The 139,152-nt window shown below is 40.2% G+C and overlaps 1 protein-coding gene across 1 annotated transcript; it reads right to left on the bottom strand.

The window, feature by feature from the left end:
* Positions 1 to 8,743: 8,743 nt before the first annotated feature.
* LOC114651633 (H-2 class I histocompatibility antigen, Q9 alpha chain-like) lies at positions 8,744 to 70,987 on the bottom strand. The gene is made up of 8 exons (XM_028801458.2): positions 70,820 to 70,987; positions 68,061 to 68,321; positions 20,690 to 20,965; positions 18,503 to 18,808; positions 17,280 to 17,393; positions 16,793 to 16,825; positions 14,695 to 14,736; positions 8,744 to 10,525 (listed from the first exon to the last, which is right to left on the bottom strand). The coding sequence occupies exons 1-7, from the start codon at positions 70,872 to 70,874 to the stop codon at positions 14,696 to 14,698; spliced, it is 1,086 nt and encodes a 361-aa protein (XP_028657291.1). The 5' UTR covers positions 70,875 to 70,987; the 3' UTR covers positions 8,744 to 10,525; position 14,695.
* Positions 70,988 to 139,152: the final 68,165 nt, after the last annotated feature.

The raw sequence follows: 139,152 nt of genomic DNA on the forward strand, positions 1-139,152 counted from the left end.
CACATTTTTCTTACATTGACATTAATTGTAGACCATTTTTTGAAACACTAAATCATAATAAATAAGTAATACTGATGAACAAGGATTACAGAATGATAACAGAACACATGACGATAAGCTAGAACTGCATTGAAAAGAATACTGACATGTGTACTTTTGCAACCCACCAACAGCATACCATATATGTTATGAAATATAGTTGTGAGGCTTCCTAAAACACCCAAGGAAGCAGGCGAGAATCCTAACTGATCTGCCCAGCAAGAGGCTCAGTTGAACTCAGCCAGGCCCTTAATACTACCTGCTGACTTCAGTCAGAGCAAGCCCCAAAAATGGGGAGCTGGCAAAATTGTATCAAAATATATCAAAAAGAGGAAGATAACCATAAGCCCCCAGTTTGTGCAAAAAAGGTGAAAACATTCATCTTTATAAGTCAATTATTTATTTAACAGAAATATAAAAACACAACGAAAACCAGAGCAAAAATAGGAACAAGGAGCCGTGTCCGAATCAATGCTAAACAAACAAATCCCAAAACAAAATCCAAATATCAGACTCCTTAATCAGTAACAAGAAAATTATGCAGAAACACCTAACAAAAAGCAGTACTTTGAAAACAAATGATCTCCTTCTCAGCTCACTTATACCACCAGAGTGTGATTTCAGGAACAGGGATGTCAAGGTGGCTCCGCCTCCTGGGGGCTCCACCCCCAAAGAACAGGAAACAACAGAATGGTTAAAGAGACAGAAGGTAATTATAGAACTGCAAATGAAACCAATAGAAATAACATAAACAAATGAAAAATAGTAACTCAAAATTAACAAAAACATAAATAAAACATAAAATACACATAACATTGAACCAATACATCAAAATATGTAAGAATTGTGCCCAACGTTTCTTATCTATTATGAAGACTATATACTGTATACATTACATTTATAAAACAGGTTAGTGAAAGTTTAATGTTAATGTTATGGTTTTCAAAGAATATACTAAAGTACACAACATTTTTGCTTTCTTTCTAATTTCAATAATAGGTGGTATGGCGATATAATGGTTTGCACCACCACCTCACAGTTCCAGAACCCTGAGATGGAATCTCAGCTTGGGCAGTGCTTGTGTTGGTTTTGCAAATATTTTCCTCATGTCTGCATTAGTTTTTCTCTAGGCTTTCCTCCAGTATTAACAAATACATTTATGTTAGGTAAATTGGCTACTCTAAATTAGTCCTGTATATAGATGGGCACCACATAACAGAATTAATTTCCCAATATGGCTTCCTGTAATTCCTAAGAATGTGTTAGTGGATGAATGTCAATGTCAATGTCAATTTATTTATATACCACATTTAAAACAACATAGTAATGCTGTGGCCAAAGTGCTTTACAATAATAGAATAAAAGAAAAACAAAACAGATTAACATAAAACATAAATAGAAATAAAATATATGAACATAAAATAAAATACATAATAAACAGAAGTAATGTTATATACATAAAAAATAGAAGTACTGTTATATAATCACAAAGAGGAAACCATCAGTATTACTTAAGGTCATGGAATGCAAGTGAATAGAAATGAGTCTTTAGTCTTGTTTTAAACAGTTGAATTGTAGACAACTCCTTTATATGATGAGGTAAAGAATTCCACAGGCGAGGCACAGCAGCTGCAAAAGCCCCGTCCCTCTTAGTTTTACACTTGGTACGAGGGAATGAATGTGCGAATGTGAGGATAGTTACTATTAATGATGCATTTACAGTTTTGGAATCACTTTTACTTTGAGACAGATCTACACTCTTAAAAATTACAACAATGATTAGACAAGTCATATATTAATTACTAACTTGCACAGGTCAGTCTACTGGATTTCCCACTCCAGGATGAATTGTCAAAAATTTTGATATAAGAAGCACTGACAGTCCACAACCAGTCATTGCAAAGAAGCAACTGAGAACAGCTAACAGGATTCTAAGCACTCAGTTTTGTACAAATGAAATTGATAACTGTTCAATGCCCTTGTGACACCTCAACTGCATTACTGTGAATTGTGTAAAGTTTTGTTTCCTTATTAAACTAAAAACACAAAAAATACACAAAAAAAATCTAAATATGAGCTATTAAGCTGATTCCAAGGAAAGCTGATAGAACTTCTTTACAGAGTAACACTTTATCTTAGGTACTGAAAAAATGCATCTATTTCTCATTTACTCTTATGTAACAAAATTTTATCAAACACCTCTTGGGTCTTCGAAACATTTACAAAACATCAGTAAAGTGTTTATTCATACTCTGCAATGTGGCCGACTAACAAAACTTCACTTTGGAGTGGACTGAGTTGGCTTAACTGAGACATATTTCTCTTGATATTACATATTTAGTAAAAGACCTGTGAATCCTTCATATTAACAAGTAATTTTACCATAATGTCAATATACCATACTGCACAGAGATGAATAACCAAACTTCTGTTGTTTTATAAATAATATATAGACCAAAAAAAAGCCTTTGTTAACATCTTGTTACATAATAGTAAATGACTAATAGATGCATTTTTGTTGTACCTTCACTAAAGTGTTACCCTTTACAGGTTAAGTAATAGAAAAAGTAAGTGATGAAATGATAAAAGTTCTTAAAATTATGAATGGAATTTATTTAGTAAATTTCACATGTCACTTTAAAATTAGTTATGCAACAAGAACTTATCTGCATAAAAGAAAGATAGTGTTATTTTTTTCACATATGTTAAAAAGTGTTTCTTCACGCAGACATCAGTAGACGTTACTGCACAAGTACCAGCAACTACTTTGTGGACATTGAAACCTTGACCTTCTTTAAAGAGATGTGAATGATGATTGTCCTATTAGAATAGGTTGAATATCCCATTTTCACCAAAAATCATGAAACCTCTTATGTTTTTATGTTTATTTATAAATGAAACAGATCACTGGGATTCACTGCAATGAGCCTCATATATAGACTAAAAAATCCATGCACTGTAACATTTACTGATCTTATGAAGTATTCTTTACAATGGATGTGGTAAAACACATTCCTGAATGCATTGCAGAACAAACATGTTGTAATGTTTATTAACACTTGATGTGTAGAAGGGTAGTTTACAATACTAGTTGGAATTGAGGTCTGAGTCTAAAACTTAGAAAATGTTCTTCTGCCTTCCAAAATAATCTTTTTTTTACATTGAAGAAGCTTGGTATTAGTAGGCACATTGCAAATGCATCACTGCAGGTCACTGAACTGTTCTGCTTTCAGAGGCAGAAAAGGAACAGAAATGCATGTCTCATCACTTGGAACATATTTATAACCACCAACCTTGTTATTTATTTAAATGCACTGTGTTGCTGCTATTGCACCCATTGTTGCATTTGTTTTTTCAGTTTTTCAGTATACCCCGCATCTACCCACAGCAGGCATTAAACGAGTGTTTGTTTCAATCTGCTTGATTACTGCAGCTGAATGACCAGCAAAAAGGTTCATTCAAGAACCTCAACTCATTCTCCCAAAATTTTGGTCCTTCCATGATCTAATAGCCCTCTTGGCCATCATTTCAACTTTGAATCCATCATTTCTATTGCATGTTTAAATCTGATTTTGTCAACTACCAATACTGAGTGCTATCTAACAATTTCATCACAGATGCACAAATACTCAACTGAATTACTGCAGTTCTCTCTTCAGTGAGGTCTTGTACAAAGTATTACTAGACAGCCCCAGGTTCAATATGTAGCTGTCCTGATTTGGATCAAACTGATTAATCACACTGACACACTGTCACCAACTTACAAAGTAGTTTGTTTTAACACCTTGTCACACACGAGCACTTAGGATGCAGCCTACAAGTCCTAAGGTGAATGAAATATCACGAGACAAAGGGATAATATAAGGTACTAACGCCTCTCTCCTTCTTTCATGAATTACAGAAGAAAATTAACCAAATAACTCACTCACCTCCACAAAATGGCTTCTCACCTCCACGTCTGACTCCCAAAAATGATGTCACTTCTGGTCGACCTCCCGATGACATCACGTCCGGTCTCTCCTGATACTGTCACATCTGGTTTGCCCCCTGATGACGTCACTTCCGGCCATCTGATGATGGCATCACTTCCGGGTGTACCTCAAATGACATCACTTCCGGTTGTCTCCCAATGACATCACTTCTGTTTCCTGTCATGATGTCATTTTCATCATTACTTCCTTTCGGTCACCATTTTGTATAAAAGCCTCAACCTCGCAACTGTTTTTATCAAATGTATGGTTTTTGATCACTATTTCTCATTGCTGTTTTGCAAGAACTCCAGGACATTATAAGGGGACAATCCCCCAACTCTTTTTGAAGTCTTTGACTCTATTTTCTTCCTCAACCTATATTATCTTTTATTACTTCTAACTTCATTTCAACCTTTTAGCTATTGTCACATGTGCGCTTAGGCCAAAGGGTCCAATTGAGAGTGAAAGTACAACAGATATTGGGTTGGAAACAAGTACTAATGCCATTTTCTTTCTTCCAACAGATCTACAGAAGAATAACCAATCTTTCTGGTTCCAACTAGATGACGATTCCCTTACCCTTCTGATAACATCACATCTGGCCCTGACCAATAACATCACTCATGATTCTTCTCTGATGAGATCACTTCTATCTTCCACCAATAATGTCACTTCTGGTCCCCAATGGATGACATCACTTCTGTCTTCCCCCTGAAGCAGGTACTTGCACCAACGTCATTTCCATTTCCTCTGTTTTGTTGCCATTTCTTCCCTGTTATCATCACATATAAAAATGTGCATGTCTGTACCAAATTGTCAATTGTATCTTTCCATTTGAACAGAAGATCAATCTTTTTAGACTGCTCCACACTCCATTATATGGGGAAGCTTCCCCAAAACTTTATGATTGTTTTGTGTTCTTCTTTTTGTGACAATATCCAACATCTTCATGTATTCTGGCTCCTGTTCCACAGAATTCTCCTAGTAGGTATTGGTGTAAGGATTCATCAAGTATAATGCTGAAATCTAGATTGGAACTCAATATTTTATTTCATAAATTTTACATCTTATATTAGTGTGTTAAATTCTTTTAAATTCAAGTCTTTTCCCCTATTAAAATGAGTGCTGGACTTTCTATGATCTTCTTATGTAGTTTGATCCATTCCTGCAGTTTATTTCTTATATTGATCTTGAGAGTATTCTTATGCAACAACACCTAGGGCCTCACGTATAAACAATGCGTACACACAAAAATGTTGTGTACACTTGTTTCCTCATACACTTTGAGATATATAAAAACTAAACAGTGTAAAGCCATGCACATTTTCACAGCAGCCTTACACCATGCATATGCGCTTTTCTGCTTGGTTTTGCAAACTGGCAGCACCCAGTGTCAAAGCAGTGGTACTGTTTCTGTGTGGTCTCCCTTTTTTCAGATTCGCATCAATGATGCAGGATTTACCAAATACACCAAAATTAATTGCATATAGTTTATAGTACTAGGGTGTTGTACCGTGTTAGCCATTATGGCTAACTTAAAAGATTACAATATGCAAGCTTTCGTGGCAACTCAGACTCCTTCTTCAGGCAAGATGTAATCATATTGTTAATAATTTTAATTCACTTGATTGTAATCATTCTGTAACAATATACTGGTACCCAGAATGGCCAAACTATTCCAACAACCATAGCTACTTTAGTGTTATTAGAAGACATTGCAAATGGAAGAAGTTTATAGGCACATTTATAGATGATGATGCCTGGCTTCTAAATCAATTTTGATTTCCAAGAGCTATTCTCTTAGAGCTGTGTGCTGAACTGGTGCTGGCTTTACAAAGGCAGACATTGAGGAATTGTACTCTACCTGCTACTTTGCAAGTTCCTGAAGAAATGCAATATGATGAACCTGACCCACCAAATGATCAGCGAAATTGAACAGCATTACAACTTTGTTTTAATGTAATTAGCAGAATGTAAAAACAGGTAATCACATGCAACATTTGTTTTTTAACCAATTCATTTAATTTGTGGTCAGTATCAAATAGTCCAGTCCTTATATTCCTTAGTTCAGTGCTTCCCAAACCCAGTCCTGGGGGCCCACTGTGGCTGCAGATTTTTGTTCCAACCAGCTTCTGTTTTTAATTGGACTCCTGGGCTAATTAAGTGAACTGTTATTTCCCAAGTTCTGTGTTTTTGAACAATATAGAAATTAGAAGACTAAGTTTGGTTAAAAAAAAATAAAATGTACCAAACATAATGTATTTTTTTCTTTTTAACAATATTTTCATCTTGATTTACATTCTACTTTTCTGGGTGTTCTAATTGTTTAATTAATCCATTATTTACTAATTAGTGGGTCTGATGCTAAAGTAGTTGCAGCTTTTGCTTATTCAGTGTTGTTTGCCTGGTTGTCTACTGTGCTCATTTTTAATTACATTTAAATGTAAGAGAAAAAAAAAATGCCAACGAATTAAATGAGATCAGTGTTATCAGGTGTTGTCACTGATTATGAATCTGGTTGGAACAAAAACCTGCAGCCACAGTGGGTCCCCAGGGCCGAGTTTGGGAAGCACTGCCTTAGTTCATTGGTTACATCTCTATTGCATTTTGTATCTTCAGAACAGCATCTGTCAGCACACAACCACGATGATTTCCAAGACTGAGGATGTATGAGCAGCCAGCGCCTATAGATGTGCTGGGCACAGCAGCACCATTACCACGTAGTTTTGCGCCCTCGGCATGGAGGTCAACTTTTGTAACATTGTCTGAAAAAGTATAAACAGATGATGGGCTGTGACTTGCTTTCACATTGACTTTGATATGTGACCACTCCTTTTTTATCTCAAGCACTGTGTGACTTTCTGAACTTGAACTTTCAAGTGCCTCCACTACGCTGTATCACCCCACTCATTACTTATACCACTGCTTAAGCCAACAAATAGTACATTTTTCCTTGCCTCCATTTCACATTCGCTGAAATTCTTCTCTTTTCAACGTGCTTTTGCCATCGTCCTTTAACAAACACTGCAGGGAAGGGGCTTTTATATAGATTTGCATACTCAAATATACAGAATTCAGGGAGAAATCAGGGTAGGGCTGTAGTAGTGTTCACATGCGTTAAATCTCACATTCATTGGGATTTATAAAGGGAAGGTGCTTGTAACTTGGCATGCGCTGGATCTTTTTGTGTGCATGCACATTTCCAGTTTTGTCCGTACGCCATGTTTTAGTGTGAATTCTAAACATGGTGTTATACATGAGGCCCCTTGTGATTGTGCTTTTTAAAATGACACTTTGCAAAGTGATTATCAGCTAGACTACTGCAACATATATATGAAGGAAATTACTTTGTTTTTCGCATACCCCTTGGGGTCAGAGCACAGGGTCAGCCATTGTACAGCGCCCCTGGAGCAATTACAGGTTAAGGGTCTTGCTCAAGGGCCCAGCAGAGTAGGATCTCTTTTAGCAGTGACAGGGATTCGAATCGGCAACCTTCGGGATACCAGTGCAGATCCTTAGCCTCAAAGGAAATCATTGTTGAAAACTTTGATATGGTTTATTTTTGAATGCTTAGTCTCAGTGAGAACCCTGTATAGCCAAACACATTACAGGATATTTAGGAATACAGAACTGAAATGATAACTATCATCAAAATTGTCTGTGTTATACATTTTTTCAGTATTTCTGGTTCTGTGACTAAAAGTAATACCAAAATATACAACACCTAAGACATGATTTACTTAGTGTATGGAAGTCAATAAAACATATAGAGAAGAACATATAAAATAAGGTTGAGCTTTAGAGTTTACAACCTTAGTCACTAATACAAATGAATTACAGTAATCCCTCCTCCATCGCGGGGGTTGCGTTCCAGAGCCACCCGCGAAATAAGAAAATCCGCGAAGTAGAAACCATATGTTTATATGGTTATTTTTATATTGTCATGCTTGGGTCACAGATTTGCGCAGAAACACAGGAGGTTGTAGAGAGACAGGAACGTTATTCAAACACTGCAGACAAACATTTGTCTCTTTTTCAAAAGTTTAAACTGTGCTCCATGACAAGACAGAGATGACAGTTCTGTCTCACAATTAAAAGAATGCAAACATATCTTCTCTTCAAAGGAGTGCACGTCAGGAGCAGAGCATGTCAGAAACAGACAAAATCAATAGGGCTGTTTGGCTTTTAAGTATGCGAAGCACCGCCGGTACAAAGCTGTTGAAGGTGGCAGCTCACACCCCCTCCGTCAGGAGCAGAGAGAGAGAGAGAGAGAGAAAAACAAAGTCAAAAATCAATACGTGCCCTTTGAGCTTTTGCAGCATGTCGCTTCAAGAAGCAGCTGCACACAGAAGGTAGCAACGTGAAGATAATCTTTCAGCATTTTTAGATGAGCGTCCGTATCGTCTAGGTGTGCAAACAGCCCCCCTGCTCACACCCCCTACGTCAGGATCACAGAAAGTCAGCGCAAGAGAGAGAAAGAAAAGTAAGTTGGGTAGCTTCTCAGCCATCTGCCAATAGCGTCCCTCGTATGAAATCAACTGGGCAAACCAACTGAGGAAGCATGTACCAGAAATTAAAAGACCCATTGTCCTCAGAAATCTGCGAACCAGCAAAAAATCTGCGATATATATTTAAATATGCTTACATATAAAATCCACGATAGAGTGAGGCCGCGAAAGGCGAAGCACGATATAGCGAGGGATCACTGTACAATAATATACAGGACAAACAGACAAGTTAAGAACTTGGTTCTTTATTTTATGTTTGGAGCATATTTTTAGGCAATCACAAAACAGCAATCAAAAAAAAAAGTGCTAATTTAGAAAACATTAATAAAAAAAATATTATTAAAAAACATGGAAACACCAAGATACCTATTATAGGACTGTAAAGCAGATCAGTGAAAGAAGTTGTCTGGTGGGTAATTTGTAAATAGTTTCATGCAGCTTGATTCCTTGTTGGCCACAAAGCAACACGATAAGTACAAATTAATATTATTATTATTATATTATTAATATATCATTAATATTAGTCATTTTAAGTTACTGCATTACTTTGGTTCAAAGTATGTGTTGAAACTTTCTTTAGTGAGTTTTAAACGAATACTTTAAAATTCAAGTTTAACTATCACGTAAATCAATAATATAATAATAATAATAATAATATAAATTGCAACTCTGTCATAATATATTGTCTCTTTTCTTAATGAAGATATGATTACTGGCTTTTCGGAGTCTTGTGCAAGTATTCCTTTTTATTCATTATGTTACAGAGTATAAGAACCAGGATTTTTCTATTGGTTTTTTTCTCTCTTTGTGCAAGGCCTTTTCAGGATACACTTGTCCATACAAAAGCAATTAGGAAATGCCAGTGAAAGTAACCTTTATATTTACATGTATCTGTGCACCAGTATACCAAAGTGTGAATTTGTAAACCCTCACAGGATTTTAACCAGAATTTAGGGGCTATAAGGCAGCAGCTGAACATGGGGCCACTGCACTGCTGAGGTGACAAAATATTACAGGGAAATCGTTAATTGGCTTAAAGAAACTAGGGCATTTTATGTAGGAAAATAAACTTAGGCTAATACAGTTGAACGTACAGCATGTGACCAGTTAACTAGTGACTGCATATTCAGAGCGCTTGGCATTTTAACTGATTTATGAGCCTTACTTCAAGTGAAAAAATGTAATCAAAACTGAACGAGAATCAAATATAACTCGTGTAAAATGCTACTTTTTACTTATTTGTTAACATATGTCTTAGTTACGTGTATACTGGTGACATTCCATGGAGGCAGAAAATATGAATTATTGTGAAAAGTCATTGATTCTTAGCTGTGATCCTACAGATGTTTTAATGTGTTCTATTTTTAATCTGATATTACATTAGCATTTCACACTTCTTAACTGGACACCATTACATATGTTTAAAGATTCACTTATTCAATTTTGTGCATATTATATATATATATATATATATATATATATATATATATATATATATATATAGAGAGAGAGAGAGAGAGAGAGAGAGAGAGAAGTAGAATAAGTAGAATTAAACACAAAAATTACAATTTTTATTATATTTGTTTCTCAAAAAACTGTCCCCCAAGAAGAAAGGATGATGATTGTTTATGGAATACAATGACTTAAAATATTCATCATTTTTAAACAAGTGAAAATGCAAAGAAATTTTTCAAGTGAAATAAACCCTCTTGTTTTTGTCATAATGATCCCTGTGTTGGTTCAGTATTAAGAAAAATGTTATATAAATGTAAAGAATTATTATTAATTATTACATTAATCAAATCATATACCATTTGAAGAAAATATCAAAAAGCAAGAAAACATAGGGCAACCAGATTTTACTTGGTGTCATTACACTTTCATGTAAAGTAATGTGTGACAACATGAAGTCTGAAAAACCTTGGATAAATAATTACTCCATTTCTTCCAATAAAAATTGTTTGTTGCCATGTCTCAAATTCTTTTCTCCATTCTTTAAGTAAATTGCTAAAAAAAAGAGAGAAGTGTTACTGAAAGAGAAATCGTTAACTATTTTATTTCTTAAATCACAAAGTACATTGCTAGACTGGGAAAAATATATTTTGCTAATATACAGAAAATATAAGTTAAATGTATATACAATTGTATATCAAAGAAATGTGAAGTTAATCTGGGTAGTACTACCCTTATGGACCAGCAGAGATCATTATCAGTATGGCAGGTGGTCATTCAAGACCCCATAGGTCATAATATAAGTTCTATTGAAGGGTTTGAGGTTTCCCAGACCGCTATAGGGTGATGAGTTGTAGCCTCACAAGCATACCAGGGAGGACAACCAATATGGCCCTCTCCAGTGCACTTCTGTAGTGAGAGTAATGTGCAGGAATCTCTGGCACAACTAGGGGAGTCCTATCCATGCAACATTAAAGTTTGATGAGGTCCATCAGGATCCCGGAAATGTGTTTGTAATGGTACTCGTTTTCCCTATTCATTTTCCACTACTTTGGATCTTCTTTCTTCCTCTGACTTGCTGAGCTCTTGTCACCAGTTGCCTCTTTTGGCCGGAGTTATACTTCATGTGACGCGACGCATGCTGCAGCGGATGCTCCTGCTACGCAAGCGTTGTAGTGTTCATACTTGCTGATGAATCTGCCAGGTGGCAGTGCGAAATATTATCATGGTGAGAACATATTCGTCTTCTCTGTGTTGTGAATTGCCTAAAACACTCATTAAATTCCCATGACACTTCTTACCGCAATATCTCTGAAAAGGATGTTTAATGGTTAAATCCATTAATCCAGGGATGTGTCCATTCCAGCCAGCATTGGGCACGAGGCAGAAACAGTCCCTGGATGGGGCCTCAGCTCATCGCAAGGTGAATACAAGGACACACATACACTAGCTTCATTTTAGCATCACCAAATCCCCAAATCTGCATATCTTTGGAAGGAAACTGGAGCACAGTGTGGAATCCAAACAAGGAATACCAGCGATGTGACTCCCTGCGAGACAGCAGTGCTCCCCCATGTGTGTAATTATTAACAGTATTCATTATTTAAACGAAATTAATGATTTATCTGTAAAATGTAACATACACACTGTAATGCATTTCATCATGAAAGTGATATCAAGTATAAATCTTAGGATTCTAAATGTGCATAGAGTTGGAATATCATACATTTAATGTGTTCTGTGTGGTGATCTATTGCTGTTTGCCGTAGCAATTAAAAACTGGGATGACGTTTACAATGGTCTGCTTTAATGATAAAGTAAACAACAAGGTTAAAGTGGACATTTCGAGATTAAAGCCGAAATTTCCACTTTAATCACAAAATACACATTTTCACCATGTCCTTAATTTTTTTTCTCAGTGGCTCAAAAACAGCGCTGTACATTATGTTTTTGTTGTGAAGTTGCAAAAAAAAAAAAAAAAAAAAAGACGGCACAAAAGATGGCATGTGAGACTATGTATCGTGTCATTACGATCGGGAATATGAGACGCTTGAATAGAAAAGCACCACAAATGCATCTGTATGTTGGCATTTCGCTTCACCACATCGAACCATTCATCAAACATCGAAGTGCGCACATCGATCCCCGTAGGATCCGCATAGAGGCTTTCTGTCACATGCAGATAGTAAACAGAGACTCTGACATCACATTCCAACTTTTAGCACACTGCGCCCCCCGACTTTTTGCTGGTACTGCAACTCGCGCACGCGTCGCGTTAATTTCTGAGAACCTGCTCAGAGGACGTGTGAAATGAACGCTGGGAACACGTGGTAGCCATGATGCGGGTGCGTATACGTTCTGAGCGTGAAGTATAAATGAGCCTAACTCTAAGCTCTATAAGCAAAGGAAGCAAGGCCCTTTTATATTGTGACAACCACTTTCCCGGTATCCTGCTGTAAGCATGTCCTGGGCCCTGGATGGCATCATCATCAGTCTCTTGCAGCATATAAGTAGGACTCCTAGCAATAACAGAGAATCCCATGAGTACCTGGCTACAGGAGGGGCCTGACAATGTGTGTTCTCTCCCAGGGCCCAGGCTGCTCACAACGCCCATGATGTCATTAGAAATCAACAAGTCCCATCCTCATTAGGGATCGACAAGCCGCAAACCGTAAAAATTAACTTGTACTTATCACCTTCTCAAGATGTAGCTATGTACTTACTGTCAGTTATGATTTATACTGTATCATACCGAAAAATACCATAATTTAGTTAAATGTGAAAATACAATGCTATGTGCCACTATTGTGGGGTATCAGACTATAGCCCACGTTATTTTAAATAATTCTTTTCTTGTCCCGTATTTATAAAATATTATAGTTCAACAATACCCACATTTAATCGTTTGTATGGAGACTGTCAGAATATAATTAAAATTAATTTGAACAAATTGTGCATGTTACAAGGGTTATTAACAAAATGTATTAATTTCCTCCCAAGATAAAATGTGCAGAGTATTAATTCATTTTTGAATTGCAAAAGATGTGTAGTTTAGTTTATCAAAATAAATCTGTTACAGAGCCAATTTGGACTTTCTTACCTCGTATTACAGCATATTAATATTAAACCTCGTAATTATATAAATATATTAAGACATAGTAATTAATCAATAAAAACATAGCACATATTTAGCTTTAGTCACCTTTTGAAGCTCTCTCCAATAATTATAACAATAATAACATGCTATAGTTATGCAGATGACTAATTTAAGTTAAATATTTTGCCAATTAATAACAAAAAACATGCTATGGTACTGGCCAAATCCAATAAACTGTTTTTATTGCGTAAACCATCATTTCTAAGGAACCTATGATAATATTTAAGTAAGTGTGCCAGATTTACTGGAGAATTAAATTAGTGTACCCGCACTGGACTGGGTAGACTTCACATTCAATCAATATGTTAAATATGAATTCCTTTCGTAAGTTGTGTGAATAAGAAGCTGGCTGTGAGCTAGTAAGCAGCTGCAAGTAGTCAGCTAACTAATGCCATTTCATTTTACTAAACATTAGTGCAGTGCTTTGGGGATCCAAGACCTGGGCTTGAATGTATAGCCTGCTTATACTAACTTGTCAGTACCGATTTCGGTGGAATTAAACTGTGTGAGTAAAATATCAAACTGCTAAGCGATATGCCCTGTTCCAGAAAATGTACAATTGCACACAATGGTATTTGATGCTCATCTGAATGCACATGCAATAGTACCTGGTGCGCAGGCTATGATAACTGGTGGGGATGAGATATATAGTAGATAGTAAGTGTTAAGCATGAGATAGTTAAGTTGAACACACCAAACTGTTTCCCAGAAAAAAAAATGACACCATGTCCCCTCAGGTGGTCTGTATGTGTGTGAAAATTGATAACTGTAAAAATAAAGTACCGGTATGTACTTAATCCATCTTACACTCCCTTAAAAAATAAAAGCTCACCTGTCTGCTTTTTATATCAACGTGCTGTAAAAGACGAAAGTGACGTCAAATTGAATCATGGCCTTGGTAAAGTCGGAATTAGGTAGCCCTGAAGATTACTTTTGAAATTTTTAAAATTTAACTTTATCCTGTACATATGTGAAAACATCTCGTACGTACATGAAAATATCCCATAAGTACAAGATAAGGGTTATCCCATCATTTTTTTCACTGTGTGGTTTAGACCTTCCATACTTTAGTGACATTTGCTCCTAGTGACATCTTGGGGCATGACAATTCTTAATGTTGTCAGGGACTGTTGATTCCTAATGACGTCTTGGGGCTTGTGAGCGGTCTGAGCCCTGGGAGACAACACATGCTGTCAAGCCCTGCCTGCACATTATCCCTATTACCAGTATGCTCGTGAGACTGCAACACATTGCCCTCTGGTGGTCTCGGGCAGTGTGCATTAGGGCTTATATTATGATCTACGGGGTCTCAATTGACTTCCTTTTCTAAAGGTAGTGTCCTCTGCTAGTCCATAAGGGTACCGCTACCCAGATTAACCTCAAAGAAAACACAAAGAATATTAATAATAAGGCATTCGATAAATCAGTACAGTGTACCAAAAAAGTACTACATGGACCACCCTGATATTGCAAAGGACTGATACTTGATGCAAAGTTAATAAAGATTTTATTCTAACATATATCAAACTTTAAATAAATATTGTTACTACTTTACAGACATATTTACCTTAGGCTTCATTTGAAGAACCAGTAGAGGAATTTTCCCCAGCTAAAAAAGTAAACAAAAACATCATCCAAAGCTTAACAAAAATGAAATTGTGTACTTAAAACATTTTATTTTTTCTAAGTACAGTATTAGTTTTTTAAGCTACAAAACTTCACCTTAATATGTAAATGACACACAAATATATATCAGACCTAACAAACTTTGTTGTATTAAGCTATCAGTAATGTTAATATGTATAGTATCTTTCATTTCTTAATATCTGAATGCTTTCTGACAAAATCTGAATTCTAATTGCATACATGGTTTAATGTATTCAATATCAAATAAAATTCTGTCTCTAACTAGGTTAAAGCCGACCATGTAATATATTGGCTGCAAACTGGTGAGTAACCGAATCATTACTTTTACATAGGTACAGTAAAAATTAAAGTTAGATCACCATTATGATTCATTTATTAGTTCTTATGGGAGCATTTTCCTTACTCCTAACTTTGAATACATTCAAAATGCAAAGAGCATAATTAAATCACTTTCATGAAGAAACGTCTTAAATGTACTAAATGAAAATTTTCAGTTTCTTTTAAACAGAAAAACTGAAAATAATATCAGGGAGAAAATAATCAGACAGCTGAAAAAACAGCCCATTATGTACATGAAAGCCTGTAGGCTGCTCTAACACTCATTATTATTTAATATATTGTGATGTGTCTTGCTAATGCAGTGGCTGTGGGGAGTGGAAGCAGGGTTGGGGTGGAGTCATGGGGGAAAGCATTTTTTGAGGGCTCAGAGCACCTCCCTAGGGGGAGCTTAGTGTCAGGGGCAGGGATAATTAACAGTGTTTCCGGGCAAATAAAAGGGGTGTGTGTGGTTGGCAGAGGAAGCATTGGAACTAGGCAGGAAGACAGCATCAGGGTGAGAAGGGAGCAAATGGTTAAATGGCAGGCAAAAGGCAGACAGGCCGCAAGCAATCTGGTTTCATTATTTTGGAGGTGTCCCCATGACCCAGACAATGGGCAGTAGTATGGCACCGTTTATATTGCGTCACACCAAATAAAAAGCCAGTTGGCATCTTGAAGACTTCCCCAGAAAAGCAGCTCCTGTGTGTTTTATTCTACAGGTCATCACAATATTACTAATGGTTTGGCCTACCAAAACTTAATCATGCTAATAATGCTGTCTATGAACTTAAATGTAGCAGGTTACCCAACATCACGTGATCTCTACTGGTCTTTTCTTGTTATATGTAATCTGTAATATATATGTGAAATTTGTATTCTTAATTGTTTTTACATTAAAGAAAAACCCAAGAAGATTACAAATTTGGGGAACTAATATACAGAGTAAAAATCAAACATCTTTTGGAAGGAGGCAGATAATATTCCCATAGGGAGCACCAGAACCAGGTTACTCTGTTGAAAAGATAGGTTGCCATGGATTTGTTCTACAAGGACACAAACAAAGCACCATGACACAAAGTTCTAACCAGGTGTGCTTGTTTCAAATATTGGATGTTCTGTGAATTTGGCAGTGAACGTAGAATAGAACTTTGGCTATCTCAAGTCTACAGGCTCACGTCTGGAACGTCACTGATGAGCAGGCTAGACAGAAAAAGACAGAGAATCATAGCATGTGAAAGGATTGTTTTGGAGTACACCGAGAGGTAGACAGGTATGTGGATAAGCCATCCCCACCCACAGACGGGGACTTATAGCTAGAGAGGTAGGTCCAGACTGGCTGCTGACTGCAGCTGCTGTTTTACTTCTGCTTGTTTTATTTTATGCTGTCACTTTTGTTGTGTGTATACTGGTTATTTTCTTTAACAATAAGACTTTTCTGTTTAAAACCGTGTAGTCCAAACTGACCACACCTTATTGTCTTCAAAACTGAGACAATATTAGTATAAATTGAGAAATCACGATAAAATTATGAACAAATAATAATATAATCGGATTTGAAAATGCACTTCAATAATTCAATTAAAGTCTTAACATTAATAACAGACTCATTATAGAGGCATATGTATCCAGCTTTATGTTTTTACAAATATTTTAATTTAATTGACCTTAAACAAGAAACTCTGCATCTTAATTTTACTTACTTGAAGTCTGAATGTATTTAGGATTTTTATCACCTAGTAAAAAAAAGAAATCTGTTTTATTAACATATTTACACACAACACTCAACTTAAGGGTGTTTGCAAAAGACAACACATTTAAATAGGCAGCTTTTGTAAATATTTTGCAAGAAGAAAGACAGAAAGTCAAAAGATTTGTAAATTGTGATATGAACATATTAGAAGAGCTTAAACCTTCACACACTGCACCATCATAAAATTTACTATCTTTTACAAGGGAATATTAGACAGAACAAATATATTATTTGTAAAACAAAATAGTTAATTTTAAGTTGTATAGAACTTACAGTCTCAGGAAAACAACAACATGCCACTCATTTATAGTATTTTATTGTTACATGAAAAATTTGGTGGAATCTCTTAGGTGGGCAAAACTGTACAGTTTTACATCAGTTGTTCAATAAGCATAAAGGTCAAACTATGCTAAGTTTGCTTTTATCTATGAACAAACCTGAGCTACTCTTCTTCTTCCATATGAACAATCCAACACCTAGAGCAGCGGCAAGCAAGATCCCAACAACAACGACAATTATCCAAATTGGAAAAGACCCATTCCCATTAGGCTCTGGAAAAATGAAAAGATGCAAAATTTGTTAGATACTGTCATTGTATTGGAACGTCAATGTGAAACAAGTGAGAATTACCAGATTATGTTTAATTTCAGAAAAAAAAAGCTAAAAACAATATATCTCACAGAATGGAGTTTTTGTAATGTATGAATACCAAGAAAGTAAGGTCAATGTAATACGGTATTTATATGGAATTAAAACATAAAAGTTACTGATAAATTTTCACCTTGAAGTTAAATAAAAAAGACTCACTAGGTGGGAGAAAGTTCATGTTATATCTGATGAGAGGCTTTGGATTATATTTAGGGCATCTGACTGTCTAGTCAGAGTATATTGAGTCATATAGTCGTTATTGCTTAATTGCCTTAAAAATAAATGCCTTAAGATTTTTTTGTCCCATATTGCACATGGGAATAAAAACCTACATGTTTAACAATGAAGAAACTGAAGCAATGTAAATGATTTAGCTTTCAGCTATGAGAAATTCTATATCATCTAAGGGAGCATATAACAAAAACATATTGGGAACTTTCGCAACAACTTGATGCAAAGTATGTGATTGTTTATGCATTTATTATTAAGATATATGTCACACCTGTAACTAGAAAGTCAAATCTAGATTTGGGCCACAGTTTCAAAATTATAGAACTCCATAGATAGATAGATAGATAGATAGATAGATAGATAGATAGATAGATAGATAGATAGATAGATAGATAGATAGATAGATAGATAGATAGATAGATAGATAGATACTTTATTAATCCCAATACTGCAAGACCTCAATTTTACAAACACCACATTTAATAAAATTGTGCATGCATTGATCACATTACTTTCTCATGTACATCAACAACTCAATTGTCATAAATAAAATAATCGGATGCTCCAGTTGTCTTCCTTATTTGGAAAAAAAAGCCATGAAAAGTATTAACTGCTTTTTATTCTCATCTGGGAAAAACAAGTTACCATTGTCAGCTATACTTACAGTAAATTAGAAATAAAAGGTTTAATAGGTTTTTCCCTAACATTTTTTCTGCTTGATTGCAATAATTTCTAAATGTGTTCACTTATTTTGTTTTAAACAGTGGCTTTTGACATTTACCATTTGGATTCCTCATTGCTGGGTCATATCTAAATATCTTATCATCAGGAAGACTGCTGTGGGCCACACGGCAAGTGTAGTCATCTTTCTTTATGTCTTTTGGCTTTTTGGTCAGTTTCAAGGTCTTTTTCACTTGGAAGGTTCCATCTTCATTAGGCAGCACTTCTCCACTTTCTATATCCAAATCGCGTGGTCCACCATTATGCCAAACCACTTCAATGGCTCGTGGAAAGAATCCTGTTACATGGCAGGTGACCTCTGTTCCAAATTGTGTTATTTTGTGAGTGAGAAATCCCTCTGGCTGAACTATATACATGAAAAAATAGTAAACAAGAGAAACTTATCAGAAATGTGTTATATTTCTAAAAGCCACATACCTTTAAAGGTATGACAACATTCACAGTTACATAAAGCAAAATAAGTAGTTCATCACTGTTTATAATTAAAGTGACAGAACTTTTTTTTTTAACTTATTTTAACTTTGTTTAAACGTATTTTAAAACAGACCATATGCTTAGGTTGGCTTTAAAGGTTTGCCTGAGGTGCAATTGAGTCAGCATGTGTAGCACAAAACCCAATGTTGGTGTGCCAATCATGTCATCAGTTGTCTTTCCATTATTTCTTTTGGTAAATCAGTACATCCTAAGCCAAGCAATCTCTCCGTGATAAGACGAGTGGAACTCTGTGGACTGAGGGGGACCATGGCTACTATGAGAACCACTTGGGATGAACAGCAGTTTGATCTTACCAGTTGAAAATTTAAGTTGATGACATTGGTTAGTGAACAGTTTTATCATTTTGTTGAGACCTAGCTTTAATCTGCATGAGAGAAATAAAGTTGTTTGTTTAAAGTAGGTTAAATAAAAATGTATATAAAGAGTAGTTAGTATGGCTAATTGTGATTTCACATTAACACACAGTAACTGCATGGATTTTTTTTTAGTGATTTATAATCCTTTATTCACTATATACAATTTCTTGTATTAGGAATTTTTCGCATACCCCAACTTACTCTCCAGAGATGCACAGAGTTTTGGGGGTCAGAGCACAGGGTAAGCTATTTGTACAGCACCCCTGGAGCAATTGCAGGTTAGGGGCCTTGCTCAAGGGCCCAACAGAGTACCATTCCTTCTGTCAACACCAGGATTTGAACCGGATCATGATGTTATTTCATGTAGAATTATCATTTAGACTGGTTACTTCACAGATTTATCTGATTCACTAGAAAGACTATAGTGCCTGGTAACTTGAAAGTATATCGTGAAAACCTCTGGAACGCTGCTGAGAGTAGTTTTTTCTTCATCTTAATTTACCCAGCTTGGTACTGTTTTGATATAGATGTGGACTGTTACTGTCTGTCACTCAAAACTGTCATTCTGGGAGTACGATCCAAGTTGCTGTAAGTATTTTGTTTTACTACTTGTGGTAGGCAGGCACAGTGGTCATTATAATTCTGAGTTTCCAAACTACAACTCAGACTTGCAGTGGGTTGAGGACTGGGTTTAGGAGGAAGTGTGGTTTCAAACATGTAAGTGTGAAGATTTAAATGAGTTTACAAATGGTATGGTGTCACATTTTAGCTGGCATTTAATATAAGCTAATAAGTTCAGTTAAAAACTGTATTGAGTTTAAAAACTTGGACTGAATTTGACGTAAACATTTCATTTTATTTACTATGTGTTTAATATTTTTATGTAACTAATAACTAATTAGTACAAGCTGTAATACTTCTTTAAATATCTTATTTTAATTCAATTTGTAGTGTTATTTGAGTCATAATGATTTTATTTTATAGATAAACACAGCACATCACTTTTTCCACATTTTGTTATGCTACAGCCTTATTCCAAAATGGATTAAATTCATTTTTTTCCTCAGAATTCTACACACAACACCCCATAATGACTACGTGAAAAAAGTTTACTTGAGATTTTTGCAAATTTATTAAAAATAAAAAAACTGAGAAATCACATGTACATAAGTATTCACAGCCATATCTAAAACATATCTAAAATCTATATCTTCTGAATACATACAGTAAACAACATTATAACAATTGGCTTGAAGCTACTGAAACCAAATGCTCAATGTATATTGTAAAACTGAAACAACACCACTGAAAAGAAAAAAGTAACACTAAAATGCAGAACCTGACATATATATAGAGATTATTTTATTTTGACAAACCTTTTCTCTTCAGAATGTTTGACCCATATTCAACATACTTCTTCAACCATTCAATGCAGGTTCCTTCATAATACCCTTTTAAATATTGATTGTTTGCCATTTCTGCATCCCGAATCCCTTTACTGGTCAATGCACGTTGACTGGCTGCAATCCAGGTCAGGGTTTGTTTGTCAAAACTAAGATAATCATCTCCATCATAGCCATACTGGTCAAAACCTCGAGTGGTGCCATCATCATCCAATTCACAGCCATACATATTCTGGAGTGTGTGAATTCCTAAAGAAAAACAGAACATGAAGAAATATTAGATTTGATGGAAAATATACTTAATATACTGTTCATTTAATGCAGAAAACCATAGTTATTGTTACATGTAATTACTGAAATTATGAAAAGTATAACTAATGAAAAATAAACCTGAGCAAAAATGTGTTGAATTATTTTTTACTGTGAAAATGTTGTGATTTTCAGCTCTGACGGTAAGTGTATTATTATGACACTAGAAGCAGAACAAAAGTAAAGGAAAATCTGTAATGTAACTAATATATAGATATATGTATGCATTATTTATGATTTTAAAAGATTCAAATCAAAATATAACAGGGAATACAGTTCATCTTTGTTATGATCTATTTGTGAACACAAAAAGCTGGTCATGATTTATTTAAATGTTAAAAGCCTTTAAAAGTAAATGTGTGGTACTTTTGAACAGATCTGACCCAGCAATCCAATCCATCTAACTCCCACCTATAAGCCTGTTACTAGACAGCAACAGTTATCTTATTATTCATGTTAGAAGTTGTTGGGTGTGTTTGATGGTTGGTTGTTTGTTATGACTTTTCTATTTTTTCTTGAGCTTAATAAAATCTTAATTTTCCCTTGGGGACAAATAAAGTACAGTGGTGCCATGTACTTTGAACAATTGTAACTTCAAACATTCCAGAGTTTGAACGCTAAGATCAAGAGAAATATAATTCAGAGTTCAAATGATGCTTCTACGTTCAAACTGTGCACGCAGGAAAAAAAAATGCAGCAACAGATGTCAGCGTAAATGTCATCTGTTGTGTGCCGAAGTCACCTCTTGCTGTGAAATGCTTCTACGTTTGAACTGTACATGCAGTGAAGAAATGCAGCAACAGACTATACTTCCACAGTGAGCATAAACATCTGTTTTGCGCCCAAGTTGTCTCTTGCTCTTGCTGTGAAAAGCATCTCTTGTGTTACATTTGTGTGTTGTTAGTGCTTTTTTTGCTTTATTTTTGGTGTGTGTGGTTATATATATATATAACCCCTATCTATTAATCATGCTATCCAAGAAGAGTGTGGAAGCAATGAAGCCTAAGAGGAAGGTTGTTGTATCAACAACTGAGGTGAAAAAGCAACTAACCACAAAGTACAATTTTGATTTTATTATACAGTATTTATTCATGCTTTAATTTATTATTTAGAATATTTAATCGTGTTATTTTTAAATTATGTGTATTTGCTGTTTAAGTATATTGAAATTGGCATTGTTTATTCAGACTTCAAATGGCCTCCTGAAACGAATTAAGTTTGAAGTATGAATCACCACTATATTATCTATTGTAACACAAGTGTGCTTGGGAGACAACTTGAGGACTTATCCAATAGTAATTCCACCCCAAGTCAAGAGTTGGCACTGTTGCCTAATAATTCTCCTCCTCTCTCCCCTACAAATCAGACAACCAGCAGCATTATTGACGCCACTTCCAAGTCACAGATCTCTGGCTCCTTCATTTCCAGTCTTGCTTCTTCCACTGCCATTTTGAGTCAGTCTATCTGTTGATTCCAGTCTGAAAAGACGTGTTTATATTTTGCAACGTATTTTTGTTATTTTCCACCAATATTATGATGTTTGCCTACACGGTACCCAGACTCTTCATCTTGTTCCTACGTTTTAGTTTGCATTATCTATCTAGATCATTTGCATGCATCAGTTTTAATAAATACAGTACTTATCGAAATTACTAATAATAATCAACCATGTAACTGCATCACATTGAGCCATACTTTATCACAGTTTTCATTTTTATTAATAGATTTGGAAAGAGATACAGGAAAAAATTAACACTAACCAGAAAATTACATTTCAAACTGTTTTGTATTTAAGCACACCTCCAATACAATACCTTTGTCAGTGTAAAACAGAAGCAAAAACAGTTCTAAAAATATGAATCCTTGTTTCTAAACAAGTGGGGAAGCTTCAGGTTAGAGTCATGCATGCATTCCTTTAAGTTACTGTGAGTAATTGATAGATCTGCCCTGAAGTAAATCTTAATATCTAAAGCAGTGTAAAATATTGTTATGTATACTTTCATAACAACGAAACACTGCAGCAAAAATACACATACTAAAAAAAGTATATACATACAAAAGCAGAGAAGGGAAACATATGGTTCTTCTAGTGAGATGAAATGAAAAAAGACACAAAAGTTGAACATTTATATTCTTTTGAAAAATCATTCTCAATGAGCATTTAGTTTTGTCCACTGACATTTGCAGAAAGTTTATAAATCAAATTATGCATGCTTTGAGAATTTTCTCCCATATAAATTACTGTGCGAAATGCTGTTTGAAAACTGGAAAATGTGTCATGAGCTACAGTCTTAAAATGAAAAATAAATAGAAAGGTAATGAATCTTACTAGAAGTGATCTTACTCCAAGGGTGTTGTGTAAAATTTCACAAAAATGTCAGAAAAAATAAAACAATTGTAAAATTCTAATGAGGAAACTTCAAGTTGTATAACAGAAACTCCAGTCTGTTCACAGCATCTGGCTTCAGAGCAGCACAGTTATACGTTACGACATTTCCTGCCATCTTAGACAGGGCTGCTTGAGACAGAGATGCATAGTACTTTACTGAAAAGTTTTTCCAATTTGGGGAAAATGTACTTCTTGGATTTTCCACCACTCAAATGGATTTACATCACTGTCCACCTGAAGTATCATCAAGCAGCTATTGACCTCTTTGTCAATGGCAGTGTGCAGAGACTTGCGTTCTCTGAATTCCTGTGTTTTTTTTTTTTTAAATAGCTGCTAAAAGATTTTTTTCTTGTTGCTCCCTATGTTGTGTCATTACTCTGTTGGTTGAGGAGGCTGGGATCTGTATGAGTGTTTTAAATAATGAAATAAAAAAATTCTGCTTTGGAATCGAGGACCCCCAACTAAGGCAGCTTGCAAAATAAAATGCGTCCAATAGGCATATGCTTTTTACAGAAATAAATATAATCTGTTTGTTCAAAATGATTTTTTTTTTGCCTGACACCACAGGGCTCTGTAAAAGATCAATTTCACTTCACAGATGGTGAAACAAGTAAGTTGCCGAGCTGTCTTTAGCAGCAAACAATTTTCAACATAGTTTGCAGATTGCCATTTCTTAAGCAACATTAGTTTTTTCAAAGCAAAACCACTTCCACGCGAGTGAGGATGATCCACGTCTTGCAATTAAATCTAATGATGTAGATTGTGAGGCCGTTTATCTCCTGCCACTTTTTGCTCACTCAGCTTAAGTCAGCTATGCTAGCATGCGTGTAATAGCCTATCATGTTAGGTTACATGAAGCAGTGAATGCGTGGACTCTCAAGGCGTGTTTTTGATTGTTATAATTTTAGTTCACACATTATTTAAACGGTGGTGCAGTGGGTAGCACTGCTGCATCGCAGTTAGGAGACCCGGGTTCGCTTCACGGTCCTCCCTGAGTGGATTTTGCATGTTCTCCCCATGTCTGCGTGGGTTTCCTCCTGGTGCTCTGGTTTCCTCCCACAGTCCAAAGACATGCAGGTTGGGTGCATTGGCGATCCTAAATTGTCCCTGGTGTGCGCTCGGTGTGTGTGTGTGTGTGTGCCCTGCAGTGGGCTGGTGCCCTGCCGGGTTTGTTTCCTGCCTTGCTCCCTGTGTTGGCTGGGATTGGCTCCAGCAGACCCACGTGACTCTGTGTTAGGATATAGCGGGTTGGATAATAGATGGATGGATTATTTAAACAGCAATTCAGATATTATTGTAGACAATACATATTGAACACTCCTACTTCTAACCAAAATTTGCCAGGAAGCACCAAACCTTTTAAGAGAATATTCATTGTACAGATGAGAAAAAATGAACTTTTTTTGGAATTCCAAGATATGAACATAATTCCACAAGTTATTCATGGTGGTGCTAATGTGATGGTGTGGAGATGCTTTGCTCCTTCAAGACCTAGAACTGAAGAAGTAATGAATTTTGCTCTGTACCATGAAATTCTCATGGGGAATGTAAACCCCTCATTAAAAAGTGGTTAATTACAAAGAAAATGGCAAAAACTACAATGATATTTTGCATTTAGTATTTGGAAACCACCATGTTGCTTCTGCTCTATGTTGGAGGCAGACTAACACAAATATTGCCATGACCAACTACATCATGATTTAAGTGTGTATCCTATTTTTATCTTTTTTTTATCTATGCTTTGCATAAATGATGGCAGACTGCAAGCTGTGGCATATGGATAAGAAACTGGAATAACAGATCCAGCTCATCCTCATGCGACAGTCCAAACTCCAAGAAATTGAAATTCTCTTCTTGCCATTCAGAATTCCTCTGGAATTGAACCAAAAAAAATGACTCTGCAATAATTTTGAATTTGAACCCCGTAATGAGTTCACTTTACACCAGCATCTGATCTGCCAACAAACAACCATTTTGCACCTCTCAGCTCTTCTACTGAAGAAGTCCATCATGACTGTCTTAATACTGGTGACTCTATCAATCATAATTCAAACCTTCTGCAATCTAAAAATAAACTTGTGTCCTGTTTTTTTGGTGCCCATGCATCCAATATTCAAAAAAAGCCCTGTCTTCATTTGAAAAGCTTAGCAGCAGGAACTTTGGAACTATAGTGCTGGAGTAAACAATATTTGATAATGCCAAACTATGGTGCCAAAGACATGTCCTATGGTGACAGGATGTCTCACTGATTCAGACCACCAAGGAGAGTGCCCTACCTGCAAGAATCGTTGTGTCTGAACCACTCCTGATAATATGATCTTCATCTTCATTTAAAATATTAAAGGTAATAAATCAAGACTGACTCATTATTGTTATGTTTAATAATGGACATGACTGTAATACTCCTATAGCTGATACAGTATGTCTAAAGAAGTACATTATATTCCCCCTATAATAATGAATGGTAGATTTAGTAATTAATACAGATTGAAACACTATTAACGTAAAAACTTGATTCATGTTGAGATAGGATGCAATGTCTTTGTGCAGCCCACTGAAACAACTAGTATTAACTTATTTCATATTAGGGCTCTAATTTGTAAGATATTCCACATTAATGATTTTTTTACTGATAAGAAAATAGATTTTTTAACTTTGTAGTGACTGTGCTGCAATACTAAATGAAACAGCCTCTTTGAACTATATATTTACTTGGTCTAACAAGGCAAAATAAGGTGGGAGCCTAGAACACATTTTGTCAAACAACATGCCATATAAAAACATTAGCTTGGAGAATTTGACATCCTTTGAATATCTTGTTATAGTTATTCAAAAAGTTCCTCAATCTCTGTTACTTATTGTATACAGTCCCCCAAAACACGATACCTCATTTATTACGGATGTTTCTGATCTATTTTTATTAATGTTAACTAATTAAGATAGGCTTCTAATGCTAGGTGATTTCAACTTTCATTTATAAGCACAACCTTAAAGGATGAGAGTTTATGAATCTGCTTCATAATTTTAATGCTTGTTAGCATGTCATACTGCTAGCACACAAGGCCAGTCATACAATAGATCTGGTAATTTCCAAAGGTTTTAACATTTAAGTGACATTTTATATCTACCAATATTTGATAATTTCTGTATACTTTTTAATGTAATGTTGTTGGTGCCTAGAAGTGAAAAGAAAAAAAATAGTGCATTGTTAAAGCACTTTTAATTCAATGGCTGTTTCATGCTTCACTAGTATCTTTAGCAGTCAGTCTGAGAGTGGTAAAAATTAAAACACAATTCAGAATATGAAGGTGGAAAATTTTCATTGCAAACTGACAGTGGCAGTCGTCAAAGTAACCCCAGAAAAATATGTTGTGAAATCATCCACTTCACCTTTACCCTGGAAAACTACAACAGTTCACAAGCTTAAGAGACAATGCCTCAAGGCTAAGAGAAACTTAAAGAATAAATTAACCATACACCATGAAATTCTGAAGGATAAAATAGCTGAATATAGCAGTGCAGTGTGAGAAACAACCTTATTTCTTTAAACTTGTACATGAAAATTCACCTAATCCAACACTTTTATTTTTTTAATATCAATCATCTGTTAAATCCAGAAACCATAAAAGAACTTATTTTAGAGATGACTGTAATCCTTTTGCAGTATTTTGTAAAGAAAATATGAATAAGAAGTTATACAATGCAAACAGTCAACATAAACCTTGCAGAACCACAACCTTTTTTGTTGCAGTCAGTTAAGCTAATTCACTTTAATAAATTCATCTGAATTGAAGAAAATAATTATACACCTTAAGTCATCCACCTGTGCACTTGACCCAATAACAACAAGATTCTTTAAAGATGTTTCAGGGGTATTAGTTGACTGTGTACTGGTTATTGTTGACTGTTCCTTAGATACCGGTATATTTATTTTGGAAAGAACAAGTTAAACTGGTCTGATATGAAAATTTTCAGACCAATCTCCTACCTGCCTTTTTTGCATAATTATAGAAAAGGCTGTTTTTCAGCAATTAAGTGACTGCTTAACCATAGAATTCCTGAAGCCTATGAAAAAACTCATAATCCCGGTCCACCTTAAATCCCTTCACACCTCTACCATCAGCATCTTTTGTTTTGTAAATGCATCGATCAGCACAAGCAGCAAGCGGTCCCATCCTCCACCTAGACGGAGCTCAACTCGGGCAAAAAGTTCTTTCAGCTCAAGCCAAGGCTCCTTACCTGTGTGTGAGGTTCCTGGAGTTCTATAGGGTAAATAATACAGTATATCGTTATTTGGAATACATGCATTTCATGTGTATTCCTTGTCTACAAAGATCTGGGTAAGTGTAGGATGAAAGGAAATGCAAGAAATGCTTAATACATACCATATATATTTGCGTATAAGAAACCCAAAAAATCGATCATAAAATCAGACCCCGACTTGTACGCCCGTTCAAAAATACAACACTTAGATTTTTTTTTTAACATTTTCTTGCTTCCTTCAATTTCACACCAGTTTTTCACACACATCGAATTTTGTTGCAGCGGTGCAGTTACCAATTTCTTTCGCCACTTCAATGACTTTTTATTTAAAACCAGCTTCATATTGTCTTCTGATCAAATGCTCCATCGTAGATAAGGGATGCTCTTATGATAAAGGTGTATGAGGGTGTGAGACAGACAAAACAGTGCAAACATCGCTTTGGAATAGTTTGGGTATTACCGTGTGGTCATGTAGGCACAAAACATAGAAAAAAAAGTCAGTGTGCTCTGTGGTTACTCTCTCAGGTGGGCGTTAGCATATCATAATCTCTTGGACCAATAGCATGAGTTTTCTGCATTCAACTTATATGACCGACATTATAAAATACCAGAAATTATACGCCAAAATCAAGCCTCAACTTATCCGCGGGAGAACTTAAACGTGAGTATATACTGTATGGTACCTAAAGCAGAAACTTTTTCCATGTTATACTAATAATGACGAGAAGTGTATAATGTGTGAAGACTTTAGTCCAAATATCAAATAAACAAGTGCGCTTTAATTCAAGAATATAACCAAAGAAAAAAGAACATTTGATTAACATGTTGCTGTAAATGAGTTAAAAACCCAAGTTCAAATGTCAATCAAGAAGGAGTTGATACATGTTCTTGAATGGTGCAGAGGTAAGAACTGCTGCCTTACAACCCAAAGGTCTTGGGTTTTTTTATTATTATTATTACTATAATATAATAAAAACATACCTTTGATTTCAGTCTCTAAAACCCGTTGTGAATTGTGGCTACTTATAAAAGTTAGCGCTTGTTTTTTTTAATTATTCAGTTTTATTCTCTCAGTGACGTTCACTTGGTATAATGAACTTACCTCTCCCTGTTTGAGTTAATGGCATTTATCAACTATTGGCATTAACTATTTGTTGTACTGGCAATCAAAGATACAATGTCCTGTGACCGCTATCAGACTAGAGAAATTCAGGACCATAGCAGAAGACAGTTTCTTCACAGCGCTTTTGCCAGCTAATACACAACTGCACTGCAATGCAACTCTGCTTGGCACCATAGGTACAATGGGATTTCCACCTGCAGCTGAAGTCAATTCACTTCGTGAGCAATTCGCCACGCTAGTGTTTAGCTCTGGCAGTGTCATGATGACTAAGTATTCTAATGTATGCACATATTTTAACAAGTTTTTAAAAAATAAAAAGATATTCTATTAACAGAAATAAAAACTGCAATTAAAATGAACCTTGCATTTTTAAATTCTGAGTGCAGAAACAGAAAATTTAGAAGATAAATGAAGCAAGAAGCTCATTGTGTGACAAGAATTAGCCTCAGATTTAAAAAATGATTTGTTATGAAAGCTTACAGACACAGCGGCCTTTCAGGACTCAGGACAGACATGTGGCTGTCACTAAAGGTGAACACTGGGGGACAGTCGCTAACAGTCAATGTAAATTCGATCAGTCGCTGTCTGCCCCCTAGTGCTAAGTACACTTGGGAGCTCCACAGAACTAACTGGCCAATCTGTGACAGCATCAAATGTACAGACAATACAATTAAAGGTGAGACGCTTGCTAAAAATTGCAGTGTGTGTGTGTGTGAAAGTGAGAACTGCAACCCTGCAAGTGTAATGTATGGAAAATGTGCCACCACCAAAAATATTCAGGCAACAGTCTTATTATCAAATAGACCACTGATAACGGGGGCAATAAGAAGGCTGAAGTGACTTGTACAAAGTAAATAACAGGAAACAGTCCATCACCTAAAAATGGAGCAGACCCCTGGTATTTAAAAAGGACACATCAGAACACATACCTTGTCATAGCTTATCACAGATGAGCTGCAGTGACCTGGCAGAGTTTTGTTCTGTCAGTGAAAACAAAATAAGACAAACCACTGTGACCTACTCAATGAAAATGCTACAGAAATGTAAAAGTGCTTTAATAAATGGCAGCTCCTATCCATTCAGACTGATAGCAGGACAAAGGATGTGACCAAATCTCCAAGCAGCAGGTTAGCACTGCAGGCTGGTGGTCGCCGCGCACGCCTGTGCAGTCACCTTTTACAGCACACATTCAGTCACTTGATATGAGGACTGCAGTGGTTGAATGGCTGGATTTCTGAACATCAATTCCTGTGTGTGCCTCCCTCCACATCAGAAATGTCGTCATCTGTGACTGGGATTTAGAGCAGGATAAAGATCAATGGTACTTCACAACATTTACAGGACAAACTGGAGCTAGCATGGGTCCATGTCACTGTGCCACACTTTCTTGAGTTGATGCTACAGTGAATTCAGATGATTCTCAGGGCTAATGGGGGAGAAACCTGCTAAAAAAGGTAGGTGTGAGGAATAAAGTCACCATCAAGTATATCAATAAAAATTTGGATCTGCATAAAGAGTGCATAAAATAACACAAAACTGTGTCCATGTCTTTCTTTTCTTTACCCAGGCCGTGTATGGCGCTGCATTTATAAATGATTCATCTAGCCATCATGTCACCTCCCTCAGTCAAATATGTGACACTACAATTTAAAACTATTGCAGCTCACAGCTCATGGGTCACATCACTGCACTCTCTAAGCATGAAGGAGTTTTGTGTATTTATTTCTAACTCTATTCCATAATGGAGTCAAAACGCCAACTACTAAGTCCTGCTTGCCTCGAAAGGGAAGTGGGCTTTTACCGCTTTAATGAGTTAAAAGACGTAGGATCTTTAAATAACATGCACGAAGCCTAATATAAGCATTGCACAATGTTATGTTAAAAATATAGTAATAAAAATGTTGACATACTTAACAAAAGTCTCTGTGAAAATCAAACCACATTTATTTGTATTTACTTGTAATCCAGACAGGGGGTTCTCAACCAGTTTTTTTGGTATACCACCTCCTAGAATTTAAATGCTTCAAATGACCACCATTTTTCTTTTATTAATTTTTTTGAATTTGTAAGTCTAAATTTAACATTTCCTTATCTGCCCCTTTATCATATTTGGGTTTTTAACAAGGTATAATCGATGATTTTTGCATGTGTGCCTTTAAATTTTTCTTATGAATACATTAGTAGGGTGTTGTACCGTGTTAGCCATTATGGGTGCAATGAGAAGTCAAGCAAAATAACCCCTTTTATTAGCTAACTGAACAAATTCCAATATGCCGGCTTTAAGCTTTCGAGGCAACTGAGGCCCCTTTTTCAGGCGAGATCTTCTGAGACTGCATCAGAGTATGAGGGAGACATTAGGAGGACAGGAGAGGAGAGGAGAGGTGATGGAGAGATGCTGTTAATCAGGCCATCACGTCAAGTCCCTCATTCAAATATGGGACACTCAAGTTAAAACCATGGCAACTGACAGCTGACTGGTCACATGACTGTGCTCTCAAGGCAGGTATTTCTGAATCAATTCCATAAACAGATAAACGTGCTGTTTGATTAAAGCTTCTTGGTCTCGAAATCACAGCAGGATTTTTATGGCTTTCTGAGGTGTAACTACAACTGCAACAACTTCTCTTTCCCCTTCTCTCTGACTTTACTCCCCCCTGCCAGGCCTGACATATTTTGTTCTGTAAGTTCACTCACTTATCACCCCTAAACTTCTCGCACACCACAGGTTGAGAAGTAAAGATCCAGACTGTTGCACAGTGGTTAGTTTTTATGCTACAGGTAACAACATTTAAATCCTGGGGCCAAATCCCTTTGTGAAGTTTACGGTGCTCACTCTTCTTGTCTCTGCCAAAGATTTCTCCTCCAGGCACTCCAGTGTCCTTTACACCCCAAGACGTGCCTATGAAGTCAACTGATGGTCAGGGGGTCTGTCTGGTTTCCATGACTGTATTCAGGGTTTAGAAGGTCTGGATGATGAATGAGGTTGGTGAGTTGTAATATTTTGTAACTGATTTGTTTTTGTATTCATATGTTGAGGGTTCTGTCCATTTCCTCGACAGCCACACTATGCACGTGAGAAGCCAGCTTCACAGTTTTTGGTGAACCAGCAAGAAAACGTTCACAAATGTCTTTTTTTTTCTTTGTTATGAATGGAGTGAACTGTGGACCAGTTCTTGCCATATTTACAATCCACCGATATAAAAGAAGAGACTCTTTTTGTTATGTCCACTTTCAGGTTTAAAGTGATCATCTTATTGGCCTTGTTTTAGCTGCACGCTCCCTGGCACACATTGAGATGCTCCCACATTTAAAAATGCACACAGCCATACTGCTAAGAGGAGGCAGAGAAAGATGGGAATGACGGGTGAAGTTGCTATTTATTTAATTTAGGCAAAATTGAGCAATGAATTTTTGTGTTTCAGAAAATAACAAAAAGTAATATCGCTTGTTTCAAATTTCATACAGAAGGCACAGCAACAGCTTGTTTACATAGATGAACACAATTGCAAAAATATGACGACATCCTGTAAACAGAAATACAAACTGAGATTAACGGCCAACAACGTCAGAACACAGCGTTAAGAACACCCCACATATAAGAAGGTGCCCCCGTCTCTTACTCTGTCTCTCACAGTCATATCCATCTGCAGACCCTTCAAAGCCACAGTGGCTGCCAGTTTTCATTCCAACCAAACCCCCAGTCAGATGTTCCTCCCAGTATTGAGGTGATCTACGTGTTCACCTGCTTCAGTGTGCCCTCTGCAGACCCCCAATAAGCCCCAAGTGTGAAGTGTATCTGATACATCTGATGATGACTGTGGTGCACAGAAATGTGTCCTAGCAGGTCATTTGATGTCCTTTATCTCATGTGGGACGAAGTATCGCAGTGCTCCATGTCTACTCACTAACATGGCCACGTTTTGAGAGCCATACAGTTCCTGAGCTCTTGACAGGCCAACTAATTACGTGCTGCAGCTTTCCTAAGTAAACTTCTTCAACACATTCTGTGTCTTCACTGAATTTTACAGAGTTCTAAATTCAGAAGCAGAAAACAAGAAGAAGAAGAATGAGGTAAGGAGTCCCCTTTGTGACAACATTTAAACTCAGATTAAGTTTTGTTTTCGTTCTGAAAAGGCTTCAGACACAGCAGCCCCCCAGGACTCCAGACAGACCCCTGGCTATCATCATTGTGGCTGATTTACTCCTTAATGCTCATCATCTTCATACAATGTAAAGAACAGCATGCAGTGATAATTACATCAGTCGCCATCCACCTTCTAGTCCTGACTACACTGGCTGGGCCACACAACTGACTGCCTAATCTGTGACCGAGTCTAAGGTACAAGCAGTAAAAATAAAAGAGAGCCGCTGGGTGAGAATTGAGAGGGAGAATGGAACTAAAGTGGAACCACAAATGGGAGTTGGACTGCCCCCCAAACATATGTAGCCGCTGGTGGTCTTGTCATCAAAAAAACTGCCAGCTAATAAAATGGGCCAACGAGGAGGCAGACATGACTTGTACAAAGTAAATGACTAGCGACAGTCCATCACCTAAGAGCTCAGTAAAGATCAGAGATCATAACGTGTCGTACCTCGTCACAGGTGGGCTACAGCTACCGGACAGACCCGTCAGAGGAAGGCAGCAAAGAGCAACCACAGTATGCAACTCGATACAAGTGTCACAGTCAGGACAGAAAAAGGGCAACGGTTTAATAAACAGCAGCTCACGTTCATTCAAGATGGCGGGAGGACTACAAGGGGACAAACCCCCTTGTGAGACCACAGGACCGTCCAGCAGCGTGTCAGCATTGCACTCTGGTGGTGACAGTGACACTTGTGTACAATCTGCTTTCATGGCACACACTCAGGCAGTTGATATGAGGAATGGAGGCCAGATATCTGAACGTCACTGCCAGTCCGGTGCCCCCCACCATGTCAGACCTGTCCTCATCTGTGGATGGAACTTAACAACAGCAGAATAAAACTCCAGGCTACTGTTCAACAATTATCGGACACACCGAGTCCACAACTGTCGACGTTCCTGTGCCACACTTTAGTCACTGCTACAATTAAATTCAAGTTGTTCTCGGGGTTCATGGAGGATAAACCTGCTAAAAGGTGGATGTGAGGAATAACGTGACCTCTGGGTAGAGAAAGAAAAGATGGACTTTGGAAAGTAAATGAAGTACGCCAATCTAAATTGCCTCCCTTAATACTTTTCACCTTCACTTCCATATTTGGTTGCACTGATAAGCTGACGTCAACCCTGCACTTGATGTTACAGAGCATTGCAGCAACACCAACAGACAGCCAGAAATGAACCGAAAACGGTCAATGTGTCAGGTCAGAGGTCACAGAGTGGGCTTTCAGATCTGTGCGTTGTGCACATGCAGCTCACTTCAAGCCTCCAGCTCTATAACTGTGACTGACGGAGCTTTGACTTTATTATCTGATCACAATGACTGAGGCCGACTCACTGGCTGAATAAAACTGAGGTAACGCTGGACCTGCAGAGTCGAGTCAGCAGTTTTAATGGCAGGTAAGGTGAAGAGCATCAACTGCAACCTCTCACCACAGGGAGCAAAGTGAAAGGCGCTCTATGGATCCTGGTGAGTGAATTGTGATCGGTGAGAAGGCACTCGAGTTTCCAGAGTCTTACTACCCACACCACGCTGACTCCTGATCTCCAACTCGCACTTCACTTGAATTTGTTTTTTTGTTTTAAAGTCACACTTCACGATGAAAACCAGCAGGTAACAAAGTCGTTTAGCGACTGTATAAAGTGATTTGGTTCATCTTTGCATATTTAGAGTTCATGTTAATGTTATTTCCCCCTTTGTCAGCTTCTGCTTTATCTTGCAGTGGGCACAAAATGGCTGGATGAGCAACAAGAAACAAAGTGGACAACAACTTTGAATGACCAACTCAACATCTAGAAAAGAGTGAATGTGGGCAGAGAGCAAGTGACAGTGACAGCAGGCTCAGTGTGAACGGCCACCAGAGTCAGCACAGAAGGCCATGGCACAATGTGGGCACTGGAGATGTCAGCCTAAGTGCAGTGCAGGGTGACTGCTGGGGGCCACCTACAAGATGGAGACGATGGCAGGGACAGCAGAAGAGCTCCAGGAAGGCCAAACTGAGAAGAAAGACAGAAAGCACCAATGAAGAGTAGAAGGGCACAGCTTGACGTTTTTTCTTACTGAATGCTGCACTAGTGGACCATATGGGGACATCTTTTCTGGGGAGCGACCAAGAAAACCACCCCCGGGGCCCACTCTTAGGTGATTTAAAATAATAATTTATGACAATATTAAATATGACTTGCAATGATGTAACCTTCAACATAAAACATAACCAAACACACTGAGTGTTACTGTACTCACGCACACAGACGCTGCGGTGTTTATTTCTATCACAATAATTTCTCTGCATTGTTTATTAGAGCACACCATTCATTTGGATGTGCCATTTATTTTCCTTTCTTATCTTTTGGTTAAAATAAAAAACTTGTAAAAAGTATCAATTTGTGTGACATTTATGTTTAATGTGATTCATAATGCATTGCTTAACAGGTTATAAAATCAATAAAATAAATATTGAGAAAATAACAGCTCCTAACATATGAACTTTACATTGTTTTGGGCACACATGTGTGCCAAGAATTTCAATGTAGGGGTATCGTGCCCACCTGGCACTTCTATCCATCACATGTTAATCCTTGGTGTTCACACAACACCCTAAATAAATATAAATATTTAACACCAGTGACCCCAGATCCAAGCGGCTTCTGGTTTTAAGGTAAGTCTTTTTTTCTGGATAAAATAACAATTACACTTGGGTTGTTTTACATCTTACATTTCAATTGTTAAAATTTGGAACATTTGATATTTTGGAGGGCTGCTACAAGACTTAAAGTTATTTACTGGCTCAAAGATTCTCTGTATTTGAGTGCTGCGTATATTTCTGACGAGGCATTTATTTTTGCGAATATGGATTTTTATAATTTTAGAATGTTGCATAAAAAACACAGTTTTTCTAATTCAAAATTAATAATAAAATTATCTCCAGACATCCATGTCTCAGGAGAGGCCATGTGGACTTTCAATAATAATAATAATCTGACGAGAATGTTGTTGTAACCCTTGACGGTGATCATTTCATTTTGAAGTTTGCCACACGACATTAAGATTAGACTGCAGGCCACACAGTCGGTGAGCTGAAAGCTTTAAGTTTACTAGCCAACCCGCGGCATAGCATACACCACATAATTATGTATTGATGGGTGACCACTTCCTGAACGACACAGTTGGCAGTACTTGTAGTCACAGTTGAGAAACACTTTTTTAATGTCTTTTAAGCACAGGGGAAACAATGAACATGTGAAACATCCGTAATGTAATAAGCCACCAAGAAAAGTAAAATTGCAACAATGCTATCTACAAAAGTGAAAACAAATTCGAGCCCCGTGTATTTTTTAACTGCCTTGTGGGGCTGTAGTAGTGTTGCTGCTTTGCGGTAAGGAGACTCTGAAAGATTGTGTGTATGCTTCCCGGTTCCTCCCTGTGTGGATAGCACTTTGAATACTGAGAACACCGCTATATCAATGTAGCGAAGTATTATTATTCCTATGTGTCCAGTGCACTCTCTCTCTCGCGCGCGCGCCTGTATGTGTGTGTGTGTGTCACACGCTCTCGCTCGCTCGCTGCACGTGGTCCTGCAGGCAAACGCCGCAAAAATAATATATTGATGGCTGAACACTTCTGGAAAGACACAGTTGTCTAAAAGAAGGGAAAAAAAATAACATTTGCAAAATCCGTAACGCTGCTTTCAATAAGTACAATGCACACGCGTTTAATTTGTCGGCCACTTTTTGTCAGCCGTCTTTTCTGGTTTGAGCTGCTTTTGCAGTGTTACCACTTGTGCGTATTAAATCTTGAAATCCTTCGAGTAACTAATTAACTAACTAACACCCACCCACACACACACACAGCTTGTGTGGAAGGTCAGCTGGTGAGAGAGCGTCTCGACTGTTGCAGGGCCTGCATCGGTGAAGCAGGTGAGACGCTAATGAAATAGAGGCACAGGGCTTATTGGTTTTTAAAGACTGCTTCCTTCATTGTGTTTTAACCTCAGTTTTAAAGGATTGTTTTAAGGATCCCATGGGATACCCCTCGCAAACTGTTTTAGATGCTGCATACAACGATTCACATCCACGAGAAACATGCCTCTATGAACAGTCAATGTGGCTCAGAGATGCATGTGGCCTCTAGCACAGACGACCATAAATGACGCCATATTTTCCGAGTCATAGCGTCCGAGTTGGTGGGCGTGGCTCTGCGAGTTGCCGTCGTATCCAATGGTCTTAGAGTTGGTGGGCGTGGCTCCTTCCTGCGTGCGCCTTGGGCGGCTTTCTTGTCGGCGGCTTAGTGAATCCACGCCCCTTCCGGCGTGCTTTCCATGGGTGGCTAGTTGTCGGCGGTTTAGTGAATTATATATATAGATTGTGATAAATGAGTGACGTCAAAGCACATTCAGTCTGAATATTCTACTGGCCTGTTGACTTGTCTTTACATTTATAACCTGGTGACGGGTTTCATAGTAATACTTAATGGTGGTATTTTTATGTAAGGCTGGAAATAAAGAATCTATTTCCTGTATCCTTTAATGATTTATGAAGAAAGGTGTCATTTTTAATAATAATACTAAGCACTATTCCAAAAATGAAGGTTTATTTTCATTTGGAATTCAATCACATTTTGTGGGTCACAGTTCAACTACAGTCCCTTCTAAGGCGTTTCCACGTAAGGCGAAACCCATAATTCATTTTAAACGTTTTCCAGCTAAACACGATATTTCAGAAGACTTGATGATATTATATAACAGACATTCTGCTCGACGCTGCTCTTGTCCCAGCGATCATTTAACTGCCGAGATGAAGATGACGTGCTGACCTCCCGTTGCCTGCACCCCCGATACTTCAGTGAGTTTCCGCAGCTGCTTTTAGTGCAGACAAGATGGGCGCTGCTGCCCTCCTGTGAAAACCTCGCTGTTACTACATCTGCTAAAACGTTAACGTGAGTGAAAGAGTAATTTCAGTTCGTTGCACACACATTTTATATTTTGGCAAACTGTAATCCTTTTTTCTTCATATTATTGTGTCAAAAACAACAATCATAAGAATTTGAAGGATTTCAAAGTGGCACACAAGTAGTTTAAACAACTTTCAAAAATGGGAAGTGGCTGAATGTGTGAAAGGTAAAGACAGACACTCATCTGCACTTTCTCACTGCTTGATGTTCCCCACACTAGACACATGGAGCCTTTCCAAGAAAGTTAGGGGGTGTTGTGCCCTGAAAGTGACACAGCAGGTGACCAGTCAGTGCCAGCTCAGGAAGTAACGAGTCTCAATGTGCGCTAGTCGGCTGTCATGATTGGCTGTTTTTGATCAGATGGACCCACAGACACAGACGTGAGCCTAAAGGTGGGCACACTCACTGGCTGGTGTGTCACAGCGCCTGCTTACCAGGACCCCAGTATACATGCCTCCGTGGGCCCACTTGGGGCTTCCTTTGCGTAGCGTAGGCTACTGTAGGGTTGACTACCAAAAAAATACTTGAGCAGGCCCACCTTAAGCTTTCTGTAGGTGGGCCCACTTCACAAAGCACATATTGCCCCCCTTAGAGAGAACTACGTCACCTAAACACGATGAGTCTATGACACACTATGAGCACAGGGGACCAAGACATTCAGCCCAAATATCTAATATCCGGCGCCGCCGTGAGTGGCAGCCTTTTCAGCAGCTCCGTGTATGACTGTATATGTATGTGTACTTTTCTACTTTTATTTTTCTATTTTTATTTATTGATCACTCCTACCACTTTATTTTATGTGGATTCCTTCCCTGGACACACTTACTTTTACAACGTGGGCATGGATTTTAACACGCCGAGACTCGCCTATTCAAGTACTCAACTTCGGGCGCTGAGAACAAATGCAAGTGCCGGTGTGGTTCCATATTTACCCGACGAGGTAAGAAGGCGGTATCGTGGCAGCAGAGCCGGCACTAAGCTAAAAAAGAAGCGGCTTGTGAGAAAGTGGCGTTTCAAGCCTTTGGTGCCTTCTGTGATTCTGGGGAATGTAAACTCAATCTCAAATAAGATCGACGAACTGGCTGCGCTGGTGAAAAATGTAAGGACCTACAGAGAATGCAGTTTGTTGTGTTTCTGCGAAACGTGGCTAAATAACACCATCCCAGATGCCAACGTGGAGCTACCCGGGTTTAGCACAGTTAGAGCGGACAGAGATGCAAGTACCTGTGGTAAGCACAAAGGAGGAGGACTCGCTCTCTATGTTAATACACGGTGGTGTCACTCTGGACATGTTAACGTCAAAATCTCCACTTGCTGCAGGGATATCGAACTGTTGGCCGTAAGTTTACGTCCCTACTATTTGCCCAGAGAGTTTGGACATGTCATTGTTGTTATTGTATACATTCCTCCTCGGGCAGACGTGGAGTCAGCGAGTGACATCATCCATTCCGCTGTTGCTAAGTTACAAACGCAGCACCCTGAGGCGCTTGTGCTAATCGCTGGAGACTTTAACCATGTGACGCTGGACAAAACATTACCTGCATTCTCCCAGTATGTGGACTGTAACACCCGGGGAAATAAAACTATTGATTTACTGTATGCAAACGTTAAAGACGCATACAGCGCCACCCCGCTGCCTGCGCTTGGGAAAGGAGATCATAACCTGGTTCTGCTTCAGCCTCACTATAAACCAAAAGTGAGAGTCCTACCTGTAACCACACGATCATTCAGGAAGTGGAACCCGGAGGCTGAGAATACTCTGAGAGAATGTTTTGGAACTACAGACTGGGATATTCTGCAGGGATCTCATAATGAGAACATTGAGGAAGTTGTTGACTGCACTACTGACTACATCAACTTCTGTATGGACATTGTAGTTCCAGTAAGAACAGTACGCTGCTATGCTAACAACAAGCCATGGATTACAAGTGACATCAAGGGCCTTTTGAACCAGAAGAAAAGGGCTTTTAAAGACGGTGATCAGCATGAGCTCAAGCGCGTGCAGAAGGAACTCCGAGTCCAACTCAGGGCGGCGAAGGAGCAGTACAGGAGAAAGCTGGAGCAGAAGTTGCAGAATAACAGCATGAAGGAAGTGTGGGATGGGATGAAGATTATCACTGGCTGCAGCTCGAAGCGGGGTACCACCATTGAGAGAGACGTGAAGAGAGCAAACCAAATGAACAACTTCTTTAACAGGTTTGACCACCCTAACCCACTCTCACTCTCACCTCGGAGTACTGCACCCTCCACACATCCTTCTGCTGATACCAGCATAGGAAAGACATCCCCACCCATAATTACAACAGCGCAAGTGAGCAGAGAGCTGAGGAGACTTCGTGCCAGCAAAGCAGCGGGTCCAGATGGAGTATCGCCACGACTGCTGAAGGTCTGTGCATCGGAGCTGGGGGGTCCTCTACAGCGCATCTTCAACCTGAGCCTGGAACAGGGGAGAGTCCCGAGGCTTTGGAAAACATCTTGTATCACCCCAGTCCCAAAGGTATCACGTCCTAGTGAGCTGAATGACTTTCGGCCTGTTGCTCTGACATCACATGTGATGAAGACCATGGAGAGGCTGCTGCTTCACCACCTTAGGCCACAGGTTCAACACGCCCTTGACCCTCTGCAGTTTGCATATCAGGAGAAGGTGGGAGCGGAAGATGCCATCATCTATATGCTACACCGATCCCTCTCTCACTTGGACAGAGGCAGTGGTGCTGTAAGAATTATGTTTCTAGACTTCTCTAGCGCCTTCAACACAATCCAACCTCTGCTCCTTAGGGACAAGCTGACAGAGATGGGATTAGATTCATACCTAGTGGCATGGATCGTGGACTATCTTAAAGACAGACCTCAGTATGTGCGTCTTGGGAACTGCACGTCTGACATTGTGGTCAGCAACACAGGAACGCCCCAGGGGACTGTACTTTCTCCGGTCCTGTTCAGCCTATATACATCGAACTTCCAATACAACTCTGAGTCCTGCCATGTGCAAAAGTTCGCTGATGACACTGCTATCGTGGGCTGTATCAGGAATGGGCTGGAGGAGGAGTATAGGGACCTAATCAATGACTTTGTTAAATGGTGCGACTCAAACCACCTACACCTGAACACCAGCAAAACCAAGGAGCTGGTGGTGGATTTTAGGAGGCCCAGACCCCTCATAGACCCAGTGATCATCAAAGGTGACTGTGTGCAGATGGTGCAGACCTATAAATATCTGGGAGTGCAGCTGGATGATAAATTAGACTGGACTGCCAATACTGATGTGCTGTGCAAGAAAGGACAAAGCCGGTTATACTTCCTTAGAAGGCTGGCTTCCTTCAACATCTGCAATAAGATGCTGCAGATGTTCTATCAAACAGTTGTGGCGAGCGCCCTCTTCTACGCAGTGGTGTGCTGGGGAGGCAGCATTAAGAGGAAAGACGCCTCACGCCTGGACAAACTGGTGAGGAAGGCAGGCTCTATTGTTGGCATGGAGCTGGACAGTTTAACATCTGTGGCAGAGCGAAGGGCGCTCAGCAGGCTCCTATCAATTATGGAGAATCCACTGCATCCACTAAATAATGTCATCTCCAGACAGAGGGGCAGCTTCAGCGACAGACTGCTGTCACTGTCCTGCTCCACTGACAGATTGAGGAGATCGTTCCTCCCCCACACTATGCGACTCTTTAATTCCACCAGGGGGGGTAAACGTTAATATTTAACATTATACATAGTTATTGTCTGTTTTTTTCACCTGCATTATTATCATTCTTTAATTTAATATTATTTATTGTATCAGTATGCTGCTGCTGAAGAATGTGAATTTCCCATTGGGATTAATAAAGTATCTATCTATCTATCTATCTATCTATCTATCTATCTATCTATCTATCTATCTATCTATCTATCTATCTATCTATCTATCTATCTATCTATCTATCTATCTATCTATCTATCTATCTATCTATCTATCTATCTATCTATCTATCTATCTATCTATCTATCTATCTATCTATCTATCTATCTATCTATCTATCTATCTATCTATCTATCTATCTATCTATCTATCTATCTATCTATCTATCTATCTATCTATCTATCTATCTATCTATCTATCTATCTATCTATCTATCTATCTATCTATCTATCTATCTATCTATCTATCAAAGACAGTCATTTCATATTTTAGGAGCCTAAAGAGAATTCACACATTGCTATGCTAGGCCTTAACAGAACTTTACTGTCCTGAATGTTATTTCTGTTAGATGAAGAGATCCAGTAAGAGACCAGGAAAATACCTAAATAACCATAAAAAAATTAAATGGCTTTTAGTTACAGAAAAGGTGGCATGAAAAATTTAGATTCCTTCTTTTGCATTACATTTTTTTATTGCAATATTACTTAACATGCCAATCGGTCATCAGCAGAACAAACATTTACTTTCAGCCACACTATTATACAATTAAATGACACGATCGCACATTTGAAATGACAAAGTGTACTACACCTTGAAAGTATTGGCTTTAGCTGGAAACTTTGAATGTGTGGTCTTTACAAATAAACTTAACGCTCAGTGCAAGTCGTGCTGGAGGTAAAGCCTACAGTTTATACAGGATTAACACTTGGAGTATAAATGTGGATATTCAGCAGCTCGCACACCTCAGACTGGCCATTTGTTATTCCGTATTTGCCTCCTTTGCTAAATCGTCTGTTGCCATTTGATTGTTTTTAATGTTGTTTTGTGTGGGCTCAGGTGTGACGTTTTGTGGGTCTGACCAACATGGGCCGCTGCTTCAGGTGGGACGTCTGCCACTGCAGGAACCAAAGCAGTTCTTCTGACAGTTTGGAGGCGCCATCGCCATCCTGGCAGCGAATGGGAAGCCAAGTCAATCCTCCTGACAGCTTCAAGGTCCCTGCACTCTCGAGGTATTCCTTGACGCTTCCACATTCGGGCAATGAACGGAACACTTTACTGTTAGAATGTTTCCCATGACTTGACTTTTTTTTTTAAAGGGAAAAAGAGAAAAAGGAAGCAAGCAACAAAGAAACTGGTAAAGTTAAACTGCAGATTGGCGTCTGGCGCAAACTTAACCAACCGCTGCTCAAAACGGCAAAGGAAGAAGACACCAGGACGCATGCACGGGTTCTGTAAGCAAGAACTCCCTCTGAACTCCGCAAAGCACTCGCTGTTGAGCCTCAGAAGCACAGAACTGTCTACGACACGGACCTTACAAAGGCAAAGGCTTATCTGCTGCTCCGGAATCAACAGCCACACTTCTTTTGCACTTCTATAAGTACGATATGATTCAAGTTAGTTCTAATTTCAGAATGATCAGAAATGGTGGACCATTTTATTTGGTGTGTTGTGCGAACTGTCTCTCGTATGTATAGTCATTTTATTTTATTTCTGTTTATTTTGATTACATCAAAGTCATTTCACGTAAGTCTGCTGGATCCATTCAGCCGTACTAAACCTGCTGTACGTTAAGAATTAGTGGCTGGCTATCGAGCACAGGAAACTTATAATTAAAAAGCTGGGTGCCGTCAGCCACGGTGGCGCAGTGGTAGCGCTGCTGCCTCGCAGTTAGGAGACCCGGGTTCGCTTCCCGGGTCCTCCCTGCGTGGAATTTGCATGTTCTCCCCGTGTCTCCTCCGGGCGCTCTGGTTTCCTCCCACAGTCCAAAGACATGCAGGTTAGGTGGTTTGGCGATTCTAAATTGTCCCTAGTGTGTGCTTGGTGTGTGGGTGTGTTTGTGTGTGTCCTGCAGTGGGTTGGCACCCTGCCCGGGATTGGTTCCCCGCCTCGTGCCCTGTGTTGGCTGGGATTGCCTCTAGCAGACCCCCGTGACCCTGTGTTTGGATTCAGCGGGTTGGAAAATGGATGGATGGTGCCGTCAGCACGTTTACACCCAAATGCACTAAAGACACAGACAGAGGTGCACTTGCAAGTCAAGACACAGTTCCAAGGCTTTAATTTCACAGCAGGGCTGAATGAAAAAGAACGGAAGCTTTGTGTTTATCCTCGGTTTGTTATAAATATGGCTACAGTTTAACTAAAGAGCATTAGAAAGGGAAGAAGGTGAAGTGTGTCCTGCACTAACAGTCTGTCCAATTCAGGGCCTAATTCTGCTTTAACAATCAAGAAAAAGCAACAGCAAAGTCTGATCACTTTATATGAGGCAACTCGAAAGCTGCGGAGCAAAGGCTGTGACGGGAATTTTCATGTCACAAACGTAGCCGTAAATTTGAGAAAAATCTAAAAAAAGGAATGAAAGATTTTGGAAAATGAATACAGCAGGTATGTGGCATATGAAATCTGAATTTATTTCCCTTGTGGATTAAATTTGCCAGTTGTGTTAATCAGCGGCTGATGTCCACTCCACGCCTCATCTCAAAACAGCAAAGGCCACCAAACAGACCAAGTGACATTCTGACAAGGCTGCTTCTTAACAAAATGGCTTTAAAGAGTTTGTGGACATTAAAATATTCCAAATTAGTCTGACATTTACTTATTCATGTGGCAATAACAATGTTTGATTTATTTTAATATTGGTTTTAAGCAGTATTTATTTTTCAGTTAAGGAATAGAAACTCTAAGTGAATACATTCAGTGTGTGCACATGTTAAGGTAAATCTTGGAGTCCATGATGATCACATTATTCTCAATAAACCTGGGAGGTCCCCCTCGCTACATCACATGAAATTCAAAGTCTTAACTGTATGTTTGTAAAATAAGTGTGTAAAGTTAAGACTTTCAAATTTTTATTCCATATCAAACCACACTATTGTTCACACATTAACAAATAATCAGTCAGTCATTCTCCAACCGGCTGAATCCTAACAGAGGGTCACGGGCGTCTGCTGGAGCCAATCCCAGCCAGGGCACAAGGCAGGAAACAAACACCGGGCAGGGTGCCAGCCCACCGCAGGACACACACACACCAAGCACACACCAGGGACAATTTAGGATCACCAATACACCTAACCTGCATGTCTTTGGACTGTGGGAGGAAACCCACATAGACACGGGGAGAACATGCAAACTCCACGCAGGGAGGACCTGGGAAGCAAACTCGGGGCTCCTTACTGTGAGGCAGCAGTGCTACCCACTGCGCCACCGTGCCATGTTACATTAAAAAATAATGAATTAAAAAACATTGGGCATGCATAAGAAAAATTAAATGACACACACATACACAAAAACTTGTTAAAGCCTCTACATCCGATAGTTTGGACAGTCAAAGAACTTTCACCTTTAGTTTTACCAAATAACAGTTCAGTATGAAACAATTCAAGACCAGAAAAAAATGGTGGGACTTTGGAACATTTCAGTTCCTGGGGGGTGATATGCCAAGACAAAAGGTTGAGAACCTCTGATCTATTCGGTGTCAAGTCTTGTTCAAATTCAGGGATGCACTCGCAAGGCACGGATGCTGCACACATGGTACAAGTACGTTATCATCATACGAGTGGCACATCAGAAACTTTTCGACAATCCACTTCAGCAAATGTGCAGCAACTAAAGCACATTTGTGCGCAGCCAGTAAAAAGTCAATATTGTGCAGTGCATGTGCCTCCCTGGGTCTAAGCCACCTGTGGTGCCCGGGGTTGTGGTGTTTCCAGTGCCAGCAGTGCCAACAGCTGCCTGCTTTAAAGGGCATGATGTGCTGGTGAGAGGATCGAGTAAGAGCTGAGCAGCTGGAGGGAGTTCAGAGAGTCTGTAGGTAACATGGAAGTCTTGGTGGCAGAACTTGGGCTGTGAGGACTCACAGAACTTCAGACAAAGTACCCGCTGATCTTATTCAGACAACAACTCCACTGCTTCACACATTAAACAGGAATATTAAATTGTTGGGGTTTTATCTTGGCCGTCACCCAAGTATCACTGGTGGGATCTCTGGGCTTAGTGCAAAGGACATATTGACCAACAGGTCTATTAGGCATAATATTACATATTGACGATGGAATTCAATTCCACCAGAGGGGGTAAACGTTGAACATTATTCAAGTTATTGTCTGTTTTTTACCTGCATTTTTTTATTACTCTTTAATTTAATATTTTTGCTGCTGGAGCATGTGAATTTCCCCCTGGGATTAATAAAGTATCTATCTATCTATCTATCTATCTATCTATCTGGAAGGATGTTTATTTTTGTATTAACTATTTTCAGCACATTTTGAAGACACCTTGAATGTTTTCACCTCTCACTGTGCTGCCTCAGAGTCCCGACTCTTACACCATCACCGTGAAATGCACTCAAGCCGGGACCCTTAATGTTTTGCATTTGCACCCAGCAGTAATCGTGATGATGATGTCACTGAGTGCCTGTTTTTACACTGTGTGACACGTTCTACCTAACAGCGATAGAGTGCTACATCCTAAGCACTTCAGAGCGTTTAAAAGAAGAGGTAGGAGTAAAATCAGTCGCTTGCTGCTGCTACTGCCCCCTCGAACACATCGCCTCACCATTAGACACGGCCTGACCCTGAGGAAACAGAAGACAAACTGGAGGACCAGAGTGGTCTCGCAATGTCTGAACTGTCACCCACAATTTTTTATCATTTTGTACAAATGACATAAACAAGTAAGTTGTGTTCTCCTTCCTACTTGTAGACCAAATACCTGCCATTGCTGAGAGGAGCAGATGTCAACTCCACCACTAGAAGGATTCTGATGTTCCTGCGAACCAAGAGGGTTGCACAGCAGGATTTGTTGTAAGGGATGTGAACAGAAGAAATCCTTTATGGACACTCGGGTTGTGCAAATCAGTGAAAGGCGAGTAACACGGACGACTCCAGCGCAGTTTTACAAAAACAATCGTCTCTTCAGTGAACACCACATGTAAACGACAATGCCACAGAACGGACTTTATCAGAAATCCAGCCAATATAAACCTACTGTAGGTCTAACAAACTATTACACAAAAGATGTTCAAAGGAGCGTAGATGAGCATTTAAAATTCTATCACATGGTCTGACTTTCCTTTTTGCTTGCAGATCCAATACTGAAACACACCAAAGCAGCATCCGCTCAGGTTGAGGCAGCCATTAAACTTTGGATAGAAAATGTAAAGGACACGAATGGAGGAAGAAGGAATGACTACCTTTGAAACAACAGATGGCTACAGTTTAAACTTGTTCATATTTTCACTGTAGATATTTTGTTTACAGAATGTATGTTTGTAATATTTTAAATATTGCTAAGAACATAGAGTTTATTTTGATCACATACATGTATTTATGATTTTTCTTTTTTAGTACTGTTAATATTCCTGAGATTTTTCAGGTAAAGCAGGCGTAAGTTTGACGCTGTAACCACAAATCATGGCGTTGCAGGGTGGTGACATGTTGATTAACACATCGGAGTGAGAATGTCACTGTAAATGTGACAACATTTAACAAATAAAGATGTTGTGACTAGTGAATCTGGAGAACAGGAGTAACTCTGTCCTTCTCACTCTTTTGATTAAAAACGACTTCATAACCAGATTTGTTTCTCACTCACAGTGTTAAGGGTTGCTGGCCTGCATTATGAATTACTGAGCTGTGACAAGGGAGTGAAATTAGACCCTCATAGTGTGACAGCACAGGGAGCTCAATGTCAGAATTGGGGAATAAGCAAAAGCAGGGGGCTCATTGGGATTCTACACAACTCCACCATCCTGATAATGTGGTGGGCACAGCTTCCCCTGACCTTAGTGACTGCAGAATAAAGGAAAAAGGAGCATTAATGAGATCGAATGCTGCCAACGGGTGAAAACCCCCTTTACTGTGAAAAGCGTTAAACCCCTCCTGACATGATTACCTCTAAAGAAGGCTGGGATTGTCTAGAGATCTGGAACTGAAGAAAGTGTGTCACATAACGCTGACATCACATTACGTGGCTTTTAGTTGTGTGTTGTGTCAGATTTGCTAACTGCAGTCACTCATTTATTTCACTGCCATACCAACGTCTGTTGTCATGTTTTCGTGACTGAAAATCAATTCTGACGTCACATTTACCGACTGTGTGCCGACCGTCCAGCACAGGTGGGCTCACCCTTATTTATGACAGCCAGTAAAGTGCTGCCTGACAGAGCCAGTGCTGTTTGAAGGGTTAAACTGGTATGGCGAGTTCAGCTGCAATCTCTGACTTTTTTATGTCTTGTTCCATTCTGTTGTGGGACGTAAAACAGGAGACATCAGACAGACAAGCTTCTCTTCTGTCTGTGAGGTCCAAAACGACTGCGTTCTTCATTCCTTGTTGCTGCAATAAATGAATTTTACTTCCAGATTTGCATTCATTGCTTGTCCTTTCTCATGCACACAGAGGCCAACTGACAACTAACAACAAAATCAAACCTGTGTGATTGTGTCGGACCGAGTTGTGTGCTAGTTGGACTCAGTCACTGAATATGTCACCGAGTCACTAAGATCTGTAAATGAAGGCTATGGCTGAAAATCGCTGGAAGAGACGTCTAATGTGACTTGGCCTTAAGAGAAACAACTCACAATAAACAGAATCAGGGGGCTCTTTGAAAACCTGTGGCCGGGTGTCAAGACCTGAAAAACCAATACTCTGAACTCAGGCTCATCACTAAGTCATTACGAGTGTATGAGCAGGATGAAGTTAAAGTGACTGAGATGTGGGCTTTAATTTTTGTTTGCAAGTTCTGCTAATTATCTGTGAAAGTCCTAAGCAATGATAGATGACGCCATCTTTAATGACTTCAAGGAATGAGCTAACCCTCCGGTTTACTACTCTGTCTCTGACTCCACTGACCGGCACACTCCCTGTACTGCTCTCTTTAGCTCTTTATCCTTCATGTCCTCCACCAGCAGCACTTTCTAAATTTCCTACAAAGTCGCCATTAGGCTTCAATTATGTGAAACATCCAGTGATCTCACTAAATATGGAGTGCTTATGGTCAGCGTACTTTGCCTTATGGCCTGTAATCTAAACGCCATCCTGCACTTCATGATTAGAAGCGGAGGTTAGTGGAGCTCAGCACAGTTCAGACTCTCACACACACCCTGCTTCCCAGCTGAGGTTGTGTTTACGCTTTACCTTCTCAGCATCTTAACATCATACAGAACTGCCAGGTAGAGTCATTACTGTGTTCATAATCTAACCTCAGACATTTCTAAAGACTGAGTTAACTTGTAACCACAACTGGAGTCACACGTCAGCTTATTTTCACCTTTACCACCAGGCATTAGACCCGAAGTGCTGACTGGTGGTCTCTAACTCAACAGTACTAACCTACTGCAGTGTCCTTAGCAAATCTTTATTTCTTATTCCCTTCTCTCAGGACACAGAAGTGAAGACGTATTTAGTAGGGAACAACCCTTCATGTCATGACTGAGAGTTAATCCCCCTGCTTTGAATTACTGCTCTGTGTCACGTCATACTGACTCTCGTCTCATTTGATTCAGGAGTTACAACTCAAATTGGCAACACGTATCCCTTGTTGTCACTCTGACAGTTTTTCTCAACTCTCAAGTCCTTTTCTTTAAATGACATTTGCCTTTATTTGCTGCTTTTTAAATTCAAATTTATTTCCTCCAAACCTGTTTGTTTAAGGGTTTTTTTTTGACGTGGGGGATTTCTTCATTAGGTGACCCATTTGTTTCTACAACTCAGCTTTTTTATGACAACAAGCAGAAATGTTTAAAATGTTAACTTGTCAATGCAGCACACGTTCATATCCAATGTTGAGAGTCAAACTTCATCTGCATGTTCTCCTTGTCCTTGTGTCGCATCACTCCATGTATTGCAGTTTCTGTCCCAAATGTGTGACTGTCACATTAGTCGGTGACTGTAATCTGCTCCAGTGTCACTGAGTGTGAGTGTGTGCGTCAGAGTGAACTGCGATGAATTTTCTCCTCATTACCCTGTAATGCATTAAGTGAATCCAGAAAATAAATAAAAATACAAGTCAAGTCTAAGCAGATAAACTGACCTGTGCAGACCTGTGATATGCTGAGGAGAGAGTGCGGCCATTTAAGAACAACCAATGTGAGGGCCTAAAAGTGAGTGTGCTGGGGCTTCTAGGGAGTCAGAGTGACGCTGGGCCTTACAGCTTTGACGTCACTTTCTTTGTTTATTTCTAATGCTCAACATCATTGTCGTTCACTTTGAAGGCTAACAGATAACAAAGAGAGTCTGGGAGGGAGATGAGGACAGGGGTCTGCTGGAGGAAGAAAGAGACGGCCTAGTGCCCATGTAATCCTTTCAGAGCCAGTATGTCTCATCATTGGTGACGCAAACCGAGCCGCGTGACTCAGGAAGTCTTGTGCTCAATAAGAAACCATTCTACAGTTTCTGGAAGTTTATAGTGGAGTGAAAAATGGACATGGACAAGGATTCACAGATGGGAGGTTAAGAGTGCAGAAAGAAGCCTGGAAAAGGTAGACGGTCACATACAAGCCACCCCATCAGATTTCTGGTAAGCCACAAATGTTTATACGCCAGGACCACAACCTGTTGTTTTCAGACACACTCCTCTGGTGTCCTCTCCTCCATTAGTCAGTTTATTACAGACACTATGGTTGCTGGAGGAACAGCTTATGGCCACTGGAAATAACAAAAGATTACATTATTTGTGTAAAACTGCACATGGGGGGGGGCACAACACTAACTTACTGACATATTTTAATAAGATTTAAAAAATAAAAAGACATTCTAAGAAGATTAAGAAGATAAATGAAGCGAGAAGCTCATTGTGTGACAAGCATTAGCCTCAGATTAAAAAAAATTATTTGTTCTGAAAGCCTAGAGACACAGCAGCCTTTCAGGACTCAGGACAGACATGTGGCCGTCACTAAAGGTGAACACTGGGGGACAGTCGCTAACAGTCAATGTAAACTCCATCAGTCGCTGTCTGCCCCCTAATGCTAAGTACACTTGGGGGGCTCCACAGAACTGACTGGCCAATCTGTGACAGCATCAAAGATGCAGACAATACAATTAAAAGGGAGCAGCTTGGTAAAAATTGGAGTGTGTGTGTGTGTGAAAGTGTAATGTATGGAAAATGTGCCACCACCACATATATCCAGGAAACAGTCTCATCATCAAACAGACCACTGATAGAGGGGCCAATAAGAAGGCTGACGTGACTTGTACAAAAGTAAATGACAGGAAACAGTCCGCCACCTAAGAGTGGAGCAGACCTCTGGTACTTAAAAAGGATCCATCAGAACACACAACTTGTCCTCACTTATCACATATGAGCTACAGCGGCCCAACAGAGTTTTGTTCTGTCAGTGAAAACAAAATAAGACAAACCACTGTGACCTACTCGATGAAAATGCTACAGAAATGGAAAAATGCTTTAATAAATGGCAGCTCCTATCCATTTAACCTGATGGCAGGACTAAGATGTGACCAAATCTCCAAGCAGCACGTAAGCACTGGCCTTTTACGGCACACGTCCAGTCACTTGATATGAGGACTGCAGTGGCTGAATGGCTGCATTTCTGAACATCGATTCCTGTGTGTGCCTCCCTCCACATCAGAAATGTCGTCATCTGTGACTGGGGTTTAGGACAGGTAGAAGATCAATGGTACTTTACGACGTTTACAGGACAAGCTGGAGCTGGCATGGGTCCCTGTCCCTGTGCCACAATTTCTTGAGTTGATGCTACCGTGAATTCAGAGGATTCTCAGGGCTAATGGGGGAGAAACCTGCTAAAATGGAAGGTGTGAGGAATAAAGTCACCGTCAAGTATATAAATAAAAGTTTGGTTCTGTGTAAAGAGTGCATAAAATAAAAAGAAACTGTGTTCATGTCTTTCTTTTCTTTACCCAGGCTGTGTATGGCACTGCATTAATAAATCATTAATCTGGCCATCACGTCAACTGCCTCATTCAAATATGTGACACTACAATTTAAAACTACTGCCGCTCACAGCTCATGGGTCACATCACTGCACTCTCTAAGCATCAATGAGTGTTGTGTATTTATTTCTAATTCTATTCCATAATGGAGTCACAATGCCAACTACTAAGTCCTGTTTGCCTTGAATGAGACGTGGCCTTTTACTGCTTTAGTGAGTTTAAAGACGGAGGAATTTTAAACAACAGGCGCCATTCCTGGGATCCTGCCACTGAAACTCAAGCCCATGACAGGTATACCTAATAAAAATATTGCACAATTTTATGTTAAAGAAATAGTAAAAAAAATGTCATCGACATACTTCATAAAAGTCTCTGTGAAAATCAAACCACATTTATTTGTATTTACTTGTAATCCAGACAGGGGGTTCTCAACCAGTTTTTTTTGGCGTACCACCTAAAGGGATTTAAATGTTTCAAATGACCACCACATTACTTTTTTGACTTTTTTGAATTTGTAAAACTAAATTGAACATTTCCTTATCTAGCCTTATATCATATTTGAGGTTTTTAACAAGGTATTATAGATGATCTTTCCACGTGTGCTTTTAAATTTTACTTATGAATACATTAGTTAAGTGTTGTACTGTGTTAGCCATTATGGATGCAGTGAGAAGTCAAGCAAAATGACATTTTAATTGGCTGACTGAACAGATTCCAATATCCAGGCTTTCAAGGCAACTCAGGCCTTTTCTTCAGGCGAGATCTTCTGAGACTGCATCAGAGTGTGAGGGAGACATCAGGAGGAGAGGAGAGGAGAGGTGCTGGAGAGATGGGGTTAATCAGGCCATCATGTCAAGTCTCTCATTCAGATACGGGACACTGAAGTTAAAACCATGGTAACTGACAGCTGATTGGTCACATGACTGTGCTCTCAAAGCAGGTATTTCTGAACCAGTTCCATAAACAGATAAACGTGCTGTTTGATTAAAGCTTCTTGCCTCGAAATCACAGCAGGATTTTTATGCTTTCTGAGGAGTAACGACAACTGCAACAACTTCTCTGTCCCCTTCTCTCTGACTTTACTCCCTGCCAGGCCTGACATATTTTGTTGTGTAAGTTCACTCACGCATCACCACAGAACTTCTCACATACCACAGGTTGAGAAGCAAAGATCCAGACTGCTACACAGCAGTTAGTTTTGCCGTTCTATGTTACAGGTAACAACGTTTGAATTCTGGGCCAAATCCCTTTGTGAAGTTTACGGCGCTCACTCATCTTGTGTCTGCAAAAAGATTTCTCCTCCAGGCACTCCAGTGTCCTTTACACCCCCAAGTCGTGCCCATGAAGTCAACTGATGGTCAGGGTCTGTCTGGTTTCCATGACCATATTCAGGATTTAGAAGGTTTGGATGATGAGTGAGGTGGCGAGTCGTAATATTTTGTAACTGATTTGTTTTCATGTTCATATGTTGAGGTCTCTTTCCATTTTCTCGACAGCCACACCATGCACATGAGACGCCAGCTTCACAGTTTTTGTTGAATCAGCAAGAAAACGTTCACAAATGTCTTTTTTTTCTTCTTATGATTGGAGTGAACCGTGGAGCAGTTCTTGCCATATTTACAATCCGCTGATATAAAAGAAGAGACTCTTTTTGTTATGTCCACTTTCTGTTTTAAAGTGATCATCTTATTGGCCTTGTTTTAGCTGCACGCTCCCTGGTACAGGAACTGGGCACACGTTGAGATGCTCCCACATTTAAAAACGCACACAGCCATACTGCTAAGAGGAGGCAGAGAAAGATGGGAATGATGGTTGAAGTTGCTCTTTATTTAATTTGGGCAAAATCGAGCAACGGATTTTTGTGTTTTGAGAAAATAAAAAACAATATTACTTGTGTTAAATTTCATACAGAAGGCACAGTAACAGCTTGTTCACATAGTTGAACACAGTTTGAAAAATATGATGACATTCTGTAAATAGAAATACAAACTGAGATTAATGGCCAACAACGTCAGGACACGGCGTTAAGAACACCCCACATATACGAAGGTGCCCCCCCCCCCCCCCCCCCCCCCCCCCCCCCCCCCCCCCCCCCCCCCCCCCCCCCCCCCCCCCCGCCCCCCCCCCCCCCCTCGCTCAGTCTCTCACAGTCGTATCCATCTGCAGACCCTTGAAGGCCACAGGGGCTGCCAGGTTTCATTCCAACCAAACCCCCAGTCAGATGTTCCTCCCTGTATTGAGGTGGTCTACGTGTTCACCTGCTTCAGTGTGCCCTCTGCAGACCCCCAATAAGCCCCAAGTGTGAAGTGTATCTGACACATCTGATGATGACTGTGGTGCACAGAAATGTGTCCTAGCAGGTCATTTGATGTCCTTTATCTCATGTGGGACGAGGTATCTCAGTACTCCATGTCTACTCGCTAACACGGCCACCTTTTGAGAGCCATACAGGCGGGCTAATTACGTGCTGCTGCTTTCCTAAGTAAAATTCTTCAACACACTTTGTCTTTACTGCATTTTACGGAGTTCGAAGTTCAGAAGCAGAAAACAAGAAGAAGAAGAATGAGGTAAGGAGCCCCCTTTGTGACAACATTTAAGCTTAGATTAAGTTTTGTTTTCGTTATGACACAGCAACCCCCCAGGACTCCGGACAGACCCCTGGCTATCATCACAGTTGCTGATTTACGCCTTAATGCTCATCATCTTCATACAATGTAAAGAACAGCATGCAGTGATAATTACGTCAGTCGCCATCGACCTTCTAGTCCTGACTACACTGGCTGGGCCCACACAACTGACTGCCTAATCTGTGACCGAGTCAAAGGTGCAAGGAGTAAAAATAAAAGAGAGCCGCTGGGTGAGAATCGAGAGGGAGAATGGGACTAAAGTGGAACCACAAATGGGAGTTGGTCTGCCACCCAAAAATATGTAGCCGCTGGTGGTCTTGTCATCAAAAAAACAGCCTGCTAATAAAATGGGCCAACGAGGAGGCAGACATAACTTAAGTAAGTGACTAGCGACAGTCCATCACCTAAGAGCTCAGTGAAGATCAGAGATCATAACGTGTCGTACCTCGTCACAGGTGGGCTACAGCTACTGGACAGACTGGACATCCTGTCAGAGGAAGACAGCAAAGAGCCACCGCAGTATGCTCCTCAATACAAGTGTCACAGTCAGGACAGAAAAAAGGGCAATGGCTTAATAAACAGCAGCTCACATTCATCCAAGGTGATGGGAGGATTACGAGGGGACAAACCCCCCTGTGAGACCACAGGGCCATCCAGCAGCGTGTCAGCATTGCACTCTGGTGGTGACAGTGACACTTGTGTACAATCTGCTTTCATGGCAGACACTCAGGCAGTTGATACGAGGAATGGAGCGTTTGAGCGGCCAGATATCTGAACGTCACTGCCAGTCCGGTGCCCCCCATCGTGTCATACGTGTCCTCATCTGTGGATGGAACTTAACAGCAGAATAAAACTCCAGGCTACTGTACAACAATTATGGGACACACTGAGTCCGCAACTGTCGATGTCCCTGTGACACACTTTTATTGTCAATGCTACAATTAAATTCAAGTTGTTCTCGGGGTTCATGAAGGACAAACCTGCTAAAAGGTGGATGTGAGGAATAAAGTGACCTCTGGGTACAGAAAGATAAATAGGAATATTGGAAAGTGAGTGAAGTACGCCAATCTAAACTGCCTCCCTTAATACTTTTCACCTTCACTTCCATATTTGGTTGCACTGATAAGCTGACGTCAACCCTTCACTTTATTTTACAGAGCATTGCAGCAACACCAAGAGACAGCCAGAAATGAACAGAAAATGGCCAACATGTCAGGTCAGAGGTCACAGAGTGGGCTTTCAGATCTGTATGTTGTGCACATACAGCTCACTTCAAGCCTCCAGCTCTATAACTGTGACTGACGGAGCTTTGACTTTATTATCTGATCACAATGACTGAGGATCACAATAAAACTGAGGTAGCGCTGGACCTGCAGTCAAGTCAGGAGTTTTAATGACAGGTAAGGTGAAGAACATCAACTGCAACCTCTCACCACAGGAAGCAAAGTGAAAGGCGCTCTATGGATACTGGTTAGTGAATTGTGATCGGTGAGAAGGCACTTTAAATTTCGAGAGTCTCACTACCCACACCACGCTGACTCCTGATCTCCGACTCGCACTTCACTTGAATTTGTTTATTTTTAAAGTCACACTTCACGATGAAAAGCAGCAGGTAACAAAGTCGTTTAAACTATGTATAAAGTGATTTGGTTCAACTTTAGATATTTAGAGTTCATGTTAATGTTATTTCTGCCTTTGTCAGCTTCTGCTTTATCTGCACTGGGCACAAAATGTCTGGATGAGCAACAGGAAACAAAGTGGACAACAACAGAATGACCAACTCAACATCTAGAAATGAGTGAATGTGGGCAGAGAGCAAGTGACAGTGACAGCAGGCTCAGTGTGAACAGCCACCGGAGTACAGCAAAGAAGGCAATGGCACAATGTGGGCACTGCAGATGGCAGCCTAAGTGCAGTGCAGAGTGACTGCTGGGGGCCTCCTATAAGATGGAGATGGTGATGGTGGCAGGGACAGCAGAGGAGCTCCAGGAGGGCAAAACTCAGAAGAAAGACAGAAAAGTGCCAATGAGGAGTAGAAGGGCACAGCTTGACGTTTGTCTTACTGAATGCTGCACTAGTGGACCACACAGGGACATCTTTTCTGGGGAGCGACCAGGGCAACCACCCTGGGCCCACTCTTAGGTGAATTAAAATAATAATTTATGACAATATTAAATATGACTTGAAATGATGTAACCTTCAACATAAAACATAACCAAACACACCGAGTGTTACTGTACTCGCGCACACAGATGCTGTGGTGTTTATTTACCTCACAATAATTTCTCTGCATTGTTTATTAGAGCACACCATTCATTTGGATGCTCCATTTATTTCCCTTTCTCAACTTTTGACTAAAATAAAAAAGTATCAATTTGTGTGACATTAATGTTTAAAGCAATTCATAATGCATTGCTTAACAGGTTATAAAATCAATAAAATAAAACATTGAGAAAATAACAGCTCCTAACATATGCACTTTACATTGTTTTGGGCACACGTGTGCCAAGAATTTCAATGTAGGGGTATGGTGCCCACCTGGCACTTCTACTCATCACGTGTGAATCCTTTGTTTTCACACAACACCCTAAATAAATGTAAATACTTAAAGCCAGTGACCCCAAATCCAAGTGGCTTCTTGTTTTAAGGAAAGTCTTTTTTTTTCTGGATAAAACAAATAATTAAACTTGGCTTGTTATCCATCTTACACTTAAATTGTTAAAATCTGGAACATTTGATATTTTGGAGGGCTGCTACAAGACAAAGTTATTTACTGGCCCAAAGGTTCTCTGTATTTGAGTGCTGCGTATATTTCTGACGAGGCATTTATTTTTGTGAATATGGATTTTATAATTTTAGAAAGTTGCGTAGAAAACACAGTTTTCTAATTCAAAATTAATAATAAAATTCTCTCCAGACTTCCATGTCTCAGCAGAGGCCATGTGGACTTTCAATCATATCAACTGAAGACAATGTCGTTGTAACCCTTGACGGCGGTCATTTCATTTTGAAGTTTGCCACACGACATTAAGATCAGACTGCAGGCCACACAGTCGGTGAGCTGAAAGCTTTTAGTTTATTGTGATAAATGAGTGACGTCAAAGCACATTCAGGCTGAATATTCTACTGGCCTGTCGACTTGTCTTTACGTTTATAACCTGGTGACAGGTTTCATAGTGACACTTAATGATGGTCTTTTTATGTAAGGCTGGGAATGAAGAATTTATTTCCTATATCCTTTAAAGATTTATGAGGAAATGTGTCATTTTTAATAATTATAATACTAAGCGCTATTCCAAAAATGAAGGTTTATTTTCATTTGGAATTCAATCACATTTTGGGGGTCACAGTTCAATTACATTCCCTTCTGAGGCGTTTCCATGTAGGGCAAAACTCATAATTCATTTTAAAGCTTCTTCCAGCTAAACAAGATATTTCAGAAGATTTGATGATCTTGTATAACAGACGTTCTGCTCGACGCTGCTCTTGTCCCGGCGATCATTTAACTGTAGAGATGAAGATGACGTGCTGACCTCCCGCTGCCTGCACCCCTGATACTTCAGTGAGTTTCCGCTGCTGCTTTTAGTGCACACAAGATGGGCGCTGCTGCCCTCCTGTGGACACCTCGCTGTTACTACATCTGCTAAAACGTTTGAGTGAAAAGAGTAATTTCAGTTTGTCACACACACATTTTATATTTTAGCAAACTGTAATCCTTTATTTATATTATTGTGTCATAAACAACAATCATAAGTATTTTAAGGATTTCAAAGTGGCACACAAGTAGTTTAAACAACTAAAGTGGCTTTGCGAAGGGTAAAGACGGCCACTCATCTGCACTTGATCACTGCTTGATGTTCCCCACACCAGACACGTGGAGCCATTCCAAGAAAGTTTGGGGGTGTTGTGCCCTGGAATTGACACAGCAGGTGACCAGTCAGTGCCAGCTCAGTAAGTAACGAGTCTCAATGTGTGCTTGTCGGCTGTCGTGATTGGCTGTTTGTGATCAGATGGACCCACAGACACAGACGTGAGCCAAAAGGTGGGCACACTCACTGGCTGGTGTGTCACAGCGCCTGCTTACCAGGACCCCAGCATACATACCTCCGTGGGCCCACTTGGGGCTTCCTTTGCGTAGAGTAGGCCAGGGTTGCCTTTAATTTCACAGCAGGGCTGAATGTAAAAGAACAGAAGCTTTGTATTTATCCTCGGTTTGTTATAAATATGGCTACAGTTTAACTAAAGCGCATAAGAAAGTGAAGAAAGCGAAGTGCGTCCTGCACTAACAGTCTGTCCAATTCAGGGCCTAATTCTGCTTTAATAATCAAGAAAAAGCAACCGCAAAGTCTGATCACTTTATATGAGGCAACTCGAAAGCAGCGGAGCAAAGGCTGTGTGTCGGGAATTCTCATGTCACAAACGTAGCTGTAAATTTGAGATGTCAGAATTGGGGGGTAAGCAAAAGCATGGGGCTCATTGGGATTCTACACAACTCCACAATCCTGATAATGTGGTGGGCACAGCTTCTCCTGACCTTAGTGACTGCAGAGCAAAGGAAAAAGGAGCGTTAATGAGACAGAATGCTGCCAGCGGGTGAAAACCCCCTTTACTGTGAAAAGTGTTAAACCCCTCCAGACATGATTACCTCTAAAGAAGGCTGGGATTGTCTAGAGATCTGGAACTGAAGAAAGTGTGTAACATAAAGCTGACATCACATTACGTGGCTTTTAGTTGTGTGGTGTGTCAGATTTGCTAACTGCAGTCACTCATGTATTTCACTGCCATACTAATGTCTGTTTTCATGTTTTCGTGACTGAAAATCAATTCTGACGTCACGTTTACCGACTGTGTGTTGACCGTCCAGCACAGGTGGGCTCACCCTTATTTATGATAGCCAGTAAAGTGCTGCCTGACAGAGCCAGTGCTGTTTGAAGGGTTAAACTGGTACAGCAAGTTCAGCTGCAATCTCAGTCTTTTTTTTGTCTTTTTCCATTCTGTTGTGGGACGTAAAACAGGAGACATCGGAAAGACAACCTTCTCTTATGTCGGTGAGGTCAAAACAACTGCGTTCTTCATTCCTTGTTGCTGCAATAAGTGAATTTTACTTCCAGATTTGCATTCATTGCTTGTCAGTTCTCATGCACACAGAGCCCACCTCACAACGAACAACAAAATCAAACCTGATGATTGTGTCGGACCGAGTCGTGTGCTAGTTGGACTGAGTCACTGAATATGTCACCGAGTCAATAAGATCTGTAAATGAAGGCTATGGCTGAAAATCGCTGGAAAAGTCGTCTAATGTGACTTGGCCTTAAGAGAAACAACTCACAATAAACAGAATCAGGGGGCTCTTTGAAAACCTGTGGCCAGATGTCAAGACCTGAAAAACCAATACTCTGAACTCAAGGCCATCCCTAAGTCACAACGAGTGTATGAGCAGGATGAAGTTAAAGTGACTGAGATGTGGGCTTTTAGTTTTTGTTTGCAAGTTCTGTTAATTATCTGTGAAAGTCCTAAGCAATGATAGATGACGCCATCTTTAATGACTTCAAGGAATGAGCTAACCCTCTGGTTTACTACTCTGTCGCTGACTCCACTGACCTGCACACTCCCTGCACTGCTCTCTTTAGCTCTTTATCCTTCATGTCCTCCACCAGCAGCACTTTCTAAATTTTCCTACAAAGTCGCCATTGGGCTTCAATTATGTGAAACATCCAGTGATCTCACTAAATAGGGCGCACTTATGGTCAGCGTACTTTGCCTTACTGCCTGCAATCTAAATGCCTTCCTGCACTTCATGATTAGAAGCAGAGGTTAGTGGAGCTCAGCACAGTTCAGACTCTCACACACACACTGCTTCACAGCTGAGGTTGTGTTTATGCTTTGCCTTCTCAGCATCGTAACATCATAATGAACTGCCAGGTAGAGTCATTACTGTGTTCATAATTTAACCTCAGACATTTCTAAAGGCCGAGTTAACTTGTAACCATAACTGGAGTCACACGTCAGCTTATTTTCACCTTTTCCACCAGGCATTAGACCCGAAGTGCTGACTGGTGGTCTCTAACTCGACAGTACTAACCTACTGCAGTGTCCTTAGCAAATCTTTATTTCTTATTCCCATCTCTCATGGCACAGAAGTGAAGACGTATTTAGTAGGGAACAACCCTTCATTTCAGGATTGAGAGTTCATCCTCCTGCTTTGAAGTACTGCTCTGTGTCACGTCATACTGACTCTCGTCTCATTTGATTCAGGAGTTACAACTCAAATTGGCAACACGTGTCCCTTGTTGTTACTCTGACAGCTTTTCTCAACTCTCAAGTCCTTTTCTTTAAATGACATTTGCCATTATTTACCGAATTTTAAATTCAGATTTATTTCCTCCAAGCCTGTTTGTTTAAGGGTTTTTTTTGGACTTGGGGGATTTCTTCATTATCAATGTGACCAATTTTTTTCTACAACTCAGCTTTCTATGACAACAAGCAGAAATGTTTAAAATGTTAGTTTGTTAATGCAGCACATGTTCATATCCAATATTGAAAGTCAAAACACATCTGCATGTTCTCCTTGTGCTTGTGTCGCATCACTCCATGTATTGCAGTTTCTGTCCCAAATGTGCGACTGTCACATTAGTCGGTGACTGTAATCTGCTCCAGTGTCACTGAGTGTTAGTGTGTGCGTCAAAGTGAACTGCAATGAATTTGCTCCCCGTTACCCTGTAATGCATTAAGTGAATCCAGAAAATAAATAAAAATACAAGTCAAGTCTAAGCAGATAAAACTGACCTGTGCAGACCTGTGATATGCTGAGGAGAGAGTGCGGCCATTTAAGAACAATCAATGTGAGGGCCTAAAAGTGAGTGTGCTGGGGCTTCTGGGGAGTCAGAGTGACGCTGGGCCTTACAGGTTTGATTTCACCTTCTTTATTTACTTCTAATGCTCATCATCATCATCATCTGTCACTTTGAAGGCTAACGGATAACAAAGAGCATCAGGTGAGATGAGGATAGGGGTCTGCTGGAGGAAGAAAGAGATGGCCTAGTGCCCATGTAATCCTTTCAGGGCCAGTATGTCTCATCATTTGTGATGCAAACCGAGCCACGTGACTCAGGGTCTTGTGCTCAATAAGAAGCCATTTTACAGATTCTGGAAGTTTACAGTGTAGTGAAAAATGGACATGGACAAGGATTCACAGATGGGAGGTTAAGAGCACAGAAAGAAGCCTGGAAAAGACAGAAGGTCACGTACAAGCCACCACATTAGATTTATGGTAAGCCACGTATGTTTAGACACCAGGACCCCAACCCTAACTTACTGACACATTTTAGCAAGATTTAAAAAATAAAGACATTCTACTAACAGAAGTAAAAACTGTGATTAAAATGAAACTCACATTTTTAAATTCTGAGTGCAGAAACAGAAAATTAAGATAAACAAAGCAAGAAACCCATTGCGTATCAAAAATTTAAAAAATGATTTGTTATGAAAGCCTAATAATAATTCATTACATTTATATAGCGCTTTTCTCAGTACTCAAAGCGCTATCCACACAAGGAGGAACCGGGAAGCGAACCCACAATCTTCCACAGTCTCCTTACTGCAAAGCAGCAGCACTACCACTGTGCCGATGCCTGCAGACACAGCGGCCTTTCAGGACTCAGGACAGACATGTGGCTGTCACTAAAGGTGAACAGCGGGTGACAGTCGCTAATTTTCAATGTAAACCCAATCAGTCGCTGTCTGCCCCTAATGCTAAGTACACTGGGGGCTCCATAGAACTGACTGGCCAATCTGAGACAGCATCAAAGGTACAGACAATACAATTAAAAGTGAGAAGCTTGATAAAAATTGGTGTGTGTGTGTGTGAAAGTGAGAACTGCAACCCTGCTCAAGTGTAATGTATGGAAAATGTGACACCACCAAAAGTAACAGTAGAAATGGAGTGAAGCACATGAAGAACAAAAAACAGATTGGCGTGCGAAGCAGCATCCCTCACAATGTGAGGACTTGTGGTTGGTGGTCAAAGTGCTTGGGTCATGACTCAACATTTCATGATTGAATGTTGGGCCCTCTGCTTTGAATTATTGTTCTATAATGCTTTGTATAAGGCTCATTTCTTCTGATTCACTAGTCTGAACCCAAACCTACATCACATGTCTCTTGTAGTCTCTTTAATAGTTTTTCCTCATAGCTATAAATCTCAAGCCATCTTCTTTTAAACGATAGCTGCATCTATTTTTTCTACTTTTTCTGTTCACATTTGTTTTCTCCTAGTCTGTTGGCTAAAGGTTTTTTTTCCTTCGGGACCTTTCTACCCTCAGTGTGACTTATCTGTTTCTAATCATTCATTTTTCTTTGACAGCATGCAGAATCTTTTAAAACATGTATCTTTGGATGTGTGACATGTATAGCTCTAGCACTAAAAGTTAAAATGCACATTTGCACATTATATGGCAATTAAAAGACAAAATAGGCAATGCATAGTCAGAACAGCTTCCTAGCTATTCACACCAGGAGAATTAACTCTCAGTGGCATTTGCATATTATTCTTGTGTAATTGTAGGGTCCTTTCATGTACTGCAGTTTCTTTCCCCAAATGTAATAGTGTCACATTAACTGTGTGCAAAGTAGCTTGCAATGCACTGGTGCCCTTTGAAGGTCCACTAAATGTTTGCATCCAGTGCTGATGGGATAGGCATACAAAAAGCCTGTGATGCACTAAGCAGATTGAGAAAATAAATGAATGAATAAATCACAGCTTGATTTAAGCAGATAAACCTTTTATGACCTGTACACACATGGGAGAGACCAATGCACCTAGGAGAAAAATAAGCCACTGAAGATGCCATTCTGTGAGTTTAAAGCTGGCCGGAATGAACAAGGATTCATGTATGGGATATTAAAAACACAAAAAAAAGGGTCCAGGAATTGGCAGAGAGAGAGAGAACACTTTTATGATTTTTATGTATGAGTCCTCCAGTACTATTTTGGGTAAACCATAACTACTCAGGCATCAGGAGCCTCAGCCCTTTGTTTTCCAGTTACAGTCCTCTCTGCTAAGATCTTCTTCATAAAATGCACAAACCTTTCAAGGCCAGTGAAAATAACAAAAAACAATATCATTTGTATGAAATTGCACACTGAAGGTATAACAATAATTCATTCAGATATCTGAACAATGTTTAAAAAATGCACCGAAATTCTACAAACAAACAAAAAAAGCAAAAATAAAATTAAAGGGAATGATTTTAGAGAAAACTGCAGATATCACAATATATCTCCCTCTCTGTTTACCAGCAGGGCATATCACCAGATGAAGAGAGCCACAATAGCTGTAAGTCTTCATTCAAATCAAATACCCAATTAGATTCTCATCCCTGACATGAGATGAGCTCCATGTTAATTTTCTTTGGTGTTCATGCTACAGATTTTCAATGAGCCAGAAGTGTAAGTGACCTGATGTGCCTCATCATGATGTTGGTACACAGACATATGTTTAGTCACAATTTTTGTGTAATCTTTTTTCAAAATGTTTTACACAACAATTAATTGCCGAACGTCTATGATAAGCAAATCACAGTCCTCCATGTCCAGAGTCCCCTTTAGAAAGCCACTTAGTCTGACGAACCTTGATATGCACACTAATGACACGACATATGTTTCCAAGGTAAAATTCTTCATCCCACCTTGGGTTTACTGCATTTTATGGAAAACATTAAATGCAAATGTTTAAATTCTGAGTGTAGAAACAAGCACAGAAATGTGGCAAGGAGGAGCCACGGATTAAAGATGTTTTGTTATAAAAGCCTGCAGGTACAACAATCCTCCAGGACTCAGGACAGACACCTGGACAGACTTGTGGCTGAAGTTGCTGAGTTTCTACTGAATACTCATAACTTTGATAGAATACAGAAGACAACATGCAATGCGGACCGCATTCTGCATCCTAATGCTGAATACTCATGGATGGCCACACAGAACTGACAAGTGATTTGTTATATTGTATAGCAGATTACCATGGTAAAATATCAGCTTTTACTTTACTTTTACCAAAGAGGAATATGCAACCTAGAGCACATACCTGCTTAGCAGCCACCTAGGCATGGATAAAACTTTACAATGCATTAAAGTTAATTTCTGTTAACTGTGGATTAATGAGGAAGTACAAAACTTTTTGGCCTCTTCCCAGAGTGTCAGTATCATAAAATATCCTTGAGAAACCAAGCCCCTCTAATTCCTTCACTGCTCATTGACATACACTTTCATTGAATTGGGATTGACATAGTGGGGACCTATGAACTGACCTCAAGAGTACATAAATACATATCCATGCTGTTGGATTACACTACATGCTATACTGGAGCCATACCCCTGAGAATGTCAAACCCCAGAATATTGCCTGGGATCTAACAGGGTTGTTTGCAGGAGTGGGCATCTCCCAAAAGGTCCTGATGAACCAAGGGACACTCTTCACGTCTGCTCTGTTCAATGAGATTGCCAAATACTTATGGGTTAAACACCTAAAAATGTCTACCTTTCACCCCAGACTGATGGACTTATTGAACAGATCAAATCACCAGAAAAGTGCAGAAGCACAATACATTTCAGCAATTCTGCTTATGCAAGATCCTTGACATTACATATCATGACCACAACACTAGCACAGAGATATTGCAAAAACTACAAGACATTGTGACAGAGCAAACATTGAACTTTACTGGATGTATTGTACATCTGCCCCAAACCTGTAAAGTGATAAATACTTTACCATGTGGATTATGGTGAAGAAAAGGAAGCTAGCTCAAAACATGACACCAAATATTGAAAATGGATCTCCAAGCCTATGTATGTGTACTTTACTGTGTGTGCATATATGTAATATACATAAATGTATTAACTACAGATTTCTAATGTAAAAAATTTAGAAACAGGCATACTCTTTTTATAAATATACTGACTGTTACAATAAAATACAGACTACTTTAAATCAATGAGGCTAGAATTTAGTGCCTTATTTATAAAAAAAAATGGTCAAGGAAAATACTTAAGTTAAATACTCTTTTAAGGGGTTCATAATAAAAGGAGTCTCTCATTTACAATACAATACAATTTATTTTTGTATAGCCCAAAATCACACAAGAAGTGCCACAATGGGCTTTAACAGGCCCTGCCTTTTGACAGCCCCCCAGCCTTCACTCTCTAAGAAGACAAAGAAAAAACTCCCAAAAAAAACGTGTAGGGAAAAAATGGAAGAAACCTTGGGAAAGGCAATTCAAAGTTAGTTTGTAGTAACTAACTGTTGTAACTAACATTTTCTAATATAATATTTACTTTGTGTACATCATGACAATAGCTCTCTGGCTGACTGAGAAGACTGTAAATGTGTGCATTAGTACTACAATAAACAAGACACACCTGATGCACTAATCTTGTTCTACAACAAATGAGTTACCTACATATTGGTTTGTCCATGTCCTTAGAAGATTTTCGCATAGTCAGATGCTGTATTGTTCGGAACAAAATAAATACAGGTTTCCAACATTTTGATAAAATTAATTAGAAAAAAAAGTTCAGTTTAAAGTATTAAAAATAGATAAGTCACTTCCTAGAGGAGGCAATTTAATCAACTAGTTTTTCCACAAGTAAGCTTTCTGGATCTTTAAGTAGAACACTTTAAGGTCTATGGCCCTGAGTGGGTTAAACATCTCAAGTGTTACCTATACATTTTTTCCTTTGTGCTTTAGCTTTGTTACATTATAATTTCTTGTTGTTATCTATTAAAATAAAAATGTGGCTTGGCTGCAAAAGATAATTAATTTTACTATTATTTATACATGTTGCTGTCATCCTCTTTTTCTGGAAATACTTGCATCTTGTTTTTATTTTGGCTTTACTATTTTTCATTTGCGCATTCTCTTTCTGCATGAATTCTGAGTACTCCAGCCTTTTTCCACACCACCAGGAACAGTTTAGGTTAATTTGCAATTCTCAACTGTCTTTGTGTCCTGTGTAATTATATACGTTAAGTGGGTTCTGGGGTGAGCTAGCCACCTGTCCAGGCCTGGCATTTACCTTGCAGCTGAAGTGCCCATGTCATTTATCATATATTTTATTGTGTCCACTACAACAACAACCAAAGGGCTGTGCCATATCATATCACCCACAATAACATGGGCATACATTTTTATGTGATAAAAAGTGTCACCAAGCAATATCAAACATATACATTCTCAAGTGGGCACAACAATGCCACAAGCCAAAACGTGTTGAGAACTAGAGCAGTGTGTGAACCTCTGATGACGATTTAGTACCTAAAAAAGGGAGCTACTTCAATAGTATGGAAGTGATTTGGCTACAAGATGTCAGACTTCCTACAAAGCACAATACTTTGCAAAATATGCAAGAAAACTGTTACCACAAAAGGTGGAAACACACTGAACTTGTTTCAACATTTGAAGCAAAGACACACTGTGCACTTCAACCAGGCTATGATGGCACAGGAGGAGATACTGGCAAATGATGATGTGCGGCCCAAAAGTGAACAAATGACTAAACCGAGCATCACTGGAGCATTCACTAGTTGCATTCCATTTGACAGGAACAGCAAACGGTGGATGGTAATAAATAATATATTGTTTGGCCAAGGATATGATGCAAAAGGAGGAAAAGGAGGGCTTTAAGCAACTGGTTAAAAAGCTCGACACAAGGTACAACATCTTAGGTAGAAAGTATTTTTTTTCCAAAGACATCATTGCCTGCGATGTATGAAGCATGCCACATCAAAATGTAGAAAAACGTGTTGAACACAACTTGACAGTATCTCTGCTTTGATTGGTTGAGTGAGGGTCTGTATTCTGTTCAGGCAATGGGATTCGCCAAAAGGAGCAAATGGGAAAGACTTGAAAAAGACTGGGAGGCAAAGACAGCCTGTAGGGGGCGTGAGTTTGTCTTCTCCCGGAATATCCTTTTTTGCTTTGAAAAGGGAAACGTGAGAGAGAACCACTGAAAACACAAAAAACATTGAAAGGAAGAAGTTTAATGATAAAGTGCAAAGGTAACCACTAAGAGTGAATGCTAGCACCACACTCAGAAGCTTAGCAGCTACAACTGATGCTAAGAGGTCTTAGCGTACTGGGTTACAATCACAGGAAAAAAAGAGAAAAATGAGACAACACTCTGAAGTCACAAAAGAGAAAGCCCTGGGTTTCCTTCAAGCAACTTCATTACTATTATATTGTTTAAAGAAACTTCTGTATGGGTTTACCTCTCATCAGTGACAAATATAGATACATGTCCCTTTTCTAGCTCTTGGTCTGTCTAATACCCTTCAGATAATCCTTTTTCCTCAGGCTGCTTTAGGAGCTTACAATTTGACAAGAGTGCTCATAGAAATAAAAAAAAAAAATTCATGAATTAAAATCTAAGATAAACACAGGCATACAGTAACAGGAAGACAGGAGAATTCCAAAAACAAAGAATATTCCATAATGATATAATAATCTAGTAATTTATATTTACTTTTATTTATTATTTTTATGCAGTTGTCCTGCTATGCTTTGACAAAGTACTTCATGAGATGGTTGTTTACTAGCTATTTTTTTACAGAATGGCCTGTTACATTCTTAAGATGAATCAGAAAAATGCAGTTCCTCATGAAGGATTTAATATAATAAGCCTTTACATCCTTCATTCACATCTGCATTCAAACTTAAAAAAAAAGTTCAATAGTACACCTGAACTCACCTCCAGTTTGGTTGAAGCGCTTATTTAAAGTGTCTACATTTACTTTGAATTGCTGTTCAGCACCAACACAGATTTGAGTGTTCCTGTCCCAGTAATCAGGGTCCACTGCATCCATCACCCAACTCTGCCGGGGAGTTTCTCTTTTGATGAAATTGTCATAATATGTGAACTGTTCTTCATCTATCATTCCCACTGTTATAAACTCTGGGAAACCATTGGCTCCTGATGTCCCCGTATAAAAATATTTTAGAGAGTGGGTTGCTAAAAAAAAAAAAAAAAAAAAAGTAAATAAATATATATTTTTAGATTAGGAAAACAGTATGTTGCCTTACAGAAAATCAGTATACAATTAGTAAAAAAAGTGAGTTTGTATGCTGTCTTAAAACTGCCTGGAAGTGAAAAATCTCCAACCCCTATTCCATGAATAATTACTGTAACACCAAGAAGGAGGACTCATATCATCATGTTTATTTTTCATAATATATGTGGAATATACATACAGTACGTAGTGTATATGTATTATGATCTGTGATTTGACTCAAGAACTTTGTATTTTCTTATATAAAACCGTCAAACAGAGAGACTGAACTGTTTACTGACTGGCAGACACATTACCAGCAAGGAAGGCACTGTGTTGAGTACAATGCATACTATGGAATCTGAAGTATAAGTACAGGAGATACAAAACAAAAATGGTTGGAAAAGACATATTATTTTATTTGTTTCTTTGAGAGGCAGTTATTCACAAATTGTTAAATTTTGAAGAAAAATAAAGGTCTAACCTGTTAATATTTTATGTGATTGTGTCAACATATGTAAGTGTTGGACTCTGACTAAAAACATTATACTGTACTGTACTGTACTTGTAACCACAAGGTTGTGCCACTGTGTCACAAACCTCAGATACAATAATGCCCAAACACACTTCAAATTGAAATAGAGATTTTTTTACTGAGCCCCACCACCTTCCAAGTGAATGAAAGGCACACAACTTTTGGATGTTTTAGAGAAATCCTACACAATGAAGGAAAGAGCGTGTAAATTCCAAACTCGGAGGCGAACACTGAATGCAAGTTATTTTTTAACTAGGTTGACAATACAGCTAAACGTGACACAATTCTGATTTTTGTTCATACACGATTTTTTTTTGTGACTTTTTAAATTGATTTTGCAAGCGATCCGAACCCTGTGTACCTTTACAAATATCCATGTACAACGAATGCTCAAAATTAAAAAAAAAAAAATTACCGAGATTCAGTCTAACAGCACTGCCATATCTGTTCGTACAAATTAGTGGAAACGAGAGTGGAGCCAAGACTGGTGGCTGTAGAAGCGAATGACTTAAATAATAGCATGTATGACAATTCCATAATGTCGAAGGGCCACTTTATTACTTAGGACAATACCTGACTACAAGACTTGTCTCGAAAAAATATGCGCTTGAGGCTGCCCATCTTCGTCCGAAAACCCATAGGAATTGGGCAGTATTGACAGTCACCCACAACAATACCCCTCCCCAATACATACTAAATCGGCCACCCTAACTTTCTTCCCATTGCCAATTAGCATCAGTGCTGTAATTCATTTAAATTTTCAGTGCAGAAACATGACGAGACTTGCATCAACGGTGAAGTTTAACAGAATAGATTTTCAATTTCCAGACACATGCAGAAGCTATTTAAAAAAAGTTTACTCTGTGTCCGAAAAGCAGCTAACTATAACGAACTAACTACAAAATAGAATACAACTGGTTAAGTTTCAACTTAGTACAGGCAAACCACAAACTCTAATACTGCCGGGGTCGTACTGTATCTTAAAAACAAAGAACACTAAAAGAGTTATAATATCGAACTATAGTCTTTGTCCCATTTTAGTGAAAAAAATAGGAAATGAGCTGCAGTATGAAGCTATCCTTTAACAGAGCTACAAACCACTACCAGCATACACCCCTTCAGTAAATTTTACCTGGAAAGATCAGTAAAACAGATTGCTGTTTTATTGACAACGTTTTAAAACGAACAAATGTAAAATCGTTGCGTACTAGTACGAATCCAACGGTCGTCCAGAGTTCGAATCATTCGTGTTGGCATAAGGGGTTTCTCCCACATCCTCAAAGATATGCGTACTAGGTTAATTTACCACTGGCCGGTTTGAGTGAGAAGATAGCGTGACGAGAGACCAGCGCCCTTTACTGTCAAATAGGCTACAGCACTCTGTATTAGATAAAACAGGTTTGAAAATGCTGTAATATGCACATAATAAATAAACTAGTGAAACATTTCAGTCAGTCTTAATTTAAGCACTGAGAAAATTAATATTTATAAAGAATACAAAGATTAGTCCCACAGCTGCGTATATAGTATGCAAGAGAAATATTTTAATACGTACGTTATTTGCATAACATTGTTACGTAGTAGGAAATAAAAATAATTGGATAGTGTCTATATAAAGACAGACGAAAGCTCGAGAGTCATAAAAATGAATTTAATCTACTTTACATACACGCTCATACATACATATTTTTTGATTAATAGAACTTATATGTAATTTGATTAATATAACTGTTCATGATGACGCAATTACCATGCATTTATTTAGAATTATATTGTAAATTATTTCAAAATAATATAGAATTTAAATAAATAAAACAGAAGCTAGCCTCCATTAGTTATTATAACTTACACGGCTGATATGTTTAAGGAGAATCAGTTTCAGTAGTTAAAGACGTTGCTAGCCTATTATACGAGAAAATAACTTACCAGCAAAAACTGAAATAGAAAAGTTCAAGATTCCCAAAACTAGGAATATCGGCATCTTTCCTGCCGTTCAAGAATCTTTCTAAAACAAAAGTCAGCCACGCTGGTTAATAAGCCACGAGAAAAAAACAATTTTGCCTCTGACGATGTCGAGTCTGTATATTAACTGAGCCTTTGGTGATGCGGTACTTATTCGCTTTCAGTAAGCTCCTGGTTGGCTGGTTGAACGGAATCATCCAATCAAAAACGTAGCATCAGCGGGAGCCAGGTAAAATTATGGCTTTTAGCTTCTACCAATGAATCTGAAAGTGAATTTAAAATGATTTAAGTTCCGAGATGAGTGACATAGTGCGAATAAGCAAACATACACATGAACAACAGTATTTTAATTTAAATTGCCACTAAAATTCTTTCACATTTGACACGCAGTCGTTGTCCTTGAATTAAAATAAAATGATTTTTTAATACAAAATGAAAATAGCAAAACTAAAACTGGTTTGATTTTATGTATTTTATTTTACCTATGTTTATGGTATTACATATGACAGGAGCAAATGTATCATTTTAAGGGATATCTTTTAAAAAGAATGAGTAAAATGTGGAAAACACTTTAAATGTAAATCACACCTGTGTTTTAACAAAATATTGATATATATCCTTTATATAAGTATAACAATTAGTTAATTTATCGTGAACTGTTCAAAACAAACAGATTTTCCAGGACACTAAGGAGGGAGAAAAGGACCTGTACTGTTTGGCTAGACAGAGGAAACGAGCTGGGAAAGATGTGCAGCAAGTTAGGGCGAGGAGAGTGTGTTGAGCAGATGGAAAGAGTACTTTGAGAGGCTGATGAATGAAGAGAATGAGAGAGAAGATTGGATGATGTGGAGATAGTGAATCAGGAAGTGCAACAGATTAGCAAGGTGGAAGTAAGGACAGCTATGAAGATGATGAAAAATGGAAAAGCTGTTGGTCCAGATGACATACCTATGGAAGCATGGAGTTGTTTAAGGGAGATGGCTGTGGAGTTTTTAACCAGATTGCTTAATGGGATCTTGGAAAGAGAGAGGATGCCTGAGGAGTGGAGAAGAAGTGTACTGGTGCCGATATTTAAAAATAAGGGGGGTGTGCAGGAATACAGTAACTACAGGGGGATAAAATTGATGAGCTACAGCATGAAGTTATGGGAAAGAGTAGTGGAAGCTATGTTAAGAAGTGAGGTGATGATTAATGAGCAGCAGTATGCTTTCAAGCCAAGAAAGTGCACCACAGATGCAATGTTTGCTCTGAGGATGTTGATGGAGAAGTTTAAAGAAGGCCAGAAGGAGTTGCATTGCGTCTTTGTGGACCTGGAGAAAGCATATGACAGGGTGCCTTGAGAGGAGCTGCGGTGTTGTATGAGGAAGTCGGGAGTGGCAGAGAAGTACGTAAGAGTTGTACAGGATATGGACGAGGGAAGAGTGACAGTGGTGAGGTCTACAGTAGGAGTGACAGATGCATTCAACATGGAGGTTGGATTACATCAGGGATCGGCTCTGAGCCCTTTCTTATTTGCAATGATGATGGACAATTGACAGACGAGATTAGACAGGAGTCCCCGTGGACTATGACGTTTTCTGATGACATTGTGATCTGCAGCGATAGTAGGGAGCAGGTTGAGGAGACCCTGGAGAGGTGGAGATATGCTCTAGAGAGGAGAGGAATGAAGGTCAGTAGGAACAAGACAGAATACATGTGTGTAAATGAGAGGGAGGTCAGTGGAATGGCGAGGATGCAGGGAGTAGAGTTGGCAAAAGTGGATGAGTTTAAATACTTGGGATCAACAGTACAGAGTAATGGGGATTGTGGAAGAGAGGAGAAAAAGAGAGTGCAGGCAGGGTGGAATGGGTGGAGAAGAGTGTCAGGAGTAATTTGTATCAGCAAGAGTGAAAGGGAAGGTCTACAGGATGGTAGTAAGACCAGCTATGTTATATGGGTTGGAGACGGTGGCACTGACCAGAAAGCAGGAGACAGAGCTGGAGGTGGCAGAGTTACAGATGCTAAGATTTGCATTGGGTGTGACAAGGATGGACAGGATTAGAAATTAGTATATTAGAGGGTCAGCTCAAGTTGGACGGTTTGGAGACAAAGTCAGAGAGGCGAGATTGTGCTGGTTTGGACATGTGCAGAGAAGAGATGCTGGGTATATTGGGACAAGGATGCTAAGGATAGAGCTGCCCGGGAAGAGGAAAGGAGGAAGGCCTAAGAGAAGGTTTATGGATGTGGTGAGAGAGGACATGCAGGTGATGGGTGTAACAGAACAAGATGCAGAGGACAAAAAGATATGGAAGAAGATGATCCACTGTTGCAACCCCTAACAGGAGCAGCCGAAAGAAGAAGAAGAAGACAAAGTGAGGATTGCATCTTGGTAAATTACAAATCATGTTGTCTTTCTAGTCTTATCTGATTGTGATCTAATTGGCCAAACTCTAGTGAATCAAAATTGCGGGTTATGGGCTCAGTGCTGAAACTATTGTCCTGGACAATATTAGTTAACACAAAATAAGTCATCAAAATAAATTCTTGATTTACTAATTAATCCACACTTCTTTCCTCAGCTAGGGTCATGAATACTGGGTGGTGAACGAAAGAATGAGATTACCAGTGTAAGCAAAAGCACATTAAATTCTACCATAGAGTTAAAGCTGACACTTTGTGTCAGGTTAACATATTTAATGGGAAGGGAGGTCTCTCAATGTAGTCACTGTTGTTCCAACATCAACTGGGGAGACCATTTAAGGTGGCTTGTGCATCTCCATTGAAGGAGTACAGCACATGGCCCACTTTGAAGAATATGGTAGGGATTATATTTTTTAGCTGGCCATGAAATACCTTGGTAGGTTTGGACATACTTTATGAGTAAATCGTAACTGGTTTTCCTTCAGCTGTCTCTTATAATCATAACTATTAGTATTACTATTAAGAAGCTGATACATCCATCCATCCATCCATTTTCCAAACCGCTGAATCCGAACATAGGGTCACGGGGGTCTGCTGGAGCCAATCCCAGCCAACACAGGGCACAAGGCAGGAACAAATCCTGGGCAGGGTGCCAACCCACTGCAGGACACACACAAACACACCCACACACCAAGCACACACTAGGGCCATTTTGCAATCCACCTAACCTGCATGTCTTTGGACTGTGGGAGGAAACCCACACAGACACGGGGAGAACATGTAAACTCCACACAGGGAGGACCCGGGAAGCGAACCCAGGTCCCCAGGTCTCCCAACTGCGAGGCAGCAGCGCTACCCACTGTGCCACCGTGCCACCCAAGCTGATACATGAGATGATAAAAGATTGAAATTCAGAAAAAAAAAATCATGAAAGACTTAAAAAAATAAAAAAGGGAAAACCAAATGTAAATGGGTAACTTTAACCTGTTGAATTTTTTTCATGATTAATAAATAAATTCGGCTGCGTAGAATAGTTTACATACTGTATCTAGAACGTATGCTGAATATCACAATTATATAGTGTGTGGTCAAAATCAGACAGTTTCAAGCTAACCCAACCTAAAAAATAGGCATGAGACAAAGGCACTATGAAAAATAGTGCTTTGATTACAGAAATTAACATTGGACTTAGGTTACCCAATAAAAAGCAAATGATAATGCAAAAATGGAAAAAAATTTGCTCCATTTTTTTGAAAAATTTTGAAAAAATTTGGCTCCAGCAGACCCCCGTAACCCTGTGTTCAGATTCAGCGGGTTGGAAAATAGATGGATGGATGGATGGAAAAAAACATGACAATCCTTCATTTGCTTATGTACACAGGTGCCTTTTCTTGCTATGAAGGTGGAGTACTTTGTGCATGCCCACAAGCAAACTACTGTAAACTACCTTCTACATCTTTATATCATTCCTGACCTCTCTTCTCTTACAAGCTAAGATCTTGCCATAATGTGCTGAACTGACTGCCAGACTCAACTAAAACTAGACAAGATGAAAATTTTAAACCCCACCCAGGGATTTACTTCATATCAGCCTGTGCCACTTTTAAGATAAGAAATGAAACGTCTGGCACTGTCATCCAACACTTGTAAAGTCAAATAAGTTAACAACACTCAAAAAAATTAAGGCAATAAGTTGCCTTAAAATTTTTAATTTAATAAACATAAAAGTAATTATTTTGAAGAACTCTCAGGTTAGAATTAGGTACAAATAAATGTTTTAACAAAATTTAATAAAAAAATCTACATAAACAATTTCAGTTAATAAAACTCAAAACATTTACTCACATAGCTCAATGTTATTAAGTAAAGAAAAGCAAAGATTTGACTTTAAGAAAATCTTGCCAAATGTACTGCATTTAAATTTTTCTAGTACACATACATATAGTGCAAAGAAACCATTCAAATCACAAAAAAATAACATCTTGTCATTCAGCATGTTTGACCACTTTTGTGAGAACTGATTAAATGAAGAGATTACTGCTAATACAAAAGCTAAAATGTTTACTTAAACAATCTACAGTAAGTGGTCAGATTCACAAACATAGTGTATGTGGTTTAATCCCCATACAAAACAAATTTTGCAGGACATTGTAAACTCCACATAAAAACAAAACACCATATAAACATGGCATAGACTAATTATAAATCAAGAATACTGTAAATGCAGTTAACAGCCCACAGCAGAAAGTGTTAAACATATATATTACAATTTACTTTACATTTCTGCCTCCTGTTCATTTCAAAATATCCTTATTATTGAATCTCAGAAAAGTATTGATTGAAACATAAGAAGATGTACATTTTAAAATCCACATTGCAAAGTAGCAATCGAAAAAGGCCTAATACTATTATTGATCACATCAAACCCTTACATCATTAAATCATTCTTTAGTCTGCAACCTCGGTGATAATTTATAACCCCAAATCATAAAAAGATAGAAAATGCAAATAATAAAAAACATTATGATTCTTAAATTTACTTTGACTTTTATTTCATTGCAGATAGTATGAACCCAGGCAGCATGGTGGTGCAGTGGTAGCTCTGCTGCCTCGCAGTAAGGAGACATGAGTTCACTTCCCAGGTCCTCCCTGCGTGGAGTCTGCATGTTCTCCCCGTGTCTGCGTGGGTTTCCTCCCACAGTCCAAAGACATGCAGGTTAGGTGCATTGGTGATTCTAAATTGTGCTTGGTGTGTGTGTGTGCGTGTGTGTGGTGCCCTGCCTGTAGTTTGTTTCCTGCCTTGAACCCTGTGTTGGCTGGGATTGGCTCCAGCAGACCCCCATAACCCTGCAGTTAGGATATAGTGGATTGGATGATGGATGGATGGATGGATAGTATGATCCCAAGATATTTCATGTTTTGTCTAGCCAGCTTATTTTCATTTGTTAATATGCATCCATTCCTGCATCTCAGGTATGCAATATATTCCAAAAAAAGTCGGGACAGTGGCAAATTAGGGCCAGTAATGAGGTAAAATAATTAAATAATAATGTGATTTCAAAGAGGTGATTTCATGGGTATGAAGTTAAACTGCATCTGGCCCTGCAAGTAGACCTACAACCTGAAGGGAAAAAAAAACTTGGGGGTTGGTGGTAGGATTGGCACTCCAGCCACTGTAAAAACTTCATACAGCACTGAAACGGCAGACAGGACTGCTTTCTGCTCTCCCCGGGAGTAGCTCTGCTGCAGTCGTCCATAGGAAGGCTGCTCAAATTATGAAGAGGATGGGGGAAAAGCCCTCGGGAGCCCGATCCCCAGAAGAATCGAAACAGTCAGAGAGCCAATGGGATCAGGCCAGTCAGGTATCAGAACTAGTGTGGTGCTAAGGCATTGCCCGCTTCACGGCAGCACTCGGGTCCTGCTCTGAGGTGGCCCATCTGGGTATGCTTGTGGAACATCTTGTCTTTCTGGCATGATGATCATCTTCCTGTGCTGTCGGAGGAGCTTCAGTGGCAGCACTCTCTGAGGTGCATAGACCTGGGACTGGCCAGATCTCTGTAGGTGGGTACAACTTTTATTGGTCTGGTCACTCTGATGGCTATCATACTCAGAGAGTAGGTGTTGCTGAGACAGATCGGCTCCTCCCGATGAAACTCAGATTACAACACGCACTGGGTGACTTGTCTGTTGTCTCAGTGTATGCTTTGACTGCGGTGAGTGCTGTCTCAGTGAGGGAGACATTTTATTCGCATCTTCGCTTGGTGGTTGATGGGTGCCCGCGAGGTGACACTTTTTTGGTCATGGGTGACTTGAATGTGACCACTGGCACAGACAGGACTGGCTATAAAGATTGTCTCAGTCCTCATGGGTCTGGTGAACATGCTGAAAATGGCTCCATGTTTCTTTACTTTGCAAAAGGTCAGGGGCTGCAGATCGGTTGACCCTGGTTTCAGCGCCCTGAGCTGCATTGTTAGAATTGGTACTCCAATACTGGTGGTGCGGTGAAGGAGATCAATCACATCCTTGTCAGCAAATGTTGGAGGCTTCTACAGAACTGCAGGACCAACAGAAATGCTCAGTTTGTGAATTCTGACCACAGGTTTGTTATTGCTACTCTGAAAATCCAGCTTAGGTCCAGTAGACCTGACCTGGCCAGGTTCATAGATCAGGCTGTTTTTAATGAGTCTGCATGCCATTTGTGTCAGGAACTTGCAGACTTGTGGGAGACCTTCCATGACAAGATCCTGAAGGTTGCTGATGGTTGTGTTGGTGTTCCCAGTGTTCCCAGAAGGAGGTGTTTCATCTTGCAGGGCACCCTGGATTTCATCCAGAGGAGTTGCAGTGCATGGCTTGATAGCAACTCTGGTCTGTTCCGGGAACTGAGAAGGATGGCTGCGAGGGCTCTGAGGGCAGATAAAGAGGCTTTTGTTAGAGGTATCTGTGAGCATGTGACACACCATCTATGGTATAGTGACCCACACCCAGCTTACAGAGGAATCAAAACATTACGCACATCCAAATCTGTTCCTTGGAGAGTTGCAGTCAGGGTAGGTGATGAAATGGTCCTTACGGATGACACTGCAGTTGTGACCCACTCAGTTGGCTACTTCGAACAGCTGTTTAAAGCTGAATCTCCGGCTAGGATTTTGGACGTCTCAGGGTTCATGGTTCTTCAGGATGATCCTCCAATTAGCTGGGAACCACCCAGTCTCACTGAGATTGCATATGTGGTAAACCAACTGAGAGCAGGGAAGGCTACAGTGTCTGGGGTGAATTTCTCCAAGCTGGTGGTAAGGCTGTCATCCTGGTCTTGTAATCAATCTTTGCTTCCATTTGTGTTGAATGAGCAGAGTCCTGAATGAGGCACATTACCTGCATTGTAAGGGAGCGTCAGTTAAGGCACTACAGCCATGTGGCGTGTTTCCCTGAGGGTGATCCACCTCACAAGAATTTTCATTGTTGAGGACCCAAGAGACTGGACCAGGCCAAGGGAACAGCCACGTAACACTTTGCAGCAGCAGATAGATGGTCATTTGCAGAGGTTGGGGCTGAACTGCATGTCTGCCTGGGGGGTTGTCACCCAGGACCCTTAGGTGTTTCTTTGTGTGGTGGGTACATCAAAGCACTGTACCAGTGCTTTTTTCCCAACCTGATATCAACAAGTGATTGCAATCATGATTTGGTACAAAAGCAGTACCCACAAAAGGCTGAGTCCTTGAGGAGCAAAGATGGATCTCCAGTTCGTCAACAAATGTGTGAGAAAATTATGAAATGTTTAAGAAAGATTGCAAGGGAATTGCATATTTTTCCCTTTACAGTTCATAATATCATTAAATGATTTAAGGAATCTGGAAGAATTTTAGTGTGTAAAGAGCAAGGGCACAAGCCCAAACTGAGCACTTGTGATCTCCAATCCCTCAGATGGCACTGCATCAAGAACTATCACTCATCAATAGGTGATATAAACACATGGACATGGGATTACTTTGGCAAACATTTGTCAAGCATTACAATACAGTTACATTCACAAATGCCACTTAAAACTTTACATAACAGTAAACTGTTAAACAGTGCATGAATCAAACTGGTGTCTGTGTGGCACTAAATCCTAATCCCTGGTAAGAAGGACGAAGCATACCAGCATACTATAATTAAAGTAGAATGACTTGATGAACGTTTCAAAGGAAGGATTCACTGCACCGTTTCTTTTGTTGTCAAGAGGTTGAATTATGAATGCAGAGCCTGTCTTTCCCTATAAAGTACCTCATGTGGAAACCTGGTATATTCTTGATCTATTCTGGTAATTTCACTGATTAGCTGTGATGCCTTCTTGGTTTCCAATTTATTTTTGTGGGGGAGATATGAGATAATCTGTCCTCTTAAGAAAGCCTTCAGAGTTTCCCAGAGTGTTCCTGCAGAGACCTCTGAGGATGTATTTGTCTCTAAAAAAAATCGATTTCCTTGGATATAAACTTTGTACAGTTCTCGTCCGCTAATAAAAGAGGGTTAAGACGCCAGCTGTGAGATGAGTATGTGGGGAATAATGATTTGAGCTCCATGATCAAAGGGGCATTGTCAGAGATAACAAAAGAGTCGTACTTGCAAGATTTAATCGTAGGCAAGAAATTGTTATCTATAAAGAAATAATCAATTCTTGAGTAACAATGAAGTACTGGTGAGAAGAAGGAATATGCTCTTGAGTATGGGTTTAGAAATCTCCAGGGGTCTAATAAGTTGTGACGAATTACAAACTGTGTAATTGTCTTTGCAGTGTTAGATGTTATCACCCCTATGTCAGGGAACCTATCTAAGTCTGGATTTAAAGCACAATTAAAGCCCCTAGCCAGTATAATTTTATTGGTGTTCACATTAGGAATGGATGCAAATATGTTTTGGCTGAAGTCCCTATCATCCACGTTGGGTGTGTAGATATTTATCGAAATCACTTTACAGTTAAATAAATTACCCATGACAATCACATATCTCCCTTCAGGATCAGATACCACATCTGATACTACAAATGAGATTATTCTATGTATACGAATTCCCACAGCTCTAGTTTTCTTTGTATAGCTGGAGTGGAATATTTGGCCAGTCCAGTCTCTGCGCAGCCTGAACCGATCCTTGCTTAATAAGTGGGTCTCCTATAAAAATACTATCTTGGCATTTAGGCCTGTTAGGTGAGAGAATACTTTCTTTCTCTTTAATTCTTCAATTCTTTAACATTCCAGCTCACAATGTTAACTGTTTGGTCACAGAGACATTGCTTCTGAACTTTTGCTGACATTTTGTAATCTTAAACTAACATAGTATATTATTTCATAAGATACCTTTGGACCTTAATTTCCAATTTTTCAGGAGTTATTGCCATGAAGCCTATTGTTATGCTGACACTTACAATTGTAAGGATTAAAAGGACAGACTGGAAATAGCTTGCTCCCTTTCTCTCCAAGTGCCCCCCATTCCCCCATTTTGCCTCCCCATGTGAGGCTCGACCACACTTCATGAGTCCCAGTACTCTGACATACCTAGGGACACAGAATGTCACAAACAAAACAAGCCCCCAGCATACACTGTATTTCCAAAAGTATTGGGACACTCCTCCAAATAATTGAATTCAGGTGTTCCAATCACTTCCATGGCCACAGGTATATAAAATAAAGCACCTAGGCATGCAAACTGCTTCTACAAACATTTGTGAAAGAACGAGTCATAGGATACCACCTGTGCAATAAGTCCATTTGTGAAATTTCCTCACTATATTCCACAGTCAACTGTTAGTGGGTATTATAACAAAGTGGAAGCAATTGGAAAAAACAGCAACTCAGCCACAAAGTGGTAGGCCACGCAAAATCACAGAGTGGGGACAGCGCATGCTAAGGCGCACAGTGTGCAGAAGTCGCCAACTTTCTGCAGAGTCAATAGCTACAGACCTTCAAACTTCATGTGGCTTCATAGAGAGCTACATGGAATGGATTTCCATGGCCGACCAGCTGCATCCAAGCCTTACATCACCAAGTGCAATGGAAAGCATCGCATGCAGTGCTGTAAAGCACATCGCCACTGGACTCTAAAGCAGTGGAAACATGTCCTCTGGAGTGATGAATCATGCTTCTCTGTCTGGCAATCCGATGGCCGAGTCTGGGTTTGGCGGTTGCCAGGAGAACGGTACTTGCCTGACTGACTGCATTGTGTCAAGTGTAAAGTTTGATGGAGGGGGGATTATGGTGTGGGGTTGTTTTTCAGGGGTTGGGCTTGGCCCCTTCGTTCCAGTTAAAGGAACTCTTCATGCTTCATCATACGAAGCCATTTTGGACAATTACATGCTCCCAACTTTGTGGGAAAAGTTTGGGGATGGCCCCTTCCTGTTCCATCATTACTGCACACCAGTGCACAGAGCAAGGTCTATAAAGAAATGGATGAGCGAGTTTGGTTCAGAGGGACTTTACTGGCCTGCACAGAGCCCTGACCTCAACCTGATAGAACACCTTTGGGATGACTTATGGTGTGGATACTGCGAGCCAGGCCTTCTCATCCAATATCAGTGCCTGACCTCACAAATGCTTAACTGGAAGAATGGTCAAAAATTCCCATAAACAAACTCCTAAACCTTGTGGAAAGACTTCCCAGAAGAGTTGAAGCTATTATAGCTTCAAAGAGTGGGACAATTCCATATTAAAGCCTATGCATTAAGAATGGGATGTCATTAAAGTTCATGTGCGTGTAAAGGCTGGTGTCTCAATACTTTTGGCGATATAGTGTATCTGTTGACAATACAGTCCAAATATTATAAACATAAAATATAATCTTAAACAGTCCTGAAAGAGTAAACCCAGGGAATGATGTTAAACAGTAGCCATGGATAAGTAGATGATGTGTGATAGTAAGTCCTAATACAACAAACCAAGTGTATGATGTTAAAAAGTTCCCTTTGGGGAGGGGGGATATATATATCTTCTTCTTCTTCTTCTTTCGGCTGCTCCCGTTAGGGGTTGCCAGAGCGGATCAATTGAAATTGTTGTCCGCATATTGATTTGGCAAAATTTTACACCAGATGCCCTTCCTAATGTAACCCTCAAACACACTGGTTTCTGCATCCCCTGTGGCTGGGGTATATATGTATATAATATGTAATTTAAATGTAAAAAAATGGCAGAGAAGGTAATAGGATGTATAATTACAGCACCAGTCTCATTGTGAATGGATCAAACAGCAGGTAAGATCTTCTTTATCTTGCCAGGACACCATGTGACTCACAATTTTACTTCAATAAGTGTTGGGATCCCTTATTTTTTGATCTGTTATTGCTTCCTCCGCAGATGTAAAAATGTAGAGCTTGCCTTGAATGTCCACTTTCAGTTTGGCAGGATACAGGAGGCTGTATTTGATTTCGGCTTTGCATAACCAATGTTTAATGTTGTAAAATGCTGCACATTTAGCAGCTGTTGAAGGTGAGAAATCAGGGAAAATACAAATGTGGTTATTTTCAAATAAAATCTCTTGTTTCTGTCTGAGAAGTAACATTATATTTAATTTTGAATCTTATTTGTTAAAACGCACAATGAGGCTTCTTGGTTTTGAAGCATTCAATCCACATATGCAGTAAGCTGCTGCTATGTTTGTGTCTGATTTGAAGTTCTCTCCAATTATTCTAGAGAATAGTTCAGCTATGAATTTCACTGGGTTTGGACTTTCACAATTCTCATGAAGACTTCAGTTCTGATACTATTCCTGCTGTATCCATCTTCCAGAGCAGCTAGTCTGTCTCCAAGCACTTTTCATTTAGAATTTGCAGCTGTTGCGTTCATTGCAAAGGCTTTGTAAAGCTAAATATTTATTTGTAGATAAATGTGTGTGGTTTCTGAAAAAGAATAAATACAATACATTAAATAACTATCACAAAAATAAAAACCTACAGAATGCCAAAAACAGATAACACCCAAAAAGGCCAGTAAATGGAGGAAGAAATTAACAGAATGCTAAGACATGCCATCGCTGGCAAAGGCACTGAAAAGAAGTTACTAAATGCGTTAGAACTGTACAGACAGGGACAATGCACAGTCACTACTTAAACAGTGATTACTATGTCTGTTTTCTAGAAGTACTTATATATGAATAAAGAAACAACATTTCTTAATGTACCTTATAGAGTTTTAAACATTAAACTGAACACAATTTGATATAAAGGGTTGCCTGAACACATTAGTAAAATATTGTTAAGAGCTTTACCATTACTTCCTGAAAAAATTGTTTCATTTCTAATAAAATTAACAACAAAATGGTTAACTTACATCAAAACAGATGCACACAAAGTTAACAAATATTTGAATAGATGTGGAAACGAACAAACTCCGGGAAGTACACCGTTTCAGTGTATCAGGCACAAAACTAAAACATGCGTATGCTCATGCATAACCTGTGTGTGTTATGTTTGAACAAGTTTGAAATACTTAAATGAGTCCATGTCATTTGTCTGGTATTTCCGACAGCTCTTTAAGTTTAGGCCTACTTACAGGACAAGTATATATATGATCCTTCACAGTTGTGACAGATGTGCATGTAAGATGGTGCCTCTGTTAGGCTATGCCGTTGCCTTTGTCTTGCCCCACTAATTGCGGTTGTGGGATATTTTTGTATTTTTTGTTTATTTTGTGGCACTAGTCATATGCGGTTTTCCAGCCGTGTTAGTGTACGATCGCATTTCATTGATCAACATTAGATCAGCAATGGAAAATTTCTCTCAGCATTACAACTATACCTTTTCTCCTCCGCCGTTTGTGAATGCTACGTTGTTCAGCGGCTTCTCTCTATTGTAGGTAAACGGCACCCGAGTCAACCTGTGGTCCCGTCGGAGGAAACGTGGGAAAAGGGCAGGTGTGCATGCGAGGTTTCGGCGTCTGTGTTTCTGATGTAGGCTAGATCTTCCATCTTTATCTGAGGATTATCCGAGCAGGCCAACGTGCTTGAGACCTGTTCTGCCAGGATTACTTTGATGTGTTGCTTCCCGCTCCCCGTCCGATATGCCGAGTTTGCCGAGGGAGTAATCCCGAACTGCTCCGCGCTATCCCTCGTATTCCAGAAAATGGTAATCTGACGGCCGCTGTTTCTATGACTCTACCAGCTAAAGTGGCACTGATTAATGCATGCTCTATCACAAACAAGTCATTTATTTTGAATGACTTTTTTAGTAGTAATAAATTGGATTTCATGTTCCTGACAGAGACTTGGCAGTGCGACTCTGATTTTACTATCCTGATAGAATTGTGCCCCGAGGACTGCTCTTTCAGTAGCACATCGCGGCACTCCGGCCGTGGAGGTGAGATCGCCATAGTTTTTAAGAAGTTTTTTTTATGCCATTCTGATCCTGCCATTTCATATAAGACTTTTGAACTTCAGATTGTTAAAGTTGGACGTGTAACCCCAATATATTGCATTTTAATTTATCGTCCACCTGGTGCGATTAGTCATTTTCTTGCTGACTTTCAAGATTTTGTATCCACCATTATTAAACTGGATAGAATAATAATGCTTGGTGACTTTAACAGACATGTGGATGATATTTCATGTAGTGCGGCTTCCGAATTTTTGTGTATCACCGACTCTTTTAATTTTGTAGATAGATAGATAGACAGATAGATAGATAGATAGATAGATAGATAGATAGATAGATAGATAGATAGATAGATAGATAGATAGATAGATAGATAGATAGATACTTTATTAATCCCAAGGGGAAATTCACATACTACAGCAGCAGCATACTGATACAAAAAAAAAAAACTCATTTTTAAATTAAAGATTGATAATAATGCAGGTAAAAACAGACAATAACTTACAACATGTTGTTGGCCCTACCCATAGTGGGGGGCATACATTGGATTTGTTTTTTTCTTATGGAATTAGTTTGAATGATGTTACAATTTGTAATGTAACTTTTAGTGATCATAAGTGTGTTTTGTTTGACTTGTCTTCATATTTAGAGTTGTCACCTTGTGTTAACTCTATGCGTACTTGTTTCATTAATGAGTCAGTGACTTATCAGTTTGTTGATTTGTTTATGGCATCTGATGCCGGCAATAATATTGGTAATGTGGAATTAGCAGTTCAATGTTTTAATGACCATTGTACTGATATTTTGAATAAGATTGATCCTCTTAAAATTAGGCAGCGTCCTGTTACCCACTCAGTTCCTTGGATGAATGACTCCATTCGTAATCTTAGGCGTTCCTGCCGAAAAGCGGAGCGCCTATGGAAGTCTACTAATCTGGAAGTTCATCATTCATACTTAAAAGATTTAATTGCTTCTTTTAATTCTTTGGTTAGGGAATCTAGAACAGCTTATTTTTCTAATCTTATTCAGACTCACAAGCCTAATCCCAAAGTGCTATTTGATACTATTCACAATATTATTTCTCCATCTCAATCTATTACTCAGGTTTTTTCTGATAGTGATTGTAATAATTTTCTTGCATTTTTTATTGGCAAGGTTAATGTTGTTCGGGCTAATATTGTTCCAGCTGTCTTACCTAGTAATCTCATTCACTCTGGTTCTGAGTCTTTTGTGTTCTCAGAAGTTTCACTTTCGGATCTTTCTGACTTGCACAAGATGATGAAACCTTCATCATGTCCAGCTGATCTGTTGCCAACATCATTAATGTTAAAATCTTTGAGTTGTGTAGGTCCGTGCCTTTTGAATATCATAAATTGCTCCTTGAGATCTGGTGTGGTTCCATCGTATTTTAAACATGCTGTAATTTAACCGTTGTTGAAAAAATCTAATTCTGATCCCTCTATTTTGAGTAATTACAGGCCAATTTCAAAACTACCTTTTATTGCCAAAGTTTTGGCAAAGGTGGTTGAACAGCAGCGTTGTGCCTTCTTAGAAAAGCAGTGGTTCTTTGATTCTTTTCAATCTGGGTTTTCAGAGGCGACATTCTACAGAAACAGCTCTTCTAAAAGTTTTTAATGATCTTTTAATTGCTGCTGATGCAGGCAGGTGCTCTGTGCTTGTGCTGTTAGATCTTACCACAGCTTTTGATACGGTGGACCATCGGATCTTAATTAATAGATTAGAGCTGTTAGGTGTCTCTGGCTCTGCTTTGGACTGGTTCTCCTCTTATTTGTCAAATAGGAGTTTCTCAGTCGGTGTGGCTGGCGTTTCATCTGACTCTGCTCCTTTGACATGTGGAGTGCCACAGGGCTCGGTTCTTGGACCTATACTTTTCTCTATATATATTCTTCCCCTATCACAGATTCTTAACTCTTTTAAGGACATCTCATATCATCTATATGCAGATGATATACAGCTTTATTTTTCATTTAAGCCTAACCAAATTAATACTTTGGTCACTTTTGTTGATTGTCTGTCTCAGGTTAATGACTGGCTTAGTAGTAATTATCTACAGTTGAATTCAGGAACAACTGAGGTACTAATTGTTGCTCCTCCTGTTCTTCATTCTGAGATCAGTTTAAAATTATCTTCTGTCTCTTCTGTTATTAAGTCAAGTCTACGTAACCTTGGGGTTATTTTTGACCAGTCCCTGACACTTGATGAATATGTAAGGTCAGTCAGCCGTTCGTGTTTCTTTCATTTAAGAAATCTCTCAAAACTAAGAAATGTTGTTTCAAAATCAGAATTGGAGATGCTTGTTCATTCTGTTATTTCTTCACGGCTTGATTACTGTAATGCTCTCTTTACAGGTTTGAGCAAGTCCTCTCTCTCACGCCTTCAGTTAGTTCAAAATGCAGCTGCCAGACTCATAACTCGTGCCTGCCAGAGTGATCATATCACTCCCATTCTGCACACACTCCACTGGCTCCCAATGTTTTATAGAATTCATTTTAAAGTTTTTGGTACTTACTTTCAGAGCTTTGCATGGACAAGCTCCTGAGTACCTAACCAGCCTGCTCCAACGCCATACAGCTCGCCGGACTCTAAGATCTGGGTAACAGGGCCTTCTCGTTGTCCCATGCACTCGGCTAAAAACCCGTGGGGATCATGCCTTTCAGTCTGTGGCACCAAGACTGTGGAATAGCCTGCTTTATAGTCTGCATGAAGCTGTGTCTGTTGATTCTTTTAAAAAAACAACTGAAAACATTTCTTTTTAAACAAGCTTTTAATCAGTGGTGAATAGTCCCAGTTTGTTTATTCATTGTTTTTAATGGTTTTGTTTATGTTTTGTTTTAACTGTTGTATTTGTACTGTATTTGCTGTTCAGCACTCTGTGACCTTTTGTCTGTGAAGGGCGCTATATAAATAAATAAACTAAAATAAAATAAACTAAACTAACTTTGAATTCAGCAAAGCAAATTTTTCTGTCATCACTAAGGATAACTTTAGTGACCTTCCCAACAGCCCAAAAAGCCCTAGGCAGCTGTAGACCAATAATTACAACAATCTATTCCATGGTCAAGGAGGATGATGAGGTTTTTCATTTATGCCTTTGTTGCAAGTCAGGTAAGTAGCACCTGGAAAAGATAGAGTAGAAATGGTCAGTCAAAACTTGGCTGTGTTTCCAGCGATGACGTCCCAGTAAATCACTAGCTCCATACATTGCTTGGGGTAAGGAAGTGTCCCGCCACCCCATGAGCAAGAGATTTGGAGTAACTGGATCTGGATCAGCTATGTCAGAAGAAATATATCCAAGAGGTTGGGCATTGTTGAATTCCCTCCACTTCCACCAGTACTGTTTGGATAACTTCCTCTGACATAATGTGGCCCTTGAGGATGATATTGAGGGAGTTCTTTACATATCTAGTTTCTCGTTCCCATACCCCTCCAAAATGAGGAGAATGAGGTGGATTAAAATAAAACTATACTTTTCCTTGCAAGTTGTTCCTGAAGTTCTTGGTCACCACCTCAGAAGTTAGTTCCTCTATCAGCCTCAATCTCATAAGGTTTACCACGACAAGCTATGATTCTTCTGAGAGTTAGAAGAAATGAATCTGTGTCTATAATAGGAATGAGGTCTAAATGAACATATCTTGTAGTGAGACACTTAAAAATGATGCTCCAGCGCTTTTCTAACCTTCTCCTATTTTAATTGTAAATGGACCCAGCAGTTCATTCTCATAGACCAGAACTGTGGTTTTTGTATGTGTAGACGTGCATTTGGAAGATGGGCCATTTTGGAAATGACAGGCTGACCACACCACTTCTGTCATTCAACATACTGTTGTTGGTGACCTCTGATGGCTACTCTTCCCCAAAGTATCCAGTAACTTCTCAGAATCTCAGCAAATACTTGCTCTGGCCCAGTATGAAGTAAACGTTCATAATTGTGAATCAGAATTTTAGTTATAATAAGATCGGCTGACAGCACAATAGGATGTATTTCATCCTCCCCTAATTCTGATGCAGCCTTGTAGAGGCAACCTCCAACCTGAATTCAATGTCTTATCATACTGAGGAAACATTGTATAAACGGCTAATTTTTTGCACTGTATCACCTTCACTTAACAATTTTACTTCTTCTGGAAAACTTTCCCGCTCTCTGCAAAACTGCAACTTCAACATTAATTTGTTTACACTGCAGGGAGACTGCAGCCTCCCCATTTACGGATACATGGGTGGCTCAACTCAGACCTTCCCATTTTGTACATAGAGAATGATCAGGCAATGTTTTATCAGATACTGAGGTCAAACCACAGAACAAGGATTTCTTTATTTCTTCAGGCCCGGTATTAATGGGCTTAGGTGTTTTCGGCCAATGATCTGAGGACAGGAGAAGAAAAGAAGGACCCATTTTCCTCCTGCTCATTTGGGATGATGACAACAAGGTTTTCCCCCTAGTAATGTCATCAGCAGGATTCTCTGCAGATTCAACATACAGTATCGCCATTCATCAGAACTTGTGAGTTCCTGAATCTCTGCAATACATGTTCCCACAAAAAACTTTTCAGTGGCTGGACTCATAGTTAAGCGAGTTAAGCACAATACAATACAAAATTGGGCAGGAGGAGGAGTATAGGGACCTAATCAAGGACTTTGTTACATGGTGCGACTCAAACCACCTACACCTGAACACCAGCAAAACCAAGGAGCTGGTGGTGGATTTTAGGAGGCCCAGACCCCTCATGGACCCCGTGATCATCAGAGGTGACTGTGTGCAGATGGTGCAGACCTATAAATACCTGGGAGTGCAGCTGGATGATAAATTAGACTGGACTGCCAATACTGATGCTCTGTGTAAGAAAGGACAGAGCTGGTTATACTTCCTTAGAAGGCTGGCGTCCTTCAACATCTGCAATAAGATGCTGCAGATGTTCTATCAGACGGTTGTGGCGAGTGCCCTCTTCTATGCAGTGGTGTGCTGGGGAGGCAGCATAAAGAAGAGGGACGCCTCACGCCTGGACAAATTGGTGAGGAAGGCAGGCTCTATTGTTGGCATGGAGCTGGACAGCTTGACATCTGTTGCAGAGTGACGGGCGCTCAGCAGACTCCTATCAATCATGGAGAATCTATCTATCTATCTACTGTGGTGGAGTCAGTCCACAGAACTGTATTTCTAATAGAAACTGAGAGTTCTATATGCAGTAGCTTGCTGGCTGTGCACAGAACTCCAAATGTGGCACTGACAGTTGTTTCTTAGGTGCTACCCATGATCTTGCCATTAAAAATCAACACCTGTATGTTCCCTTGAGCACCTTTTACCAAGAGATATGTAACTGTGCCATATGCTTGCTGGGAAGCATCATAGGTTCATCCCAATCTTGTTCCTTTTTCCAAACGGCCAGAGCCAGAATTTTAGCTCAAGCGATGAAGGGAATGAGATATCATGTTGGGTCATACTTTCTGGGGAGAACCTTGTAGATATTCCACATGGTGGGCTGATGATTAGGAATAGACTTGAATCTATAACCCAATGTGTTTGTGGGACAATCCCAATGTAATCCTATTAGGATTCTTCTGGATATACAGTATGTTGCCGAAGGCAAGCCAGAGCTCACATGATTTGGACCTTGCATCTCAGGGCAAGTGAGTGATTACTTCTGGTGTGTTACTAGCCCACTGCCTGATATCAAACCCACCTTCTACCTGCAGCACCCAACACTGATCAATCAACTACTTAGCATGTAGAGGAGACTGAAATTACTGGAGGCAGTTATCAACATAGAATGCCTTATATACAGAGTCCATGTCTTCTTCATTCTCTTCAGCATGATCCCTGACATGCTTCTGCAAAGCAAATATCACACAGCATGGTGCTGCAGGTTGTGCTGAATGGTAAGATGCACCACTCATATATGTCTGGAGAGTGACTTACATCCACGTCTCTCCAGATGAATCGTAATACTGGCTGATCTTCTGGAAGAAGTCTAGCCTGATGAAACATGGCATAAATGTCTCCACTGATAGTTACTGGGTTCTCAGAACCTCAGAAGAACTCCAAGAAGTGATGGGCTCAAAGATGGACCTGTGAGCAGACTATTGTTGAGTGATTTATTTTGGTAGATAAATGAACAATTAAATACCCATCTGACTTTATTATTCTGGTGAACAAGATGGTGAGGGATATACCAAGAATTGGGAGATTCACTTGCCTCTAAACTGGTAATCTTCACAAGATATCTAGAGTCCATCAGTTTGTTAATCTCCCAATTCACTAGCCCTCTCAGGAACTGTTGTTAATCAGCATTCAGTACTTCGCAGGAGGCTTATTACTGCTGATGGACATGCAAGAAGGAAGGGAATGGTTTTCATCCATAACAGAGGTGTGGCATACATCTGTACTCCATTAACTTCAGCATGGTTGGTTTTAGTTTCAAGTATCTCCAAAGCTTCTTTGTCTTGTTTAGACCTAGTCACATCTTTTTTCTGATGGAATGGAAAGGTGTCTAGTTGCCACAGACTCTCTTCATGATAATAGAAGTCATGAATAGGCTGCTGAATTGAACTGTGCAAACATGAAACCTCACCATAAGGGTGCTGGAGGAATTCAGCTAGGCCTTGTAAAGTTTAGCCCGATTGGGTACATATAGAAACTGGTCCCCCTGGGGTTCCCTGGCACACTGACATAATGGGCGTAATTAGGTGCGGATGGTCAGACCCAATTAAAACTATTGGTTGAATTTGTGTATATGACTTAAGGGTAATTCGTGTAGGGTGCTTTGAATGAATTCTAGAGGGCACGATTGCTCTTCCAAATTAAGCTGGTCAACAGTAAATGCATTGTTGATCAGCATAAGTATTAAGGTCTTCTTGCCATTAGATGGTATTACCCGAAAAACCTTTAGCATAACCTTACTGAAGCAATTGTTCTGATCGATGTACAACATACTGGACGAGGCACTGATTGTAAGAATACTTTGATTGCTAACTTGTGCTACACTGTGCAGAACCTGAAGGTGTTGTTCCCCACAGGTAGAACATGGTTTCTTCAGTGTACATTTGACTGTTTTTTGCACTCTGCCACATTTCCAGCGTCGTTCTTTGTCCTTAACCCACACCATCCGATGGGCAGTGTCCAATTTGGTAAACTCTCAGCAAGCATTTAAATAATGCTCTTGATTATTACAATAAGGACAGAATGGTTTGAACTTCTATCTCTTTATTGGCTTTGGGGGTATGCTGTCAGGTCCCTGTGGTATTTGTGGGGTATTCATTTCACTGGTAAGATAAACTGTAGAGACCTTAACAGGTGGTGTTTTAGCAGGTTTTGTTTCACGGCGTTCAGCTCCATGGGATGAAGCCTGATGTAAGTCTGTTGCCCTCTGTGCCACTTGTAGTAGCTTTGCTTTCCTTTCCAGCAAGTCAGCAAAGTCAATGAGTGTATAAGTTTGGCTACTTCCACTCTGTATGATGCCCCATGTTACACAATGTTCTGCAAAGGTATCTCTATAATTTGGTGACAATTTTGTAAGAATCCTGTCAAAATGGGATCCACACTGAAGTTCAATGTCAGCAGCACCACCTAATGAGCTAAAAAAAACTACTAGAGTACTGATTGACAGTGCAAAGTCCTCAATATCTTTAGCATCCCCTGATCTTACTGCAGGAGCGTTCAAAATGGCACCCAGTTCTGCTTGAATTAATTGCTGTGGTTGACCATGTTTCTGTTGTAGGGCATGCATAGCACTGGTATAAGGTTTAGGATCATGCAAATATCTCTTAGCAACCTGCAGTGCACAGGGGAACTTAAGGTGATCAAGCAATACCTTATATTTGAGGTCTTCTGTAAGGTGAGGATGAGGTCCCAGAAGGCTGTCTAATCCCTTTTTCAATAAGATAAAGTCAGTCTCTTTACCTGAGTTGAATGTTGGGAGGTTGGGTTTTGGAATGCCAAATGATGACACAATGGCCATTTGCATTAAGATTTGTAAATTAGGATCCAGTATAGGCTGATTAAATGCCTTAATCTGTCCTTGTCCTTGTGGAGGCTCCGATACCTGTTGTGGATACTGTGTGGAGGACAGAGGTACATAAGACTGTTTTAGATGAGGTATAGAGTATACAGGTAATTGTGGCCATTGCCTTGGGGCTGAAGGAGGAATAAAGTAAGACTCAAATTTTGGATGGTGAAGAAATGGCTCCCTGAAGGGCTGATGATGCACACTTGTAGAAACTTGTTTGCAAGGGGTCTGCACGTTTGAGAGGCATCATGATAACTCTTCAACTGGAGAGGGGCTGCTAGCTGTGAATGAGGACTTTTGGGTTCAAGCAAAGGCGAGCTGGAGCTATGCTGAATGCAAGATTGTGGTTGTTGGCAATTCATAGGTGGAAAGGTCCCTGCTTGTTGATTGATGGACTGTTTTTTTGGAGATAACATCCTGGCAGAAGAGATTGCTGCAGAATCCATTATGCCCTGAAGCTCCTCCATCTACAGGCAAAGATCCCTCCATTGTTCCTGCATATGTTGGCATTGAGTATTCTCTGATTCCCTAAGTTCAGCTGTTCCAAAATCATTCCTGGGATTGTACCCAAGTATATAGTCCTCCAGATGTCCTGGGATGCGGCGGGTCCAGCTTGGATGGAGATTACGTGTTAGTGGCTCCTCCCATGTCGTTCTTGATGCTGCCATGGATGGTGGTACACACAAGATCTGGCTCGAAAGACCACTTTGTTAACACTAGAATTACCAAAGCCTACGAAATAACTTGTACTCCCGGCCCAAATTAAATCTATTCATACCTCTGCATCAGCGTCTTTTGTCTTGTAAATGTGTCGATAAGCACAAGCAGCAAGCAGCCTGCTATCCCACCCCCCCCCCACAAACGCAGAAAGGGCAGAAAGTTCTCTTAGCTTAAGTCTGTTTACCTTCGCGTCAGTTGCCTGGAGTTGTATAGGGTAAATAATATATCGTTATTTGGAATACATGCATTTCATGTGTTCCATGTCTACAACAATCTATGTAAACACATCATTAAAACAGAAACGTTTTTCATGTTTCAGTAATAAATGACAAAATATATGAAGTGTATAATGTGTGAAGCCTGAAGTTCAAATATCAAATATACACTTTCACAAAAGATACAAGTATAACAAAATAAGTGCACTTTTAATCAAGAATATAACTGCTGAAAAAGAACTCGCGTTAGGGTGCGACATTGACACTCCTTTAATATGCCCGCTTTGGTGGTGCAGCGGTAAGAACTGCTGACTTGTAATCAAGACGTTTGTGCTTCGACCCCGGACGCCTCCGTTTTAAGTAGTGAGCTGCTCTTATTCTTACTGGAATAAGAAAGGTGGAAGCTCCACGCAACTGTCTTTATGGTTCTGCCTTTGTCCAGAAACGGTTTCATAAGCTTTATGACCTTAGTCTCGGAAAGTCTTTCTCCTGTGGGCTGAGTGGGATCTTTTCCTGAACAAGATCAAACACGGTTGTGTAGGGTGCAACAGGGGCTTCCACCTGCAGCTAAAGTCACTTCAGTACACATGTGTCATCCTATTAAATAAAACTATTTATATATTTTTATGTCTTCTCATTGATTCCTGCCAGCCTGGTAGAAGCAGCTAGCTAAGCAGAATCCTGAAATATTGATCACCACCATGTCCTGATGTACTGTATGGTCCTTCAACTATTTCCCACACTGGAAAAACTATTTTGTGACTGCATAATAAATCTGAAACTTACATTCATACACAAATGAAAAGTTTTCTTGTTAAATACATCTTTAAAGAACATACTGTATGTGAAAAGGAAGTTGCCTTACAACTATAGTCACAATAAAATGTTTTACACCCAATGCTTAACATTACAGCTACACTTGTTCATAAGTCATTTACCCAGTTTATTTTTTAAATATAAATAAACAATGAATGTTGTAATTGAATTACAGCATTAGCAGAATGTTACTATAATAATGATAACAACAAGCAGTAGATGTGTACCATATTGTACTATTAACTCATGCAAAGTGGTCCTCCCTCCTAAAGTGTGGCAGACACACAACTTCCCTAAATTTTTTGCAGATAATGACAGCCTGAGTTCTGCACCATCTCCATCTTCAAGCACAACATGCATAAGGATTGAGGATCTGAGAAACATTTGAATATTATTACCTTGTCGTTCAACCAGTTTCTGCCTTCTTGTACTGGTGAGGGTAGAGTTATGATTACTTAATATCAATATAAAATGGTGCAAATACTTTTTTGATGGGACATGCAAGTGATTGAGCAGTTTCTTAAAAATTAAAATAGTCAAAGTGTCAACCAATCATTATGGTATATCTCTGACTAGACTAAATGATCTTTGATGGCAAGCAGGTAAGCCTCAGCTGTCCAACACTGTACAAGAATAATACCAAAACATTGTTTTATCAGTCTGTAGGCTCATGTTTCTCCTAGTTGAGTGAGAGGCTGAATGTCTACATTTTGTAAACATGAACACAAATTAGCTTGAGGATGTTTAGATTTTAACAGGGGAAAAGCAAAAAAACCAAAAGCATAAATGTACTGTTCATTTCTCAGGAAAAAGAAAGCACCACATACAGTTGAAATTAGTTTACTTAAACTTTGGGTGAATTCTTTAAAACTCACTTTATACCCTCTCCACAGATTTTATAATAAAACTATAAATTTGACATATAATTTAAGATATCTACTTTGTGCAGGGCAAAAGTATTTTTTCAACAATGTTCATAGACAGATTATTTCACAATTCCAGGGGGTCATAAGCGTACATACACTTTGTTGTGCAGGCCTGGCTAGGGACTGAGATTGTTTTTTTATTTTGGAATATGTGTTGTCTCAGATAAGTAAACTTGATGCAGAAGCAAACAAAAATTCCAAATGACAACTACTTTACTTAAAATGTGAGCCTCAGTATAAAAGAACAGTCTGATGCAATCAGATTACATTGGATAGATTTATTACCTATACCAAGGCATGATACCAACCAACCAACCAAGGCATGATATACAATTGGAATGAACAACCCTTTTAAATGCCAAAATAAAAGTATTTTTTAAAACAGACTAAACAACCAAGAAGTCCTATCCTACAGCCCCCACAAACCCAATCAAAATGGCAGTTTTAACATCAGCCTCTCAGGAGGCTTTCTTATCAGTTGGGGACAAGACCTGAAACTCACTTCAGAAGCTTCTGCTGGATGTGTAAGATTTTTCCCAGGATTACCGTCATTCACCTCATTTTATCTAGCAAAGCCTCAGTAGGTTCTGTCTTGGGAACATTGACAGTAATTGATGTTTCCCATTCCATTACATCAGTTTCTGTTTCAACATCCAGTTTAGATTCCACTCCTGTGGCTAACAATTGCTTTATATACCATTTTCCCACCTTGCTTTTTACCCATATAAGGTACAGGACATTGTCCAAATTTTTTATAATCTTACCTGGCATCCAATTTGTGCCTCCTCTAACCCAGAACATTCTAATTATCATACTCTGTTGGAGCATAAATTCTCTAGATTCCCTTTGGTTTTAGGTATCCCCTAGTTTCTCTCTCATAATTTTGTAAAACTGTTCCAAACAAAGTTACTGCTCAGGTTTCAGAAAAACTGAATGAAACCAGTCTGACCACACCCATTTTTGTCCCTTCTGCTGTAACTTTGTCATGGGTTTCACAAGTGTGGAAAGGTTAGGAATAAATTTTTTTTTTTAATAATTCACTAAAGGTAGGAATGACCTCAGTTCTGATACATTCTGAAGTGTAGGAGCCCTGTCAAGTTTTTTTCTTTCATAGGCCTTATTCCTTCACTATCAATAATGTGCCCTAAATACATCACATAACTCTGAAAGAACGAGCACTTTTCTGAATTAACCTTAAACCAATGTTTTGTCTTGGTAGAGTTCTATATTACTCTACTTTCCCCTTTTGTATTATTAATATGTAGCCTTTGTCAGAATGCCTCAGATCTCACAGACTTACCACTGTTTAAAAGGTACTATACCATATAACTTCTTTCCACCTCCCTTCTACATTTATAACCTTGGGAAATTAGGTGTAGTAAAAGACAAGCAGGAGTTAAGTTACATGTTAAATAATGTATTATTGATAATATTAATAAATAATAACAATAAGAAAAGTACATTTGAATATTGGCAACCATACAACCTGATAAATGCTGATGTGTAGTTTCAGGCAGCACACAGACTTGTAGTTACTTTAACTCTTTTAGGGCTATTTTTTTTTTTGTTTTGTTTCTTTTCTCCCAGGGCTGAATATTTTTCCAAAAACTCACTTTTTAAAAAAAAGAACACAAAGCAATGGTTAAACACATCAAATCAACAAAAAATATTTATTTTTGACAAATGTTACTGTTTTGCATGTTGTATGAGCCTTCATACTACCGTATATGATTTCACATACAGTACATATCACATACATGTTACACAGCAAAGTATGACATCGCTCAAAGAAGCCAATTGTATGCATTGCCACATTGCACTGCTTACAATATAAGTTACACTGGTGGCTCCTTTTCAATGGTCTGTTGCTGCACACAACACAGTCAGGTTTGTATTTTTTGTCCTCATATGTTGCAGGAAAGTGGCGCTCAGTCAGCCTGTCTGGCAGTGCTGTTTGTGATGATCTTCCTCGCTTTGCCAAAGGCACTGCAACATACTCTGCCACCAAGCTGTCAACCACCTTCTTGCGGAAATCTGCTGCAGTCATAGTGCTGTCACTGTTTGCCTGCTTGAAATATATATAGCCATTTGTAAGTGCAATCTCACGCATGCGATGGTACACAGTGCGGTACCACTTGGTGGACTTATGGCCGTAAGCGTATGACCCCAGCATCTGATCCAGTCGATCAACTCCAGCTTTTTTACAGTTATCCTCCTCAAGTGCAACTGGCTTGTCCAGCTTTCTACCTTCTGGGTTTCGCTTTTGACAAATAACTTTCTCACATGTATTGTTAGTGTGTACTATAGAGAGACAAGTCACCCATTTGACATCATGCCATGCCACTTCCACCAAGTTTTCCACCCACATGAAAACCGAATTGTCACCTCTTTTCATCTTCAGCCAGTAAAGGCCTGTGTCTCCTGTTCATCCTCTCTGTGCCACAAGGGCCAATTCCCCTGTTCTGTAGCTCCATGAACAATTCTGGGCATGTATAAAAATTGTCCATGTACACAACATGACCTAAATGTTCATAGCCTTGAAGCAGCTCCAGCACAACCTGACTTGTCAAGGGACAGTTCTCTCTTTGAAAGGAATACTTTCCTGTATATGTGATTACTTTTAGGCAGAAACCAGTGTTTGCTTCTGCCAGTACAAAATCCTTTATGCCATACTTTGTGGGCTTGTCTGGCAAATACTGGCAGAAAAAAGGCATGCCTTGTATTTTATCATAGATTCATCCACAGACAAATCATGACCAGGCTGATAAAATTGTTTATATGTTGGTTCCACAATGTCAAGCAGGGGCTGAACTTTATACATGGGGTTATAGCCTGGCTCACCCTTTGGGATTTGCTTCTGGATATTGCAGAAGTGAATAAAACTTTGCAGCAGCATGTACCTATCACGCAGCATAACCTGTCCAAAGCCACCAGGGGACAAAGCACATTTGGACCAATGCTCCCTGAAGGTATATCGCCAGTCTAGTCCCATCTCTGTTTGTAATGCCACAAAGCCCTTCATCTCGTCTTTTGTTCTGGGTTTCCACTTTGAAAAACAAGAATGCAGTGCAAACGCAGCCCGCGATTCCAAAAATTGCTCTGCATACCTGTTTGTTTCATCTGACATTAGCTGAAAGGCAGCTTCAGGAAAGAACAGCCTGAAGTAGTCTGTCGTGTCCAACAGCAAGCCATGCTGTCTTGTGAAGTCTGGTAGCCAGTTTGGCTCCCACATATCAATGTCTGGGTATTCCTCCCACACAAACCTTGCCGTAGGTGCATCAGCTGCACGAATGCGCTCAACTGGCAGCCAATCAGCTGGGGTGGCATCGGCTGGTGTTTGATCAGCTGATGCCAGTTCCTCACTTTCTTGCTCGATCTCCTGATCACTCTCAACAAAATAAGATTCTGAAAAATCAGAGTCTGACTCAGAGATAATGCGCAAAACATCGTCTGCTGAGTATTTTGTTTTCTGTACTCACTTCGCTTCCTCATGAGATATTGATGCCATCTTGCCTTTATTTACATTTTGTAACTCATGCACATGCAAGGAGTAGAAGCCGAGTCAATGAGTCTAACATTCCTCCAAGCAGAGAGGGAATGCCTTTAACGTAACAATGAGTTTTGTCGCCATTAGCAGCTGATTGTCACCCTCTACCCCTAGATGTCCATGTGCGCCCTCAACCACTCCTGTCGACAAAAGTCGACATCTGCCCTAAAAGAGCTAAATGTCTCTAGTTCATTTGTGGTCAGCTTTCTTCAGAACAGGCCGCATACCTGTCTAAATTTGGCTGCCAAGCTGTGCTCTTAATTGTGTTATCCTTTTCAGTTCGTGGTGTTTGACATGCTCCTTCATCAGTTGATGTAAGAGAGAGGGAGGGATAGAGCAAACAAATTTATAGACTCTCTGTCCAAACCTTACAGCCTATAGGGCGTTGTGGTACTTAATGGCTTCTTATTCAAGCCAATCCCAAACAGCCATACTTCAGACCAATGGGACACACAATACCTTTCACATCTGCCCCCAAAACCTTTTGTTCAGCTGATGTTTGTCAGCTGGGTAGTCTGGCTTTCCTGTGAGGGTTGACTGAGAGAGTCCTGCAGAGAATCACTTGCCAAACTGGTTTCAGGCACTTCCCCCGACCCTGTCATAAAATTACAAAGACTCAGTCTTAAAAGTGTGTGTGGGGGGGGTGGTTCTTAACCATCAAACCATTGCTGTTCTTATCAATGATAGACATTAGTGTTATAAGTTACAAATAAAAACATACAAAATTTTTATTAACTTATATGCAAAATTTCACATCATAACAACCAATATTGCTTTAGCCTGTTCAGCACAGCTTCCAGATTCTTTAACTGGTCATGCCTGGTAAACAAAATACCATCCAAATAGCAGATAATTCTGTTCAAACTTTCTAAAACTGTGTCCATTATGCGCTGAAAAATGGCAGGGGTGCTGGCTACTCTATAGAATAATTTGTTTACCTGGAACAGTTCCTTCTGTGTATTACAGCTTTTTTCAGTTGCTAAGACAGATTCTGCAATACTGAAGTTGCTTTCTCAAAACTCTTCATACAGTCACCACAACATCAGCTTATGTGGGCCAAACTGTTCAGCATTTCTCTTTGCTTTCATACAAAAGGCATTCAATGACTAAATGCTTCAAAATTCACAGATTCCTGTCCCACTCAAAATCTCTCAACATCACAAAATTAAATTTTCAGAGGCCATTTTGCACATACCTACATACCGCCACCAAAACTGCTAATAAGACATTCAAAACTGAAATACAACAATTTGCTAAATTACTATAAAAACCCTTACTAAAACAGATTGTAAAAACCACATAATATACACAAAATATGTCAATTGACAAAAGATCAATTATAGCTGGTTTGTGTTAGTTGATTACCCAACGAGGTGTTTTGCAGTAAACTGATCTCATTGTCATCCATATATACAGTTTTTTTCAGTTGCTAAGATAGATTCTGCAAAACTGAAGTCGCTTTCTCAAAACTCTTCATAGTCTGTAATACCAACACACAGCCTGACCAAACAGTTAAGCTCTCCTCCAAAATGCACTACAGCACCAAAAGAGTAGCACTTTATGTTGTTCTGAAACAACACAACATCATACTCAAAACAAAAGGCCTACAAAACACAAACAACAGACAGCATTACCTAAAATGTAATATGGATTGTCATGAAAGTATTATCTACAAAGTAACTGACATTATTTGTCGCAAACATTGTACAAGTATGTACTCTATGAAATGTCCAGGAATGAACAAACCATGCAGCAGTGTATGTCAATGGACTTTATTCCCATCTGTGGTCTACTGTAAGTACAGAATATTCATTCATAATAATACAGTAAAAAAAAAATATATGCAACACAAAATGTAGCATTGCAGAAAATATCACAGAAGCAAAATACTGTATATTCTGTATGTTGTCAGAAAGTTGAGACAGAGTCATATAAAGGTTTGGGGCAGCCACCCGTATAATTTGTTTCCTGTCTGCAAAGTTGCTTCTTGTAAAGTATACAGCACTGATGTGCACACAACCGAGTCCAAAACAACACTGAGGGAATAGGGAAAAGGTGCAGGCTTTTAAAGGGGAAGACAGGAAGTGAGGTCATAGGGACTGGGCTCATATTCTTCAGCCATTGGTTCGAGCCTGGACGTGACATCACAGGGGCCAGAGCCGGCAAGGTCTCCTTCCATTGGCTCAGTCCCGGAAGTGACGTCAAGAGATCCAGGTGGAATCTCCCGTGAATGGTCTACAGGGAAGGGAGAAAAAGAGTCAGTGCACTCTGCCACATCCCGGCATGCCTCAGAACTGCCGTCACTCAAGCCCTTTAGCTGCCTCCCATGCGCATGTGTGTGACAAGGCCCCTCCTTAGCCGAGACCCGTCGGGTCGGGCGACCCTAACCGAGAGGTTGTGAACCTGAGAAAGAGCATCAGCGTTGGCATGGAGAGCACCCCGGCAATGAATGAGCGAAAACTTGTACGGCTGTAGGTCAAGAAACCACCGGGTGACCCGCGGATTCAACTGTAGAGGTGCATGGTCCGTGACAAGGGTGAATTCCCGGCCCAACAGGTAGAACCTCAGCTGAGTAATCGCCCATTTAATTGCCAAAGCCTCCCTTTCCACCGCTGTATACCTGGTCTCCCGGTCCAACAGTTTCCGGCTCAGGAACATGATGGGGTGTTCCACACCATCGACACTTTGGCTCTGCACGGCCCCCAGGCCTGTGTCCGAAGCATCCGTCTGGAGGATGAAAGGCAAAGAAAAGTTAGGTGCCATCAAAATAGATGTAGACGTAAGGGCCTGCTTCAAGTCACTAAATGCAGTGCCTGTTTTTTCAGTCCATACCACAATGTTCGGGGCCCTCTTTTTTGTCAAATCAGTCAAGGGCGCCGCTCTCTCCGAGAACCGGGGCACAAACCAGCAGTTGTACCCCGCCAACCCGAGAAAGGCTTGGACCTGCCGCTTGGTTCGCGGACAGGGCCATTTCAAAATGACATCTACTTTGGAGCACTGTGGCCATACGGTACCCCGACCCACCAGGTAGCCTAAATATTTGGCTTCGTTCAATCCAAAGAAGCATTTCTTGGGATTAATCCGGAGCCCTGCCTCCCCCACCGTCCGCAATACTGCTCGGACATGCTGTAGGTGTTCCCTCCATGTGCTGGAATAAATGACCACGTCATCCAGGTAGGCAGCACTGTATGAGTTATGAGGCTTAGCACTTTGTCCACCAGACGCTGAAAGGTTGCTGGAGCCTCATGTAACCCAAATGGACGGACACGATACTGCCAGTGTCCACTAGGGGTGCTAAACGTGGTTTTAACCTTCGCGGAGTCCGTTAAAGGAACCTGCCAGTACCCCTTTGTCATGTCCAGTGTGGTCAAATATTGAGCCTGCCCAAGCCTCTCGAGGAGGTCGTCCACTCGTGGCATTGGGTAGGCATTGAATTGGGAGACTTGATTAAGCCGACGGAAGTCATTGCAAAACCTCCAACTCCCATCAGGCTTACCGACCAACACAATGGGACTGGACCAGGGACTATGACTTTCCACGATCACACCTAGTTCCAGCATGTGCTTGATCTCAAGCTCCACTTCAGCCCTTTTTGCCTCCGGAAGATGATACGGGCATTCTCGGACAATAACCCCAGGTTCTGTCACAATGTTGTGCTCAACCAGAGAGGTCCTTCCAGGGTTCTCACTGACTACCTCCCGGACAGACCGGATAACTGTTTCCAGCTCCCGCCGTTGTCTGGGACTTAAATCCGCACTGAAGTTAAGGCTAGCCGTGTGAGCAAAGAGTGAGCGGGGCTGGCCGGAGGAGGGATCGGGATTCCTGTCCTTCCATGGTTTCAGCAGGTTCACATGATAAACCCGCTCCCTCGGCCGACAATTGGGTTGACTCACCAAATAGTCAACGAGTCCTTTCCTCTCCTTAACTTCGTAGGGGCCTTGCCAATGGGCAAGCAACTTAGAGTGGGAGGTAGGCACTAGGACCATGACACGATCTCCCGGGCGGAACTCCCGAAGAGAAGTGCCGTGGTCATAATATCGGACCTGTGCTGCTTGGGCCTCTTCCATGTGACTTTTAAGGAGGGGCCGAATTTTTCCAAATCTATCGTGTAATTGCGCGATATACTCCAGTATGTTTGTAGAGGGTAGAGCCTCTTCTTCCCATCCTTCTTTTAGGATATCTAATATGCCCCGGGGTTGTCGCCCATACAATAATTCAAAAGGGGAGAACCCCGTGGAGGCTTGTGGGACTTCCTGATAGGCAAAAAGGACGAGGGGAAGGAGCTGGTCTCAGTACCTTCCATCCTCGCTGACCACCTTACGCAGCATTTGCTTGAGAGTTTGGTTGAACCTCTCTACCAAACCGTCGGTTTGAGGATGATACACCGCGGTCTTTAAATGCTTTATTTTCAGTAAATTGGCAGTCTCCTTGAATGTCTCCGAGGTGAAAGGTGTCCCCTGGTCCGTCAAGACTTCCTTGGGGATACCCACGCGCGCAAAGACCCCTAGTAATTCCCGTGCGATGGCTTTAGAAGTGGCTGAGCGCAACAGAACAGCTTCGGGGTATTTGGTAGCATAATCCACGAGGACTAGGATGTACTTGTGTCCTTGGGCTGAGGGCTCTAGAGGTCCGACTAAATCGACCCCAATTCTTGGAAGGGAATGTCAATCAGGGGAATAGGAACGAGAGGAGCACAGACCTTTCTAGGAATTTGTCGCAATTGACACTCCGGGCAGGAAGTGCAAAAGCGACGAACCTCCTCATTGATTCCCGGCCAGTAGAAATGGAGCTTGATCCGCTCCAGGGTTTTCTCGGTGCCCAAATGGCCACCTAGGAGGTGGGCGTGTGCTAACTCACAGACCTGCCGCCGGAAGGTCCGCGGGATTAGCAGTAGCCTTCACTCCTGCTCATCATGCATTGCTACGCGATAGAGAAGTTCGTTGTCTAACACAAAGTGAGGGCCCTGTGGCATCGACTGGTTAGTGCACTGGCCGTTGACTAAGACCACTGCATTTTTGGCAAACTTTAGGGAATCGTCACTCCACTGCTCCCTTTTAAATGAAGCCGGCGTCTCCCTAAACTGGAACCGCAAAAGGGAGAAAGGGTCGCGTTGACCTCAATGGGCGTGGTTGCCTCCCGTTCTGCTGCGGCGCTGGTGGATGACGTGTCGGCACGCGACGGTCCGGGAGTTGCCACGTCACTCAGGACGGCCACTTCATCTCTCTCTGCCGGCTGATTACACGGCGTGGAGGCAGCTTGAGATGGCTCGTCCCCGTCCATAACTAGGCCCAAGTTAACCACAGGATTGGTATGTGTCTCACCACTTTTAATTTTAGACCAGTCCCGCCCTAGTATCACCGGGTGTGGAGGATCTGGGAGGACCGCCACGGTTAACTTCTGAACTGATCCTCCGTAACTGATGACACAAGCGGAGGACCTGTACCAGCGGATTTCTCCGTGGACACAGGTTATACCGGTCTTAAATTTTAACCACTGTTGTGGTAGCACAAATTGGCGGGCAACAATGGAAATGTTGCTGCTGGAATCGAACAAAGCAGACGTTTTATACCCGTTTACGATGACCACGCCTGTGTGTGGGACCGCCAACGGGTTAGTCAGAGCACACCAACCCCTCCTCCCCCTCCACCTGCATTCCTCCTCATTCCCAAGCGGTTTGCGCGCCCGCGGTCTCGGGGACGTCGGCACAAGCGCTGGGTTGTACAGGGGGGCTAGGTTTTGGGACGTACTCCGTAGTGATGGGCGGAGTGAAGCCTCATGAAGCATCAACACGTTTGAAGCAATTGTGTCGGAAATCGTATCGAAGCTTCGAAGCATTTGACACTCACCTCTCTAGGGACACCTCCTGGCCGTTTATATTAATAGCACATTTTAACAGTAAACTCTTAGAGCATTGTGGACGAATACCGAATCTCTATGAAGTTGTGATATACACCTTTGAAGTCAAAAATTATAATTGGCAATTGTAAATCGACATACGCTTAGCAAGTAATTATTCTGCAGTAATCGGATCAACGTTGACTAGTTATGTTAGGCGCTAGCACGGATTACCGTTGTTTACAAGTAAATGTATGCGTAACGGTGGCTTGAACAATTACGCCAGTCGGACAGCGCCAGGTCTCGTGTTCAATAACAAACCTGGTCAGCATCTGTCTGGGGATTGCACATTGCCGTTGCCTGATGCGTTTGATCGATAGTTCCGATTATGCGGCAATGCTCCTTGAAAACCTGGTTGGTGTTAGACTTCTAATCGGGAATTTAATCTGCATAATGTACATTCATATTCTAATTCCAATGTAAAACCAGCATATATCAGTATTTGAATTAAACTCTTTAACCAAACTAGACTACACCTCGTGGAAATGCGATTGGTCCATCACTAACTGTCACTAAATTTTGCAATAACTATACTGATACGAACTGGCGCTACACATCCACATCATCACGTGCATTGGAAATGAGACGCTGAGCTTTTGACGCACAAATGTTTCAAAACGACACCTTGAAGCTTGTTTAAAAGTGCACGTGAGATGATGAAGGGGAGGTAAAGCCAAATGTCACTGAGATATGTCGTGTGTTTACTTTTATCAGCACTGTCAATTACTTCACCCCATGTTAGCCTTGTTAATGACGACGCTGTAGACTCTTCATCGATTGATACAGACGCCGGCATGAAGATCTACTAATGCACTGGAAACAAAGAGCAGGCAGCTATCCATATTTATAGTAATTTCAAAAAAAATCTGTCTTTGCCAGAAACATTTATTCTTGTTTACCGTAAGAGCAGCCCATACTAATCATTTATCTCGAAGCATGCGCAAATAAGACTTGATACACGTATATCACCTAACGTTCAAAGTACAAGACCTGCAGTTTACATATTGTAACATAATATAGCTAATACAACTAATGAAACCCTCTACGTTAGCTAGATCTACCATTTCATCATACACATGAAACAAGACACATATTTTCATTAGATACATCTTTATCACACTGCTGCCTCACAATAAGGAGACTCAGGTTAATTTCCCGGCTCCTCCCTGCGTGGTGTTTGCATGTTTTCCTCGTGTTTGCGTGGGTTTCCTTCGGGTGCTCCGGTTTCTTCCCACAGTCCAAAGACATGCAGGTTAGGTGCATTGGAGATCCTAACATGTCCCTAGTGTGTGCTTGGTGTATGTGTGTGTCCTGCGGTGGGCTGGCAGGCTGCCGGGGATTTGTTCCTGCCTTGCGCTCTGTGCTGGCTGGGATTGGCTCCAGTAGACCCCCGTGACCCTGTGTTTAGATATACTGTAGCAGGTTGGACAATGACTGACTGACTGACAGACATATTGAACATTAATGCAGTAATTATAGCAGTAATAATGAACCTGAGGAAGAAAAGGAATATTTATGAGAAGGGACAGAAACAGTGATATCGTAGCAAACAGTATAAAAACAACATATAACACAGTAAATAGAACATATAGAATATCAAACAAGATATTACACTTCACCAGCAACCACCCGGTATCTCATAAACGGAGCTGTGTTAAAACTCTATTCAGAAGAGTCCACACCCACTGTAATACGAAGGAAACAAAAATGAATGAATAACTTCAAACGGATACTCAAAAACATTCATTAATCGGAGCTTACACAGAAGACGCCAAAAAACTCAGCAAACAATTGAACTGAATCAGAACCCCCACCCCACCTGGCACTCACTCCCTTATCACCACAATGTGTCAGAAGGTACAGCGGGCATCCTGGCCAAGTCAGGTGTCAGAATAGTGCACAAGTCAAGTCAAGTCAAGTCAAGTCAACTTTATTTATAAAGCACTTTACATACAACAGCCGCTGACCAAAGTAAACCCACGAACAATCTGCGCACGGTCCTCTTTAATGCTAAAAACAAGAAATCGATAGCAGAAACACGAAACGCAGTTTATAGTATTCCACGCAGTTCTTGCTCAGCAGTATACATAGGACAAACTTCAAAAAGAATCGCAACACGTATACAGGAACATCGCAACGCCATCAGAAGAAAGGACTCACTTTCATCGATCTACACGCATACTAAATCAACAGGACATACATTTAACTGGGACAAGTCAAATTTAAGGACAGTACTAAAAGTGGCAGAGAGCTGGCCGAATCTTGGTTATCAAATGAGAACGCCATCAACAGACACTTGGACGTAAATCCAGCATATGTAAACTTAATAATAATTCATTACATTTATATAGCGCTTTTCTCAGTACTCAAAGCGCTATCCACACAGGGAGGAACCAGGAAGCGAACCCACAATCTTCCACAGTCTCCTTACTGCAAAGCAGAAGCACTACCATTGCGCCACCTGTGAGGACACACAAGAAGAACACGTTCATAATAAATAAACTGTACACCCAATACCCCCCCCCCCCCCCCCCAAATCACACTGATTTAGCCACCCCCCATCCACATAATGTTCTGCTATATATTGCCTTTGATTCTTGCAAGTCTAAGCATTATCCTCTGATGAAGACCCCTGGCAGAGGTTGAAAGCTCAGGAATAAAAACTACTTTATGATACATTTTTTCTCCCTTTGTGGATCTCCAGCTGCAAATATATATATATATATATATATATACAGTAATCCCTCACCTATCGCGGGGGTTACGTTCCAGAGCCCCCCGCGATAGGTGAAAATCCGCGAAGTAGCGACCTATATTTATTTTATTATTTATACATATTTTAAGGCTTTATAAACCCTTCCCACAAACCTTTCTCACTCTCTTGTTAACCTTTCCCACGCTCTTATAAACACTTCCTATGCTCTTAAACACTTTCTACATTCTTAAACACCTCAGACCAACACTGCACACAGCGATCAGACATCAATGTGTCTGCAGTCGCTTTGTGAAGGGGCAGCTGAACTCACGCTGAGCAGAAATGGACTTTGTGCTGCTTCTGCCAAAATATATTTTGACAGTGTATTTTAGTGAGAATGATTATAAACATATTACCCATGTTCATTTCCTATGTAGATATGTAACGTTTGGTGAGAATAAATAAAAAGTAACAACACATATAATAGTTATGTTGCATTGTTTATGATTAACAAAATTCATAGTTTATCTGAAATGTTCTACTTATACAGTCGATTTATTCCACTTCTGAAGGTGTACATTGTCGGTATTCTCCATTGCAATTGCCCCAGAGTGTAAGGTGTGCCAGTGCAACTGAAGGGTGGCAGACGAGCTCACGTAATGGGTGACAAGGCACATCCTCACCCTGATGCCGAGGCTCTTGTCATGAATATTCCCATCTTGTGCTTTTTCTCGTTCCTGCCAGTTTACTATTATTATTGGACACGTATGTAGAGGGAATGTGTGTCTTATTTTATGTCTATGAAAGGAAGGACAGTAAAGCCTTGAATGACGCTGAGTGTTGATACTTTGGGTGACACGACAGGTGAGGAGCAGGGAACGTTAAATGTGACAGTGACTGCGGGGGATTGTGGGACTGGAAGATGGTTTAAGAATACAGAAACGACAAAAGCTTAGTCTTTCAATAATTTTATTTACATCAATGATTTACTCCGTTGTGCTGCAGTTCGGAAGATTACTTATTTACCCCCCGGCGCAGCCTTTGATAAGATGCATTCAGAAGGAAAGGATGTTGCTGACAAAGTCAGGTGCTTTTTTGAAAGTTTGGCTCCAGATGTGCTTATCCAGCTGCTCCTTCTTGTCAGTACTTGAGTGATGTTTATGTTCACCTCTGGATGAATTCGCAAAGTTTCTTTACAACGTTTTTGTCTCATTAACGCAAAACTCCCGAAGCTTTCCTAAAATTGCAGAAGACAGTTGTGATTAGTTATGCAGCACATGCTTTTACTCACATTGCTTTTTGGAAATCACTAATACAAATCAGCTACACTGCGGTGGGTTGGCACCCTGCCCGGGATTGGTTCCTGCCTTGTGCCCTGTGTTGGCTGGGATTGGCTCCAGCAGACCCCCGTGACCCTGTGTTTGGATTCAGCGGGTTGGAAAATGGATGGATGGATGGAAATCAGCTACAGATCTGGGAATCACTGAATAGTAAAAACGTTTAATGAGAGTGTCTTGCGCATATACTGGTGTAATGACCACGTCGGCTTTAGTGAAGCGTTTCTTAGCCTCTCTGATATGATCGACATGGCGTAGAGTAGATTCTGGATTGTTATAATACGTGCTACCTTACGCAAAATATGCTCATTAATTTGTTACAGATTCTAGGTGGACACGATTCCACACCAAGGAAAAAGGTGCCCCATATAAATCGTTCATAATGTCTCCAAAATATATTTGTTAACTTTCAGACAAGTACTACTTAACTGTTTTATACATAATCCTTATTTCAACATATGCGAGCCTAAATTAGGATTTGATCTCGGGTTAGCGAACCTTATCGCTGTAGCAAGAACAACTGCTTTTATGCTTTGAGCCAAAGCGCTTTAACAGACTAGTGAATGACCAAATCGACTGCTGACTGCGCAGATATCAATGACGTCATTACGCAAGCGTGACTCAAAATCACGTGACGGGCGCATTTGAAGCAAGCCTCGAAGCGGCGCTTCGGTCTCCAGTGCTTCTAAAGCTCGACACAGTGTCGAAACCTGAGTATCGAGAGGCCCATCACTAGTACTCCGGTTGAGTTCGACAAAGGGACAGTTCAGCTCCCCCAGATTGTGAGGCCGTCCTTTGTATTTCTACGAGCTCTATGAGCTCTGCCATGTTTCTGAACTGTTTACCCCAGACCGGCTGGGTGAAGCCACGGGGTAGTGTGTCCAACAACAACATTTATTTATATAGCACATTTTCATACAAAAAATAGCTCAAAGTGCTTTACATAACGAAGAAAAGAAAAATAAAAGACAAAATAAGAAATTAAAATAAGACAACATTAGTTAACATAGAAAAGGAGTAAGGTCCGATGGCCAGGGTGGACAGAAAAAAAAAAAAAAAAAACTCCAGAAAGCTGGAGAAAAAAATAAAATCTGTAGGGGTTCCAGGCCACGAGACCGCCCAGTCCCCACTGGGCATTCTACCTAACATAAATGAATAGTCCTCTTTGTAGTTTGGGTTCTCACGGAGTCACTTGATGCTGATGGTCATACAGACTTCTGGCTTTTAATCCATCCATCATTGTTGGAACATCATGCTGCTTTCAGTAGATGGTGGTGGCTAAAAGGACACTGGAAAAGGAAACAGAAGAGAGAGTAGGGGTTAGTACAGACTTTAGAGCCACCATGAATAGTTATTATAATGAATTGGATATACAGAGTATCAGGATTTAAATTACAGTGAAGTTATGAGAAGGCCATGTTAAAATAATGTGTTTTCAGTAGTTTTTTAAAGTGCTCCACTGTATTAGCCTGGTGAATTCCTACTGGCAGGCTATTCCAGATTTTAGGTGCATAACAGCAGAAGGCCACCTCACCACTTCTTTTAAGTTTTGCTCTCGGGAATTCTAAGGAGACACTCATTTGAGGATCTGAGATTACGATTTGGAATATAAGATGTCAGACATTCCGATATATAAGATGGGGTGAGATTATTTAAGGCTTTATAAACCATAAGCAGAATTTTAAAGTCAATCCTGAATGACACAGGTAACCAGTGTAGTGACATCAAAACTGGAGAGATGTGCTCGGATTTTCTTTTCCTGGTTAGGATTCTAGCAACTGCATTCTGCACTTGTTGCAAACGATTTATGTCTTTTTTGGGTAGTCCTGAGAGGAGTGCGTTACAGTAATCTAGTCGACTGAAAACAAACGTATGAACTAATTTCTCAGCATCTTTCAATGATATAAGAGGTCTAACTTTTGCTATGTTTCTTAAGTGAAAAAATGCTGTCCTAGTGATCTTATTAATATGTGATTTAAAATTTAGATTACAGTCAACAGTTACCCCTAAGCTTTTTACCTCCGTTTTGACTTTTAATCCTAATGCATCCAGTTTATTTCTAATAGCCTCATTATATCCATTATTGCCAATTACTAAGATTTCAGTTTTCTCTTTATTTAACTTGAGAAAGTTACTATTCATCCATTCTGAGATACAAGTTAGACATTGTGTTAGTGAATGAAGAGAATCGGGGTCATCAGGTGCTATTGATAAATACAGCTGTGTGTCATCAGCATAGCTGTGGTAGCTCACGTTGTGCCCTGAGATAATCTGACCTAACAGAAGCATGTAGATTGAGAAGAGCAGCGGACCCAGGATAGAGCCTTGTGGAACACCATATAGGATATCATGTGTCTTTGAGTTGTAATTACCACAACTAACAAAGAATTTTCTCCCTGCCAGGTAGGATTCAAACAAATTTAAGATGCTGCCAGAGAGGCCCACCCATTGACTAAGGCGATTTCTAAGAATATTATGATCAATGGTGTCAAATGCGGCACTCAGATCTATGAGGATGAAAACAGATAAATGGCCTCTGTCTGCATTTACCCACAAGTCATTTGCTACTTTAACGAGTGCAATTTCTGTGCTGTGATTTGTTCTAAAACCTGACTGAAATTTATCAAGAATAGCATGTTTATTGAGGTGCTCATTTAACTGCATAATGACTGCCTTCTCTAGAATTTTACTTAAGAAAGGCAGGTTAGAGATGGGTCTAAAATTTTCAAGAGGAGAGGGGTCAAGATTATTTTTCTTAAGTAGGGGTTTAACTACAGCAGTTTTAAGACAGTCTGGGAAGACCTTCGTATCTAATGACAAATTTACTATGTCAAGAACATTATCAATTAGCATGCCCGATACCTCTTTGAAAAAATTTGTTGGTATTGGGTCAAGGACGCAGGTGGAGGGTTTCATTTGAGAAATTATTTTATGTAAATCAGGTAAATCTATCCTAGTGAAAGAGTTTAATTTGTTTATAACGGAAAACTGGGGTTTAGGAGGATCCTTAGTGTTGGGAAGATATACTATGTTATTTCTAATATCATTAATTTTTTGATTGAAAAATACAGCAATAGCCTCACAGGTTTTACTGGAAGTACTTAGGAGGCATTCCTTTGAGTTACCTGGGTTTAGCAGACAATCAATCGTAGAAAATAAGACTCTGGGATTACTAGCATTGTTATTTATAATCTTAGAGAAATAGCAGCGCCTCTCAAGAACAGACTGTGTTATTGTATTCTGTTATTTTAACTTTTAATATTTCATAGTGGATAGTTAGTTTAGTCATCTTCCATTTACGCTCAGCTCTACGGCATGTTCTCTTTAAATCAGACACTCTTTGGGTCTTCCATGGTATGACAATGCTAGAAAATTTTTTAACTGTCTTTTCAGGTGCAACTAAGTCAACAGCAGCCCTCACCTTAGTATTAAATCTTTCCACCTTATTATTTACATTATCCTCGCTATTATAGTTGGCACTATAAACGGACTGATTGCTTAGAATGTTTGTAAGTTTTAAGGGCTGCTGATGAGTCAAAGAAGCATTTAACAATATGCCTTTCATGAATGTTTTCTATCAATATTTCTATATCAAATAGTAGAAGAAAATGGTCTGATAGATCAATATCAATGACCTGCTTTACATCAACTTTTAGTCCTTTAGTAATTACGTATGACCTGCTTTATGTGTAGGCTGATTAACGAGCTGTCTCAAATCAAAAGAGTCCAGGAGGTTCATAAATTCTTTTACTTTTTGGTCACACTGATTATCTACATGAAAGTTAAAGTCGCTGACTATTAAGAGTGTGTCATAGCTCGTAATTAAAATTGACATTAAGTCAGAGAATTGCTCAAAAAATTTAGGAGGTCTATACACGGATAATACTAGAACGTGAGAATCTCCATGGATAACAACGGCGAGATACTCAAAGGACTTGAATTTACCAAAACTGACATCTTTACATTTTAACCGGCTTGAGTAAATGTTTGCCAAGCCCCCGCCTCTCTTTCCTTGGTGATCTGCACGAGTAAAACTGTAATCCGGAGGCGCAGATTCGATTAAAACAGCTGCGCCATCTGAGCTAAGCCATGTTTTACTTAGTGCAATAAAATCTTTTTTTTTATCACTAATAAGATCGTTGATAAAAAACGTCTTGTTAGTTAAAGCTCTAACATTTAATAGGGCCATATTTAATGTTTCAGAGATGAATACTATGCGCGTTATTGATATTTGGAACAGGAACTAAGTAATTTTTATTAGCGCCTCTCTGTGTGTATTTTTTGTTTAATCTATAATCTGTTTTTATAGTTTTAATACATTGTTCATCTAAAGTAGTAATTTTAATTAAATTATTGGTGTTTATGCCGTATTGCCTAGATTTTCTATGTGCATTGAGATTGTTTATTACAGTATTTATGTTGTGTACTTTTATGGAAGATTTTATTAAACAATTATCATGTCTTAGCACAGCAGTAGCATTTTGGAAGGGGTTAAGAGCAGAGCTAGATAGTCAAGATAAATGAATTACCTTAGATATGTTTTCGGAGAGGACCCGGGCGCCGAAACTGTTCGGATGCAGGCCATCTCGCTTGAAGAAACGCGGTCTTCCCTAAAAGAGGTCCCAGTTGTTGATGAACCTAATGTCTTGATTCTTGCAGAAGCCCTGCAGCCAGTTGTTTAATCCTAGCATACGACTGTAGTACTTGTTTGATCGTCTGACGAGAGACAGTGGACCCGAAATGAAGATCTTTGCCGATGGGGTCCTCTCCTTCGTGTCTTTAATTAGAGCTGTGAAGTCAGCCTTGAGGATTTCCGATTGTCGGTGCCTTATGTCGTTCACACCGGCATGCAAAACAATTGCTCCAACTGCCCTGTTCTTGTGCTTCTCGTAGATTGCCGGCGCACGTCTCATCACATCTCGGACACGAGCACCGGGAAAACAAGAAACAAACGATTTTCTATTAGGGCATGCGATATTGAGGTTTCTAACAATAGAATCACCTACCACTATTATATCACCAGGGGCTGAAGGCGAACTGGGGACGCGGAGAGGGTCGAACCGGTTCTGAGTTAAGATGCTTGCCTGTGCCGATGGAGGTGTTCTAGCCTTGAACCCCCGCCTGCAAAGCTGAAATACCCCAAGGTCATCATCGGTGTCGTTGTCGCTCCTACGAGGCGCGGGGGTGAAGTTCACAGAGCGGCACAACGCGGGGTTGATGTTATGCCGATTACAGATGGCGAGGACGGTTTATCCAGCAGCCGAGCCTTCAGATCTCTAAGGTATCTTCATCTGGACAGGAGTTTCTGAATCTGTTCATCGAGTGCCTGGAGTTTCTCTACTACGACTGCAACGCGATTCATCTCACTGTCGGCCATTGTCTGCTTCTGCTTCCGCTTCCGCTTCGTGCCCTAGGAAGAATGAGAGAGAGAGATTGGTTAGTTGACATGAACCATGTCCAGGAGCAGGTAGCAGGCCACCTGCTCTATTATGTGGGAGGGCTTGTTTTCCTGTGGCTGTAGCCACTGCCCTACCTTTGTCCATAAGGATCAGGCTTGTTGAGGGGTCGGCCGCTCTGGGTCAAACCTCCAGTTTTTCAAACTATTCACCTGCCAGTCTGGGGCACCACTAGGTGAAAATCGGGGCTCTGGCTTCACAAGGAGGTGGGCACTCTCATCCGAGAGAGCATAAACAGCCATCTTTGCCACCCCCTTCCAGAGCAACCCAATTCTGTGAGCCCCTCTCGCACATTCCCTGGCCTGCCTAGGTTGCCTAGTGAAGCATGCCGGGTGCAGAGCCTGTACCTGGTCAATCCGAAATACGGGACACCCGCCTCGCCTGGAAACCCGGCCCAGGTACGCTCCCACCTGGGTGTGTTGCAGGTCCTATCCCCTTCTCTTCTGGGACTTCTCCATCCTGCCGACTATGCCAGTGTCACAAAGTTGAGACAGAGTCATATAAAGGTTTGGGGCAGCCAACCATATAATTTGTTTCCTGGCTGCAAAGTTGCTTCTTTTAAAGTATACAGCACTGATGTGCACACAAACGAGTCCAAAACAAGACTGAGGGAATAGGGAAAAGGTGCAGGCTTTTAAAGGGGAAGCCAGGAAGTGAGATCATAGGGACCAGGCTCATATTCTTCAGCCATTGGTTCGAGCCCGGATGTGACATCACAGGGGCCGGAGCCGGCAAGGTCTGCTTCCATTGGCTCGGTCCCGGAAGTGACGTCAAGAGAGCCAGGTGGAATCTCCCGTGAATGGTCTACAGGGAAGGGAGAAAAAGAGTCAGTGCATTCTGCCACATCCCGGCATGCCTCAGAACTGCCTTCACTCAAGCCCTTTAGCTGCCTCCCATGCGCACGTGTGTGACAATGTATATATATATATATATATATATATAAATATATAAATATATATATATACAGCATCACACATGTGAACCTAGGAGGCAGCCAGCAAGCCCTAAGGTGAGTGATGTTACAAGAGATAAAGGGTCGATTATATATACTAATGCCTTGCTCTCTCCTTCAACAGAACCAAAGAAGAAAAATAACTTACCTTCATTAGTTCCAGTTAACCAAAATGACTTCCATTCAATTATCCCGATTCCACTTTCCAGTGATGACGTCACTTCCAACTCTCCTGAGATGATGTTACATCCGGCTCCCTCTTATGATGTCACATCAGGCTCCCTCTCATGATGTCACTTCCGGCTCCGCCATGATGACGTCACATCTGGCCCACCATGATGACGTCACTTCCGGCTCAACATAATAACGTCATTTCCGGATCTCATTGATGAAGTCGCATCCATCCATCCGCTATGATGTAATTTCCTGTTATATAATTTCCTGCCACCATTTTGTTATATAAACTCCATGTATTCACTGTTCAGTATCAAATGCTCTAGTTTTTTGATCAATTTTTCATGTTTTTTGCATCTTTTGTCCACAGTCAAAAAAAAAGACTCTTCTATATATATATATATATATATATATATATATATATATATATATATATATATATATATATATATATATATTGTGACAGACGACTAGGGACCTTGCCCCACAGGGACGCCTGAAGAAGGGAAGGACAGGCTCCGGCACCTCTGATGACATCACTTCTGGCTCCGGCATGGATGACATCCCCAGCTCTTAAAACCGCCATCTTACCTCCAAGTATTCAGTTCTGTTTTGGACTCAGTCTTGTGAAAATCTCTGTTCAATAATTTCAAACTTTTGCAGCCGGGATATACAGGTGCTGGTCATAAAATTAGAAAATCATGACAAAGTTGATTTATTTCAGTAATTCCATTCAAAAAGTGAAACTTGTATATTAGATTCATTCATTACACACAGACTGATGTATTTCAAATGTTTATTTCTTTTAATGTTGATGATTATAACTGACAACTAATGAAAGTCCCAAATTCAGTATCTCGGAAAATTAGAATATTGTGAAAAGGTTCAATATTGAAGACACCTGGAGCCACACTCTAATCAGCTAATTAACTCAAAACACCTGCAAAAGCCTTTAAATGGTCTCTCAGTCTAGTTCTGTAGGCTACACAATCATGGGGAAGACTGCTGACTTGACAGTTGTCCAAAAGACGACCATTGACACCTTGCACAAGGAGGGCAAGACACAAAAGGTCATTGCTAAAGAGGCTGGCTGTTCACAGAGCTCTGTGTCCAAGCACATTAATAGAGAGGCGAAGGGAAGGACAAGATGTGGTAGAAAAAAGTGTACAAGCAATAGGGATAACCGCACCCTGGAGAGGATTGTGAAACAAAACCTATTCAAAAATGTGGGGGAGATTCACAAAGAGTGGACTGCAGCTGGAGTCAGTGTTTCAAGAACCACCACACACAGACGTATGCAAGACATGGGTTTCAGCTGTCGCATTCCTTGTGTCAAGCCACTCTTGAACCAGAGACAGCGTCAGAAGCGTCTCGCCTGGGCTAAAGACAAAAAGGACTGGACTGCTGCTTTCTGATGAAAGTAAATTTTGCATTTCCTTTGGAAATCAAGGTCCCAGAGTCTGGAGGAAGAGAGGAGAGGCACAGAATCCACGTTGCGTGAGGTCCAGTGTAAAGTTTCCACAGTCAATGATGGTTTGGGGTGCCATGTCATCTGCTGGTGTTGGTTGATTGTGTTTTCTGAGGTCCAAGGTCAACGCAGCCGTCTACCAGGAAGTTTTAGAGCACTTCATGCTTCCTGCTGCTGACGAACTTTATGGAGATGCAGATTTCATTTTCCAACAGGACCTGGCACCTGCACACAGTGTCAAAGCTACCAGTACCTGGTTTAAGGACCATGGTATCCCTATTCATGATTGGCCAGCAAACTCACCTGACCTTAACCCCATAGAAAATCTATGGGTTATTGTGAAGAGGAAGATGCAATACGCCAGACCCAACAATTCAGAAGAGCTGAAGGCCACTATCAGAGCAACATGGGCTCTCATAACACCTGAGCAGTGCCACAGACTGATCGACTCCATGCCACGCCGCATTGCTGCAGTAATCCAGGCCAAAGGAGCCCCAACTAAATATTGCGTGCTGTACATGCTCATACTTTTCATGTTCATACCTTTCAGTTGGCCAACATTTCTAAAAATCCTTTTTTTGCATTGGTCTTAATTGATATTCTAATTTTCCGAGATACTGAATTTGGGACTTTCATTAGTTGTCAGTTATAATCATCAACATTAAAAGAAATAAACATTTGATTAAACATCAGTCTGTGTGTAATGAATGAATCTAATATACAAGTTTCACTTTTTGAATGGAATTACTGAAATAAATCAACTTTGTCATGATATTCTAATTTTATGACTAGCACCTATAATATACGGGCAGCTGTCCCAAACCTTTATAATGTCTGGAAATTTATTCTTCTTACAATATACAGTATATATATATATATATATATATATATATATATATATATATATATATATATATATATTATACTGTATATATATATATATACACACACACACACTTGCAGTTGGTCCACAACTGTAACAATACCACACTGTAATGTTAATCCATCCTCTCCTCTGGATTGGGCCACACGTTCTCATCAACATCACATCTGATATCCTCTTTGGCAATACATCTAGCGTAGAATCTCTTCACATGCCTGATCAATCCTTGGCATTGCTCTGGAGAAATATCTTGGCATCCAGCATTCATTTCATTCAGTAATGACATCTGTTCATGTGGCCAGTGGTCATAAACCTTCCACCTCCGTGCAGAAAAGAATTCCTCAATGGGGTTCAGGAAGGGGGAGTATGGTGGCAGAAACAATGAGGACATCCTTGGGTAGGCTGCAAACCATTCTGTAACTGCAGTGGAGTGGTGGAATGCCACGTTACCCCACACTGTTAAAAATAAACAACATATACCCGTTCCAGCACTCAAAATGGCCGTTTCGCCTCTTCCGTTTCTGTCCCTCCGTAGATGATGTCACTTCCAGTCCCGCTGTGATGACGTGACATCCTGCACTTTCATTTCCTGAGCCATTTTGTGTTGTGTATAAATAACCCTCCATCCCTGATCATTTGGTCGAATGCTTATTTTTGAATCTTTCTGTTTAAAATAATTTGACCTGTCCTTTGGACATTATATGGGGCAATTACCCAAAACTTTATGCAACTGGAGTCGTTTTCTTTTCACAACATTTGGCGTAGTTGGCAGGATTATTGTTCCAAAGATGGCAGAGGAACAAGACCTCAATACCGTCCTGGGCACGATTATGACAGAGCTAGTGACGGTCAAGGTAGAACTGGGAGAAACCAGGACCCAGCTAGCAGAGGCAGAGGCATGGCCAGCCACAGCAGTAAGGTCGGAGACTGGTCAGTCTCTACCCCCCCCAGTTAACTTATCTTACGGATAAGTAAGTATGACCTGACTGAGGAGCAATTGTTCTACCATGACAATGGCTTGACTTTAAAACCAGTCTAAGATGTATTCACGGGGACACCCGTTTTTACAAATCCGCCACCTGTGTTATAATGGTGGATGGCCACTGATTACCCGACCCTGAAGTCAGAGGTGTACAAGTGCTATGGCATTTCAGCAGCGCAACAGGCGAGAGACTGACAGGAGTGGCAGTTTGACGCAGAAAGGCTGTTACGATCTCAGGCCTTCGAGGTCTGGGAAAAGCTAGGGTGCTGGTTACAGCCAGATGTCAACTCCACGCAGCAGGTTGTCGAGCAGCTAGCCTGCGAGACATTTGTTAACGCCCTCCCCGAGTTCGCAAACAGAGTTATCTGAACATGGACACCCTGATTGAGGTGATGGAGTGTCATTGGGCAGTCTGTAAATCAGGAGGAGCAGAAGGTTACGCTCACCAACCTAGACAGGTTTGTGTGGCAGCCCCTGAGCCTGACCATCCACAGATCCTCTGACCAGGAAAAAAGGAAAAATCGTTCAGTCCTCCCCTGTTTCAAGTGTGGGGGTTTGGACATATGTTCCCGGCATGCCCAACGGAACTCATGGATTGTTCACACAGCAAGGGACAGAGGTACTGTGACCTGATTAACCCTTTGTCACTCCCGTAAACAGGAGTAGTCTTACTGAATGGTCACCGGGTAACTGCTATGTTTGACTCGGGGAGCAATATCTCCATTGTTGCTCACCGGTTTGTTATACCATGACAATGGCTTGACGTTAAGACCAGTCTAAGATGTATTCATGGGGACACCCATTTTTACAAATCTGCCACCTGTGTTATAACAGGGAATGGCTCTATGACCCGTCTGGCCATAGCCGTCCTACCTGAGCCACCATATCTGGTAATACTGGGGTGGGACTGGTCAAACAGTATAAGTGGTAGAGACATTACTCCTGTGCAGAAGCTGGGATTGTTAATGGATGGGGATAGCTCTGATCCAGCTGCCTCCACACTGTGTATGACAGCCACTAGGACCCATGTGTTGACACAGTGTAAGGGAGTAGAAGGACCCTCAGATAACCCAGAAGCCACCAACACAGCCGGCTGTCCACTGAGTCCGTAAACTCCACCCATTGAGGTCAACCGGGGTCCCATACAGGAACTGACCTCTCAGTTCCGGTTAATGCCTTCCTCCTTTAAGCGGGAGTAATGGAATGACGATTCCCTGAAACATGCAAGAAATGCAGTAATCTCAGTTAATGGACAAACATCCCTAACTCCCAAGCTATGAATGCCCATGAAAAAAAACACTTGAGCTGATTAAGGTCCGATTCTATTGGCCCGGGTTAAACGAGGAGTTCCGACGCTTCTGTACTTCATGCTCCGAATGTCAGCTACATCAGATTCCTAGGAGGGACCGTGCTACTCTTATTCCCATCCCCTTAGATGATATTCCTTTCGAACGAATTGGCATCGATCTCGTAGGTCCGCTAGTACCCTCTGCACAGGGCCATAAATATATATTGGTCATTGTGGATTACGCCACTCAGTTTCCAGAGGCTGTCCCCTTGTGTTCAGCAACATCTAAGTATCGCACCGGAACTAATAGGGCTATTCGCTCGTGTCGGGATCCACAAAGAGGTTCTAACGGACCAAGGAACTCCCGTCACCTCGGAATTGTTCAGGGAGGTGGCCAAGGTACTGAGAATTAAGCATCTAAAGACATTGGTCTACCATCCTGAAACAGATGGGCTGATAGAACGATTTAATCAGACCCTGAAACAGATGCTGTGCAAGGTAGTTAATGAAGATGGGAGAAATTGGGACCAGTTGCTTCCTCTTGTACTTTTCGCTTATCAGGAAGTCCCACAGACCTCTACAGGGTTTTCTCCCTTTGAGTTGTTATATGGAAGGGAACCACAAGGTCTTTTGGACATGCTTAAACATTTTAGAGTATATTGCACAATTACGCGATAGATTGGCCAAAATCAGACCCGTACTCAAAGAACATCTATAGTGTGCCCAAGCAGAGCAGGAACGTTATTATAATAGAAACACGACCCTCCAGGAATTCCACCTGGGTGATCGGGTTATGGTGATCATTCCCTCATCGCACTCCAAATTATTGGCATTTTGGCAAGGCCCCTATGAAGTTAAGGAACGAAAGGGGCTCATTAACTATTTGGTGAAACAACCTAATCGTCAACCGAGAAAGTGTGTATACCACATAAATCTGCTGAAGCTGTGGAAGGAAAGAGAGACAAGTCTCTCCTCCGGCCAGCCACGCTACCTTTTTGCATAACACCAAAACCTTAACTTTGGATCCGACCTATCTTGAAAACAAAAGTAGGAGCTGGAGTCAGCGATCCTAGCTGTAATAGGGATAGTTAATGAGCAACCAGGACCAAGGTTATTATAGTTAACGAAAACTAAAATCAGAACTGAAACTATTATTAAAAAAACATTTTCGTAAACTGAAATAAAATAATTAACAAAACTGAAATGAAAAACTAAAACTAAACAAAACAATTAAAAGTAGCTGGAAAGACTAACTGAAATAAAATAATAATTTACTAAAATAATTTTAGGTTTCTTTTCTGAATTAATTTTCTTGCTGTTAGTTTTTAACCCTTATAACATTTAACTCTAAAACTGAAAGCCATCCACCACAAGCCGCCCGCACATATTCATCCAGTGATCTGTGGCTGGTGACGGAGGGTGGCTGTTCACACAGCATTTGTGGTGACAGAGCAAGCTGAATACGCATGTAAAGCGTGTGGAATAAAAAAGCGATATATGTGCCGCCTTTCTTTGCACTTGTTGTATATCAAAATGTAATTCAAACGCCTTAAATCGGAATGTACAGAAAAATCACGAGTGAGTAACATTTCAGTTTCTTTCTCAGGTGCCTGCTTTTTGTTGACAGTAATTCACCTGCCACTTCAAACTCGAAGTATACAAAGTATAGAGAAAGGATAGTAATCATGAAAAAATTTGACCTCGACATTTTGATGAATCTTGATGTTTTAGAGCTCCCCGAGTCCGAAAATACTGTTTTTTGGAATTATGTCTGTGTGTGTGTGTGTATAAACACAATATCTCAAAAACGCAACTAGATAGATGGATGAAATTTGGCATGTGGTTGTTACACCAAAACTGTAGATCTATATTAACCTTTGGGCCAAAGCCATCATCCATCATCATTCAACTTTACTTTTATAATAATTGTTTAATATATTATTAATTTGATTTGATTTATTGTTGATGGTTCTTTAATGTACATAATATAATCATTGTCTTGTGGTTTACTCCTCAAATATCCATCCCCATATTTGAGTACACTGAGAGTCTGCCAAGTGGTGAAAAGCTAAATATACTAATTTGTTTTTGTATTTATTCTATATTTATTAATTTATCTTTTTTAGTTCATATTCACAGCTCAAAATACCTGATATTGTGAAAATAATCCAGTAGCAGAATTATTCTTTAAAATATCTGTCCCCATTTTTTTAATGTTTCTCTCTCAAATCAGATAGTTGAAATATCATGTTCTTTTTGTTCTTAACATCAGCCATATCATACATATTGTATACCAGGGATTTTTCCTGCCTTGCATCCAAACCTGCTTTGGTAGGCTCCAGGTTCATGTGATCCTGCTCTAGATAAACAGGTTTAGATAATGAATATGTTGTTCTTAATCTCAGATGTTGTCTCTGTTATTTTGTGCCTGTCCATACTCTTATTGATGTGAAGCAGATCATTGATATTGGTCTATCAGACCATTTTCTTTTACTATTTAATATGGAAATAATGATAGAAAACACTCATGAGAAGCATATTGTTAAAAAACGCTTCTTTGACTCATCAGCAGCTTTAAAACTTACAAACATTCTAAGCAATCAGTCCGTTTATAGTGCCAACTATAACAGCGAGGATAATGTAAATGGTAAGGTGGAAAAATTTAATACTAAAGTGAGAGCTGCTGTTGACTTAGTTGCACCTGAAAAGACAGTTAAAAAATCTTCTAGCATTGTTATACCATGGAAGACCCAAAGAGTGTCTGATTTAAAGAGAACATGCCGTAGAGCTGAGCGTAAATGGAGGAAAACTAAACTAACTATCCACTATGAAATATTGAAGGTTACAATAACAGAATACAATAACACAGTCCATCTTGAGAGGCGCTGCTATTTCTCTAAGATTATAAATAACAATGTTAGTAATCCCAGAGTCTTATTCTCTATGATTGATTGTCTCCTAAACCCAAGTAACTCAAAGGAATGCCTCCTAAGTACTTCCAGTAAAACCTGTGAGGCTTTTGCTGTATTTTTCAATCAAAAAATTAATGGTATTAGAAATAACATAGTATATCTCCCCAACACTAAGGATCCTCCTAAACCCCAGTATTCCATTGTAAACAAATTAAACTCTTTCACCAGGATAGATTTACCTGATTTACATAAAATAATTTCTCAACTGAAACCCTCCACCTGCGTCCTTGACCCAATACCAACAAAGAAAAATAATCTTGACCCCTCTGCTCTTGAAAATTTTAGACCCATCTCTAACCTGCCTTTCTTAAGTAAAATTCTAGAGAAGGCAGTCATTATGCAGTTAAATGAGCACCTCAATAAACATGCTATTCCTGATAAATTTCAGTCAGGTTTTAGAACAAATCACAGCACAGAAACTGCACTCGTTAAAGTAGTAAATGACTTGCGGGTAAATGCAGACAGAGGCCATTTATCTGTTTTCATCCTCTTAGATCTGAGTGCCGCATTTTACACCATTGATCATAATATTCTTAGAAATCGCCTTAGTCAATGGGTGGGCCTCTCTGGCAGCGTCTTAAATTGGTTTGAATCCTACCTGGCAGGGAGAAAATTCTTTGTTAATTGTGGTAATTACAACTCAAAGACACATGATATCCTATATGGTGTTCCACAAGGCTCTATCCCGGGTCCACTGCTCTTCTCAATCCACATGCTTCCGTTAGGTCAGATTATCTCAGGGCACAACGTGAGCTACCACAGCTATGCTGATGACACACAGCTGTATTTATCAATTGCACCTGATGACCCCGATTCTCTTGATTCACTAACACAATGTCTAACTTGTATCTCAGAATGGATGAATAGTAACTTTCTCAAGCTAAATAAAGAGAAAACTGAAATCTTAGTGATTGGCAATAATGGATACAATGAGGCTATTAGAAATAAACTGGATATATTAGGATTAAAAATCAAGACGGAGGTAAAAAGCTTAGGTGTAACTGTTGACTGTAATCTGAATTTTAAATCGCATATTAATAAGATCACTAGGACAGCATTTTTTCACTTAAGAAACATAGCAAAAATTAGACCTCTTGTATCATTGAAAGATGCTGAGAAATTAGTTCACGCGTTTGTTTTCAGTCAACTAGATTACTTTAACGCAGTCCTCTCAGGACTACCCAAAAAAGACATAAATCGTTTGCAACAAGTGTAGAATGCAGCTGCTAGAATCCTAACCAGGAAAAGAAAATCCGAGCACATTTCTCCAGTTTTGATGTCACTACACTGGTTACCTGTGTCATTCAGGATTGACTTTAAAATTCTGCTTATGGTTTATAAAGCTTTAAATAATCTCACCCCATCTTATACATCATAATGTCTGACATCTTATATTCCAAATCGTAATCTCAGATCCTCAAATCAGTGTCTCCTTAGAATTCCCGAGAGCAAAACTTAAAAGAAGTGGTGAGGCGGCCTAAAATCTGGAATAGCCTGCCGGTAGGAATTCACCAGGCTAATACAGTGGAGCACTTCAAAAAACTACTGAAAACACATTATTTTAACATGGCCTTCTCATAACTTCACTGTAATTTAAATCCTGATACTCTGTATATCCAATTCATTATAATAACTATTCATGGTGGCTCTAAAATCTGTACTAACCCCTACTCTCTCTTCTGTTTCTTTTTCCGGTGTCCTTTTGGTGGTGGCTTTTGCCACCACCATCTACTCAAAGCACCATGATGTTCCAACAGTGAAGAATTAAAAGCCAGAAGTCTGCATGTCCATCATCATCAAGTCCTTCCGTGAAAACCCCAGACACAAGAGGACTATTCATTTATGTTAGGTAGAATGCCCAGAGGGGACTGGGCGGTCTCGTGGCCTGGAACCCCTACAGATTTTATTTTTTTCTCCAGCCGTCTGGAGTTTTTTTTGTTTTTTCTGTCCACCCTGGGCATCGGACCTTACTCTTTTTTTTATGTTAACTAATATTGTCTTATTTTAATTTCTTATGTTGTTATATTTTTTTTATTTACTGTTCTTCATTATGTAAAGCACTTTGAGCTACTTTTTTGTATGAAATTGTGCTATACAAATAAATGTTATTATTATTATTATTATTATTAAAGAAAACAAGTTTGCTGTGACACTGTTATGTATTTAATTTTTTATAACTTCTACTTTGGGATATTGTGACCCTTTAAATACTGATTTTCGGGTTTTAAGATCTGATGTGTCCTGTCTATGGAAGCTGCCATTTTGGGTATTTATGACTAAGGTTGGATTGCTAGGGTTGTGGCTTTAGATGTAACAACATCAGCTTCAGTTATGAGAAAGGGTTATAAAATCAGTTCAAAGTTTGATGGATAAATCCTGAAAACACTTTCTCACAATTCTTTGTTATCCTTTTTCTGAACTCTTCAGGTTCAACTTTGACTTTGATTCTTGTTTTTTGTGTTTTGCAGATTGATTTAGTTGTTTTCAATCCTTGCACATCTTGCTTTTTTGGCCATATCCTTAAAATTCTCTCTTATTAAAGAGATTACAAAGTGAGTATTATGACACTTTTGGTACAGATTCTTCAATTCTGGCTCAGCATACCTGGTTCTAGTGATTGCTCTTTATTACTTTTCCTAACATTTATAACCCCTATCTGCCTTTTTGTTTAGCCTAACACTACTTGTTACTTTCATCTTCAGGTCCTTAGCTTTCTTTCTTTTAGAACTGGGAACTCCTTTTCACAGTGGAATTAAATAACTTTTGATTCTGGTTTTGCTTTTGACTTTTGAATTCTGGTTTAGGTTTGGCTTTGGTCAAAGAACACCTGCCTCATATGTATTTTTCTAATTTCTGTTGTACTAAAAACAATTCTGACATTCACAATGCAAAAAAGGATTATAACAATGAGAATCAGTTGATTTTTAAATTTCTTTGTAACTATAATGGCACTTTATTGCTAAGACCTTTCATATTTGTTATATTTGAATGCTTAATGTCAATGAGAAGAGGGCAAACCAGCCCAACTTGGTTCTGGTCTCAAGCCCAGATAAACAGAGAGGGTTTGTGTCAGCAAGGGCATCCAGGTGTAAAACTTAGCCAAAACCTTAATGATGGAATCAATTCAATCAGCTTCGGAAAATGCTAGGGCGTACCCCGTAGGCGACGTGCAGAGTTCTCACCTGACCACTTAGGGAAGAGAGCAGGGGCTACCAGGCCAAGAGCAGGGGCAGCTAATGAAGTTAGTTCAAAAGAAGCAGCAGAATAAGACAAGGGAGGAGACAGAAAAAAGTAAGTTAAAGGTAAGAGTGGGGTCACTGAATTTTGGAACAATGACTGGGAAAGGAAGAGAGTTGGCAGATTTGATGATGGAAAGGAGGAAAGTGGGAGTTTTGTGTGTGCAGAAAAGTAGGTGGAATGAAAATAAGGCAAGAAAATTATTTATGTTGTTGTGCAGTAAAGCAAATGATCAAGGAAGAAATTGTGTAGCTATAGTAATATCCAACGAACTAAAAGATAGTCTTGTTAGTGTGAATAAGGAGGGGGTTGAGTTGAATAGGAGGTGATGAGTGTCAAACTGGGACTTGGCCGACTGTAGTTAATGTATTTTGTGCATATGCTTCTAAAGTGGGAGGTAAGGAAGAGGAGAAGGATGTTTTCTGAGCACAAATGGATGAAGAACTTAGGGGGAGAAAAGGTGATTGTTGGTGATGATCTAAATGGGCATGTGGGAAAGAGTAGAGAGATGATAAAGAGGGTACATGGAGAGTGGTGAATAAGGAAGGGAAATAAGGAAAGGGAGAGGATAGTAGATTTTTCCATGGAATCTGATATGGTAATAGTTAACACATTTTTTGAAAAGACTTACAGTAGTGGAGGAATAGAAAGCCAAATAGACTTTTCACTATGTAGAAGATCTCATTTGAAAAGATAAAGAACTGTAAGGTCATAAATGGGGAAAATGTGACAGTGCAGCATAAAGTGGTGGTGATGGATTGCATGGGATCAGAATCAGCACGAGAATAAAACCAAAGCAAGAAGCTCCAAGGATAAAGTGATGGAGATTAAATGAAGAAAGGCTTAAGGTTTAGGGAGAAAGTTTGAAATGAAGTGCAGTCATTTGAGAGTGTGGAAAAATGGTGGCTAGGTGAAAAGGACTACTGGAAGGAGCCCACTGGGGGACTAAGAAACATGGTGTTGCAACAGAGAGGTGCAGAATGTGAGAAAGGCTAAGAATGAGACAAAGAAGATGGTATCAAGCAGGAAGAGAAGAAGAAATGTATAGGAAGACAAACAAGGAGGCAAAAAAGTCTGTAGCAAGAGCCAAGGCACACGTTTAGGAGGTAAATGAAATATTGGAGACAACAGAGGGAGAGAGAATAATTTTCAGAATAGTGAAGGCTAGAAACAAGACTGACAAGGATTTCAGTGAGATAAAACAGGTGAAAGATGGACAAGGTGTGGTCTTGTTTGAGCATGATAGGATCAAGAATTAATGGAAGAGGTACCTTGAAAAGTTACCTCTTTAGTCCTTGGTACTTAAGGACTAGTACCAAGAATAAAGAGAGAGGAAGTAAAGAGGGCACTGAAAAGGATGAAAAATGGAAAGGCAACAGATTGGATGAAATTCCAGCAGAAGTGTGAAAAAGTTTAGAAGAGGGAGTAGATGTCTTGTGGGATCTAATGCAGAAGATCTATGAACAGGAGAGAATACCAGAGTGGAGGAACAGTGTGATTGTACTTATTTATAAGGAGAATGGTGGCATTCAGGACTGTGGAAACTATAGACTTATAAAGCTAATGTCACATACAGTACAAATGTGGGAAATGCTTATAAAGAGAAGGCTCAGAGAAGAGACCACCACAGGGGAGGAGCAGTTTGGTTTCATGCCAGGGAGAAGAACAGCTGATGCAGTCTTTGCAGTGAGACAGCTCAAAGAGAAGCATCAGGAAAAACAGAAAGGATTGCATATGGTGTTAATTGATTTGGATAAGTCTTATGACAGAGTGCCACATCAAGAGGTCTGGAGGTGCATGAGAGACAAAGGAGTACCAGAGAAGTTCAGTATGTGAGAAAATTTCAGGGTATGTATGAGGGAGTGAGTATGCACGTTAAAAGCAGTGTTGGGGTAATATATAAGATCCTATTTAAAATTGTCTTACACCAGAGATCTTCTTAACCTCCTTAGCGTTACATTTTTTTTCTCAAAAATACATATAAAAAATGTGACATTTTGTGGCTTGAAAAATTACATATTTATTAAATTTGATCTTTCTACTGTAAAACATGCAAAATACTAAGAGTATAAAGTCAGAAGTGTAGAAAGTATAATAATGATACAAATAATAATAATAATAATGGATAATAATAATAATATAAAAATTAATGCTAATACCATATATACTGTTAAAATGTGTCATTTGTGTAGTATATCTTGAAACACGGTGAAGTACACAATCCAATGTCACAGTCAGGACAATAGTAACGTGATTCCTTGTGGATTTTCTTTCCAGACGGATCAGGTTTTGATCAGCACACTACACATGTGCAATTGACACATTATCAGAATCGCTATCGATTTTACTGTCCATTTCAATTTCACTGCCTGAAGACAAATTTGCATCATCATCATTGCTTGTATCACTGTCAAGAGTGTGCAACACGTGCTGCTGAAAAACATTCCTTACAAGACGACATTATGAGGCTAGGACAAGATGTGTCTGCACTGCTGCCCGGGTAACACTCGAGCCTGTCACTTATGCAAGACATGCCTTTATCGTTTACTGAGCAACGCTCATCACTAATGCTGCTTTCACTTTTACAGCCTGAGTAATCCTTGGCACTAACGCTTGTGCGAGACACATCTATACAGTTGCCCAAGTGATGCTCGGGACTAATGCTTTTAGCACTGTTTTCACAGCCTGAGTGACACTCTGGTCTAACACTAAGGAGGTTAAAGTCCTTACCTGTTTGATCTGGTTATGGATGTGTTGAGTCTTGGGATATCGGCTCACGGCTCTCCTTTTCAGTGCTCTTTTTTGTTGTTTTTGTACTTTTATCTTGCTTGTTTGTGCACGATCAGTTCGGCGAACATCCGCTACACCCGTCAGAACCTTATAGACATCGGTGTCTAGTGCCAGACATCAGGTTCGAGTGTTTTTCATCACACACACAACATCCCAGACAACACTGTGAGACCAGGGGGCTCTCTGTGGATTGTTGTCGGGTCTAGGAGATGGCGCAGATGGAGGAGAGAAAGGAAGCAGAAGCGGGGCCACAGATCCGGCGTTATGCTGAGGCTAAAGAAACAACCGCACAAGCAGGGCCGGCCTTAGGCCACTGCAACCTATGCGGCCGCAGTGTGCCCCGCACTTTCATAGGCCCCGCGCTAATTCTAGGTGTAAATTATTAAATTAAACCATTATAACTTATAATCATGTATAGGTCAGCGTGTTTATTCTGTTTTTATGTTTTTACAGTGTTTTTTATCTATTACGTCGTTGTTTCAAGTGATTACGACAAGTAAATAAAATTGAAAAAAAATTGTAGCTGCTCGGGTGCTTTATCTCTAAACTCGTCATTTAGGGGAACTTGTGGTAAGATGAAACAGACACCGTTCTTAACCTTATGATGGCTCAGCTCAGTGAAACCAATCAAATAGGAGGAGCTATTTATGGAGATGATGTTATCGATTTTTTGGATGAATAGTTTGAAATTTACCGGCAGTGGTTTAAATTTTCTCTTTTCTGCCAGACGAAGATTTTTTCACCGGTGAGTAAAGCTTGTTCCTCAGAAACAAGCGTTGTATAAAATTCGAAGATCCTGTACATTGATAACCCACCCTATGTTAACAGTCAGCCATAGAATCATCGGCAAGTCAACTTGTATCTTTATACAATTTGTTTTATGAATAGTCTCTCATTTCAAATGTTTAAGATAGTTTTACAAAATAAAATAATGTGATTCGTCTACCCAAACGATTGTTTCATCTTACCCGTAGTAGGGGTAAGATAAAAAAAAAAATTTTTCACAAACACTTGCTCAGAACGTACCGATTCATCCCTTAGCGACAAGCGCATGCATATGCAGATCATTAACAATAATTTGACTGAAAATTACTGGTAAAAAGCAAAAAATGTGGATTTGACAAGGAATTTTAAAAAGTGGTTCATCTTACCTCAAGTTCCCCTAAATTGGTAGACTTAAGGTATTTTTTTAAATTTTATTTACTCGTAATCAAATGCAAACGTGACATAATCAAATGCAAATTGTCGTTCAAACGTTAAATCACGTAATCAAATGCAATAACGACGTAATAAATCAGTAAATACTTTATTTTGTTCATTTTTCATTTTTTTTATTCTGCTATATTTTGCAGATTTTTTGTGAGATGGATAGAAAATTACCAAAAAGGTCAAGAGATGTTGGTAGAAAATATGTATCTGGTGAAAGAAGCTTCTCGCTTCTCTCGAGAATTACTTGAGGTCAACAATTCACGAAGATAGATTGAACAATTTGGCAATTCTTGCTATTGAGCGTGATCTATGTAGGAAACAAAATTTTGATGATATACTGTATGACTTCGCTACATGCAAGGCTCGTAAAGTAAAGTTAATTTGATCGTGATTTTGTACTTAGTAAAGAATGAATAAAATGCAAAGACGAATTTATTTTCTAATACAAAATCTTAATTTTCACTTATTATCCTTATCCCTACCCCGACTGGGCCCCGCGCAATCCGTTTCGCATAGGGCCCCGCAATTGTTAGGGCCGGCCCTGCGCACAAGCCACCTCTACCGAGCCTGTCTCTCACCAATGCCAGATCCCTGGTGCATAAAACGGATGACTTGGAATTGCAACTCGCTGGAAATCGCTATGTTCGTGACTGCTGTGTTTTGATTATCACTGAAACCTGGCTTCACCTGGGGATACCCGATGCTAGTACGCAGCTAGCAGGTCGCACTCTGCTCCGCTGGGACAGGACAAAGGAATCCGGTAAGAGCAGGGGAGGGGGGCTCTGTATTTACGTGCATGAGAACTGGTGCAACAATGGGACAATTATAGACAAACACTGTTCCCCTGACCTCGAGTACATGTCTGTAAGATGCCGGCCATTTTTTCTACCGAGAGAGCTAACAGTAGTGATTGTCATGGCTGTGTACATTCCACCCGACACCAATTTAAACACGGCGCTCTCTCTCCTGCTGATTACCATTAACGAACAGCAGCGAGCCCACCCTGACGGTGCTCATATAATTGCAGGAGACTTTAACAAGGCCAACTTGAAGACTGTACTCCCGAAATTTTATCAACATGTTAAGTGTTCTACTAGAGGGGAGAACACTCTGGGCCATGTTTACTCCAACATCAAGTGTACAGAGCCATACCCCTCCCCGAACTCGGACAGTCCGACCATCTTTCTCTCCTGCTCTCCCCGGCCAGAGCCGGCCCTAGACAATTTCGGGCCCGAAGCAAACTGATACCGAGGGCCCCGTATGGGGCCAGACCCCTGCAGATAGGGGGTCCGGGGCAGAGCCCCGTCCGCAAAGCGATTTCCTGCATTCTGAGCTGCAGAAATGCGTTTTCCTGGCATCTACAACCATCACTTTTGGACGATTTCCGTTTGACACTGACAACCGTAACCGTAACACACTGACAGGAGCCAAATTCTCAGGCTGTAAGCGGTGGAACTGAAGACATTTGGAATACAATAATTTCAAACTGTGGAAATTCGGCAAGGCCTAACTACTATCCACAAGACGTTCTTTCTAACAAAATGGAAATATATTGATATGAAGGAAAGTGATGGCTTTACGAAGAGAAGGGCCCCTTTTATGCTCTGTCGAGAATGCAGTGCGGCGGAGCGGCTCTGACTGAAGCATAAGTGGCCACCTACTGAGGACAGAGGCACAGATGAGCCGTGGAGGCGGCAACAGGAGTGCGGGCCTGAGTGAAGCGTAATGAAGATTGGAGTGCCGAGTGGAGATGTCCACGTGGAGTAATTAGGTGATGGAATATGTTGCCCGTGAATTATATATATAAAAAAATTAGTAACAGAGGTTGCAGTGAAGGAGTCTGTTGCTCCATTGGGCCCTCCGCAGCAGCGTTGCATCACAGGAAGAAAAAACCTTGGGCGCAGTGGGCCCCCTCCAGCTGTGGGCCCGAAGAGGTCGCTTCGTTCACTTTGCCCTAAGGCCGGCTCTGCCCCAGCCTACACCCCCCTCAGATGCAGTGCCAGGCCCACCATAAAGACTGTTACAACCTGGCCTGAAAATGCACTCTCCAAACTACAGGACTGCTTCGAACAGACGGACTGGGACATATTTGAACACCAAGAGCTGGAAACATTCACATGAACAGTACTGGACTATATCAGGTTCTGCATCGGGAATGTGACTGTGGACAAAAACATTCGGGTTTTCCCAAACCAGAATCCCTGGATGACCAGCCAGGTCCGTACACTCCTCAGAGACCGCGACGCTGCCTTCAGGTCAGGTGACAGAGCTCTGTATAGGGCTGCCTGAGCCGCTCTGAAAAGTGGAATTAAAAAAGCCAAGACGGACCATAAAAGGAGCATAGAGTCCCACCTGTCCAACACAATACATGGGAGGTGTGGCAGGGAATACAAAACATCACAAACTACAGAGGCTGTGATGCAACAACAGGAGATCTGAGTGCGCCGCTAGCAGAGGAGCTAAACTGCTTCTTTGCTCGCTTTGAATCATCACAACAGCAGCACTCACCTGCTCCAGCCCTGCTTCCACCCTCACCAGGTTCCTGCACCACTCCACTCACTGTAAAGGGGCACGATGTCAGGCTGCCGGCCCAGATGGAGTGCCTGGTAGGGTGCTCAGAGTGTGTGCCCACCAGCTCACCTTTATCTTTACCAAAATCTTCAACCTATTCCTAGCCCAGGCAGTCATTCCATCCTGCCTAAAATCAGCCACAATCATTCCAGTGCCGAAGAAGTCTCCCATCACCAGCCTAAATGATTATCGCCCTGTGGCCCTCACTCCAGTAATCATGAAGTGCTTCGAGAGACTGGTTCTCCAGCACATCAAGGACCATCTCCCCCAAGACTTCGATCCCTACCAATTCGCATATCGCACGAACAGATCCACAGAAGACGCCATTGCTGTAGCTCTCCACTCTGTGCTGAACCATCTGGAGCAGCAGCAGAGCTACGTCCGGATGCTGTTTGTGGATTACAGCTCAGCTTTTAATACAATCATTCCTGACATTCTGATCACCAAACTGGTCACTCTTGGCCTCCCCCCTCTCAGATGTGTCTGGATAAAAGACTTTCTTACCAACCGGCTCCAGACTGTGAGACTCGGACCCCACCACTCCTCCATTCGCACACTGAACACCGGTATCCTGCAAGGCTGTGTGCTGAGCCCCCTTCTGTACTGTCTCTACACCCACGACTGCAGTCCGGCCCACAACAACAACCTCATCGTCAAGTTTGCTGATGACACCACAGTGGTCGTACTCATCTCAAAGGGAGACGAGGCAGCTTACAGAGAGGAGGCCCTGAAGTTGGCAGCCTGGTGTTCAAAGAACAATCTGGCTCTGAACACCAGGAAAACCAAGGAGATCATTGTCGACTTCAGGATGCACAGCACCGACTTAGCCCCCCTTTACATCAACAGTGAGTGTGTGGAGAGGATCCATACCTTCTGGATTCTTGGCATCCTTATCTCCACTGACATCTCCTGGACAGACAACATCACAGCAGTCATCAAGAAGGCTCAGCAGCGGTTACACTTCCTGAGGGTCCTCAGAAAGCACAACCTGGACTCCAACCTGCTACTGACCTTCTACTGCTCATCCATTGAGAGCCTGCTGACATATTGTATCACAGTATGGTACGGCAGCTGCACCATGGCAGATAGGGAGAGGCTTCAGTGAGTAGTAAAGGCAGCACAGAAGATCATCGGCTGCCCTCTCCCCTCCTTGATGGACATTTACATCTCCCGCTGCCTCAGCAGAGCAAAAAACATCATCAAGGACAGCTCCCACCCTGGTTCTGATCTGTTTGACCTGCTGCCCTCAGGGAGGCGCTACAGGTGCATCACAACAAGGACAGACAGACTCAAGAACAGTTTTTTCCCAAAATCCATAACTATTCTAAACTCACACATGCACTGACTACACAGTCTAACCCCCCAACCCCTGGACTTCCTTCTATCCATCAACTGTGCAATATCCAATATCTAAATGGTATTGATAATAACTGTGTAATATCTGTATACTGTACAATATCATTACTCTCAGGGTCCAACATCCACTACTCACTGCACATGATCATCATTATTGTGCTATATTTAAATTATGTGCAATAACCCAATAGTGCAATAGTTATTTATTCTTTCCAGTATTTAAATAATGTGCAATAACTCGATTTAGTTATTATTCTTTCCATTTGTATATAGCGTCGCAGAACTTTTTTTGCAACTTTTTGCACCATTTGTTTATTTGTTTATTTACTTGTTGTGTTCTACATCTATGTCTGCACTGAAGGAGCTGCTTTTAATCTCATTGTACATGTGTATAGTGACAATAAAAGGCATTCTATTCTATTCTATATACGACTAATCCCCCTGGTGCATGCTTTTTGCTGATGACATTGTGTTGTGTAGCACCACAAAGGAACAAGTGGAAATGAATAATGGAGAAGGGCTTTGGAAGATATAGAATTTAAAATAAATAGGAAAAAGAGAATGTATATGAGATTTAGTGATAATCAGAATTCAGAAGTTAGCCTGCAGGGAGAGCTATTGGAAAGAATGCATACATTTAAATATCTAGGATCAGTGGTAGGCAGAGATGGACAACTAGATTCAGAGATAACCAGTAGATTGCTGTGTGGATGGAACAATTGGAAGAATGTAAAGAGTATTATATGATCAAAGAATTAAGATGAAGGTTAAAGGTACGATTTTTAAGACAGTGGTATGACCAGCAATGATATATGGAGCTGAAACATGGGCACTAAAGGAGGAGAAGTTAGATGTGGAAATGAGAATGTTGAGACGGATGTGTGGAATTACAAAAAAGAACAGAATAAGAAGTGAGACAATCGGAGGTACAACAAAAGTGGGAGAGATACCTAAGAAAGTGATATGGACATGTGATAAGGATTGGCAATGAATATATTGGCAAAATAATGATGGGAATGAAAGTACAGAAGAAGAGAAAGTGAGGGGGACCAAAGCAGAGGTGGAAGGATAAATTAAAAGAAAATCTGAAGGAAAAGGGCTTGACTGGTTAGGAGGTGCAGGACCAAGCTATATAGAGAAAGTTGATCAAACACATCAACCCCACATACAAGTGGGATAAGATAAAGAGGAAGAAGAAGAAGAAATCTCAGTGAGAAACATGTACAGCAAAAATATACAGCAAGATATTTAGAAAAAAGAACTACTATGACAAGAGGCAATAACCAGATTTCCATATTATGAAATTTTCAAGTTTTCTAGGTCTTAGAGTAAAAATTACATTACGGAATATGCTATAACAGAAATGACCTACAATTTTCAAATAGAGTTATCAAGACTATAAAACAAATATAAATGAAAAGAGACATTGCAAGATCAAAAGATGTAAATTCCTCACTGCTGTTCTCAAAATAAATTGTACAGAAGTGGGTAAAACATAAGAATTGGAGAGTATCTTGAATATAACACATTCATTTATTTAGCTTATGCTTTTATGCAGATATTGGGGACTGAGTCAGCTGTGATGCACAATTAACCACGTTAAGCAATAGGATGCAGAGAGTGCAACAATATACAAAACAAATATAAACAAGTTGAGAAAGGCGGCACAATGGTGCAGTGGGTAGTGCTGCTGCCTCGCAGTTGGGAGAGCTGGGGACCTGGGTTCGCTTCCCGGGTCCTCCCTGCGTGGAGTTTGCATGTTCTTCCTGTGTCTGCGTGGGTTTCCTCCCACACTCCAAAGACATGCAGGTTAGGTGCATTGGCGATTCTAAATTGGCCCTAGTGTGTGCTTGGGGTGTGGGTGTGTTTGTGTGTGTCCTGAGGTGGGTTGGCACCCTGCCCGGGATTGGTTCCTGCCTTGTGCCCTGTGTTGGCTGGGATTGGCTCCAGCAGACCCCGTGACCCTGTGTTTGGATTTCAGCGGGTTGGAAAATGGATGGATGGAAGTTGAAAAATGTGCTCTTTATTTGAAGGTTGTAACATCATTTTTACATCAAAAACAACTGTTTTGTCTTGGTAGAGTTCAATATCGTTCCCTGGATACACTTAATATTATTTATTGTATCAGTATGCTGCTGCTGAAGAATGTGAATTTCCCATTGGGATTAATAAAGTATCTATCTATCTATCTATCTATCTATCTATCTATCTATCTATCTATCTATCTATCTATCTATCTATCTATCTATCTATCTATCTATCTATCTATCTATCTATCTATCTATCTATCTATCTATCTATCTATCTATTACTCTACTCTACTATAGTTTACTCTGCTTTCCACTATTTGTGCAGCTTCAAATCCCATAGACTTACCACTGTGTTTATAACTTCTCCCCACCTTCACTTCTACATCTATAACCTCAGGAAATTACATAGAGGAAAAGACAAGCAGGATTTAATTACAAATTTAAATAATGTATTATTGATAATATTTGTAAAATAATAACAATAAGCAAAGTGCATTTCAGTATTGGCAACCATACAAATCTGATAAATGCTGATGTGTAATTTCAGGCGACACACAGACTTAAAATGTCTCTAGTTAAGTCATCAGTTTCTAGCTTTCTTCAGGACAGGCCGCATGTCTGTCTCAATAAGGCTGCTGAGTGTTGCTTCTCAATGTGGTCTTCTTTTCAGTCCATGGTGTGTGAGATGCTCCTTCATTGTGATGGTGTGAGAGAGAGAGGGAGGGTAAAGCAACTGAATGTATACTTTGTCCAAATCCTTACACCAGTAGGGCATTGTGCTACAGAATGGCCTCTGATTCAAACCAATCCCAAAACAGCCATACTTCAGACCAATGGAGGCACACAATACCTTTCACAAAACCATTTGTTCAGCTGATGCTTGCCAGCTCGGTAGATTGGCTTTCCTGTGGGGGTTGATTGAGAGAGTCCTTCAGAGAATCACCTACCAAACTGGTTTTAAGTATTTCCCTTGACCTGTCATAAAATTCAGTACCTTGACAAAATTTCACACCACGACAACACCAATCAAAAAACCAAAGCAAAATCTCATGATCATAAATCATTAAAGCAGGGTTTCATAACCTACATAAAAACACTGAAATCTCATTGAAACGGCTGCAATGTCAATTGAAAAAAGCTACACTTCACCTGTTGCACAATACTCACAGCTTTCTCTAGATTAATTCCTGGTCAACCATAAAGCAAAGGATAAAGAGAAGTACAGATGACCATTGTGAAATATATTACATCTTTGCAAAAATAACACTGCACAACAAAGGTTTGGCTTCTTAAACACTGTTGGGTGTTCTTATCGATTTTTGGGTGCTGATCACGAATATCACATCAAAATGTACCCATCACATACCGTTTCAGAGAAATCTTCAGTTTTGTCATGATTTTTTCTTATATTTGTATCCAAATATTTTCGCTCCCGTAAGTGACTTATCAACAACGGTTTGTGCAGCCTGGGCATGTCCAGGCATGGAATCAGGTCAGGTTAGAAGCTGTTCTGTGAAGGTTCACACCCTGGGCAGGTCTGAACGAGCTTGACGCTGTCTTAGCATGCTATAAAGGTGGCTTGCATACACTGATCCTGCTCATTTGGTTAATATAGATAGTCAGTGTGTATGTATAGTATCAGTATAGTAAAGTATAGTATCTGTAGCAATATAACAGTAAGTAAGCTTGATGCTATAGATGTTTTGGTGTTGGGCGATATGTCTTGTCAATGTCGTAACAGCTGTGATACATTCTGCTATATCTGTGGCGAATATACACTTGCACCTCAGAGATGTTGGATGACTGCTCTTGTGAAGAAAGCTTATCATCTGTATTTCGGCTGCAAAATTGGTGATCAAGACAAGGAATGGGTACCTCATATTTGGTGTGCGACATGTACTGTCAGTCTGAGAACCTGGCTCAGAGGCACTTGAAAGATGATGCCGTTTGCTGTTCCGATGATATGGTGAGAACAGAAAGACCATGTGACAAACCGTTACTTCTGTTTGACTAATGTGTCTGGTTTCTCTGCCAAAAGCAAGAAGTCAATTGAATATCCTAATCTGCCTTCAACAATCAGACCTGTGCCACATGACGACAGTCTTCCAATTCCAAAACCACCAGAGGATTGGACCTTAGATGAACCAGATGAAGAAACGGCAATGCAGGGTACTGACAGTGACATTGACCCGGATTTTGAACCGTGCTCATCAAGCGATCCACATCTGATAACAGTCTGAATTGAACGATTTGGGTCTGTCAAAAGCAAAAGCCAAGCTGCTGGGTTTGAGACTGCAGGAATGGTGTTTGCTGTCACTAGGTACGAAAATTTCTGTGTTTCAAGGCCGACATCATGATATAAGCAAATTTTTTGCACAAGTTGACAGTCTCTGTTTCTGTTGTGACATTGAAGGATTGTTTTCGGCCAACCCGGAAGAGTGGCGTCTCTTCATTGATTCATTAATGTTAAGCCTGAAAGCTGTTCTGCTACACAATGGCAACGTTTATCCTTCAGTAGCTGTTGGCTATGCAGCACACATGAAAGAAACGTATGAGAATATGGAGCTGTTGCTGAAGCACGTCCAGTATAGCAGGTACAGCTGGAATATCTGCGGAGATCTTAAAGTCGTTGCTCTGTTACTAGGACTGCAGCTCGGCTATACAAAGTACTGTTGTTTCATCTGTGAATGGGATAGCCGTGCCAAAGAGTCGCACTATTCTCGACAGAACTGGCCACTCCATAAAAAGTTAGTTCCAGGACAGAAAAATATGGCACATGAATCGCTTGTCGACCTGGCAAAGATATTTTTGCCTCCTCTGCACATAAAACTAGGACTCATGAAGAATTTCGTGAAAGCACGGAACAAGGAAGGTGAAGATTTTCATTATTTAAGACAGATGTTCCCAAGAATAACTGATGCCAAGATCAAAGAGGGCATTTTTGTTGGCCCCCAGATCATACATGTTATGAGTGACAAGCGGTTTGAAAGTCTGTTAGTTGGGCCGGAAAAAATTGCCTGGAAAGCCTTCAAAGACATTGTTGACAATTTTCTGGGCAATTACAGAGCCCCAAACTACATTCAGCTGGTAGACAAACTTCTCAAAGCATACAAGACAATGAAGTGCAACATGTCACTCAAGATTCATTTCCTCCACTCACACTTGGACTTCTTCCCCGCAAATTTCGGTGCTGTCAGTGACGAACACTGTGAAAGGTTTCACCAGGACATTGCTATGATGGAGAAACGATACCAGGGCAACTGGAATATGTCAATGCTTGCTGACTACTGTTGGACGCTGCAACGTGATGCACCAGACATTGAATACAAAAGAATATCAGGAGCAAAACACTTTTAATTCTGTTGAATATCCTTAAAATACTATCTTCCCTTATTAGAAAGATTACAAAGTCAGTATTATGAGTTTTTAGGTACAGATTCTTCAGTTTTGGCTCAGCATACCTGGTTCTAGTGATTGCTCTTTATTAGTTTTCCTGACATTTATAACCCCTACCTGACTTTTTGTT

This window comes from Erpetoichthys calabaricus, chromosome 1 (genome assembly GCF_900747795.2).
Source record: "Erpetoichthys calabaricus chromosome 1, fErpCal1.3, whole genome shotgun sequence".
Taxonomy (NCBI): domain Eukaryota; kingdom Metazoa; phylum Chordata; class Cladistia; order Polypteriformes; family Polypteridae; genus Erpetoichthys; species Erpetoichthys calabaricus.

Coding starts and splice junctions, on each gene's coding strand:
- LOC114651633 (XM_028801458.2), bottom strand. CDS start 70,874: ATGCCGATATTCCTAGTTTTGGGAATCTTGAACTTTTCTATTTCAGTT. Junction 20,966..68,060: donor GCGCTTCAACCAAACTGGAG/GTGAGTTCAGGT, acceptor GTTTTTCTTTAG/GAATTCACACACTCCAGAAT. Junction 18,809..20,689: donor AAACATTCTGAAGAGAAAAG/GTTTGTCAAAAT, acceptor TCATGTATATAG/TTCAGCCAGAGGGATTTCTC.